Genomic DNA, 144,179 nt, shown 5'->3' on the forward strand with positions numbered 1-144,179 from the left:
GCCTTAGTTTGGCCCAATTGTTACTGCGCCTACACACGAAGTTAAAAGTGTCTTGAGAAATAATTGAGACTGCAGAGCCAGAGTCCAATTCCATCTTACATGGAACTCCTTGTAGCTCTACCAAGAGCCTGAGTTTAGGTTTGAGGGGGCGTCAAGCCCCGGTGTGGCACATGCTTCTATGGCTTCTGAAAAACCCCACACTAACTGGATCCTGGGCCCCAGTACCTCTCCTAGTCGGTTCTTCTGACTGGTGTTTGGGTGGCCGGTCTCTCTGGTGGGCTTTGCAAACCACTGTGATGTGGCCTGTCCTTCCGCAAGCTCTGCACGTGGCTGATCGGAGTCTGCAATCAGCGCGAAAATGGTTGCTGCTGCACCCCTTACATCCCGGTAAGAGAACTGCCTTGTAAGTGTTCTCTCACTGCTGGCAGTTGTGGTGTTGCGCATTGGGTTGCTTTTGGAGTTTGTTGATATCGGGCTCTTCTTCCTCGGAAGATTCATCGGTGCATTTGGCATCCTCAAGGTGGATCGTTTCTTCAAACTTTGTTGTTTTGGCAGACTGTACTGTTTGAACTGTGCCCCCAGTGGCTTCGTCAGACATCACTTCATCTTGTGCTTCTGAAAACGTTAAGTTTGGTCTGGCAAAGAGTCTCTGCTGAAGTGTTTGGTCCCGTAGGCTGCAGACGAGCTGGTCTCGTAGTCGCTCTTCTAAATTTGAAAATTTGCAAAGGCGTGTGGCCTGCCTCAGGCCCGCTATGAATTCTGAAGCTGATTTACCGGGTTGCTGCACTCTCTGGTTGAACTTGAACTGCCAAGCCATTTCAGACATCTTGGGCTGGAAATGTCTGGTTAGCTTCTTTTTGAGGTCTGCGTAGGAGACCGCTTCAATTGGTGTCAGCGCAAAAAGGTTCTCGGCCAAATCCAAGGTTGCTGGGCCACACACACAGAGTAGCATTGCAGCCTTCAGTCCTTCTTCTGCGATCTGATTTGCCCTGAGGTAGTTCTCTACCTGTGACAAATAGGATGGCCATTCCTCCAGGTGCTTCACGTCGAATTCTTGAAGTTTCCCGACCTTTGGCATTCTTTCTTTGCTGGTTCCTTCCGAATCCTGCTTCCCAGGCTCAGGGAATGAGTCCATTGAGCACGAGGTTGCTAGCGTAGCTTGCTAGCCGACTTTGAGAGGGGCGGGGGAATGCCTTTTCCCTCTGGCGTGTGCTGCCTTCCCCTCATAGACTTCAACTCTTTTTTTCAGTGAAGCAGGATCCCACCCTCATCGCCAGTGTTAAGTAGCGGGTTCTTTGGTGCAGGAATGAAGACAAGGTAACTGAGTACAGGAAAACATAGTTTATTTCGTGCAGAATCTGTACTGAACAAATGACCGCAACTAGCCGCAATATATAGTCTAGCCCCTAGGCGGCAGCCAATAGGTTTGAAGCAACCATTGCTGTCTAGGGATAGCCAATTGTAGCGCTGGAGACTTGTAGTCTGGGTTGCTGGAGAGCCGTTAGCTGCTCCAGCAACCCACGTGGTATTACTAATGAGCCCAGTACATAACACTTGCTATCCCATTAAGTTGGTGTTTTAGTTTCTGCTCCTCCCTTATTATTGTGAAGATCTCTCTGTGGGTAAGAGGAAGTTCTCATGTAACAGCCTACAGAACTGTTTATTTTTGGAGAAAATTGCTTCCATATAGGGGGAAAGGGCTAGCACTGTATTCTGTCTGTCTCTTGAAGAATTCTTTCATCCTGCTGTTTTCACATAAAGCATCTGTGTGTTGTTAGCTGCGAAGTCGTGTCCAACCCATCGCGACCCTATGGACAACATTCCTCCAGGCCTTTCTGTCCTCTACCATCTTCTGGAGTCCATTTAAGCTCACGCCTACTGCTTCAGTGACTCCATCCAGCCACCTCATTCTCTGTCGTCCCCTTCTTCTATTGCCCTCGATCTTTCCCAGCATTAGGCTTTTCTCCAGTGAGTCCTTCCTTCTCATTAGGTGGCCAAAGTATTTGAGTTTTAGCGTCAGGATCTGGCCTTCTAAAGAGCAGTCAGGATTGATCTCCTCTAGGACTGACCGGTTTGATCGCCTTGCAGTCCAAGGGACTCGCAGGAGTCTTCTCCAGCACCATAGTTCAAAGGCCTCAATTCTTTGGCGCTCAGCCTTTCTTATGGTCCAACTTTCACTGCCATACATTGCAACTGGGAAGACCATAGCCTTGACTATACGCACTTTTGTTGACAGGGTGGTGTCTCTGCTTTTTAGTGTGCTTTCTAGATTTGCCATGGCTTTCCTCCTCAGGAGCAAGCGTCTTTTAATTTCTTGGCTACAGTCCCCATCTGCAGTGATCTTGGAGCCCAGGAAAATAAAATCTGTCACTACCTCCATTTCTTCCCCATCTATTTGCCAGGAATTGAGAGGGCCAGATGCCATGATCTTGGTTTTCTTAATGTTAAGTTTCAACCCACGTTTTGCACTCTCCTTCTTCACCCGCAACAAGAGGCTCTTTAGTTCTTCTTCACCTTCTGCCATTAGAGTGGTATCATCTGCGTATCTTAGGTTGTTGATATTTCTTCCGGCAATCTTAATTCCAACTTTTGATTCATCTAGCCCTGTCTTTCTCATGATGTGCTCTGCATATAAGATTTTGAATAGCTCAGCTGGAATACTGTCACCTCCACTAGCTTTGTTGTTGCTCAGCTTTTCTAAGGCCCACTTCACTTCACATTCTAAAATGTCTGGCTCGAGGTCAGTGACCACCTCATTGTGATTATCAGGGACATTAAGCTCATTCTTGTATAGTTCTTCTGTGTAATTTTGCCACCTCTTCTTAATCTCTTCTGCCTCTGTTAGGTCCCTGCCATTTTGGTCCTTTATCATGCCCATTTTTGCATTAAACGTTCCCTTCATCTCTCCAATTTTCTTGAAAAGATCTCTGGTCCTCCCTATTCTATTGTTTTCTTCTATTTCTTTGCACTGTTCATTTAAGAAGGCATTCTTATCTCTTCTAGCTATTCTCTGGAATTCTGCATTCAATTGGGCATATCTATGTTTTTCTCCCTTGCCTTTCGCTTCCCTCCTTTCCTTAGCTATTTGCAAAGCTTCCTCAGACAGCCATTTTGCTTTCTTGCATTTCTTTTTCTTTGGGATGGTTTTGGTTGCTACCTGTTGTACAATGTCGCGAACCTCTGTCCATAGTTCTTCAGGCACTCTGTCTATCAGATCTAATTCCTTAAATCTATTTGTCACCTCTACTGTATATTCAACAGGGATATGATTTAATTCATACCTGAGTGGCCTAGTGCTTTTCCCTACTTTCTTCAGTTTAAGCTTAAACTTTGCAAGGAGAAGCTCATGGTCTGAGCCACAGTCAGCTCCTGGTCTTGTTTTTACCGACTGTATAGAGCTTCTCCATCTTTGGCTGCAGAGCATATAGTCAATCTGATTTCTGTGATGACCGTCTGGTGATGTCCATGTGTAGAGCCGTCTCTTGGGTTGTTGGAAAAGAGTGTTTGCTATGACCATCGTATTCTCTTGACAAAATTCTATCAGCCTGTGCCCTGCTTCATTTTGTACTCCAAGGCCAAACTTGCCTGTTATTCCGGTTATCTTTTGGCTTCCTACTTTAGCATTCCAATCCCCCATGATGATAAGGACATCATTTTTTGGTGTTAGTTCTATAAGGTGCTGTAGGGCCAGTCAATTTCATCCTCTTCAGCACTGGTGGTTGGGGCATAGACTTGGACTACTGTGATATTGAATGGTTTCCCTTGGATTTGAACTGAGATCATTCTGTCATTTTGAGGATTGTATCCCAGTATTGCTTTTCCTACTCTTTTATTGACTATGAAGGCTACTCCATTTCTTCTGAGGGATTCTTGCCCGCAGTAGTATACCTGATGGTCATCTGAATTAAATTCATGCATTCCTGTCCATTTTAGTTCGCTGATACCTAAGATGTCGATGTTCAGTCTTGTCATCTCTTGTTTGACCACGTCCAGCTTTCCTTGATTCATGGATCTTACATTCCAGGTTCCTATGGAGAAAAAATCTTTACAGCATCGGACTTTCCTTTCACCACCAGACACATCCACAGCTGAGCGTCCTTTCGGCTTTGGCCCAGTCGCTTCATTCTTTCTGGCGCTACTAGTACTAGCCCTCTGCTCTTCCCCAGTAGCATATTGGACGCCTTCCGACCTGAGGGGCTCATCTTCCAGCGTCATATCGTTTTGCCTTTTGGTACTGTCCATAGGGTTTTCATGGCAAAGATACTGGAGTGGGTTGCCATTTCCTTCTCCAGTGGATCACGTTTTGTCAGAACTCTCGGCTATGACCTGTCCGTCTTGGGTGGCCCTGCACGGCATAGCTCATAGCTTCATTGAATTACGCAAGCCCCTTCGCCACGACAAGGCAGTAATCCATGAAGGGGATAAAGCATCTACCCTGGGCTAAAATGTTCGATTTCCTCTTTTCCCTTGTCAGCAGCTCTTTAATTTACTATGTCATTAGTCTATAGCTCTTATTCTTGTAACTTTGTAACTTTAGAGCACATTCAATTTTTGGTAACTTTAGAGGGCACATGCAATTATCTTTGAAGACGCTAAGAAACTGAACTTAGTCCACAACACAGCTTTGGGATCAGTCAAGATTCAAAAGATTCAGAAAAGCTTCCCTGATATTCTACCCTTTTCCAAGTTCAGTCCATAGCACTGATTCCTATTTTTAAACCTGAATCACTGAATTTGGCTGCCTTATGGATCGTGTTCTCCACACTAAGCTTGTTTTACCTTTATTGCCATTTTTAGAGAGATTGATTAAATAAGTCATTACTTGAGAAGCTTTTCAATTGTGCCACCCTCCTTTTTGGAATTCCTCACCAGGAGCAAATCCTCAAAATCTTTTGGAGCTAGGGAAAAACGTTTTTTTTTGTTATGTTTCAGGATCGGTGAAGCATTGATGAGGCGTTTGGTGAAAACAACATTTATTAGGTTAACACAGAAGCGGGGGTGAACTGCTGCTAAGCTCCTATTTATACGGATCATGGCTAGACAGCGACCAATAGAATTAAAGCAATCTTCCCGGTTAAAAATGCAGGTAACAACTCTGGAGACAAGCAGTCTGGAGTTTAAACAGACAAACTAGTTAACTAACAATAACGGTTTCCAAGTATTTTACACCAATACACAACATTTTTGTTTACCCAGGTAGGTGTGGAAGTGCTATATTTGGCCGCACATTCTGTTTCTGTAAACTTATCTATTTACTGGTTTATACTCTTTGATAACTATTCCTAGTTTTTAGACTATATTACTTTTAATCCGTTCTGAAAATTTCATTGAAAACCAATGTATTATTGTTATTGTTATTATTGTTAGTGAAAACTCTCTCTTTCTCCATATTCCTTCCCACCTCTTTCTTCTGGGAGCTCAGGATGGTTTCTGTGAGACTCCCTCTTCATTTTTTCCTTTCCAAATATGTAACTGGCTGAAGTCACCAAGTGAGTTTCCATAGCTGAGGGTGGACTTGAAACTGAAACAGTCCAATTCCAATAATGTGATTCTTGGTTAATATCTTACGTGAGCAGATAAATGATTTGTGTTTGCTTTAGTCTATTAAAACCTGTACAATTCTCATGCCATCTCTAATGTTCCCTTGTTTCTCTCTTTCCATTGTCTTTAACAGAATAACAGAGTCAGAAGGGACCTTGGAAGTCTTCTAGTCCAACCCTGCACAAGTAGGAGACGCTCTAACATTTCAGAGAAGTGACTGTCCAGTCTCTTCTTAAAAACTTCTGGTGTTGGAGCATTCACAACTTCTGGAGGCAAGTTGTTTCATTAATTAATTGTTCTAACTGTCAGGAAAGTTCTCCTTAGTTCTAGGTTGCATTTTTCTTTGATTAGAGCCATTTCTTCTTGTCCTACCTTCTGGTACTTTGGAAAATAGGTTGACCCCTTTTTCTTTGTGGCAGCCCCTCAAATATTGGAACTCTGCTACCATGTCACTCTGATTCTTTCATTTCACTAGACTAAATATACCTAATTTCTGCATCCGTTCTTCACATGTTTTAGCCTCCAGGCCCCTAATCATCTTAGTTGCTCTTCTCTGCACTCCTCCAGAGTCTCAACATCTTTTTAATATTGTGGTGGCCAAAACTGGATGCAATATTCGAAGCATGGTCTTACCAAGACATTATAAAGCAGTACTAACACTTCACATGATCTTGATTCTATCCCTCTGTTAATGCAGCCTAGGACAGCATTAGCTTTTTTGGTGGCTGCAGCACACTGCTGGCTCATATTTAAATGGTTGTCTACTAGGACAAGGCTTTTCAACCTTTTCACCCATTGTACCACTTTTAGGATATGGCAACATCCGAGTACCACCAGTCACCTAGCAAGGTGTCAAAACCTTGATGACCAACAAAACAAAAAAAAAGGAAAAAAGTGATGAACTACAGGTAGTCCTCAACTTACAACAGTTCCCTTGGGGACTGTTCGAAGTTACAATGGCACTGAAAAAAGTGCCCCCCAAGCCACAGCCAAGCAAGACACCTGCCTCCCCGCCCGGCGGCACTCTTCCTCTTGTCCCAGGTTTTCATTGTTGTGAGCATTTCTGTTGAGGATTGGCAGCGGGGGTGGGGTGGGGGTGTGTTTGGTTTTTATTCCCCCCGTCAGCTGGCTGGTTGCAGAAGGTTTTGGTTACTTCACATGACCCTAGGTCACTGTGACCATCATAAATATGAATCAGTTGCCAAGCATCTGAATGTAAATCACAAGACCCTGGAGATACTGCAACATTCTGACTGATCGGCGCTTCTTCTGGGCTCAGAAGCTGAGGATCAGTGCTGAGCTCCAGCTGGAGCCTGGCGCTGATCCTGCCGCTTCCACTGAGCCCTGACAGCTCCGAAGAAGTGCTGATCCTGGCGCTTCTGCTGAGCCCTGACAGGCCTGCAGGTCCAGCCATCTCTCGCTCAGACTTGTCCAGTGCTGCCACCGGTTCAGCTCATTCCCCTCCCCTACTACCACTTTTCTAGGATGGTTGCGTACCACCTGCCAGGTGCCAATGTACCACAGGTGGTACCCGTACCACTGGTTGAAAAACCCTGTACCAGGTCTCCTAAATCCCTCTTGCAGTTGCTGCTATTGATCTAGGTTCTACCAATTCTATACGTATACATTCATTTTTTCTTGTTTAAGTATAAACTCTGTATTTTAATGTGTGTCTTTAATGTGTGTTTAATCTCTTTAGTGTGGTTCTGCTCAATCTCACCCATTCTCTCCCACCTTCTTCCAATGCCTGTTGTCCTGACCAGCAGTTGATTTTGCACTAATTAACAACAATGTCATGGCCAGGCTGCCCAAGCAATCTATAATACCTTTTAGTAAGTTATGACAGTAAGAGTTGTAGCTTGATTGAAGAACTATGTGCTGAAAGACTTTACAAGCTTGAAGAGCATGCAGGCAGTAGTACACAGCCTTTAAATGGCCTTTGTTCACTGCAAAATTGCAAGGAATTCTAAACCAAACACTTTCTGAGATTAAGCCATATAAGAGCTGTGGTGGCGCAGTGGTTAGAATGCAGTACTGCAGGCTAATTCTGCTGATTGACAGCTGCCAGCAGTTCAGCAGTTCGAGTCTCACCAGCTCAAGGTCGACTCAGCCTTCCATTCTTCTGAGGTTGGTAAAATGGGGAACCAGATTGTTGGAGAACAATATGCTGAATCTCTTTACAACACTTTGTAAAGCACTTTGAAGTGATATATAAATCTAAGTGCTATTGCTATCGCTATGATCAAGGGGGAAGGGGAGGGACATGCTTTATTTTAGCCTAGCCCATTTTAAAATAAAGCTTCTGTTCTTCCCTGAGCCAATATTTTGCATGTCATGCCTGAATTATCTATAGCAAACAAGATATTATTTAAAGTTTTGAATTTGGCTTCACTTAATTGTAATTGTGTGGTGACCCTGTCCAGATTGGAACTGCAGCATTTACTCCAATAACCTACTTGCAAATGTGTGTTTCAATAGAACAGAACAGAACAGAACAGAACAGAGCTGGAAGGGACCTTGGAGGTCTTCTAGTCCAGCCCCCTGCTCAAACAAGAGAACCTATACCATTTCAGACAAGTGACTGCCTAGTCCAGGGGTGTCAAACTCAATTTCATTGAGGGCCACATCAGCATTGCAGTTGCCCTCAGGGGGCCGGGTGGGTATCACCTGGGTGGGCGTTGCCTACTGGGTGGGCATGGCTAGAGTGCGTATGGCCTACTGGGTGGGCATGGCCAGCTCTACATCGATCACATCAAGGGTGTCTACGAGGGCCTGGGCAGGAGTGGGACAGATCTGAGGGTCTCTGGCAGAAGGAGGGTCTCTGGGCCAGGGCCAAGGCAGTGGGGGCTGTTCCCTCACTGTTTCCAGGATGGCTTCGCGGGCCTCATGAAACCACTTCACGGGCTGGATCTGGCCCCCAGGCCTTGTGTTTGACATGTCTGGTCTAGTCTCTTCTTAAAAACCTTCAGTGATGGAGTGCCCACGATTTCTGAAGGCAAGCTGTTCCACTGGTTAATTGTCCTCACTGTTAGAAAGTTTCTCCTTAATTCCAGGCTGCTTCTCTCCTTGGTCAGTTTCCAACCATTGTTTCTTGTCCTGCCCTCTGGTGCTTTGGAGAATAATTTGACTACCTCTTCTTTGTAGCAGCCCCTCAAACACTGGAATACTGCTATAATATCACCCTTATTTCTTCTTTTCTTTAGACTAGCCAAACCCAAGTCCTGTAACCATTCTTCATATGTTTTGGTCTCCAGGCCTTTGATCATTTTATTGCTCTTCTCTGAATTTTCCCCCGAAGTCTCAACATCCTTTTTGTAGTAGGGTGACCAAAACTGGGTTCAGTATTCCAGGTGTGGTCTCACTAGGGTTTTATAAAGCGGTACTAATACTTCACGTGATTTTGATTCTATGCCTCTGTTTATACAACCCAGGATTGTATTAGCTTTTTTGGCTGCTGCTGCACACTGCTGGCTCATAATCAAGTGATCGTCCACTAGGTTTCTAAGATCCCTCTCACAGTTACTGCTTTTGAGGCAGGTTTCGTCTGATCAGTACTTGTACCTTTGCCTATTCCTGCCAGCTTAGTATCATCTGCAAGTTTGATGAGTTCCCCTTCTGTTCCCTCATCTAAGTCATTTATGAATTTATTGAAGAATACTGAGCCTAAGATGGGACCTTATGGCACCCCACTGCTTGCTTCCCTCCTTGTAGATGTAGTACCATTGAGGACTACTCATTGAGTACAGTTTGTCAGCCAGTTACAAATCCATCTGGTGATGATGGTTGTGGTCAACTTTATCAAATGCCTTATTGAAGTCTAAGTATACTATGTCTGCATCATTTCACTGGTCTACTAATTTAGTCACTCTGTCAAAGAATGAAAAAAGATTCGGTTTGGCATGATCTGTTTTTAACAAACCTATGCTGGCTTTAAGTTATAACTTTGTTTCTAGATGTTCACAGATCTGTTTTTTTATTATTTTTTCCAGTATTATTTTTTCAAATCCCTTACTGAAGTCCAAGTATCCTGTATCTACAGTATTTCACTGGTCAATTTATTTAATTTTTTGTCAAAGAATTCAATAAGATTTATCTGACATGATGTATTTTAACAAATTCATGTTGGCTTTTAGTAATAGCTTTGCTTATGTCTAATGGGACGCGGTGGCTCAGTGGGTTAGGACGCTGAGCTTGTCGATCAGAAGGTCGGCAGTTTGGCGGGTCGAATCCCGAGTGCCGCGTAACAGAGTGAGCGCCTGTTACTCGTCCCAGCTTCTGCCAACCTAGCAGTTCGAAAGCACGTAAAAATGCAAGTAGAAAAATAGGGACCACTGCGGTGGGAAGGTAACAGCGTTCTGTGCGCCTTTGGCGTCTAGTCATGCCGGCCACATGACCACGGAGACGTCCTCGGACAAGCGCTGGCTCTTCGGCTTTGAAACGGAGATGAGCACCGGTCCCTAGAGTCGGAAACGACTAGCACGCATGTGCGGGGGAACCTTTACCTTTACCTTTACCTTGCTTATGTCTAAGTGTTCACAGAACTGCTGCTTATATTTTCCAGGATCTTCGCAGGTATTGATGTCAGGCTGATTGGTCTATAGTTTTCTGGATCCATTTTTTCCCTTTTTTGAAGATAGGAACCACATCAGCTCTTTTCCAATCTTCTCGTATTTTCCCACTGCTCCAGGATCTTTGAAAAACCAGTGTGGTTCAGTGGTTCAGTTTTCCATCCCATTCTATTTCAGCTAAGTCTCATCATTCTGACTAGACTTCAGTTGAAATGTTGCTCCTTTTTTCTATTAAACATGTGGTTTGTTTTTCTCTCTTGCCTGCACATGGTTGATACAATTTTGCAGGACAAATTCCCAACTGTGTGTTCCTTTACATGCTGTTTCTCCTAAAGCCTAACAAACTTTGCTTTTGCCCAAGAAGGCAACTACCTCTGGCATCTTGAGTGTTTACCTGGGTCTTGTGAAAAGAATAGAATCAGGCACATCATAATTCATACTCTGGCCAGGAAATCTGCATAGACCTGTCCTTGAAGTCATCAGGCATCAAGCTGAAATTTAAAAAATTGTTTTTATGTCTTGGTCCATTCAGTGTTGATCCCATTTGATATTGGGAGTTACCGCCATTGCTTCTGCAAGCTATTTTTTGTGTCTATAACATATGAACAACAAAAATATGTCTTTTTTCATTTCTAGGTGGGTTATTGCAGGAAATTGAAAAGAAGTGCGCATAAAGCAAGTAATCTTATTTATATTTCTAATGAGCAGACATGATTTGCACAATAGATACTTAATTCTGAAGAGATGTCCAACCAGCCTTCCCAGCCTTTCTCTCAAAAACTTAGCTACCTGAGATGGCCATGCTCTGCTTCTCTAGCTGAGACATAACAGTGATGCACCCATTTCCACAAGCTGGAGGCCTTTTGGTGGAACAGACACTGCTGGAAAGGTAAAGCTTTCACATGGTCTCCACAAGCATAGGTGCTAAAAATAGCAAAAGTGGGTCTATGAACATTTACCACACCCACAACTTCTAATTTTGACCCATTATAATTTTTATATACGGTAATCATTTACTCTACTAATAATTTTGAAAATGAATTAAATTCCATACAAAGTCAAAACAAAGCAATTCATATGAAAGAGAAATATTAGTAGGTTTGTGGGGTCCCAAAGTTTGCAGAACTATCTCCTGAAAAAAATTAAAAGGAAAATTCCCTCTTAAAAAAAACAACAACCTCAGTGAGGAAAAAGCATCCTCAGTAGTTGCAGAATGTAGAGTCAAGAACAGTGGAGAGGACCAGATAGAATTGAATGGAAGTGCCCAACAAAAAAAAAGATGGGCCCTTTGGGAAACCACAAAATGCTGCTGATTACATGGTAGCAGCAAAGGCAGAAAAGAGAGAGTAAAAGGTGAATGGTTTGTATGTTTTTCTTATGTTGTTTCTTGCTCCATTTCCTCCTTTTGTTTCCTCCTATCAATAGAAAAAGTAAGCAGAAGATAGAGACCCATAAAGTTTTTAAAGGAGTATATTTCTTTTGACCTTGATAGGTAATTTTCTATTTTGTATTGCGGGACACTTCTGTTCTCAGGGATGGAGAAGAAAGTTGTTCATAAAATGGAGAAATCATAGATTTTAAAATAGAACCGGGCAACAGCATGTCCAAGAACACAAGATGAAAAGCAAAATATATAATAGAGAAAAGAGTGTGGTAGGAAAGAACTACTGAAATGCTGCTTTTAACTCACTTGTTATTTGGTTTCTTCTTATACTAACTCTGGAACAATCTATATTGGAAAAGAGAAGTGACTGTGACCATCTTGTTACAATAACCCTGGAGTATTCCCCAGTGAAAGTGCTGCAGAGGTAACCACTGACTTTATTCTCATACAAGCCTGATTCCTTCGCTGATTCCTGTTCACTCCAATTGTAGGTTGAAGGACTGTGCTGAAAGATAGCCATTTAGATGACAGCCCTGCAGTCAGAGAAGGTCCCAACAAGGTGAATTATCTGAAAAGGGCACATATGTGAAGGCATTGTATAACTATTTAGATTAAGCAGCAGGAGCTTGTTTTAATCTTTCACTCCTTCACTGAGTGGCAGTCAGTGTTATTTATTGTCAGACTATTTTTAAAGTAAAATAATCAGGCTTTCCCCCTAAAAAGCAGCAGGAAATCTTATCCATTATACTGGAAAGCCAGTGAAACATTAGCATCAGTTTGGATTAATTTTTGACCCAGAGAAAAATTAAATTCTTCTGTAAAGAAAAAAACAGCAAATTGTGAGAAAAGGTTGCAGTAAAGATAAAGATATCAAATTCTCGCTCATAGCAATTAAAGATGAAGGTTCTGAGATAACATCTGGCAGCTCCTTCAGAACTCTGGGATGTAATCCATCAGGTCACGGTGATTTATATTCATGAAGATCACACAGATGTTCTCTTACCATTTTTTTTGTTTAATTTAATTTTTAATCTGTCTTTTAGAGTTATGTTTTTGGTAGGTTTTTTATTTATTTTATTTTAATTCCATTTATATCCCACCCTTCTCCGAAGACTCAGGGCGGCTTACAAGCTTAGCAGTAGCCTTCATTCTATGTATATGCCTGCTTATTAGGGCTTTCACACACACCCCAAGCGCCATTATTACAGAGTCAGCTTAATTGCCCCCAACAATCTGGGTCCTCATTTTACCTACCTCGGAAGGATGGAAGGCTGAGTCAACCTTGAGCCTGGTGGGATGCGAACCTGCACTAATTGCAGGCAGCTGGTGTTACTTAAGGAGGCATTAGCCCACTGCTCCACCAAGGCTCTCAAGGTTGGGCTATAGTTTATTTTTGCATGAAGGCTGATGCAAAGAATGAGTTAAGCAGCTCTGCTTTCTCTCTGCTTCCTTTTACTTCCTTGCTATCTTCTCTTTAGTGGACCAACTGTTTCCTAGATTTTTTCCTTGTTTTTTATATGTTGAAAGAAACTTTTTAAAAATTATCTTTGACTTCTGTTGCAAGTCTTTGTTCATTCTGAACCTTTGCTTTCCTGACTTCATCTTTGCAGATTTGTGCTCTCTGCTGATACTCAGCTTTAGTTACAGTATGTGTCCCTCTTTCCATTTTTTGTACTTGTCCTTTTTGTCTTTCAGTTTATCAGATAGAGCCTTGTGCAACCATGTGTCATGGTTCCAACTAACGAGACAGATCAAAGAACATTCCATGATTGTTTATTCTAAAAAGTCTATAATAATGAGAACGAAGCATCGGCACTCATGCATGGATGCCAGAATCTGAATTCTCCTCCCCTGAACACATCGTATCATACACAATTCCCTCCCTTAATTACAGGTCATGAATCACATTCTCCAATTAGTTTAACATATAAAGTTTCACTTCCTTTCTGTAGCGTGGCCATCCCTTATCTTATCAAAACATCCGGGTTAACATCCCCCCCTTCAGTGATTCAAAGCAAAACAGTTTAAAGCAAAAGGCTGCCTCTTATATTGTCAGAGCAAAAACATCCAGTGTTTGCAGCGTTGACACCATGCTAGTTTCTTTTTGGATTTCTTGTTTTTCTTTTTCAGTGGTATTGTGTTGGACTAGGCTTTTATGATCATATTTTTCAGAGTTTCCCATTGTTCTTGAGTTGTTTTCCCCTTTAGGATTTTCATCCATGAAATTTTTAGGCTCTCTCTGAGTTTGTTAAAATCAGCTCTTTTAAAGTCTAAGACACTGGTTAGATTATATTCTGTTGCTTCTGTTGACATTATGTTGAATTCTAATATGGTGTGGTCACTCTTGCCCAAGGTTCCAGCAGCTTCAACTCCCTCTATCACTTCTTCTCTATTAATAAGAATTAGGTCCGGTATAGCTTTTCCTCTAGTTTCCTCATCTATCTTTTGGAAGACAAAGTTGTCAACTAACTTGGTTAGGAATCTGTTTGATCTCCCACTTGCTGCAGAGTTTGTCTCTCAGTTGATATCAGGGCATTAAGGTCTCCCATTACTACTGTAGTATCTTTCCTACATACATTTGTTAATTGATTCATCTATTTCTTCTGTTTGGTTAGGTGGCCTGTAGTATAGGCCTACAGTAGTATATGCTATTCTTTTTTCCTTTTATATTGACTCATATGGATTCTAGGTTTTCATCCTTGGTTTTGTGCATTTCTGTAGAGATGTAGTGATCTTGTATATATAATGCAACTCCACTTCCTCTTTTGGTAGGTCTGAGAATAGAATAGAATAGAATAGAATAGAATAGAATAGAATAGAATAGAATAGAATAGAATAGAATAGAATAGAATAGAATAGAATAGAACCTTGGAGGAATTCTAGTACAGTCCCCTGCTCAAGCAGAAGAACCTATACCGTTTCAGATAAGTGATTGTCTAGCCCAGGGACGTCAAACTGCCGGCTCGTGGGCCAGATGCATCATACTGAAAATGCACCCACCCCATTGCTGGCAATGGGAAAAAAGTTGCGATACATCACACGACGTCATATGTTGTCGCTAGTTTGACATGCCTGGTCTAGCCTCTTAAAAACCTCCAGTTTTTCTGAAGGCAAGCTGTTCCACTGGTGATTTGTCCTCACTGTTAGGAAGTTTCCCCTTAATTCCAGGTTGCTTTTCTCTTTGATTATTTTCCAAACATTGTTCCTTGTCCTGCCCTCTGGTGCTTTGCTTTGACCCCTTCTTCTTTGTGGTAGCCCCTCAAATGCTAGAATACTGCTATCATGTTACCCGTATTTTTTCTTTTCTTTAGACTAGCCAAACCCAAGTCCTGCAACCATTCTTCATATGTTTTAGTCTCCAGGCCTTTGATCGTTTTATTGCTCTTCTCTGAATTTTTTTCCAAAGTCTCAACATCTTTTTTGTAGTAGGGTGACCAAAATTGGTTGTAGTATTCCAGGTGTGGTCTTAATAGGGTTTTATAAAGCAGTACTAATACTTTGTGTGATCTTGATTCTATGCCTCTGTTTATACAACCCAAGATGGTATTAGCTTTTTTGGCTGCTGCTGCACACATGATCATCCACTAGGACTCCAAAGTCCCTCTCATAGTTACTGTTTTTGAACCAAGTCTCATCTAATATGTACTTATACTTTGGATTTTTCCTGCCTAAATGTAAATCTTTGCTTTTCTCCACATTAAAATTCATTTTGTTGGATAGGGCCCATTGTTCAAGTATGTCAAGATCTTTTTGGATCCTGAGCTTGTCTTCTGGGATATTGGCTAGTCCTGCCAGCTTATTGTCATCTACAAATTTGATGAATTCCCTTTCTATTCACTCATCATGTTTCTTTTGAATAGTTTGTATTCTTCCATAAGTACTTTCCAGTCATGAGTTTCATCCCACCAAGTTTCAGCAATGGCAAATATATCCTATCTGCCTTCATGTGCTAATACTTCAAGTTCACCCTGTTTGTTCCCTAAACTTTGAGTATTAGTGTATAGGCATTTGAATCCTTTATGGGTTTTAGGTATGTTTCTTGTATCTCCTACTTTGTAACTGGGATTTCCATCCTTCCCAACACTCTCCACTTCATTTTTCTTTTTTAATTTCTTCTTTCTCTTTTCTCCCTACCTCCTTATATGATTTTCTGAATATATTCTTTCCAGTTCTTGTGAGGTGCAATCCATCCCTTACCAATAGCCCTTCATCTAGCTAATGCAGACCATGGTCTAGGAAGCCAAAGTTCTATTGATGACACCAGTTTTTAAGTGGTTTGTTTCTAAAATCTTTTGCTCCCTCATTGGATATTGGCCTTTTGTTGGAAATATAGATGAAAACACCACTTGTGCTCCTAATTCTTTAAATTTCTTCCCTACCTGTTCATAATCTCTTGTTATTGTTTCCAGATTCATTGCTGTGTCATTGGTCCCCACGTGTAGGAGAAGAAAGGGTAGTAATCCGTGGGGTTGATTATTTTAGTAAGGTACTTAGTCACATCTTTGATTTTTGCTCCAGGGAGACTATATACAGGTGAAACTTGAAAAATTAGAATATCGTGCAAAAGTTCATTTATTTCAATAATGCAACTTAAAAGGGGAAACTAATATATGAGATAGATTCATTACATGCAAAGCAAGATAGTTCAAGCCGTGATTTGTCATAATTGTGATGGTTATGGCTTACAGCTCATGAAAACCCCAAATCCACAATCTCAGAAAATTAGAATATTGTGAAAAGGTGCAATATTCTAGGCTCAAAGTGTCCCACTCTAATCAGCTAATTAAGCCATAATACCTGCAAAGGGTTCCTGAGCCTTTAAATGGTCTCTCAGTCTGGTTCAGTAGGAATCACAATCATGGGGAAGACTGCTGACCTGACAGTTGTGCAGAAAACCATCATTGACACCCTCCATAAGGAGGGAAAGCCTCAAAAGGTAATTGCAAAAGAAGTTGGATGTTCCCAAAGTGCTGTATCAAAGCACATTAATAGAAAGTTATGTGGAAGGGAAAAGTGTGGACCAAAAAGGTGCACAAGCAGCAGGGATGACCGCAGCCTGGAGAGGATTGTCAGGAAAAGGCCATTCAAAAGTGTTGGGGACTTTCACAAGGAGTGGACTGAGGCTGGAGTCAGTGCATCAAGAGCCACCACACACAGATGGATCCTGGACATGGGCTTCAAATGTCGTATTCCTCTTGTCGAGCCGCTCCTGAACAACAAACAACGTCAGAAGCGTCTTACCTGGGCTAAAGAAAAACAGACCTGGTCTGTTGCTCAGTGGTCCAAAGTCCTCTTTTCTGATGAGAGAAACTTTTACATCTCATTTGGAAACCAAGTACCCAGAGTCTGGAGGAAGAATGGAGAGGCACACACTGCAAGATGCTTGAAGTCCAGTGTGAAGTTTCCACAGTCTGTGTTGATTTGGGGAGCCATGTCATCTGCTGGTGTTGGTCCACTGTGCTTCATTAAGTCCAGGGTCAACGCAGCCATCTACCAGGAGATTTTGGAGCACTTCATGCTTCCTTCCGCAGATGAGCTTTATGAGGATGCTGACTTCATTTTCCAGCAGGACTTGGCACCTGCCCCTACTGCCAAAAGCACCAAAACCTGGTTTAATGACCATGGGATTACTGTGCTTGATTGGCCAGCAAGCTCGCCTGACCTGAACCCCATAGAGAATCTTTGGGGCATTGCCAAGAGAAAGATGAGAGACATGAGACCGAACAATGCAGAAGAGCTGAAGGCCGCTATTGAAGCATCCTGGTCTTCCATAACATCTCAGCAGTGCCACAGGCTGATAGCTTCCATGCCATGCCACATTGAGATAGTAATTGCTGCAAAAGGGGCCCAAACCAAGTACTGAGTACATATGCATGCTTATACTTTTCAGAGGTCCAATATTGTTCTATGTACACTCCTTGTTTTATTGATTGCATATAATATTCTAATTTTCTGAGATTGTGGATTTGGGGTTTTCATGAGCTGTAAGCCATAATCATCACAATTATGACAAATCACGGCTTGAACTATCTTGTTTTGCATGTAATGAGTCTATCTCATACAGTAGTTTCCCCTTATAAGTTGCATTACTGAAATAAATGAACTTTTGCATGATATTCTAATTTTACGAGTTTCACCTGTACCTTCCTAGATTGACTACCCGATCTGCAGACTATAGTTTCTGTTCCCCTAATAATTGAATCTCCTATCACCAGTATTCACCTTGTTTTCTTAGGGAAGTCTGGGATACTTTTCTTCCTGTCACAGGAAAGCTGGGTTGTGCCCCCCTTTTTAGAAACTATTGATGAATGTTCTTTTGTGGGTGTCTGCATATTTTCTTCCAGGTGGAGGCTATGAAAGCGATTGTTCAATTCCACAGGGGCTTCACTGGAGTGGGCTAAGGTAGATAGTAGGGCTTTGCTCTTAGTTGCTGTTTTCTTCTAAGAGTGAAATGTTTTAATCAGTCTTGCTCTTTAGGTCAGACATGTCAAACACAAGGCCCATGGGCCAGGGCCAGCCTGCTATATGGTTTCATCCACCTGGAGACCTGCTCTGGAAACAGTGAAGGACTGGCCTGCTGCACCTCGGACTGGCTCAGGCCAACCGGGCACTGATCTACAACCTGGTTGTGTCCATCAAAGCCAAAATACGCTCAGCCTTAGATCCACAGGGCAGCCCCACTCCGCACCCTGGGTTTGCTGCAAGCAGAGTCTGGCGTCCCTGCGGGGCAGAGGTGGTGAGGCAGCTCCTTGCTGATTCCAGGTTTGCCCCATGGAACCTTCGTTCCTTCGTTCCTTTCTTCCTTCTCATCTCTTTCCTTCCTCCACACTCAGGAAGGGGTGATGGGAGGGGGGAAGATTGCCAGCACTGCCATGTTGCCGCCGGTCTTGCTATCTCATGTGGGTGGGCAGGGGCTGTCCCGGTGAAAGGAAAGTCTCGTGTCTGTGAGGCTGGAGGTGCTGGTGGGAGGGGTGGTGGCGCTGATCTACGACCTGGTTGCATCCATCAAAGCCAGAATGCGCTCAGCCTTAGTTCCACGGGGTAGCCCTGCCCTGCCGTCTGGGCGCACACGCAAGCAGAGTCCGGCATCCCTGCTGGCTGTGTTGCCACACAGACTGACTTCACCCAGGATGCCAGTGCTGACCATCTCCTGTGCGCACACCTGGGGGGGAGGACAGAGGCGGTGGGGCAGCTCCTTGCTGGTTCCAGGGCTGGTTTCAGGGCTGCCCCGTGGATCTAAGACTGAGCACATTCTGGCTTTGATAGATGCAACCAGGTTGTAGATCAGTGCCAAAGCAGAGTAGGGGAAAATATTTTCCTTTCCTATATTTCCAGTCTGAATTAGACCATGGCAGGGTCCCTGCAGGAGAGTTCTTTTAAGGATTATGTATTAATAGAAAAGCAACTAACTTACCTCTGTTCCTAAATGCTAAAGGTGTTGCACATAAAAAACAGAGAAGCTCTGATCAACTATCACAGCCACCCTTTTGACAGTTCTGCTGTCTGTGGACACCCCCACTAAATGTAAGCATGGGATAAACTGAGCTTGGTTTGCTCTCGGTCTTTTAAATGGCCACAGACTACTAGCAAAAGTGGCATTTGATCACAAGGCAAGGAGGCATTGAGAAATGTTTCCCCTTTTGCATTTGAGCATCCAAGAAGGGACAGGAAAGGAGAAAGGGAAAGAGGAAAGACAAACAAAAAGAAGTAAAGAGGGGAAGGAAGAAGAAGGAAAGAAGAATGAAGAGGGAAGGAAAAAGAAGAAAGGGGGGAAAGGAAGGAAGGAAGATAGATAGATTACAATGAGAGGGACGAAGGGTCTGAGGGAAGTCCTGCCTTAGCACTTGGCCCCGAGCAGCCCTGCTGCCCTTTCGCCATCCCCTTGTCCCTCCTCCTGATCTCTTCTGGTGGTCTCCCATCCTATCGCTGAGGATGCTTTGGTTACAAAGCCGGATCTCCTCGCATGGAGAGTATTGCGTAGTGGGTTCTCGACTGCATGGCAATATGATGGACAAAGGGTTCAGCATAGCAGCTCTTTATTAGTGGAAGTACTGAACAGAACAATAGGGGTTACCTGTGCCCCTTATATACCTGGCCAGGTATGCTCACGGCCAATCCCTTTATCTGGTTTTCCCGCTGAGCGTTAGTCAGCCAATCCTGTCACAGTACAGCACCACCTGATGGTGTCAGTGAGCCATTGCTTGTGTTCATTCATCCCCATACATAACACCCCTTCCCCCATAATAACAAAAAATAAACAATTTTTCTTAACATATATTTCACTGGTGATGATTAGACACATCGAGTCCTCCCTTACGTCCTTACATAGTCCTCCAAATAGGCAGGTGGCCTATGAGCCCAGGGTGACCATCTCAAGGGTTGCTCCCCTTCCTGGACAGCCGCATCATAAGTTGAGACCTGGCTCTGGGGCTTACTGACCGCATTGTCAAGGTGGGCCAGGGCCTGTTGTTCCTGTTGTTGTTCATCCCTGCCCAAACTCTCTGATATCAGTTCAGTGTCTGTGAGATCCTCCTCCATCCCGGAACCCATTGTTTTTGGTTGGGTAGGCTGGTTGACCTGTGACTTTTCAGGAACCCGCTTCCTGATTTGGTCTATGTATCGTCTGACCTGATGGCCCCCCTCCACCTCTACAATGTAAGACAAAGGCCCTGTTCTGTCAATCACCACCCCCTGAATCCACACATGTCCCGGCCCATATTTTTTGACCCAAACCAGATTGCCAGTGTGTAGTTCCCTGGTGGGGATGGGTTGTTCCATCTTTGCGGCCACTCTGTCAGGGTGGAGTCTGTCCAACTTAGTGATCAGCCATCTGCCCCAATGCAGTTCTGCAGGGCTCTTGCCAGTGGTCGTACACGGTGTGGTGTGGTGTGCAAGAAGGAATTGGGCCAACCTTTGGTGCCAGTCTCCACTGATGATGCGTCTCAATGCGTCCTTGGTCATCCTCACCATATATTCTGCTTGCCCGTTGGATGATGGGTGGAAGGGCACGGAGGTTGACGTGTCTAATCAAGTTGGCCCTTGTTGGCCCGGTTCACCGTAGCCTTATAATCCACACAAATTCTAACCTCCCCGTTAGCTTTAAGTGGGGTGACTATTGGGGTCTCCCACTCTCCCCCTTCTACTGGTTCTAACACCCCTTGGTCCACTAATTTGTCCAATTCGCTCTCAATCTTGTGCTTGAGAGCGAAGGGGACTCTTCTGGCCTTAATTCTCACGGGAAGGACATTAGGGTTCAACTTAAATTTTATGGGGGGCCCTGTGTATTTGTCGAGCTTGCCATCGAATACGTCTGCAAACATTTTGCAGACGGATTCGAGGCTTTTGGACTGGGTGTTATGGATCCCTGAGATCCCTATTCCCAGAGCCCCATACCAATACAGCCCCACTAAACTGGTCCTCTGGCCCTCGGCTACCAGGACGTCCAAGGGACCCTGGAAGTCTTTGAACCCCACTAACATGGTGGCCTCCCCCTTAACCTTAATAGGGGCATGCTGGAAATCAGATAACTGAATGCTGGTGGGCTTCAATGGGGCCCACTGTTTGCTCCGGCCGCAAACTGCTTTAAATATTTCATAAGAAATTATGGAGACTGCGGACCCGGACTCAAGTTCCATCTTGCAAGGTACACCTTGCAAATGGACCTCCAGTTTGATTTTTTGTGTGAGTACCCGGTGGATCTCCGTGTGAGACATGGTCCTCCTACTCTCAAAAAAATTGGTAGAGGTGAGCTGAGGGGACTCAGTACCTTTTGGCAATGTGACCATTGATTGAAGTTCATACAGGCTGTCCCATGTGCGATTCTGGCAGACGGCTGCAATGTGTCCCGTCTTGCCACAGGACCGACACTTTGCAGTTCAGAATTTGCAGGTCGTTCTCAGATGATTTCCTCCACAACTGGCACACTTTTGGACGGTTTCTCTGCAGCTGCAGCCAGTACATTTGGTACATTTGTTGGCCGTTGAGGACTTCCGCTGGCTTCCATTGTTGTCACGCCGCGTTTGATGTCTCCCTTGCTTTTGATGTAATACATCAATCTCAGCCTCCTCCAACACGTCCCCGCTTCTGCTGTTCGCAGCCTCTCCAAAATGAATGGAACCACCTGGGCTGCTGGGTCGGGCTTGATGGGTCGCATTGACTGCTCCACCGGCGGCTTCGCTGGCCAAGATCTTATCCTGAGCATCTTGGAATGTGATAGTCAGTCGGGCATATAGTTGCTGCTGCAGCCGTTTGTCTCGGAGCCCACACACCATGCGATCTCACAGCCTGTCTTCTAGGTTGCTAAATTTGCACAGGCGAGCAGCTTCCTGCAGGGCTGCGATAAATTCGGAAGCCGACTCACCTGGCTGTTGGCAGCACTGCTCAAACTGACCTCGCCAAGCCAGTTCAGACATTCATTCAGCTTCTCTACGATGTCCTTGTATGACACGGTCTCGATCACCATCGGCACGCACAGGTTAATGGCCAGATCGTGGATTGCTGGGCCACTCAAACAGGTCAGGGCTGCTGCTTTTTGAGTATCGTCACTGATCCGGTTAGCCCGCAGGAACGCTTCTACCTGGCTAAGGTGTGAAGCCCATCTCTCAGGTGACGGGTGTCAAATGGTGGAACCTGTCCGAATTGCGCCATGGTGTGTCCTGTTTCTCCGCTTTGACCGCAAGTGCTTGCTTGGCCGGCCGTAGATGGTTCGGGGAAAGATGCTTCTTTCCTCCGATCCTTAGTGACTTCAGCTCCTCAGGAAAAACAGGATCCCACCCTCGCCACCACTATTGTGTAGTGGGTTCTTGACCGCATGGCAATACGACAGACAAAGGGTTCAGCATGGCAGCTCTTTATTACTGAACAGAACAATAGGGGTTACCTGTGCCCCTTATATACTTGGCCAGGTACGCTCGTGGCCAATCCCTTTATCTGGTTTTCCCGCCGAGCGCTAGTCAGCCAATCCTGTCACAGTACAGCGCCACCTGATGGTGTCAGTGAGCTGCTGCTTGTGTTCATTCATCCCCGTACATAACAGAGACGGAGTGGGCTTCCCTCTGACCCACACATTTTGATCTCCCACAACACCATGAGCAACTTGGCCAAGGAGAGCAAGCACAGTAGCAGCAACCTCGAGGAGGTAAGCACAGCTAAGCACCCCCTTGTGGAAGTGGGGCTAGGCTAGGCTAGGTTGCGGAGTCCCTGAACTCCAGGGCTGAGCACTTGACCTCCGCTGCCCAAGGCTCTGGCCAGCCAATGCCACTGTCTGCCCCCCCACATGGCCTGAGAGGGATGGTGAGGGTTCCTCCAATGGACCATGTCCTGGCACTCACCCCAGTCCCACCCTCCTTCGCCAGAGACCCTTGGATCTGTCCCAGGCCTGCACAGGCCTGCACAGGCACCCCTGATGTAAGCAATGTCAAGCTGACCATGCCCACTTAACAGGCCACGCCCACCCAGTAGGCCATGCCCATGCTAGCCACACCCACCAGGCCCCCCAAGGGCAACCACAATACTGATGTGGCCCTCAAAGAAATTGAGTTTGACACCCCTGTTTTAGGTCCATATATAGGATTGTTTTTTACTGAAGCGGTTTGTTCTTTATTGTGTTCGATTTGGGTATATCAGCTTTCTTCTTTATGTTCATATATGGGATCATGTTTTGCTTGCTCTTTATTGTATTTTATTTTGGTATAGTCTTGTTTATATTGGGATTCGTTGCTTTAATCATTGAGTTTCAGAGTGGCTAGAGTTGCTTTACACTTTCTTCTAGTAATTCATATTGTTTACATTTGATACATAGTTTGGGTCTTCTGTGGGAATAAGCTGAAACATATAACACATTTTGCAAGTCACTATAGTATCAGTCTCTATTTCCATGACTTTGTTTGTTAAAAAATTAAAAATTTCTAAAAATTATTTTTTTTGGTCTTGTGTCTAAATTTTCCACTTAAATGACAAAAATGTATAATATGTACCTAGTATATAATGGTTCATCTAGTGGAAGAACAATATGTCAGTATTTAAGAAACTTATGTGGATACTCACAAATTGCTGTGCCTAATGGTGAGGAGTCAGTTCTCTCCTTCCTGCAGACTCAATATTTGGTTATGCTAAGTTAGCAAAGAATTCTAAGTCTTAATGGAACTGCTAGTTTCTAGCTCACTGATAGTGAGTGCAGATATTCTTTAAAATTTAAGGATTGAACCAAAAATCATTTTACAAAAAAATGGACCTTTTAAAGTGCAAGATATTTTTTTAAGTGTAGAATATCTGTAGACCATGATTTATGAAAAAAATCATTTATGAAACAAGATAATTATATATTGTTACAAAAACTCATTTAAATTCAGTTTTAGTATCTATTCCTTCCTTCACAATTCTGTGGTAGAATCAATCTCTTCCTTCAACACAAACAAACAAATAAATTCTGGGATTAAACTCAATCTCTTCTCACTCAGTTGTATTTCCTTTAATTTCTTTTCTCTAAAGCTCTGTGCAAGAGCAAATGTAGGCCTCTCCCTCTACCATATGATCCTTATTTCCCTCGAGTCCTGCATGCTGGGTTTTTTTCCACATATATGCATACTTTTCTTAACTGAAGATTGCTGTCAAATGCAGGTTGGTATTGTGTAAAATAGTCTAGAGGCAGGAAATATGTAACTATATCATAGCATTACTGTTCCGTCAGTCTCTCTAGAGCCTCCATAGGACATCCATAGGACATCTGTGATCAGCCTCATGGAATTTTGCTGGGAGTTACAGATCTGTCTGGCTATAATTCTGGAGGGACATGTCTTTATTAGTAACTGTTCCTAAGATCAAACACTTTTTAATGATATTACAGAGAATGAGGATTATTCATGGCAGTTGGGCCAAAAACTCTATTGACAATATTTTGGGAAAGAGCAGACAAGAGAGATTAGAGCCAAGGAAAGAGCACCATATCCAGGCCATTGACCTTTTCCCAATCCTTCTGGTTTCAGTAAAAAACTACCTCTGAGACCAATCAGTTCTGTTTGATAGTTTGTGAATTTATTCCTTGTCTTTCCTTCCTTGAGCTCTTCCTGTGTGTTAAATAGCCCAACAAACCAAGCAGTGGTGAAACCAACTAGATTTAATTAAAAAATCTGCCTTCTCTTTATCAGAGACAAACCAGCTTGCAAAGTCAGTTGGGGTTTATTTATGGCTCATTTTATGCTGTTTAAATCACAAAGATAGTTGCCTGATAATTGAAGTTCCTTTTGCTAGAGAAGGGGATGAGTGCAAAACACTAGGCTGCTTGGGTCTGGTTTTGTCATGACTTGTCAGTGTCCAAGGAATAGAAGAACCATACGAACAGAAAGAATGGGGACATAATGAGGTGTGACACACTCCTTGGTCACTGTGTTATTTGATCCCCAAAGGGCCCACCTCAAACTAAAATTAATACTTTATTTTAGTTCTGATCCATAGAAGAGGTGACTGAAAGGAAAGGCAAGAGAGTAAGACTAAAGAATGGTAAATCCAGCATTCCTGGATCATTACCTTGTCTTGGAAAGTGCAGCATGACATAGTAGCTTCTCTTCCAATAATCCATTACTAAGAAGGCTTTTAAAAGGCTCCTCTTGTATACCCATAATTTATTTGCTTCTTCTGTCCAGAATGCTACAGACAAAAGTTGAAAGGCACCTGGTTTCTCTGCTAGACAGATTATCTCACACAATTTCCTTGTTAGCTTTGCATTAAGGGCACTTGGGGTGGGTGGTAGGTGAAGAGTAGCCTCTCAAAGATGGAAGGTGAGGCAGAAAGTTTCAGAAAATTTCTCATATCCAGATTAGTCCTTTCCTGATCTGGGCAATTTTTGTAGGGCTGGCAGCTTCCCAAATCACTTTTTGATTAAAGCTAACCTCGTTCTGAAGAGCCTGAGAATATTTTTGCCAACCTCAGAAAGGCAAATTGAAAGGATCACAAATGATTTCTTTAAAAAGAATGGTCTTGTTTATTCCAGCAGTCATTCCAACCAGACCCTTAAACTGAAGCCCCAGCACAGCCGTGTTCTTTCCCTCATTCCCAGGAGAATTGACTGTGGGATCTGGCTTCTCTCTGATATCAGTAGTAAACTTATGCTGCCAGCTGTTTTCATTGCAGTGCTAATGAAATGAACCAGCTGTTCCTTGCAAAGAAAAGCTGTTGAATCAAAACAGTGAGCCCATTGAGAATTATGCCTCTTTTCAGCTTTGTAGCAACAGTGACATAGATGTTAGCATGTGGACTCAAGCACCTTAAAAAGTGCACATTGCTGTCAGATAGGAGTTACGATGTATGCAAATTCCTGTGCCTGCTAGCCACTGTCCATGGCAACATGGCTGAAAATAATCATTGTCTTGTTTACTAAAACAACATCTTAAAATAATGAAAACTGTTTTTTGCTAAGTCTGAACTGAATGACCTATCAGCATTACACTTGAACTGTCTGGTTGAGTCTTTGAAATGATTTTCTGAATTGTAGCAGTGAGTACAATTTAATGATTACTTGACTTGTTGGATTTTAAAACCCCATGCCAACCACCAACTATGGAAATGAAGTTAAAGGAAGGAAATAAAGATTTTGGTTTCTAAGCAGCTATATGCCTGTCTTTCTCCCATAAGTAGAGCTTAATTAAGGTTATATCCACACAATATTTATTGCCATTACAAAAATAGTTCTGCACCTGTGGGATCTCCAATTCTGCTCTTAGGATCTATGCTGATTAATTTCTGGCTCAGATGCAATACATCTAGAATTGCAGGAAGATTTTTCATTTCCCAGCAGAGCTTATGATAGGTGGTTTTCTCATTGGCAGGGACACTTCTCTCAATTCAATCCTGAATATCCTAGTCACTAGCAAGCATTAGTCTTCCTTATATGCTTCCATAGAGCAACACTATTTTCTTTCTGAAGCCTGTCACTGGCATTTGAAATAAGCTTTTATTTTCCCTCACCCCAGCATATTTTCCTCCAAAAAACCTTCTCCCCCTTTCTCTTCCAGACAGAAAAGCAGATTCTGTTCTACTGATTAACACTGAAAGGATTTTTGTATTGATATCTAACTGCCCCAAGTATTAATTGCTGGTACCTACGGCTTATATATGAAAAAAAGCCCTAAGTACTACAATTTGCTCTGGTATAAATGCTGGTACAACTTAATTTAATTTAATTTAATTTAATTTAATTTAATTTAATTTAATTTAATTTAATTTAATTTAATTTAATTTAATTTAATTTAATTATGGGACTTATATGCCTCCCTATCTCTCGAAGGACTCAGGGCGGCTAACAACAATAAAACAACAATAAAACAATAAATACAAATATTAAAAGAGATTAAATTTACAAAACCCCACTAAAAACCAATAAAAATTAAACCAAATTAAAACCCCCATCTTCAGTCCAGGTCGGCCAGTTGGAAAAGGTATGTCTTTAGGTCGCGATGAAAGGACTGGAGATCTAGGGCCATCCGAAGTTCTCGGGGGAGCTGATTCCAAAGGGCAGGTGCCCCAAAAGAGAAGGCCCTCCCCCTGGGGTTTGCCAGCCGACATTGTCTGGCCGACGGCACCCTGAGGAGACCCTCTCTGTGTGAGCGCACAGGGCGATGGGAAGTCGTTCCTGGCAACTTGAGCACTGTTTAAAAAAACAACATGAAAAATCCATCTGGATCAACAGCTGTTTGCAGCATCCTGTTTTCCACAGACACCCTGGAGAGATCCAACACAGAGCAGGAAAGCAACAGCAACTGATATTTGGGACTCCACAGGAGGACCTTCAATATAATTATTAGCTTTCTTTGACACTGAACATTTTAAAATAAGGGTGAAAAGGAAGCTCTCTAGAATAGCAATCTTGTCTACTTACATGTGCAGGTGAAGTAAAAGTCTTGAGGAAAATAAAACATTGTTTTACAGAAACTTACTCCACATGAGCTTAACTTCATGTAGACCATACAGTAGGTGGACTCCCTTTAGGTTGCTGGAGAGGAGTTAAAGTGTCCTGATTAGGGGTGTGGAGAGAGTTGGTTGGTTTTTAAAACCAATCCAGTTGGTTTTTAAACTGGATTAAGACTATATCAAAGGCTTACACAACAAGGTTCTTTGTATTCATGGATTGAAATTTTGAGAAACCATAGTCACTTTTAAAAAATTGCACAATCAAAATTCAACAACCTGATCAAAGGGTTTCTGTGTGTGTGTGTGTGTGTGTGTGTGTGTGTGTGTGTGTGTGTGTTAGAGCTCAGTCGCCTTGTGGGTTGTCCAGCCCTAATTCAAATAACATTTGGTATCAGAAAAGAACTCACCTAGGTAAACAAGCCATTTTACTATTTTGCTTGATCTGTCTAACCAAGCCTCATAATTCAATATTAACTGATACTTACAACAGGGCTTTTCAACCTTTTCACCCATTGTACCACTTTTAGGATATGGCAACATCCGAGTACCACCAGTTGCCTAGCAAGGTGTCAAAACCTTGATGACCAAAAATTAAAAAAGGAAAAAAAGTGATGAACTACAGGTAGTCCTCAACTTACAACAGTTCCCTTGCTGACTGTTCAAAGTTACAATGGCACTGAAAAAAGTGCCCCCCAAGCCACAGCTGAGCAAGACACCTGCCTGCCCTCCCAGCAGCACTCTTCCTCCTGTCTGAGGTTTTCATTGTTGTGAGCATTTCTGTTGAGGATTGGCAGCGGGGGTGGGGTGGGGGTGTTTGGTTTTTATTCTCCCTGTCTGCTGGGTGGTTGCAGCAGGTTTTGGTCACTTCACATGACCCTGGGACACTGTGACCATCATAAATATGAATCAGTTGCGGCTTCTGGTTTGTGCGTGAGGCGCTAGCGGACGCGCAAGGAAGAAGCCTCTCCCTACCATCTGGTCTTTCTCCCTCGGAGAAACCTGAAAAGGGTTAAAAGTCGCTCTGGAGGGGCAACCACCATGAGGAGGCTCTCTCTGCGATTGCAGAAGGGCAGCAGTCCTCCGTTTGATCCAGAGTTGCTCCTCTGGCCCGAAGAAAAGAGATTGGCCATTAACATGGCCAATCACTAAGCTCTTCCCTGCCGAAAGCCAAAATCATTATCAAGCACAACGAAGCAATCTGGAGGATTTGGGTGAGACCTTACCTTTCTTACTTCCCTAATTACTTCCCTGTGGGACTTTCCTGGAAATCTCCTCCCCCCTTCTTGAAAGATTGGTGATTGCTTACTTTGGGAATTAAAACCTTAAAGCCTCAAAAGAAATCAAAAGACCAAGCTAAATAACTAAGCAACCTTATTTGTACTTCTGGAATTTTTGGGCTACCAAAAATTTTTATTGCTTATTTCTGCAGGGACCTACTACCCTATTTACTGCAAAAAATTAATTAATTAATTAATTGGATAAAAGCCTTATATTATATTAGTCTGGAAAAGGATTGTATATGCTACTGAGGACATCTTGTGGCGAAAACTGGTATAGCAAGTAAACCTTTTTTTTACTCTGAGATCTGGCTGTAACAGACTTGTCCTTGACATTATCTTTAAAGATAAAAATTGGGAACACCTGGCACTGAAAACAACCTTTAGGAATAGTGGAGGTGGACATTTATTGACTTTTTTAAATTAGCCTCCACCAAAGGCCTATCTGCAAAATACTAAAGCAATAGAAGAATACATCCCACCACGATTATAAACTCATACTTGATACAATTTTGGCAATGACTGTAGAAATAAAAGCCAGACTTAAAGACAAATCTGACAGCATAAACTCACCTAATGAGACCCTGACTTCAATTGATGAACTGACAACCCAAAAACTAACAGAGGATGAAGAAATCAACAACAAAATAGGGGACTTTAAAGTACAACAAGTACAATCTACTGAGAGCCTTGATGCCCAAACTTTGATTTCAACTATAAAACCTACAATCCAACAAACAATAGAAGCTGAAGAAAGCAATACTAAGATGGAGGATGCCAAAGGCCTTCAAATACAGTACATTAAGACTTTAACCAACCAAACAATAATTACAACACCAGACATGACCTCTTATCTAAGCCAGATGGATTTGAAAGGAGAAGAAGACCAGATTGAATTAATGGCAACTGTATTACGCCAAATATGGAGATTGGATTTATTAGAACGAAAATTTAATGACTATATAGGGGTCACTCTCTTGCAAAAATTGATAACTGGATGGTCTCCCTGGATCCAAACAACATGTGTAGCAAGAAAGGGAGACAAATTTGAGAAGTTAAAGGCAATGATATGGAATCCAGCCTGGCACAAGAAGAATGCCAGAGTTAGATTTAAAAAATGATTTTTTTTCTTTTTCTTTCTGTTGTAAATGTTGGGATTTGTAATAATAAAGCTTAAATTTTCCTCTAATGGGCCAAGGTGAACTGTTATAAGATATAAATTGATTTTATATCTAAGATCTAGATTTTTAAGGGAATGAAAATTAGCCACAAACAATAAAATATACTTTGTTAATTATAGATGAATTGCAAATAGAATATGTATATATTTCAGATATGAAAATTACTATATAATGAAATAGATTAGCTATTAGAACATAACTTTGAATTATATTATAGAATTTGCAATGATATAATAAAATATTTTAATAATTGATGAACTATTAAGATGATAAATAGAATATATTTGTTCCAATGACAGAGCTTAAAATGTTCCTTGATGGGCTAAGGGGAATTTTTAAAAGATACATACTGATTTTATACTTAACTTTTACACCTTTAATGAAAAGGAAAGTTAGCTATTATAATTGACTTACTCTATTAAGATGTTAAACAGAATAAACTTGTATAAAATAAGAATGCACTGAAATGAACAATGTATATATTTTAGACAGGATAATTACTATATAATGAAATAGGGAAAATGTGGGTTACCCAAAAATTAAGTTTTCTTTTATATATTATAGGCTACTTTGGAATATTCTATTGCAATTAGGTAAAACTCAAAAACAGGACATGGATATGTATAAGTGAAAATATTTTGAAAATTGTTCTAACTGACAGTGTTACAATTAGAAATGTATTAATTTGATTAATCTGACTATGTTATTATAACAAAGAGGGAATTTTTGTTCATGTAACTTGAGCTATCTACAAATGATTGTGTTATTTGCAATTGTTTACTTTTAACTACCCAATCACTGTATTGCTTCATAAATACCTGGATGTAAAATTAAAAAATTAATAAAACTTGTATTGAAAAAATTAAAATAAATATGAATCATTGCCAAGCATCTGAATGTAAATCACAAGACCCTGGAGATGCTGCAACATTCCAGCTGATCGGCGCTTCTTCTGGGCTCAGAAGCACCAGGATCAGTGCTGAGCTCCAGCTGGAGCCTGGCGCTGATCCTGGCACTTCTGCTGAGCCCTGACAGCCCTGCAGGACCAGCCGTCTCTCGCTCAGGCTTGTGTGGTGCTGCCACCGGTTCAGCTCATTCCCCTCCCCGCTACCACTTTTCTAGGGTGGTCACGTACCACCTGCCAGGTGCCAGTGTACCACAGGTAGTACCCATACCACTGGTTGAAAAGCCTTGGCTTACAGCATAAAATGTACTGTATGAACCATTGCCATTCTAGGAAAAAACATAAGACATCAAAGAATGATTGATATACATGGGTACAATCAAGCTTTTAAAAATTAGACTGTTAGATGGAAGAACCTTATGTGGGGTCAGAAAAGTGGGCTATTGTGTGCATACCCTGTTCCTCTATCCACTGGACATCCATTGAACATCCATTTTCCTCCTATGGTAGAAATAAGTGCTATAGGGAACTATTGGTTGAAGGACAGCTATGTCCATTTTTCACCCCACACCTGTATTCTTCCACATGGAAGATTGCATGGGAGAAGCCAAAATGGGGGAAAATGAAGAAGCTGCTTCAGAGAACTGAAGACAAACTGCCGCTGACAGACCTGTCATTATGAATTTAACACATCCTTTGGAAATGCCATCTCAGGTCTCAGCTTTCCCCAACTGGAGTCCTACAAAAGCAAACTCCTCTCACCAAGAAGTAAATCATGTACCTCTCCTGGCTTTAACCAAAGAACTTGTCCCTTGTGCCTAGGACCATTCTTTTTTAAAAAAAAACAACTATGAAGAAGATACCCTGAGTATATGCAGAGGCCTTTTATCTCTCCAGCATCCCCCTGCTTCAATTAATTTCTGGAGCAGTGTGTATAACCTGCAAGGCAGACCCAAGGCCAGCAACTCTCTTTTTAAGGATTCATCCCTGGCCAGTTCCCTGCAGAGGGAGTCACAACGCTTCCCACTCCTCTTCGTATTCATTTTGCACCACTCCTCCACTCTGGCCCACGCATTCTTCCTGGAAGGGCTTTTGCAATCCTGCTGCTGACAGGCCTTGTCTGCAGTTGTTGAGGGAGTGTGGTGTTGGGAACAGGCTGAGGCAGCAGCCTTGTCTAGAGGATTGAGGCTTTGGACAGAGAAAACCCAGACTATCTGCTGACCCAGCACTAGGGAATTTGAAGTGGGTTGTGGGGGGAGAGTCAACGAGCAGGGAGGAAATGTCTTTCCCATCTGATTTTCCTCATGGCAGCCAAAAAATATGAAACCCTCAATGAGAAAATGGATAAGGAGACAGGAATGTTTATGGCTTTGCCACAATTCCCCCATAAATTTGAGAGATGCTGCTAAATGGAAAACAAAGTCCCATTCAGTTCCTCTGCTGCGCTTGTCCATCGCTCAGGCTCTCTGCCAGATGGAAATCCAGGTAGTCTCCATTCTCAGCATCTGCCCAGCAGGATTCAGCATCTGTTTCTGTCATGGTGCCTTGATTGTTAAGCAGGCTCTAAATGTGGCATTTTAAAGGTAACCCATTGTGACAAAGGCTGAAGCTGTGGGCCAGCCTGACAGGCAGATGGACGCAACCACCTCAGATTGAGCCTTGGGGGAGTTGGGGTGGGGTGGGAAGAGTGAAAGAGAGTAGCAACAGCTGTCCTGTTCTTCTTGACTGAGCTATTTGGCTCCTGGAGAAGACAGAGGGATAATGCTTTTGGAAAATACTGTCATATTCCTATCAGTCATTCCCACAAACATTTGAAACTGCAAGCAGAGCAATCCTTTAGTGTGGGCTGGTTGTTTTAAGAACGTGTGTTTTAAGATGGCATCTGATTTCTATTTTCAGGCAAAGTGGGTTTCCTATGAGCTGTCAGAAGGCTTCTGGGGCTATTTTGAACCTACATACTGATCAAGTGGAAAGAATGGCCCAGGTTCTTCATATGGGGACTGCTTTTGCAGGTAGGTCTGTTTGAAGACTACTTTTGAACAGAGAACATCAACAGATGGAATTGTGCATCTTTTGTGCTAACCCATATAGTAATCTTAGATCACATTGCCACATTAAATCTCTGAACTATTCTCACTGAAAGTTCTTTTATTTTGTAACATGGGAAGGATTCAGTGGGATACAGTTCTGTTTCTTCTGTATGCAAACATGTTTCCACTTGATGCCTGTGAAATATAGTTGGGATTTAGTGATATAGTACAGTATTTATAAATACAGATAGTCCTCATTTAGTGGCCATAACTGGGACTGCTTATGCAATTGTTAAGTGAAACTTCTACTGTGCTTATGATCTTACTTCAGCTTTCCTTTGCCTTACAGACCTGAAAAGGTTGTAAATGTGAGGACTGGTCACAGAGTTACTTTTCATTGTCGTCATAACTGAACAGTTGCTAAATGAAGCAATTGTTAAATGAGAACTATCTGTATATTGGTAGTCACAGAATATAAGTTGGGAATCAGAGTGTTTCCTGACGAAAAGCAAAAATAGGGGAGGGTAACAAGTGGAAATAATTCTGTCCAGATCACTAAATAAGATTTCATAGACAATAAAAACCTCATTATAGGAATCCCTAAATGCTACATAGATTTGGTGGAGCAGTGGTTAGAGTGCAACATTGCAGGTTAACTTGGCCGACAGCCTGGAGCTCAATCCTGGCAAGCCTCAAGGTTGACTCAGCCTTCCATCCTTCCAAAGTGAATAAAATGAGGGCCCAGATTGTTGGGAGCAATATGCAAATAATGCTCCTGCATTGTGAACCAATCAGAAAATGCTGTAAAGCTCTATGGGGTGGTAAATAAGATTAAATGCTATTGCTACCCCTGTTTCATCTTTGGATTAGAGAAATGTCTCTAATCTGGGAGAAAGTCTCAGTTAAAAGAATAAAATTGTTTTCTTGTTTGAATGAACTTAAGTCCTATCTACACTTTGGTAACCAGCTAGATGCTCAAATATGGCAACTTAAGAAGTACATTTAAGGTCAGTTTACAACAAGAACAAGCTAATAGTATCCATTCCGTGTTTCTCTCCAGTATTTTAGAAACATATTGACTCTGGAACACTTTTTGTATTCTTCTAGAACACTACATTTAGTGCAGAACACTAAAATCTTTTTTAGCATACACTATTTGAATACCTTTTGGAACAAACAACAATGAACAGAACAATGTCTTTTCCCCATCACTGACCTGAAGGCTGATCATTGGAACTGTGGAAAAAGGTTATTAGAGCTGCTGAAGGATCTGTGGTCCAGAAAGAATGGCATAGAGTTGCCTGTGAACTAAGAATTGCCCACACACAGAGGGCAAGCTGTACTGTCTTATTTTATGTCAGTACTGAGGTTGGATGAGATGCTATGACACTTTAGAATAAAGGCATCAAACTCTTTTTTTGGGTAATTTTTTATTATTTTTTCCATACAATTCAATAGTGCTTATTCAACAATAAGGTTGTCTGAGTTTATCATTCACTAATATAAATTTAATTCCTAATCCTTTATTCTTTTTCTCCAGCCATTGATAAAACAGTCCCAAGTCTGATAGTATTCTGTTTCTTCTTTTTCTTTCAACCTCATAGTAAGTCTGTCCATTTTTGTGCATTCTAATACTTTTTAAATTATTTCTTCTGATGGTAATTCTTCATTTTTCCAATATCGTGCAATTATGACTCTTGCCTCTGTTATCACTTGTAAAATCAGATATATACTTTGTTTATCAATCTTTTCTGGCATGATGCCTAATAAAAAAGTTCAGGTTTAAAATCTACATGTTTTCCCAACATCTTTTCTAGCCAAGTATGTATTTTTTCCAGTACCTCTTTGCTTCAACACATGTCCACCATACATGATAATAAGTACCTGACATTTTTACATTTCCAACATCTATCTGACATATTTTAAAACATTTTTGCCAATCTTGCTGGTTGCCATCTATAAAACATTTTATATACATTTTCTTCATAAGAAGCTGCCATTGTCAGTTTATAATTTCTTTCCCACAAGTTTTGCCATTTTTCTAATTCTATGTTATATCCAAAGTTCTTTGCTCATGCTATCATTGTTTCTTTAACTTGTTCATCTTCCATTTTCAAATTCAATAAAAATTTATACATTTTCTTAATTATTAACATTAGGTTAATAATGTCTGATCAAACAAGCACTGCTCTTTATAAAATCCATACAGTTTGACATCTTTATCATATCTAACTTGCATTAATTAGTATGTCCACCATGATAAATCTACATCTTGATTTTCCATCTCTTGCTTAGATTTTAAATTCCCTTCAGAATTTAGAATATATCCATATTTTCTCAAAGTTAACTAAATTTGGATGTATAAATACTTCCATTGTTGAAAGCTATCCTGGTATTTTCAAATATATTTTACATTTTATTTTTCCCCATGTTAATAGTAATGCGTTTCTTATATAGGGGTTCTGAAAGTACGCATTTTATTTTTCCCATACCATAAAAAGGTGTGCCAAGCAAGTTGTAAGTCATGTCCCTCCAAATATAACAACCTTTTGTTTCTGAGAGTTATCCATTCTTTTACCCATGTTAATACAGATGCTTGATAATATAAAAGCTAGAATTAAATTGAAAATGTTACAAGAAGCTAAGGAAAATGGAGGTTTTGGCTTGCCAGAGTGGGCATCAAACTCTTTATGATGTAGCTTTGCAATCAATCAGTCGATCAATCAATCAATGAGGCTTGTTGGTTTGGCAGTCAGATCCAAATAATGCAAAATTGGAAAAAATGTAGAGTTCCTATTTACTGGTTACAAGTACTCTATTTGATTTAAACTAGTCCCCGCTAGTTTGAGGAGAGCTGTTTTGATGCAATAGGCATTTAAAAAAATACAGTGGATTCTAAGCTATTTTTTCTCACTCACAGAATGGAAGTAGTACATGATTGGAGCTAGGTCTATGACTACCTCTGTCTATACTGAGATCAGCCAATACATGCAATGATATGCAAAACAGTCATTATTCAACTAAGTGATGGTGATGTCGGTGGTCAGTTCTTTCATGCACATCCTCAACCCTGACAGAAAAGTGTTCTAAGATGATCTTTCTCTTTTGTGTTTTGAAGAAAAGGTCAATCCCACCTCTACTACAATCTTCCATGGGAAGGAGCAAGACTTAACTTACTCAGTGGAAACTCCTTATGGCTACCGCCTTGATCTGGACTTTCTCAAGTATGTGGATGACATTGAGAAAGGCCACACTATTAAGCGCATTCCAGTTCATCGCCGACCGCGCTACAGCTCATTGCCTCGGGGCTATGGCTACACTGGTTCATGGTGGACATCCACTGAGTCCCTCTGTTCCAATGCCAGTATAGACAGTCGCCATTCCTCCTATTCTTATTGTGGCCGTAGCTTCTACCCACAGTACACTAATGCAATTCATAGCAGTTTCAATGCCCATGTGGAGAAAACTTTGCTGGATGCTAGAAAGAAATTAGAAAACCAGGCAGACCTAGATGGGAAAACCCCCACAGCAAGTAGTCTAGGAAGTCTCCATAGCAGTGTATCTGGATCAACAAGTTCTTTGGTTGGAAGCCAGAGTATCTCACATCAAACTTCTTACAATGGCTCACGGCAAAGTGTTCCTGGACAATTCACACCAATTGGTTCTGGGTTGTCCACTCCAGTCTCACCAACTCCAGGACATCTTCAATATGTTCGTGAGCAGATGGCTGTGGCCTTGAAGAAGTTGCGCCAATTGGAAGAACAGGTCAAGATGATCCCAGTCCTTCAGGTGAAGATCTCAGTGCTACAGGAAGAGAAACGGCAGCTAAGCGTTCAGCTTAAAAGCCAGAAGTTCTTGGGGCACCCAGGAGGATTTGGCAAGGGCAAATCACAAGGGGAGCTCTACATAGACATCCCTGAAGAGGGGGCAGGTGGAAATATAGAGGATAGCAGTACCAGGCCTGACATAAAGGAAAAATTGGATAAGAAGGAAATGAGGTCAGTGGGTGTGGGGAGGACAGTTGAAGATGGAGAAGAGAATGTGGACGTGGGAAGATGTGACATAGGGGTAGCAGTCAAGGAGGAGGAGTTGGGCTTAACTTGCCCAGAAGTGGAGGAGCAATGCCAAGTTATTCAGTCCCTATCCACCAAGATTGCTGTGTTAGAAACACAACTGAACAGAACACTCCAAGATCTCCAAGCTGCCCATCAGAAACTGGAGCAGCAGGGCAAGGAGAAGAAAGACAAAGAAACTTCAATGAGAGATGAGGGCCTGACAGAATGGGAAGCAAGGGGAGACAGTGTACAGCAGTGGGATGCCCCCATTCAGGTTGATGCAATCAAAGTTTTCCAAGTGGAAAGGGAGCCAGAGATCACAGCCAGCAGAGCTACTGGACCTCAGAGGGCACAGCTCCTGGAGAGCAAGGAGCCCTATGCCAGCCTCAGGCCTTCAGCAGACAAAGACTCAGTCTCTGAGAAAGTTCAGTTACCACCTTGTGCCACATACCACAGCAGTGAGATCATGGAAACCACTTTCCCAATTCATGCTGGAGCAGCAAACACAGCCACCACCTTTCACTCTGTGAAAAAGATCAGCATTGTCAACATAGAAGAGGATGGGGATGGAAATAAAGAAACAAGAGGTAAGGAACAAGGAAAGTAATCTATTCAGTTACTTTATTACTGGTTGCAGATATACTGTATATATCAAGACAATAAGACAGATAAATGAAAGAGTAAAGAAGAAGAAAATTGTTAACTGAACAGTAAAATAAAATAAAAATGATATAACTCTCTAGTCCTATGTGGTATAGGTAGTCCTTGACCTACAACAGTTTATTTAGTGACCATTTGAAATTACAATGGCACTGAAATAATGACTTACGATTGTTTTTCACACTTACGACCATTGCAGCATCCCCATGGTCATGTGATCTCAAAATTCAGACACTTGGCAACTAGTTCATGTTTATGATGGCCAGTGTCCTGAAGTCATGAGATTGGCTTTTGAGAACTTCTGACAAGCAAAATCAATGGGGAAGCCAGATTAACTTAACAATCATGTTACTAACTTAACCATTGCAATGATTCATTTAACAACTGTGGCAAGAAAAGTCATAAAATGGGGCAAAATTCACTTAACAAATGTTTCATTTAGCAACAGAAATTTTGGGCTCAATTGTCGTAACTTGAGGACTACCTGAACAGTAAAAAATCAACTCAAAGTTAATTTGACATTAATAATACAAATGTAAACTTTGCAACAGGTCTTTCTGTGGCCCCATTTCCTATCAGCTGGTTTTCTACTGTATTTATTTTGCAATTAATAATAATAATAATAATAAACCTTTATTGTCAAAGTACAACATGTGTACATTGAGATTAGCTGAGCCTCCTTGTCAAAGATTCTTTGTTCAAGAGTTGCCATGATCTGTTCTTGTCCCAGTGTTGGCAATACATCTGCTTAAAGCCCTATTTATGGATTTTACCTTCAATTTGGTAGGTACAGTATATTAAAAAGATAGACTGAATAAAATAAGAGAAGTCAAAACTTCTGGTTAAAAATTAATCTTTAGCCAGTGTTTAAATATACATTGCCATGTTCTTGTTTCATTTGCCAACAGCCCAGGTTCCATCCATACACTGCACTAGAAACAGGATTTTGTCATGAGGTAATGCATCTTTCTCTTCACTTTCTCAACCAAGGGTGCATTACAATATTTTATTTTATTCTTTTAATTATCACATTTAGAGACTGCTTATCCATTTACAGAGCAACTCTGAGCAGTGTACAATTAAAAATGTAAAAACCATATAAATATCATTTATTTATAAAAAGATCTTTACAAACTTGAACAATGGGCCCTATGCAACAAAATGAGTTTCAATGTGGAGAAAAGCAAAGTCCTACACTTAGGCAGGAAAAACCAATGGAACAAATACAGATTGGGCAAGACCTGGCTTGGAGGCAGTAACTGTGAGAGGGACCTTAGAGTCCTGGTGGATGATCACTTAACTATGAGCCAGCAGTGTGCAGCAGCAACCAAAAAAGCTGATACAATCTTTGGTTGTATAAACAGACACATAAAATCAAGATCACGTGAAATATTAGTACCACTTTATAAAGCCCTAGTAAGACCACACCTGGAATACTGCAGCCAATTTTGGTTACCATACCACCAAAAAGATGTTGAGAGACTGGAAAAAATTCAGAGAAGAGCAACTAAGATGATCAAATGCCTGGAGACCAAAATGTATGAAGAACGGCTGCAGAAATTGGGTTTGGCTAGTCTAAAGAAAAGAAGAAATAGGGGAGACATGATAGCAATGTTCTAGTATCTGAGGGGCTGCCACAAGGCAGAGGGGGACAGGTTGTTCACCAGAGCACCAAAGGGAAGGACAAGAAACAGTGGTTGGAAGCTGATCAAGGAGAGAAGCAACCTGGAATTAAGGATAAACTTCCTGACAGTGAGGACAATCAACCAATGGAACAGCTTACCCCCAGAAATCATGGGCGCTCCATTGCTGAAGTTTTTAAAAAGAGACTGGACAATCATCTGACTGAGATGGTATAAGACCTCCTGCTTGAGCAGGGGGCTGGACTAGAAGACCTCCAAGGTCCCTTCCATTTCTATTCTATTCTATTCTATTCTATTCTATTCTATTCTATTCTATTCTATTCTATTCTATTCTATTCTATTCTATTCTATTCTATTCTATTCTATTCTATTCTATAAGAGGCAGGCAAAACAAGAATAAATTAAAGTTAAAAGTGGGGGGGGCTTCAAGGTAGTTAGCCAACTCCAAGTTTGCTACTCCTCTCCAAGTCCCAAGCAAGTCAGCAGAGCCAGATCTTCAAACTCTTCTGAAAAGCCCGGAGAGTGGGAGCCTGCCTCACTTCTGGGGCAGGGGTGGATATTTTGCTTATCTATTGCCTTTAATTGGAATCTTACCCTGTAAAAAGTTTATGTTATAAAAGGTAAGGTATGTAATGACTATACTTTCAATTCATATACATAATGTTTAAAATGACCCATGATATAGCACTATATTAAATTAAAGTTGGTTTATATCTGGATCTATTAAAAATAGCCAGGACAAAAGTCTTGGTGGGATTTTCATAATCTTTAGAGATTAAAAATTTCTGGCAGAATCCCTTGTTGTCAAAGCCAGGAAAAATGTTAATGCCCGGCCTGCAAATTTATGGTAAAATTCAACTATTTTCCCACACAGCTCTAATCTTAAAAGAAGCATGCATGGAAGAAATTGACTTTTTTGCTGCAATTTATAGTAGGAGCAGAAGAAATAAGCACTTTTAAAATAGTCTGTGAAATTCCCAGAATAAACCTAGAATAGCAAGATAGTATTAGAAATTTCATCCTTCTGGAAATAAATATTTGGATATGATGGCTTCCACAATTTCAGGTAAGCTGCTAGGAAGCAGTGGTAATTTTTTTATAATGTCTCTAAGGAAAGAGATACCATAAACAGGGAAGTTACTGGAGAGAGTCCACCATTATCTGTCTTCCTTTGGTCAAAAATCTATGAAACCTCTATTTTGAACCCAAGCATGGTAAAGACATTTTAAGGAAGATCAAATATGATAGTATATTTCACACAGAGAAATATATGCCAAACAATTGGTAAGAGAAATATGCAAAAAATTGTTTAAGTGTGTGGAAAGGTGTAGGGTTTGGGTAGGAATAGTTCCCTCCTGACATAACCCTGCATCTTTTCTCTGGGTTTCCCAAATAGTTGACCTTCTTATAACCATCTTCTAGATATCAATCAATCAGAATAGAGCAGGAAGGGATCTTTGAGGTCTTCTAGTCCAACCCTTTGCTTACTCAGGAGACCCTATGCCATTTTGAATAGGTGGCTGTCCAGTCTTTTCTTAAAAACCTCCAGTGATGAAGCACCTACAACTCCTGAAGGCAAGCTGTTCCACTGGTTAATTGTCCTCACTGTTAGGAAGTTTCTCCTTAATTCCAGGTTGCTTCTCTCCTTGATTAATTTCCATCCATTGTTTCTTGTCCTGCCCTCTGTTGCTTTGGAGAATAAATTGACCTCCTCTTCTTTGTGGCAGCCCCTGAAGTACTAGAATACTCCTATCATGTCACCCCTAAATTATGTAGCAAATCAACCTTATGCATTTAGAGAATGGTTTTTAAGGAGGGTAATTGGCCAAGAACCTGACTGAATCCATAAGTAAAATACAGTAAATAAAACAAACACCATATACTTAAGTAGCATTACATCCAGGGTCTCCAACATGATACTTGAGTGTCCAAGAATACTTTCCTTGACATCCCCCAAGATACAGTTAAAATGATTATTTATATTAGCAAATTAATTTTTAAGAAAGGAGGAAGGAGAACTGCCCTGTCTTTAAGCAAAACTTCAGTGTCCTGGATTGATTTTCAATACTTGGCCCCTAGTGGGCTTTGTAAGCTTTCTTGTGGCTGCAGTCAAGTTTACTTTGGAAATGCACCAACTGTCTTGAAAGGAAGTATCACATGGCAGAGGGTATTTGGATGGGATACTAAGCAGCCTGATTCTGCTGACCTTATATGAGGTCAGCAGACCTTATATGATTGTGTTTGTGCAAGCTCCTCAGCAGCCATTGGTAAGAATGAAGAGTTGTGACTTTGTGAATATTGGTAAAAAATCATAGCTTAATACAATGAGGGAATATTGTTTGTGTACAAACAAAAGCTCCATAAAGGTAGCCTTCAACTTACAACCATTTGAAGTTACAACAGCACTGAAAAAAGCGACTTTATCACCATTTTTCACACTTACTGTATGTCCATTGCAGCAACCCCATGGTCATTTGATCAAAATTTGGACTCTTGCCAACTCGCATGTATTTATGAGAGTTGCAGTGTCCCAGGGCCATGTAATCACCTTGCTGACAAGCAGTGTCAATGGGGAAGCCAGATTCATTTAACAACTGTGTTACTAACTAAACAACTGTAGTGATTCACTTAACAACTATGGTGTCAGAACCCATTCCTATTTCATTTCTATCTATCCCCTCTGACCCAAAATCAAATCTCACCTTTCCCTGGGTTCTGCCATACTCCCAAGGGGGAGGGGGGAATCTGCTTGTGGGTTTATTGCCTCTGCTTCCTCTATCTGCTACAATGTAACACTCTGCTTTCCTGCGTTATATTTCTCTTTGAACTTTCTCTCCCTAAACTGTCAGCTAGAACAATGGAGGGAACAAGGAATGTAACCTCTGGTGCCTGGTTTATTTCTATGCTTTCAGAAGAAGGTGTGACGAGCCACCCAAACATCACTGTCTAAACCAGAGACGGGTCGATGTTACCTCCCCTTTCCCATGATGGACTTAACACCTGGGGATTGGCTGTCCCACACTGGCTGGACGAACTATGGGGTGGGGTCTTGCTTGGAGATACTTTAACCTATCGTTCTGCGTGGGAAATCCCAGATCCTGTATTATGCCTGCTATCAACTGCTCTTGATAGTTCCTGTTGGGAGAAATTGCTTCCAAGAGTTCTGTTTTCTTAAGATGTGGGTTTGAAGTGGTTCCTGACATGTGGCAATAAAGATTGTAAAATTGGGCAAAACTCATTTAACAACTGTCTTGCTTAGCAATTGAAGTTTTGGGCTCAGTGGTGGTTGTATGTCCCTGTTTTCCAGGCTTGGAATATTAAGTTAGCTTGTAATCAATCCATGTATTCTATTGCATAAATGGAGCAATATTGTATTCCTTAATGTGGCCCCACAAAACAGCAATATTTAGACTTCATAATCAAAAAGACATCCAAGGAGCAGTAATCTGTTGCCACTCTATTTCAGAACCTGAAGAATCCCTACAGAAAACTGAATATTCCCTTCTTGACTCCCTCCAAGCAGAACAGGTGGTTCCTTGCCTCTCTCAAGGCCCTAAATTGTATGTGCAGAAGGAGGAAGAGGATCAAGGTAAGAAAGTGGGGTGGAGAAAAGTGCCATGGAATCCTCTGACAAATTGGTGTTACTACCTTCCTTTGTTTCTCCATAGCTTCATCCACTGCAGGGATCCAGTCAGTTATGAAGAAGAAGGAAGAACCTACAGAAATACTAACTAGGAAGAAGAGCCTCCACTTTGTGGGTGTCAATGGAGGGTAAATCTCAGTTTCAGAATTATAAAGAGAATGGGAAGGTCCCAATTCATTCCTCAATTCCTAAGTTCATTCCTCAATTCCTTAATTGAGAAAGCAAAGGCATACAGGTCCATAGCCACAGACTCCTATTTTGTTTGCTTTTGTAACCTTTAATTTGGAGTTCAGAGAAGCAATATACCATCTTCACCTCAAAGAAACCCAATAACTGAACAATTTTGTCAGAGTTTGCCTAGGAGTTCTATCATAATCCATCATTGGGATGGAGCTCTACTTTCCCTTGCTGCTTTTATTGTAAGTTGCCATTTGTACCAAAACAGATTTCCATTGTCCCATTGTGGCCTGCAAGATCCCAAATCACCTGGCATCTCTGAAGTTCTCCATTCTTTTTTAAAAAAACATATATTTTATTAATTTCCTAGTTTTACAATCAAGTACTTAATAGACAATGTGTTATCTGGGTCCATTAGTAATTCAGTGGTATATATTAACTTCTTCAGTCTAGATCCAATATTGCACCATCAAATGTTTCCTCTCTTCTTCCAGTAGTACCTGTTTTCCCACACTAGGCAAATACAATTCTTATTAGTAGTAGTAAATATACAATTGAATATCAACATCTTTTTTACATTTTATCAATATAATATCAATAGTATCAGTTTTAGATTACATTTCTAGCCAAAACATATCTTAATTGTATTTGCACTTAATATCCATATGTTCAATCAGTATCCTGGTTTAGCTTTTTTTTTTAGTTTTAATTTCCCATCAGTGTTCAAAATGTCTCTATTGTTTATAATTTCAAAGTAAGTTATATTTGGGTAACCAAAAGCTTCCCTTAGTCAAACTTCTTAGTGTTTTCCTGTTTCCCTTCTTATACCAAAATCTAATATTCTAATTACAAATCTTATCTTTCTAGTTATAATAGTACTTCTATTTCTAGCAATTATCTATTCTCCATATTCAAACATCTAGTTAATAATATAACATCCCATCTAATAGATCAAAACCTCTATTTTCTGCAGTCTCACTCTAGCTTTCTTCCTTTGCCAACTAACTTTCCAAGTCAATGCATTTAAATCATCAAGTAATTTTCCTCTGTTTTTGTATATATTGTTTGGAATAAGAAAGACCATTTGGTTAAAGTATTTTTGGAAGAACGAACCTACTGATATTCATTAAACAGCCTCCCTCTTTCTCCAATTCCCCACAGTTCTCCTAACAGCTCTATCTTCCATTCAGTCAGCTCTTCTTCCTTTTCCTCGAATATGTCATGAATTCTTGATTGGTAAGATGTCTTTTCCATTTCTGATATTGACACTCCGTCTTCTAATTCTTCAGTTGACTGGATCTGTTGGTTGGTTTCTTCCTTTAATCTTTGGATCTGCGTCCTCTAGTTTTCCTTCTATTTTGTGGGTTGCTAGTTCCTTCTTTGTAGTCATGTACTGAGTTTGTAAATTTAAATTAGAAGATTGTTGTTTTATCTCCTTTGTGTTATTTCTAGTCTCATCATGAGCTAAAGTAATAGTGTCTTTTATTGATTTTAGCATGGAGAGAATTTCTTTCTGATCTTCATCCATATTTTCTTGGTAGTATGTCAAACTGAAGCCTTTGGGAACAGGTGTTAGAGATGTTTTTTACTATTTAAAGTTGAGTATGGGGCATCCATTTCATTTTTTATAGGTGGTCTTTATAATAAAAATTGTTCATCAATCAAGGATTTGTAATCCAAAATATGCCATCATCTCAAGCAATGAAGTGTATTTGTCCTTCAGGGAAACAGTTCTATAACACAGCTCTGAAAGTCAGGTAATATTTATATTCGTAGTTCAGGCAACCAGTTTCAGAATAGTTCATTGTCTTTGCCACATTAATAAGTAGCCCAAATCTTTTTGTATTTTTCCCTTTTCCCAGCTGCAATCTTCAAAAGTGAAAGCTTCCAAGGTCAGCAAGAGTCTTATCTAAATCTGGGTTTCAAGCCAAGTTTCCTTTAGGCATAAGAAATTGAAGTCCCATAATTCACCACTAGATGTCATTAGCACCATTTTCCAACTTTTTAAATCTCAACTTATAATGTAAGCTTTTCAAATCTCTTTTAAAAAAAAGTTTCAAAAACACTTTAGTCCCCAAATTTCAAATCCATAAATGTATATTAATTCCAAATTAATCTTGTAATTTTCTCTGTTTCTCCGAAGTAATTAATTTGCCACTTTTCCTGAGGGAGTGTGGTGGAAATTCCCCTTCCGTCTCTCATTGGGGAGAGTGCTTCGGGCAGCTTTTTCCAGGAAGAGGTCTTAAAGTCTTAAAGAGAGGATAGATTCTCACCCGGTTTCATCCATGTTGCTGAAAGGTTGCTTGTTAGTGCTTTTTGTCTTCTGTTGTCAGCAGCTTCTGACTGGCTACACGAATGTAGCCAGTCTTTCCCCCGCCAGTTTGGAGGGCTTCCTCCGATCAAATGGAAGGGCCACCACCCTACCACAATCAATGAGGGTCCCCTCCTTGCTTGTCGCCTCTATGGGGCAACTTTCAACTCTTTCTAGGGTCCCCAGTGGGGTGTAATTGAACGTGAAAGACAGAGCCCCATCTTCTACGTCCGTCTCACCATGATGTCAAAGCTGGAAACCTGAAGTTCTCCATTCTGAAGTACAGTGGTAGCACACAGCCAGGGTTTGCCATAGTGTCTCTTTGTTCTGAAGAGAATCTGGAATAGCTTCTCAAGCTTCTTTTGGCTTGTTTCTCAACTTTGTGTTGTTCCAGGTATGAGTCTACCTCCTCTGAGGACTCCGGCACAGCTGAGAACATCTCAGATAATGAAAGCACTGAGAGTGAATACCATGAGGCGAGTGAGGGCCTCCCTTCCGGGCAGGGAATTGTAGCTGAAGCTCTGAAGCTTTCTGGAATTACCACAGATATATTACATCCTGGCATCCCTGTTGAGGTGGGGAAAATAAGTGCAGCAGACGGTCCCAGCAAGGAACCAACAGGCAAAACTGGGTAATCATCAGTTTGGACATCTTCAGAGCTCCTGAGAGTCTCCACTGTGCACTGTGTGCTTTATATCGCCATTAATTCCACTCCCCAAATCTTTAAAAGCAATTTAAAGCTGACCTGCAGCTATATTCATATTCTGCTGACTCCAAAATCCCTCCCCCCAAAAATCCTGTTGAAATTGCACTATTGTTATTTGATAATAGGATATGTGAGCATCACAAAATGGTCCTTCCCTGCTTTACACAATGCCCAGTCCTGGAAACAGTTTCAGAGTTCTTTACTTCTTGGGTAAATAGCTCTCTCCATATGTTGTATTTTAAAGGTGGTAATAGTTGTTGCACAACTGTCATTGAATTATAACCCTGAACTAGTACAAAACAACAATTCACTATAAATTCTGTCTCTCTGTATTTATTTTCCCTGTCAGAGGAACTTCCTAATGTAATGCTAAACCACGATTTAGGGTTATTGCTTTATGTAATCTTGAACAAAAACTTGGTTGATATATTCCCTTTTCTTCCTCCCCCTCCCACTTTATCTAAATTGTCTTATATACAAACAAGAGTTCCAGCACATGTTCCAGTGAATTACTAAACAAGCTGACCACAAACTGAATTAGTGTGCTGACTGGTTTTAAAATAAACATTTTTTTCTTCAATTGTGTCTGATTTTCAGAGACAGTCCCTGTAGTTTTCTTGGCAAAGTTTTTCAAAGTGATTTGCCATTGCCCCTTTTCTAGGGCTGAGAGAGTAACTGGCCCAAGGTTGCCCAGCTGGCTTTGTGCCTAAGGCAGGATTAGAAATCACAGTTATCCCAAAATCATGAGAAGTGAAAATGAATCCTGGTTAACTCTTCCTTGTAGCCAGGGAAAAACAAAAGTGAGGAGAAGACAAAAGACCAGGTTTCTGCACATAATACTAAATACTAGCATTAGTAACATATGTATAAACAGACGGAAGCTAAAATATCCCTCTTTTTTTTTTGCTTTCTTTCGATTACCAGGTTAGGTCTCAGCAAGGAATTGCTTTCAGCCTGTGAAGTTCTTCAGAAATACTTAGAGAGTCCCAATACACAAATGGATGGAGAGACGGTATATGTTTATTTCTAAAGTTGGGGTGGATTTAGAGATAAAATGGCCTCTGCTGATACCTTGCCCATTTGCCAGAAGATAATAAGCAATGTAAATACTGAAAAAACACAAAGGATTCAGTCATGAAGACAGCAAGCAAAAATGGGCCCTAACAATTTCTTACCTACCTCCCCTGTTATTTCTTTTTCTTATATGTACTCTGGCAGAAAATAGCCTATACCTCAATGCTCCACTATTGGCTCAAGCTATCCTGCCACAAAGAAGCTGATCTAGAGTTGATCTCACTGCACTTGATGGATTTCCGGGCTGTTTCCCCACAGTTGCTAGAATTCATCATCAATATGGCGGATGCCAATGGCAACACGGCCTTGCATTACACAGTCTCGCATTCCAACTTCCCCCTTGTTGCAAAGCTGCTTGAAACTGGTAGGTGGGGACAAAAGAAAGGGGAGGGAGCCCTTTGTCAGAATAGCCCATCTAAATGAACAGCAATATTAGTCCAGGGCAGCCCATTTGTCAGGGCACTTTGGATTCTAGAGCCTAGGGTGACTTTAAAGCCACAGGAGCCTAAGAGTTGCAAGGCAGGCTCCACTTTAGGCTGGCGATGACAGTTTGAATTCTGAGAATGTGTTGGGGTGCTGTCATGGACAAAATGATTTGCCTACTTTAAAAATAATTCCCATAGATTATTTGACAGAGTTGCCACATTGACACTGACATAACTTGCAGAGGTTGCCGCTGGATGCCCTTTTTAACCAGCCAGGAAGGTTTCTCCCCTCCTAATTTAATTTTGACCCCCATCCCCATCCAAGGTAGATTTGGCAGACTTCCAACCAAACCCTGCATTTCAACTTCTATAAGTTTTATCTTCTGAAAAGCCTGTGAAGCAGTCTTGGATCCAAAGACGTCTTTTGAAATAAATATGAGGCAATTGGTTGGCATTTTGCCTCACCATGTATTTGCTTTTGTCTTCATGTTTTAAATTAGGAGAATGTTTTTTTAAAAAAATAAATGATGCAGAAAACCTGCTGTGCACCAAGGAACCTTCTGCAGTCACCCTGTGGTGTGCACTGGTTTTGCATTAAGGCTTGCACCTGGATTTATTTGCATTCAACATACTTCCATCCTCCATGGAATTTAGACTTGATAGTCACCCTGTGAAGTAAAAGAGGCTGAAAGGAAAGAAACTCATCAAGACCACTCAATGTGAATGTTTAAGGCTGAATGCCCCAATTCACAGACCAATGCTCTGGCCACAGCAGCACCCAAGTCTATCAGTAAGAAGCTGGATGGCTGAGATTTTGGCAGGAAAGGGTTAGGCCTAATGCAAGGAGTGAGGATTTTTCCAAAAATAGTCCGAGTAATTCTCACTTAACGACTGGTTGCTTAGTTGACTGTTCAAAGTTACGATGGATCTCACTAAAGGCAGTGAGATCCAGAAAAAAATGCCTATTGGAAAAAATGGGTTTGTTTAACAACTGCTGCATTCACTTGATGACTGTGGCATTTGCTTAATGATTGCAGTGTTCATTTAACAACTGCCGCAAAATAGGTCATAAAATTGAGCACAGTCACATGGTGATGCACTCAACAACTGCCCCAAATTATGTCCACAATTCTGGACTTGATTATGGTCATAGGTTGAGAGAACTACCTGTACAAAGATGCCCCTGACCAAATATGATAAACTGAAAGACAAAAAGGATAAGTAAAAAAATGGAAAAAGGGACAGATAACTAAGGCCAAGTATCAGCAAATAGCTCGAATCTGCAAAGATGAAGTCAGGAAAGCAAAGGATCAGAATGAATAAAGACTTGCAACAAAAGTCAAAGATAATTTTTTAAAAAGTTTTTTTCAACATATAAATAACATTTTAAAAAGTCAAGGAAACGGTTCATTAAAGAGAGAAGATGGCAAAAAAGTAACAGGCAGTAGAGAGAAAGCACAGCTGCTTAACTCATTTTTTGCATCAGTCTTCACGCAAAATAAACTTTAGCCCAACCTTGTTGTTAGTTGCGAAGTCATGTCCGACCCATCATGGCCCCATGGACAACATTCCTCCAGGCCTTCCTGTCCTCTACCATCTTCTGGAGTCCATTTAGGCTCACACTTACTGCTTCAGTGACTCCATCCAGCCACCTCATTCTCTGTCGTCCCCTTCTTCTATTGCCCTCAATCTTTCCCAGCATTAGGCTCTTCTCCAGTGAGTCCTTCCTTCTCATTAGGTGGCCAAAATATTTGAGTTTCAACTTCAGGATCTGGCCTTCTAAAGAGCAGTCAGGGTTGATCTCCTCTAGGACTGACTGGTTTGAACGCCTTGCAGTCCAAGGGACTCGCAGGAGTTTTCTCCAGCACCATAGTTCAAAGGCCTCAATTCTTTGGTGCTCAGCCTTTCTTATGGTCCAACTTTCACAGCCATACATTGCAACTGGGAAAACCATGACTATACGCACATTGGTTGGCACGGTGATGTCTCTGCTTTTTAGTATGCTGTCTAGATTTGCCATAGCTTTCCTCCCCAGGAGCAAGCGTCTTTTAATTTCTTGGCTGCAGTCCCTGTCTGCGGTGATCTTGGAGCCCAGGAAAATAAAATCTGTCACTACCTCCATTTCTTCCCCATCTATTTGCCAGGAATTGAGAGGTCCAGATGCCATGATCTTGGTTTTCTTAATGTTGAGTTTTAAGCCCACTTTTGCACTCGTCTTCTTCACCCGCATCAAGAGACTCTTTAGTTCCTCTTCACTTTCTGCCATTAGAGTGGTATCATCTGCATATCTTAGGTTGTTGATATTTCTCCTGGCAATCTTAATTCCAACTTTTGATTCATCTAGCCCTGCCTTTCTCATGATGTGCTCTGCATGTAAGTTAAATAGGCAGGGCGACAGTATACAGCCTTGCTGGACTCCTTTCCCAATTTTGAACCAATCAGTGGTTCCCTGTCCAGTTCTCACTGTTGCTTCTTGACCTGCATATACATTTCTCAAAAGACAAATAAGAAGGTCTGGTACTCCCATCTCTTTAAGAACTTGCCACAATTTGTTGTGATCCACACAATCAAAGGCTTTAGCATAGTCAATGAAGCAGAAGTAGATGTTTTTCTGGAACTCCCTAGCTTTCTCCATGATCCAGCATATGTTGGTAATTTGATCTCTAGTTCCTCTGCCTCTTCGAAATCCTTCCTGTACTTCTGGTAGTTCTCAATCCACGTACTACTGGAGTCTAGCTTGTAGGATTTTAAGCATAACTTTACTAGCATGTGAAATGAGTGCAATGGTGTGATAGTTTGAACATTCTTTGCCATTGCCTTACTTTGGCATTGGAATGTAAACTGACCTTTTCCAATCCTGTAGCCATTGTTGAGTTTTCCAAATTTGCTGGCAAATTGAGTGTAGCACTTTTACTGCATCATCTTTTAAGATTTTGAATAGCTCAGCTGGATTACTGTCACCTCCACTAGCTTTGTTGTTGCTCAGATTTTCTAAGGCCCATTTCACTTCACATTCTAGGATGTCTGGCTCAGGGTCAGTGACCACCCAATCGTGGTTATCTGGGACATTAAGCTCGTTCTTGTATAGTTCTTCTGTGTAATTTTACCACCTCTTTTTAATCTCTTCTGCCTCTGTTAGTTCCCTGCCATTTTGGTCCTTTATTATGCCCATCTTTGCATGAAACGTTCCCTTCATCTCTCCAATTTTCTTGAACAGATCTCTGGTCCTCCCTATTCTATTGTTTTCTTCTATTTCTTTGCACTGTTCATTTAAGAAGGCATTGTTATCTCTTCTAGCTATTCTCTGGAATTCTGCATTCAATTGGGTGTATCTTTTTCTTTCTCCCTTGCCTTTCACTTCCCTTCTTTCCTCAGCTATTTGCAAAGCCCAACTTACCAAAAACATAACTGTAAAAGACATAGAAATAAAAATTAAACTAAGCAAACGGTAAGAGAACACCTATCTAATCTTGATGAATATAAATCACCAGGACCTGAGGGATTATATCTCAGAGTTCTGAAGGAGCTGTCAGATGTTATCTTAGAACTATTGTACCTTATCTTTAAAAAATCCTGCAATACTGGAGAACTACCAGAGAACTGGAAAAAAGACTGATATCAACTAGCCTAAAAGAGAAAAAGACTCCAGCACCTCCCCACCAGTAACCAGCTCTCAGATCAGCATAGATTAACTCCAAGATCAACTTCAGACCAACAATCAAGTAAACAATACCCCAATCAAGAACTGCCAAAGAGCCATTAGTAAACAGCCCAACCAAAGAATCCTTAAGACCACCTCGACCCACCCAGACAGGCAAGACATCAGAATATAAAGTGACAGCAAACAGCACTGCTTACTAGCACTGATGATGATATCCAGTTAGGGTAGAGGTCACCAACCTTTTCATGCTGGCGACCAGAAGGGAAAGGGAGCAGCTGTGAAATTTGCACACACATGCACAAATGGGGCTGCGCATACCCACATGGGGCTAGCAGCCTTGTTTGCACATGCAACCTGTGCGTGCTAGTGATCCTGTTTGCATATGTATGCAAGTGCTAGCCACTGCCGCAGCTAGCCCCGCATACATGCACAAACAGGTCTGCGGGCTCTAGCACAAGTGGGGCTGAGTGTGTGCTCACACGTGCATGCACTGGCCAGCCTGTTCCTACCTAAACTGTACACCTTTCCACATACAGTACTTAAAGACATTTTTGCATATTTCTCTGATGTTATCAATTGTTTGGTATATATTTCTCTATGTGAAATGTACTATCATATTTGATCTTCCTTAAAATGTCTTTATTTATTTATTTATTTGTTTGTTTGTTTTTATAAACCGCCCTTCTCCCGAGGGACTCGGGGCGGTGTACAGAATAAGGTAGGCATACAGAATGAACAATAGTGAAAAAAAACAATAGTAAAATACAAACTGGGACCCCAATTAGAGCTATCAGGCCAGGCCGGACTGCTGGAACAGGTAAGTTTTTAAGTCGCGCCGGAAGGTGCGGAGGTTGGGGGCCATCCGGATTTCGGTTGGTAAGCTGTTCCAGAGGGCTGGCGCACCCACTGAGAATGCCCTCCCCCTGGGGGCCACCAGCCGACATTCCTTGAGCGGTGGCACCCTGAGGAGGCCCTCTCTGTGGGAGCGCACAGGACGGTGGGGTGCTGACATTGGCAGAAGGTGCTCCCGTAGGTAGTCCGGACCCATGCCATGTAGGGCTTTGTATGCTTTACCGTGTTTGGGTTCAAAATACAGGCTTCATAGATTTTTGACCAAAGGAAGACAGACAATGGTGGACTCTCTCCAGTAACTTTCCTGTTTATGATATCTCTTTCCTTAGAGTCATTATAAAAAAAATTACCACTGCTTCCCTGCAGCTCACTTGAAATTGTGGAAACCACCATATCCAAATATTTATTTCCAGAAGGATGAAATTTCTAATACTGTCTTGCTATTCTAGATTTATGTCATGTGGACCAAGAGAACAAAGCTGGCTATACAGCTATCATGCTCACAGCGCTGGCTGCCTCCCAGACAGAGAGTGACATGGAGACTATTGTGCAGCTACTGAAAAAGGGCAATGTGAATGCCAAAGCCAGTCAGGTACTAACAGTCCCAAGAGATTCTTGCAAAATTGGGGGGCCAAGATTAGGATGAGATTGATGGTGACAACCAGGAAGTAGTAATAATCATACTCTCACATGTGTGCATGGAAATTGTTCAAAATCTTTAAAATGCTATTAACTGGCTGCAGTAGATATACAAAATCTTAACAAAGTTTGTGCTTCTTCCATATTCCAGATTGTTCTTGATACACATGGTTTTTTAGAGCTAGGCATTGCAACAGGCTTTTCCCTACTCTGAACTTGGCAGCCCCTTAACTCCTTTGGTTTCCTTCACCACACCTACAGGCTGGGCAGACTGCATTGATGTTAGCTGTCAGCCATGGACGTCTCGAGATGGTGCGTGCCTTGTTAGCAAATGCCGCAGATGTCAACTTGCAAGATGATGATGGCTCTACTGCACTGATGTGTGCCTGTGAACACGGCCATGCTGAGATTGTCCGCCTGCTGTTGGCTATCCCTGGGTGTGATGTTGCCCAATCAGACAATGTAAGTCCTACTTATGTTTATGCTGCTGCTTTTGAGTTTGTTAGGTTGTCTTCCATCTCAGAGCTCATAGCAAAAACTCTGCACAATAAATTTTGTTCAGTTCACCAGGAAAATAATGAGTCTTAACTTAGTGCCAAAGTTTAGTACTGGACTTTTTGAAATAATTAGTAATTATTTCTCATTATTGAGTAACTGCAGCTCAATCTTAGGAAAAAAGAGTGAAGGAGGCAGGGCATATTGGGAATAATATCATCAAGACATTATGTCCTTCCACATTTGACTGTTAAATTCAAATAATTCTACTCTAACATTCCACACACAAACCAACCTCCTTGATCCTATGTTTGGCTGAGCCTTCTGCTGTAATTTACCATAGTTTTCCTATTATTTAAATATGTGATTGAAAAATGAGTATTGTGTGCACATTGCCAACAGCACAATGTCAAACAATTGTTTGTCATTACATCCAGAGGGTAGAGGGGATGATTCTCTTTTCTTTGGGGTAAACATTATGAATGAGATGGGCACCACATAAATCAAATCAACCAACCAATCTTGTAAAGTAGATTGAGTGAGAGGAAATGATTGGCTTGGAGTCAAACAACTATGGTAAAGAACCTGTTCTCTCTGATGGCCATACCTGGACCATTACCCTGTATTAACAGTTCAAACATCTGGATGGCTCAGTCCCAGGTAGCATTTCCTGCAATTCCAGGAAGTGGGTGGGCCACCAAAATAACAACTATTCCTCCTTGACAAAAACAGTGGCCCCCATAAGCCCCACCATCACTGCAGCCTTAAGTCTATCTTCTTACCTTCTTCTGTAGGATGGCAGCACAGCTCTTTCCATCGCACTAGAAGCAGGCCAGAATGACATTGCCGTCATGCTGTATGATTACCTGAACTTTGCCAAAGCCATGTCACTGGTGAGTTCACCCTGTAAGTGTAAAAGCATCTGTCATAAAATTACTTGTAAGCCATTTTCTCTTGAAATCCAGGAAATGTCAAGATAGAGCATTCCCAATAGATGGCTATCCAGTTTTTCTTTAAGAATCTCTGTCAAAGCCTGTAAGGAATGGGTTTATTTATTTATTTATTTATTTTATTACATTTATATACTGCCCTTTCCCGAAGGACTCAGGGCGGTTTACAGGGTGATTAAAAAACCAAAATACAAAAGTTAAAAACAAATTTAAAAAAATTATATCTGTCCCTGTATAAATAAAACCCCAGTTAAAACAAGATTAATCCTCAGCCTGGGCCAGAGAGCTCGAAGAGCCAGGTCTTCAGGCCCCGGCGGAATGAACGGAGGTCGGGGGCAGTCCTCAGCTCCACTGGCTTCTTCTGTTCTTTCTAGTTTTCAACCAAAGTCCATCTCTTGTAATTGAAGCCCATTAGAACATGCTTCCTCAGCCAAGAAAAAAAAGTGTTTGCTCTCTTTGGTGTGGTAGTGCTAGAAAGGGCAAACTTTTTTCTAAGCTAAAGAGTTAATTTAAGCTTTGCTCATAAGACTTTTTTCCATAATCCTAACCATACTTGGTGATGTCCTCTTTCAAATGGTCTATAGCCTTTTTTAACCACAAAGATAACAGCTACATAATTCCAGAGAAAATCAGGTTTCAGGCAGAATAAAATTCTTATGACTAAGAAATGATTCTAGTAATGCAGTTACAATTTGGTTCAGCCTTAATGCATCAAACTAGAAATTGGAAGTTCATGAATACTACTCCATCTTGGTCACAAAGTCAGCTGGGTGACCTTGGACCAGTCACTTTCTCTCAGGTTTGTTGATGTTTGAGAAGTGCAAGAAGCATAACTGTGATGCTTTGACATCACTAAGAAGATGGATTGGATTCTTCTTCTTCTTTTTTTTACTTTTTCCCATTTTGGAGAGCTTACATGCCCTTTTTGGTGAAAATCAGGGGAGAATCTGGTTACCTGACAACTGCCAACAGTTTTCAGTGAAGTGACATGGGAGGATGGGCACCTATAACTGCATCAAGAGAATTCTAGGATCTTATTTAATCCATTTTGCCATATGCCCTCAGGGCAAGTTGCTTATCCTTCTGTGTTTCCCATATTCCAATCTGCAAATTGAGTATGATTATAATCCACCCTTAATTGCTACTAGGCTCAACATGGAGTGGTAAGTGAGCAGGGGATCTGTGCATATTGATTCCCATAGACTGCTGGGTTTGTGTAGCTGTTGTCAGATAAGGGATTGATTGATTAAAAACAATACAACATGCTGAACAAGGTCAGAAAACTCTGGCTTTTTCATTAAGAAGCAATAATGAGCTACTTTTTTTCAGGATACCTTGAAGCAGCTGGAGCCTGAAAATGCAAATACGATATTCAGTGATACTCTGTAACCCAAAGTAAGATGATGGATTTATTTTTATCCAAAGGCTTTCTAACTTCTGCTTGAAAATTTGGCACAGCCTGGATGAAGGAAATATATATCTACAAAACCACACACATTGGCAATGTATACAATTCCCTAGAATTGCTTCCTGTACTTAGCTTCTTTCACTGCCTCCATCAGCTAAAATCTCGCCATCCACTCTGCTCAGAGGGAAGGGGAGCAGACCTTCCAGGAGAAGGAACTTTATGAGCTTCATTTCAACAATGTGGCCATGTATCCAGCTTCTTTGATCAGATGCAGTTATGTCAGATAATGAGCCAAGGGGTCTCTGAATGTTGTTATGGCCTTTCTGCTTTATCAAAACTAATATGTCTTTCCTTTTTATCCAATTATTCAAGAAGCAGGAGACACTGTAGGGCAGGAACTGTGCCAATTCCATTGCCGACAATGGCAAAAAAGTTGCGATACATCACAACACATCACGTGACATTGCGAATTTGACACCACTGCTGTGGGGCATAAAAGGAGGCCAAAAGGAACAATTGCAGTTCCCCTCCCCAAACCTTCAAAAGTTTGAGATCCACAGGCATTGGCCTAGCTGCCCAATTCAAACTGCTCCATACTTCCTTCTTTGGCCAATAAGAAGGTGCAAAAACTATTCAATCAGTGCCCACACCTCCATGTTTTTACTTCTCCTTCTGTGAATTTCTCTGGTGGTTTCTCAAAAAACTGAGTTTGCTGTGTGGGGAACTGCAAAGCCTCCAAAGACCTGTGAAGTAATAGTTTCTGAGCACAACATGATGGCAGATAAATATTTATTTATTTATTTATTTTATTGGATTTGTATACCGCCCTATTCCCGTAGGACTCAGGGTGGTTTACAGGGCAGTTAAAACCATGAATACAAAAAATTAAAAACAATTAAAACAATTAAATTAAATTCAAGCCCCAAGAGTAAATCTAAATCCCAGTTAAATTAACAACCCCACAGTCTGGACCAAACAGATCAAAGAGCCAAGTTTTCAGGTCCCGGTGAAATGAGCGAAGGTTGGGGGCAGTCCTAAGTTCTGTGGGTAGTTGGTTCCATAGGACAGGCGCACCCACAGAGAATGCCCTTCCCCTGGGAATAACCCGCCGGCATTCATTAACCGGCGGTACCCTGAGAAGGCCCTCCCTGTGGGGGCGCACAGGACGATGGGAAGATGATGCCGGCAGCAGGTGTTCCCTTAGATAGTCTGGACCCAAGCCATTTAGGGCTTTATAGGTCATTACCAGCACCCTGAATCTCACCTGGAGGGCAACCGGAAGCCAATGTAGCTCACGGAGAAGAGGTGTTACACGGGAGTATCGGGAAGCTCCCATCAAAACTCGCACGGCTGAATTCTGCACCAGTTGAAGCCTTCGGGTGGTCCTCAAGGGCAGCCCCATGTAGAGAGCATTGCAGTAGTCTAACTGGGAGGTCACGAGCGCATGAGTGACTGTACGTAGAGCATCTCGGTCCATATAGGGACGCAACTGGTGCACCAGGCGAATCTGGGCAAAAGCCCCCCTGGTCATGGCTCCTATATGATCTTCCAAACTGAGCCATGAATCCAGGAGGATGCCCAAGTTGCGAGCCCTATCAACGGGGGGGTAATACCTCATCCCCTATTGTTAATGATGGAGAAGGCTGGTCAGCCCGAGATGCCGGTATGAACAGTCACTCAGTCCTGTCAGGATTGAGATGAAGCCTGTTTCTCCCCATCCAAACCCGGACCACCTCCAGGCAATGGGACATCACGGTGATGGCATCACTGGGTTGGGTCGGGGTGGAAAGAAAAAGTTGGGTATCATCAGCATACTGGTGATACCCCACCCCGAAACCATGAATGAGCTCACCCAGCGGCTTCATGTAGATGTTGAACAGGAGGGGAGAGAGGACCGACCCCTGAGGGACTCCACAAATGAGAGATCTCGGTGTGGACCTCTGTCCTCCCGTCAACACCGACTGTGAGCGGCCCAGGAGGTAGGAGGAGAACCACTGTAAAACAGTGCCTCTCACTCCCAGCCCCCTGAGACGCCGCAGTAGGATACCATGGTTGATGGTATCAAAAGCTGCTGAAAGGTCTAATAGGACTAGGACAGAGGAACAACCCCTGTCCCGAGCCCGCCAGAGATCATTCACCAGTGCGACCAATGCCGTCTCTGTGCTATGCCCAGGTCTGAAACCCGATTGGTACGGGTCGAGATAATCAGTTTCCTCCAGGAACAGAGGGAGCTGATGTGCTACCACACTCTCAACAACCTTTGCCAAAAAGCGAAGGTTGGAGACAGGACGATAGTTATTCAAAATCGCTGAGTCCAGGGTGGGCTTCTTGAGGAGGGGCCTCACAACTGCCTCTTTCAAGGCAGAAGGGAAAACACCCTTGCTCAAAGAAGCAGTTATTACTGCCTGGAACCAGCCTCGTGTCTTCTCCCGGGCTGCATAAACCAGCCAGGAGGGGCATGGGTCCAATAAACAGGTGGAAGAGCTCAGCCTCCTCATGATCCTGTCCATCTCATTGGGGGTCATAGGATCGAAGTCAGTCCAGATAACACTTTCAAGACCACTCGAATCCTCCCTGTCAGATTCTGTCCAGTCAGAGTCCAAGCCGGCCCGAATCTGAGCAATTTTATAGTGAGAGATGCTGGCTTGATCCAAGAAAAAAAATCATTATGCCCATCAGAGTGTTTTGGTGCAGCAAAAGGGAAAAATCAGCATTAGAGCAGCTGAGATTAACCAAAGCTGAGTGGAAAATGAATCAGCCCAGCTGCTCAAATTGAGGCACCAATGGAGCTGATTCTTGAGCAAAAAAAGTTGCCAAGAACTTGATTAGTTTGGTGTTTCCATTCCATTGTTGTAGAGGGACCCAGCAGACTTTAGATCTATATCTCTATATGAACTTCCTTTGCAGCAGCCAAAAAAGTCAATGCAATCCTAGGCTGCATTAATAGAGGGATAGAATCAACATCACATGAAGTTCTAGTACTAAATTTAGTAAGACCACACTTGGAATACTGCATCCAGTTCTGGTCACCGTAATATAAAAAAAGATATTGAGACTATGGAAAAAGTACAGAGAAGAGCAACCAGCAACATGATAACAGGGTGGAGGCTAAAACATATGAAGAACAGTTGCAGGAATTGGGTATGTCTAGTCCAGAGAAAAGAAGGACTAGGGGAGACATGATAACAATCTTCCAATATTTGAGGGGCTCCTACAAAGACAAAGGGGTGTGTGTGTGTCAAACTATTTTCCAAAGGCAAGACAAGAAACAATGGATGGAAACTAACCAAGGAGAGAAGCAGCCTAGAACTAAGAAGAAATTTACTAATGGTGAGAGTGATCAGTCAATGGAATAACTTCCTTTCAGAAGTTGTGAGTGCTCTATCATTGGAGGCTTTCAAAAGAGACTGGACAGATATTTGTTTCCTGCTTGAGCAAGGGTTGGACTAGAAGACCTTCCCTTCCAACTCTGTGATTCTATGATTCTATGATTTACTCCTGTTACATTGCAATAAGGGCAAAATATTTTAAAGAGGCCAATGAAGGAGTGTCTCTCTAAATCAACTCCATAGAAAATCCTTTTGTTTTCTGCTTTAAAGGTACGGAACTTCTGTATTTAATTTACCTGAATTAATTTTTGAAATGTTTAACCCTGTGTGAAGCAGAAATTATTTTTATTACAATGCAAAATCACAAAATAAGCAATGTTTAAATAGATCTAAAATAAGTATTTGACATTAAATTTTAAGATTTTATAAATTTGTCAAAATATTTGTATGATAAATGTATCACTGCTCATACAATGCAAGTCGTAAAAGAATCACAGAACAGATATATGCTATACATAACAAATACATACCCATTCCCAGGATTATAGCTATTTTTGGTTTAGACACACACACACACACACACACAGAGACACACACACACACACATATATATATATGTATCACTTTTTTAAAAAGGTAGTGTTGTGCAAGGACACTTATTGTGCAAAGATACTTACACAGCTCTTATTTATTTGAACAAAGTTTGCACAGGAGATTTTCTCCCATTGGACCCTTAGCTTAAAATAAAGACTAACTATCCTTGTGAATTGTTTTGTTCAGTCAGATTTATTGAAAATGAGCATTTTTGATACAAGAACAGTACGTAATTGATATTATTTGCCTGAATATTGAAATCAGTATTAGAAATTAGGCAAATCCATCCCCTTGTTGAAAGAATCAAGCTGATTAGTGGATGAAAATTTATATTCCATTTGCTTTTCAAGCTGAGGTCTACTTAATTCTTGTGTGTCTGATGTCAAACTTTACATGTCTCTCCTAGCAAGAAGTAAATAAAATGAACCATAGTGATTTTTCTAACTGTAAATCATTTGAAGTAATAAAGGGCACATCTTATTTTTATATCAATATATAGTAATATACACCAAGAAAGTGATTATCTATAAATTATTCCAATGCACATTACATGAGGTTTTTTAAAACAAAAACAAAAACAGAAGACTATGTCCAAAATGTAGGAAAGAGGCTGGCAGAAGAATTGTTGTCTGAGCTGCAAATCATCTGGCTGACACTTTGCACAATTTATATTCTGCTTTGTGTAAAAGTTATTAGAAACAAGTTGGGGTTTGTCTGAAGTTGGCTGGTTTTTCTGTGACTCTGAATACATAAATGGTACAAGGATTTATTCTTAACATTCATTATCTGCTGCTGCTTTGAAACAGAATTTTAAAAGCAACAATGGAGGTTTCAGAAACTTCAGAAATGCACGTATTTAGGAGTGAATCTGAATATTGTATTGAGTTATTGCTTATATACATGTAATCTTTTATATTTTCTATATGATATTTTTTATACATTTAAATGAACTTGATGTCATTTATATAGATCTTAATAAAAATATAATAGAGAAATCCCTTTGCTTCTCAATTACAGCTACGTGGAAAAAAACTGCAGAAACATTGTCATACATTTTTTCCCCATCAGAAATAAAACCCATCCAAATTCAGATTTCTATCAGATGTTTATTTATGGAGTAGAGAGCTAATTCTTCCAAAGGGCACAATCCACCTTATAGGGAGCAGGGCCTGACTGCAGCAAATGCCCAAATTGCCATTCCTCTAATACCTTCTGCAGCATCCACATTCATCAGAGTGGATCATTACAGAGAGCCCATAGGTTGCCCTCCCTAGTATTCCCCTCCCCTCCTTCTGCTGACTTGAGTCTTTGGAAGAGATACAGTGGAGGTGAATCCAGTTCCAAGCAAACTTTCTGAACCTTAAATTGGACTGTGGGCATGTATGGATCCATGTCTTGTCATCTTTTAATGCTGTGGGGGACTGTGTACATTGTACACAGACCAGGCTTGATGATCATGACACAGATGCCTAATGAAAACATAATTTAATAAAAATATCTTGGAGTTATATTTATTATTTGGTTTGCAAGTGATTCTATCATGTGATGAAATAGTAAAGGGCTTTTCTCCCTCTATTAAATAGTTGTCTGCAGCTAGTTTTGGTGGGAGCTGGAAATAGTCTTATTTTTGGATGAGGTGTGACACTACACTCTGAATATTTAGTGGTACTGAACCTACAATATTACTCCAGGGCATCCAAAAGTATTTAATTTTAATATTTGGCAAAATGTAAATTGGTCGGTAATAATCTCCTCCTATATAATGGCCAAATTAGTTATTATTTTAATTATCCACACATTTTTATTAACCATGCTCACTTCCAGTCAAAGGGTGTCAGGAAATGACACAAAAGGGGAGATCCTCTTGAGTTTCCCTGAGAAGATTTTCTTTGACATCAGTGGAGCCTTAATTTTCAATTTCTGATTGAGCACCAGTGTCAAACTTGTTATGTCCAAGACAGGGAATGTTAAAAACTAAACGCCAAGGAGGGTGCTTCACCCTTGCTCACCACTCTATTCTATGGCCCTGGCAGTTTCAGAGTGGCAGTAGTCTCCCATCACCCATTTCTACTGCCAGCTATTTTCTTATTAAATAAGAAAATATTTAATTTCTTCCTAAAATGCAAAAAAAACACCTTTAAAGTTATCAGTTTGTTGCTTCTAAGGGAGTCACCCCTCCCAGGCAAGGGAGAATAATATTTATGCCAGGGAAATTCAGCATCATTGAAGCAAAGGTAATGAGGGTAGGACTGTCTGTGAACACAGCTGCCTTCAACATTATCATATCAAGGAGAGTGACCATTGGGCATGGTCTCTAGGCCAGGTCAAAGCTGCTTTGGGAGGTCACTTCCTTCTGTCCAGGACATAGCATATAAGCAATGTTTGAGCAGGGTCTGCAATATTGTCCTCTCCATGACCGGTTTTCTTTGTTGCCTTCTGGGAAGAAGCTTTGCAGTATCTAAAGCAGAACATACTGTAATAGCATTACACCAGGGGTGTCAAACTGCCGGGGTACTGGCTGGATGTGTCATGCTGAATCTGCACCCACCCCATTTCCTGCAATAGAGAAAAATTCACGATATGTCGTGATACATCATGTGATGTTGTGACTTTGACACCCCTGCTTTACACCATATAGTATCAAGCTTGTTAACTCTCAAGACTCTTTTTTCCACTATGTATTCAAAATGGACTGTGATATATACATACATGTGTGTGTGTGTATACCGTGTTTTCCCCAAAATAAGACCTGGTCTTTTTTTTGCCTCTAAATGAGTCACCAGGTCTTATTTTCGGAATGTGTGTGTGTGTGTTTTCCACTCACCTTGTGGCAGTGGCACCGACAGCCGCACACAGCTGGCGCACTTCTTCTATGGCCAAAGAAACAGCTTCATTCTGAAGCTGAGAATGAAACTGTGACTTGCATTTCACTATCAGAGGCAAAAGGCCTTTCTGAAAGGCCTCTGCAGCCGAGAACTGAGCTACAGTTTGAATCCATAGCTTCTGGAAAGATCTCTGTGAAATGCAGGCCAGGAAACACTGCAGAGGAAATGGGAAGACGTGGAAAAGCAGGCTGCAACGGTAAGTGGATGCGGGGCATGTGGGGCAGCTCCACACCCCCCCATCCTCACCCTAGCTTGATTTTTAGCATGTGCCTCAGCCAAAACTAGGGCCTATTTTGGGGTAGGGCTTACGTTTGGGGAAACAGTATGTATATAGCATGTGTATATGTATGTATAGGACACTGAACTTGTCGATCAGAAGGTCGGCAGTTTGGCGGGTCGAATCCCGAGTGCTGCGTAACAGAGTGAGTGCCTGTTACTCGTCCCAGCTTCTGCCAACCTAGCAGTTCGAAAGCACGTAAAAATGCAAGTAGAAAAATAGGGACCACTACGGTGGGAAGGTAACAGTGTTCCGTGCCCCTTTGGCATCTAATCATGCCGGCCACATGACCACGGATACGTCCTCGGAGAAGCGCTGGCTCTTTGGCTTTGAAACAGAGATGAGCACCGGCCCCTAGAGTTGGAAACGACTAGCACGCATGTGCGGGGGAACCTTTACCTTATATGTATGTATATATGTGTATGGCTGTGTGTGTGTGTGCGCGTGTATGTGTGTGCATGCATACATTTTTTTGATAGTAGCAACAGAATTTCATTTTTAATACATGCCACTGTACTCACAGTAAAAATGATGATAGATGTTATCTATTCTATTCTACAGGCCTATTTTGCCCAAGGCTTTCTAGTAAAAACATTCTCCATTAGGCAGATCTAGGGTTTCTTTTAACCCAATAAAGTTCTGACCAGGAAGATAGAAATAGAATATTGTATCTTTTAAATCATGAATTGCTAGTTATGCAGGATAGAAAATGAATAAATATGAACAAAGAAACATTAAAATAGAATCATAGCCATGGCCAGGAATACTAAAACCACAACGTTAAAAACTTTGGAGACAATGCACAGCAATAACTTATGTAAGAAAGCACTCTTTCACATATTCCAAGGAATCTCTGAATATTTTCAAAAATTTAAGTTTGGTAAAATATATGCAGAAGTGACTGCATGTTTCTCAGCCTCAGCAACTTTTAAGATGGGTGAATTTCTGCAGGCAAGTCTTCTAGAAAGGCTTCATGATATAGTTATTACAGGGTTGGATGGAGTTTTCTCCAGGAAAATATCTCCCTACTCCAGGCAATGATTTGGCCAGTCTTTGGAGGGTGGAGGACCAGTGTTATGGAGAGGTCCAGCATTATTATAATCGTTGGATGTTAAATGGGTTCTGAGATCATGGATCAGTTACATTTTTAGGTACCTCTGGGACAGGAAGAGTTGATCTTCATTTGTTCTTCTGCCTTGTTAGATTTATGGGCTCCAGTAAGGTTGCTGTGATGGATCAGTCTTCTTTTCTTGCCCTTTGGCATTCTGGGGACATCCAGTTAACTCAGAAGTAATAAGGTCTATTACATGCTGGGAGCTTATTTCAGAAGCTGCTAGTATGTTTCCATCTTGGCTCTTCCTCGGTGAACTTCAAATTCTTAGAATTCCTCAGCCAGCAAACTCCTTGCATTTATGAAATTGCTGATGATCCCCCTCCCCCTCCAGGCCAATAAATGCTTTTGGGGTTTGATTCTATAAAGTGAAGGTGTAAATCAGGCTGTCGAACAGAATGCAAGTAAGTCAGTTCAACATTTCTACGTTGAAATAAACTCAGAAAGAAGACAAACAAAGACAAAAGGGCTTCCTGCTATGGGAGGGTCACCTGTCCCCAGAATAAAAATATTATACAGGATATTAAAAGAGGCAGGATAGAATATTTGCCCTAAAGGAGGAGAAAAAACTTAACAATGGCAGAAAGCAGCCCCAGTCTTCCTGCTATAGGAAAATAGCTCCTAGCAGAAGCTTGAAGAGGCTAGTCTTTAAGAATGGATATTTTGCATCCACTCAGAAAGGTGGGCCACACTATTCATAAAGGACAGCCAAAAACCCTAAATAAGTAACACAATAGACAAGGAGCCCAAATTAGTTCAGACAAACAATACACCTAGTGCAGGGGTCGGCAACCTGAAACAGCAAAAGAGCCACTCAGAACCGGTTCCGTCACACACACAAAAAACTGGGAGCCGCAAAATGTGTGCACGCATGTGCATACACATGTGCATGTGCAGAACAAAGCAAAACGTGCACCAGCCCTGCCCCTGTCCACTTCTGGTATGGACGGCTCTGCCGTCCTGGCTTTTCCTCCCTCAGAAAAGACTGCTCTCCCCCCACCCTGAGCTCTCTCTCTCTCTCTAGGACTTTCTTCTTTCCACCTTTTGTGAAGGTTCCAAAGAAGCGGAGGAGGAGGCCGATGGGGAGAAGAATCTTCCGAGCCTTTGTGAAAGAGGGAGGCGGTGGTGGAATTAAAATAAAATGGGTGGGGGGAGGTTGAGGAAACCCAGCAGAAGCCAAATCAGAGGATGAGCAAGTAAGGCAAGATCGGGGAGAGGAAGAAAGCTTTCGGGGCTTGCCCAGCAGGCAGCTGCTCCCCACTCTGAGGAAATCGCCATGGCAGGAGTGGAAAGAAGCGAGGGAGCGCCTCTCTCCCCAGTCTACCAAGCAAATAAAAGTTGAATGCAGTGGCTGTCAGGCAGGGACCGTGAGGAGCAGCCAGGATTGGAGGACCAGAAGTCAACAGTTCCAAAGAAGAGGAAGGAAAGGAAAAGTGGGGGGGGGGGGGTCTTTAAATAGTCACGCCCACCTTCCCCCCTTTTTATCCTATTTTTTGCAACGACCGGTTGCAGATATCGACGTGTATGCTTGTCAGGTTTGAAAGCCTCTGTTTAAGTCTGTGCATGTGCACAGACATAGCCTGACTCCTCGTCTCCTGCCCTTGCTGCCTCTCTTGTCACTCTCTGCCATTTAAAGCCATCCTGCACTTAAAGCCAGACACCTTCCTACTTTTCCCTTTTCTCTCTGTGTGTGTGTGTGTGTGTGTGTATGTGAGTGAGAGACCCAGTCCATTGATTTTCCAGCGAGCTACTGCTGCCTCATTTCCTGCCCTTGCTGCCTCTCCTGTGGACACGTGTTTGCGTCTCTCTGTGTCTCTCTCTGCCACTAAAAGCCATCCTGCAGCAGTTTCAATTGGCCCCAATTGGCAAGCATCCCCATGGAAGTCAATGGAGGTGTGCAGCACCTCAAAAGGCCAGCCACAGCACCTCCAAGTCTGTTGGTTTTACCAGTGAGCCACCGCCTCCTGCAGCTCCTCACCACCTTCTTTCACTCTGAACCATGGCCCGCGAGGATTCCTCTTCCCACAGCTGCCACGCTGGTTCATCCCTTGCCCTGTTGGTGCTGCGAGGCACAGGGAGGCCTCACCCTGGCAGCGTCGCTGGCCCATCTCCGCTGGCTCCTCTGTGCTCATCGGGCCACCTGGCCCTGGCAGCACATCCCGCAGGGGAGGTCTGCTAGGGAGGCGGCGGTCTGGCATTGTTTCCCTCCTCGTGTGTGTGTGTGAGAGAGAGACCTACGGGAACGGCTGGTAGAGGTGCCGGCAGTCTGGCGTTGTTTCCCCCCCCTCGTACGTTTGTATATGTGTCAGAGCCGCGGGAACAGCTGGAAGAGGCAGCCAGCAGTCCGGTGTTGTTTCCCCCCCCTTGTGCGTGTGTGTGTGTCAGACCCGTGGGAAAATCTGGAAGAGGCAGCCGGCAGTTCGGCATTGTTTTCCCCCCATACGTTTGTATGTGTGTCAGATCCACGGGAATGTCTGGAAGAGGCAGCCGGCAGTCCGGCGTTTGTGCTTCTCTGTGTGTCGAGCCCCGTGGGCCTGACACACAGGAGGGGGGGAATGCCAGAATGCCACCTCCCTACCAGACATTCCCGTGGGTCTGACACACACATACAAATGCACGAGGGGGGAAACAACGTCAGACTGCCACCTCCCTAGCAGACCTCCCCTGCGGGATATGCTGCCAGGCAGCCAGGCAGCCCAATGAGCAGACCGTGTGGAATGCAGCCCATCGGCCGAGGCCGGGCCAGCTCCGGGATGCCACCAGAGTCAATGAGTGGCTTGGCACAGTTCTGACATTGTCGGCACAGCTGGAGCACAGAGGAGCCAGTGGAGGTGGGCCAGCGATGCTACTGGGGTGAGGCATCCCCGCGGCTCGCAGCACCAACAGGGTGAAGGATGAACTGGTGTAGCATCTGTGGGGAGAGGAATCCTCACTGGCCGCGGTTCAGAGTGAAAGAAGGTGGTGTGGAGCTGCAGGATGCGGTGGCTCACTGGTAAAACCAACAGACTGTCACTTGGAGGTGCCGCGGCTGGCCTTTTGAGGCACCGTGGACCTCCATTGATTTCCATGGGGACGCTTGGCAATTGGGGCTGATTGAAACTGCTGCAGGATGGCTTTTAGTGGCAGAGAGAGACACAGAGAGACGCAAACATGTGTCTACAGGAGAGGCAGCAAGGGCAGGAGATGAGGCAGCGGTAGCTAGCTGGAAAATCAACGGACTTGGTCTCTCTCTCTCTCTCTCTCTCTCTCTCTCTCTCTCTCTCTCTCTCACACACACACACACACACACACACACACACACACACACAAAGAGAGAGAGAGAGAGAGAGAGAGAAAAGGGGGGAAAGGAGGGGGTCTGGCAGCGTCCAAGACTCCATATGCTGCTCAGAAACAGCACCACCACCACCCTTGCACGCCCCCTCTGACTGACCCACTCACCTTTCCAGCAGTCCTCCCATCTCTTCGTCCGCTGCTGCCATGTGCAGTTTGAAGAAGAGGTTTGTGGGCAGTCTCACAAACCAAAGAACTTCAACCAATCAATTCAAGGTTGTTTTTTTCCATGAGAAGTTTGAATTGATTGGTTGAACTTTTTTAGTCACCCTTTTTTTTCTGGACTGCACATGGCAGCGGCGGAGGACTGGGAGCCGTAGGAGCTGGCTGAAAGAGCTGCATGCGGCTCCGGAACCACAGGTTGCCGACCTGTAACCTAGTGTTATACCTTTGGTTCATTAGGCATTGAATGAGGCAGAAGTGTTGAAACAGCAAGTTTATTAACTCAGAACAGAAGCAGCCCTAATGGCTGATGCACAGCTATTTATACGGTTGGCCCCTAGGCGGCAACCAATAGTTAAGTAACACCAGCTGCCTGCAATTAGTTCAGGTTCGAGTCCCACCAGGCTCAAGGTTGACTCAGCCTTCCATCCTTCCGAGGTAGGTAAAATGAGGACCCAGATTGTTGGGGGAAATAAGCTGACTTTGTAAAATGCCGCTTGGGGGGGGGGGGCGAAAGCCCTAATAAGCAGGCATATACATAGAATGAAGGCTATTGCTAAGCACGTTGATTTGTGCTTAGATTGTAAGCCGCCCTGAGTCTTCGGAGAAGGGCGGGATATAAATGGGATTAAAATAAATAAAATAAAAATAAAATAAAGTAACAGTTTCCTGCCCCAAACTTAATTATCAGCTTGGAGACAGCCAGTCTGGCTAGCAGTAACAGAAACCGTTAAGCAATACAGCAAGTAAGGTCAGACATTAAGCAAGTGATTTAAACAGTTGTGGCCAATACATTACACCCCTTCCCCCTAAATAGCTCAAACTCTCAAATGCTTGACATAGTCCTGCAGATACTTAGGCGGCCTTCTTGACCATCTAGGGGTTGCAGGGATCTCCCGGTCTACCCGCTCGGCTGCCAGGCTGGGTAGACCAGGACTCTGAGGCCCAGTGGAGTCAGGTTGACTTGAGTCCCTTTGGCTGGCCTATCCCAGTTGGCCCAAACCAAAGTCCAATTGTACAGCAAAGTCTGCAGGCTGGCACTCAGTGCAGTTTGCCGGTTCTGCTCAGTGGATACAGTCTGTGTGTCTGGGGGGGATCTCTCCTACGGCCATTCCCCCGTCTCCTTGAGTCAGAATTCTGTTGGAGAGTGCAAGCTCCTCTGTTGGGCTGCTGTTGCACAGCCCTTGCATGTGGCTCTCTTGAGAGTCCTGAGCCAGTGACTGGTTCACTAGCCTCCAACACAGCTGGTCAATGTGCCAGCGAATGACTCGCCTATCTTCCAGGACCTCCTCGTAAGAGAGTGGTCCTGACACCTTAACAACCATGGCTGCCATCCACAAAGCCCCTTGCCCATAATTCTGGGTCCAAACCCAGTCACCAACTTGCAAACTTTGTGGTGCCCTTCACTGTGCAGTGTCGAGGCAACTCAGTTGGGGTGTAGCCTGTCCAGCTTAGTGATCAAATGTCAGCCCCATCTTAGTTCGGCTGGGCTTCTGCCCATGGTGGTACAGGGAGTTGTGCATTGGCAGAGTACAAAATCTGCCAATTTGTGGTGCCAATCTCCCATGACGATCCGTTCCAGTGATTCCTTGGTTGTGTGGACCATGCATTCCACTTGGCCGTTTGAGGCCAGGTGAAAGGGAGCCAAAGTGGCATGCCTTATTAGGTTAGTCCTGAGGAAGGACTGGAATTCCACAGTGGTAAACTGAGCCCCATTGTCTGAGACTAACACATCTGGTAGCCCGTGTGTTGCAAAGATTCTGCGCAGTTCCTGGATAGTCCTGGCAGTAGTCATAGTAGAAATTGGTGTGACCTCTAACCATTTGGAGTGGCTATCCACCACTATTAAAAGCAGCTGTCCCTGAAAGGGCTCAGCAAAATTGATGTGGATTCTTGACCACGGTATGTGTGTGTCCTCCCATCGGTGGACAGGGGCTTGTGGCATCTCCAGTCTGGATTGCTGGCATGTGTAGCAACCATGTACTTGAGCCTCAATAGCTTTATCTAGCCCTGGCCACTAAAGGTACTGTAGCTCCTTGCAAGTGCCTTCATCCAGACTATTCCCAGATGTCCCTCGTGCAGAGACTCTGAAACCCTGGGCCTTAAAGAGGTCAGGACTATGACCTGACTCCCCCAAAGAATGCACCCTTTATGAGCTGAAAACTCATCTTTTCTCATGAAGAAACTCTGAAATTCTGGCCCTGGACATTTGTCTAACCATCCTATGTGCACCCAATTCAACACACGGCTAAGCATTTTGTCAGCTGCTGTCTCAGCAGCTACGTCCCCAGTGTGAAGGGGAGACTCCAGAAAATCCTGGATAGCCAGGATGCGTGCAGCCATAGCTGGATCTGGCTCCACATGTGGCAGGGGCAACCTGCTAAGGCTGTCTGCATGGCCCATTTCTTTGCTTGGTTTGTGAATCAGCCTGTGGCTGTGGGCTGAAAGCAAGATAGACCACCTTAGCATTTGAGGAGACAGATTCTGAGGTGTCTGTTTGTTCATGATGAACAACCCTAGAAGTGGCTTGTGGTCCGTAAAGACCGTGAACTGGCAGCCATACAAGTAGTCATGGAACTCCGGCCACAATGGCCAAGGCCTCCTTGTCAATTTGCACGTAGTTGTGCTCTGCACATGACAGGGTCCTAGAGTAATAAGCGATGGGAGTCTGCCTCACATCAGCCATCAGGTGGCTCAACACAGCCCCAACCCCATACGGGGATGCATTACATGCAATACAAACAGGCAGCTTCTCATTAAAATGAGTGAGTACTGAGTTCGAGGACAGCAGTGATTTGACTGCCTGGAAACTTCTTTCGTGGATGCTGGTCCACTGCCACTGAGCCTTTTTATCTAAGAACCAGTGTAATGGCTCTACCACTGCGGCCGTGTGTGGGAGGAATGCATGGTAAAAATTCAGAAGGCCCAGAAAGGCCTGAAGCTCTTCCTTGGAGTTCGGACTTGGGGCCTGCTGTATCGCTTTTAGCTCAGAGTCCACTGGATGAATGCCGTCGGCATCGATGCAGAACCCAAGGAACTTGGTTGACTCTACCCCTATCTTACACTTTTCCTTTTTAAATTTAAGTCCCACGTTGCGGAACTGCTGAAGGACGGCTTTAAGCCATTCAGCCAGAATCTCTACGGATTCCCTGGCAAGGAGGACATCATCAAAGTAGGGGCAGACCCCTAGAATACCCTTGAGCATGTGCTTCATCACTGCCTGGAAAAGCCCTGGGGCTATACTCACCCCAAAATGTAGGTGTTTAATCTTGAAGCCCCCCCTATGGGTAACAATGGTCTGGGCTACTGCCGTGGCCTTGTCCATGGGCAGTTGTTAGTAGGCCTGTGCCAAATCTAATTTGGCAAACACGTGGTCTCCTTGCAATGATGCCAAAATATGGCTGACAACTGGCTGTTGAAGTGCCCTGTTGATGGTGCACTTATAGTCAGCGCATATGCACACTTCTCTGTTGGCGTTAAGTGGTGTTACTATAGGGGTCTACCACACCCCACTGTCTATGGGTTGCAATACCCCTTATCTCACCAGCTTGTCCAGCTCTGCATCGATTTTGGGATTTAGGGCGAAAGGACGAGGCTTGATACATATTGGAGTTACCATAGGATCAAGCTTGAGGGTGATCGGAGGACCCTTGTACTCCCTTAGGCTTGAACTGAAAGCATCCGCGAACTCTTGGCAGACTGAAGACAGGTCTGCCACTTGTGTCCAGTGAATGCCAGTTATTTGAATGCCCAATGCATCAAACCAATCAAGGTCTATGAGGCTTGTTCATTGACCTTCCTCCACTACGACATCTAGTGGACCTTCAAAACCCTTGAATTGCACCAGAAGTGTGGCTTTGCCCTTGACCGCCACTCGGGAGTTTTGGAAGTCTGTGAGCAGTAGATTAGATGGCCGAAGTTTGGCCCATCTGTTACTGTGATTGCATATGTGCCTGAATGTTCCTTGTGAAATGATAGACATGGCTGAGCTTGTGTCCAGTTCCATTTTGCGTGTAACTCCCTGAAACTTGATATGAAGTCTAAGCTTCTGCTTAAGGGGGCGATGGGCACCAGTGCAAAACACACTCCTCCGGCTGGAGCAGAACCCTACTCGGTGTTGCCCCGGGGCCCTGGTACCTCTCCTGAATGTGTCTTCTGGTTGACCATCCCTCTGGTGACCTCAGAAGATGGTGGCAATGTGGCCTAGTTTGCCACATGCCTGGCATGTTGCTGTTCGGAAATGGCATTCCGAGCAGCGATGACAGCCTCCGCAGCCCATGCATCTAAGGAAAGGAACTGCCTTCTCAGCTGGCTGTGGTCCCTTCTCCGGTTGCTTCTGTAGCTGGTCGACTTCGTAGTCTAAATCGGTGTCTTCCATCTGCTTGGTGTCCTCGTGGTGGATGGGTTTGGTGCTTGGCATGCTTTTGGAGGGCCATAACGCCTTAATGGCCCCTCTGGTGGCTTCATCCGCCATGACCTCCTTCAAGGCCTCCTGTTCCTATGAATGGGGGCAGGGGAGATACTTCCAACCCTCAGTGAAGCCTTCTGTCTGTCACTTGCAGCTGGCATAGAAGCCACAGGTCCAACCAGCATGTTTGGTGAAGGGTAAAGGCTTTTTTTGTTTATGGAGAAAAAACAGTCAGCTGCCACATTGGAGCAGAAGGTGCCAGTTCGTCAGATGAAAATCCCAATGAGGTCCTCGTAGCCTCTTTGGACCATCTCTTAATGATTGAATGGAGGCATAATGCTGTGGCAGTAGCATAGCAGGCAGCCTGCCAGTCTTGAGGGTCTTTGCAATGCTTGATGAGAGGCTGCTGCATGCAGCCTGGCTGAAGCAATTGGGCCATGCAGTCTGAGGCACAACTCAGGAAGTAAAGAAGAGGGCACCATAACCCAGAACCTTTCACCAAGAAGAAAGTGGGTGGTGCTGAGGGAGGAATCGGAGCAGGTCTTTCGCTCCTCCCCCTTCCTTTGGTGGAGAGCTCAGAAAAGTAATACTAAAGAGCTGTTCTGGGCAGATGCCAAGACAACTGGAGCACTCCTTAAGCAGGCTGGGAAGGCCATTGACTGTCCTTCACTGATGCTGGACTATATACCATGCTGGCTGAGGAATTCTGGGAGCTGAAGTGCACACATCTTAAACTTCCTGAGGTTGAGAAACACTGGATTACAAAATACAAGCGCCAATAGTGTCAATTGTAAACCACAGAACCTTGTAACTCTGCCTGGACTTCTCTACCACTGAAAAGCTGCAACTCCTCAGGCAAATTCTACTTTTTAAAGTCTCATTTGAGTGGACCCTTGCCATGCTGCATTTTATATGCTCACTCCTTGTGTGGCAGGGTGGGTATTCTGTACTCAGTGTTTATCTTTAAAAGAAATCAACAGGCAAAGGATGTGTGAAAACATTAGGGAATGGAATAAAGGCAGAAGTCTGCTGGATAGGAAGGATATGAAGACTTATCAGAGCTGACATTAGCAGTTGCATATGAATGATAGTGACAGAAGAGCTGAGCACCAAATCACTCATACATAATTTGCACAAAATGCCTCTGTCAGGGCCCCATCAGAGCCTGGTTTGGAGGAGGAGTTGGACTGGGGCTGTCTGACAGGGATGGCACATCTCCTTTGGCATGTGTAGAGAGGCCAGGGGCTGAGAACGATGCTGTCCCAAGCCCCTCAAGTATTGGAGGAGGTGGTCGACCAGACAGAGAGTTGCCTGCCTTCACAGCCACAGGAGGATTAGCTGCTGACAGGCAGTGGTGCTGATAGGCAGCAGATCCCCTCTGATAAGGAACAGCTGCTTCCCCCACTGATCCAAGAGCACAGAGAGCAGAGCATAGGCAAGCTTAAAGAAGGGCTGCAAGGCTACTTGGGAGAAGTTTGCCAGTGCAATCATTCTATTTAAACAACTGTTGGAGATTTAGCTATATCTGGGACTTGGCAACATGAGCCTTCTTGAGTTCAGTTCCACAAAAACAGTATGTTATGCATTTGCACAAAAACAAAAGCACCAACCTTAAATATGTTGAGACAAAACAAATGATCAATAGTGTAAAGACTGATTCGCTGTTTAACTTATATTTTCTCCCTTGCTCATAGCTTAACAACATTGTGAAATGGAATGCAAAGGTGGGAGGGATGGTAGGCAACCAAGGCGTCTTTGAGAGCCTATAGGAATCCCAAGGTTACTAACACAGGTGCTTGATAGAGAAGTGGACTTTTCTCATAGCAAGAAGTATTACTATTGGACAATGTGAACACCCAGTGGGCGGGGGCAACGGAATCTATTGTTTAAGTAAGCTTTCAAGCGGGAAAACCAGAGCTCGTTTTGCTTCTTCTATGCCCGTGATGGCGAACCTATGGCACACGTGCCACAGGTGGCACGCAGAACTCTCTCTGTGGGCATGCACGCTGTCACCATCACTGGGCTATCTCCTGCCTGCTGCATCTGACTATGGTCCACATCTTCCAGGAAGCAGCCACTCCCCCACCCCCATTTACACTGCCCAAACTAAATGGGCCCCTCTAACTGCACAGGGCTGCTTTGTTGCTGCCGCTGTTCATAACCGCTCCATGCACACATGAACGCATTGGTCAGCCTACCACTTCTATGTCTCTGTTGCTAGGCCACCAGTCCTGTACCCCTGCCACAGGCTCAATGGAAACAGGGTGTTTGGAGCCTTGAGAACAGGGTGAAGCTGGAAAAGCCCTGGTCGGGTGGGGGAGTATGCACACACTCTTCTTCTCGAGGAGTTTCTCTCTGAACGCCCATACTTCTATGTCGCCAGACCACGTGTGAAGGCGCACATGGGCTCATCTCAGGAGAGGCCCTGCCCACACGGGAGGTGGGAGAGTTTTGTCGTCATGGACATGGAAATGGTAGGCTGGCTGAGGCAAAGGCACGAGGTGGGTGGGTGTTTTAATGTGCCCGTTTTTGTTGCTTTGGCTGCCAAAGCTCTGTTGGCATGACATATTCGCTGAAAGTTTAGTAAGTTAACCCAATTTTGTACATTTTTTACAATGCGGAACTAATAAACTAATCTTGGAAGATGGGTGTGCCCAGTGGGTTTAAAAAAACTAGTTCAGGGCTTCCTCTGAAACCAAAAAGTAACTGCAGTGGAGAGAGGAACTGGGACGGGATTGGCGTTGGCTGGGAGGCTCTGCTGCAGCTCAGAGGGCGGCTGGCTGGAAGAAAGGGAAGAGGCGGGGAGAAAAGACTAAGTGATTGGAAAGGAAGGGGAGGAGTTTGGTGGTGGCACGAAGAAGAAAAGGGGAAAAATTGAAGGTAGAGCAAGAAAGGAGTTTTTTTTTTCTTTCTTCTGCTTCTGTGGGGAAAGCCAGATGGAGTAGGGAAGGTGAAAGAGAGAGGTTTCTGTGGGGCATGTCTGGAGGAGAGGAAAGGAGAAAGAAGTTTCTGTGGGGCAGGTCTTGAGGAGAGAAAAGGGGGAAGAGAGAGGTTTCTGTTGGGCAAGTCTGGAGGAGGGAAGGGAATAGAGAAGGAGGGGTTCCAGTGGGGCAAGGCCAAAGGGAGAAGAGGAGACAGAACAAGGGATGTTTCTGTGAGCTGCCTGCCAAGAGACTGACTGCCATTATCGCACGTGAGCTGCCTGCCTAGAGACTGACCACCATCATCGCACATGAGTGCCTGCCTAGTGACTGACCACCATCATCTCATGTGAACTGCTGCTGACAGAGATTGACCATCATCACCTCGCATGAGTTGCTGCTGATAGAGACTGAACACCATTATCTCACGTGAGCTGCCTGCCAAGAGACTGACCCACATCATTGCACGTGAGCTGCCTGCCTAGTGACTGACCACCATTATCTCACGTGAGCTGCCTGCCAAGAGACTGACCACCATAATCACATGAGCTGCCTGCCTAGTGACTGACCACCATTATCGCACATGAGCTGCCTGCCTAGACTGACCACCATCATCTCGTGAGTTGCTGCTGACAGACTGACCACCATTATCTCACGTGAGCTGCCTGTGAGAGACTGACCACCACTTAATGTAAGCCACTGCTGAGAGAGACTGACCATCACTTAATGTAAGCCGCTGCTGACAGAGACTGACTATCATCAACTCATGTGAATTGCTGCTGACTGAGCACCATTGCACCACGGGTCTTGGCCAAGCAAAGGTGTCCATGTAAGGGGCCCCTTGGACCAGCAGCCAGACCAAGAGAGGGCCAGGAAAACCTGGACTTCAGCGGTCCTTTAGGGGGTAGCGCTACATAACATTAAGTCAATAAGCCATAGTTAAGAATGTTGTGCAAATGTAGGCAGCCAAGTCCCACCAAAAGTTTGTGGGAATCAGCTGCAGACTTGTGTGAGTAGCACTGTAAATGAAAGCTTTGCTGCAACCACAGACCACTAGTTTGGAATTCTGGGAAGCCTTTGTACAGACTACACACAAATGCCTCTGCATACACACATCGGCAGGGATGTCTCTTGATGCCAAAATGGAACATCTGAAGTGGGGCTGTTTATGCAGTAAACTGTAGCAGGCAGGAATGGGGCTGTGCTTACTTGCCAAAATTACTTTGGCGAGACTGCACACAGTAGTGGCAAGTTTCTATGTTGAGCTTAACTGTAGCTGGGTACTTTGCAGTTCAATCTGTTGTGTGAACTAAATCACTGGTTTTGGTTCTGTAAATTAACCCAAGCATTTGGATTAGTATTATTTAGCACCAGGGCTTTTTTTCTCATAGAACGCTCAGAACGGCGTTGTGGCACCTTTTTTTTGCAAAAACAAACAAACAACAAAAAAACAGCTCCCTTATTGGCTTTCGTAAGCCTACTGCAGGGCTAGGCAATCTTGGCTCTTTTTTATGACTCGTGGACTTCAACTCCCAGAAATCCTGAGCCAACCATGCTGAGGGGAAAGGGAGAGGTTTCCAAGCTGAGCCATGCTGGCTCAGGAATTCTGGGAGTTGAAGTCCTTGAGTCATAAAACAGCCTGCACTAGAAGAGGACATTAAAATTATTTACAGGATTACTTGGAGCAGAGGCGTCCTGGAGTCTGGAGCAAACTCAGGCTGCGGGGGGGGGGCTCAACCCTTCAACCACCAGTTTCAACTCTGGCGGTCTGGGGGAGCTCTACCCCTACCTGGGTGCTCACCCCCTCTTCTCCTGAGGAGCGGCCTTCCGAGCCGCCAAACAGCTGATCGTCGCTGTTTTTGGCGGCTCTACCGAGACAGCGAGGCTGACAGCCGAAATGGCTGCTGTCAACGAAGCCTTGCCACCCGGAAGTCCAAAACAGATCTACTATTGATAACTGCTTTGTCTTGAACCATCTAATTGCCAAATATGCCTATAAGAGGAGACCCCTGTTTGCTGCTTTTATAGACCTTACAGCAGCATTTGATATGGTAAATAGAGACGTACTATGGAGTAAATTGACATCTCTTAAAATAGAACCCAGACTCCTGGCCTTGATTAAAGCCCTTTACACAAGTACCTGTTTGAGGGTGCGGTATGGGGTTAATTGGGCCCTGACTAACAGGATTCACACAAATAAAGGGATAAGGCAAGGGTGTATCCTGGCCCCATTATTATTTAATTTATACATCAATGACTTGTCAGGGTTAATGAAGGATACCATGGTACACATGTCAATGATCCTAAATACTTACTGTAACAGCTTGCTTTATGCTGATGATATGATTTTATCATATTCACAAGTAGGATTACGTATGCCAGACATGTCAAACACAAGGCCCGCAGGCCACAAACGGCCCGCCACATGATTGAATCCGGCCCGCACAACTCTCCCAGAAATTACAAAGGTCCGGCCCCCACCACCTTGGCGCCGGCCCGGCTGAGCACTTGCTCAGTAGGAGGCAAGTGCACTGGGCTGGTGGAACCCAGCACTATTTGCATCTTATTAGTCTCCTGCGGCTCCAAAAAAAAAGTGGAGGAGGAGGAGGTAGGAGGGAGTGAGGTGGGACGCGGGGGGGGGGGGGAGGACGAACAACACCCAGCCGGTGAGGGGGAGAGATGCCCAGGCCAGCCCCAACCTCCGCAAGTGAAAGCAAGGGAGATTGCAATTGGCTCCTGCAATCTCCCTGCGGCCCGGCTTTCTCTTGCAGAAGGCAGGCTGAAGTGGAGCAAGGAATGCAAATCGGCCGATCTCGCGCTCCTAGGATCTCCTCTGCTCGGGTTCAGCTTCACTTGCTACAAGAGAAAGCAGGCTGAAACAAAGCAAGGGAGATTCCCTCGCTCTGTTTCAGCCTGCTTTGTCTTGTAGCAAAAGAAACTGAAAACGAGAAGAGGAGATCGCTGAAGCGCGAGATCGGGCGATTCGCATTCCTTGCTCCGTTTCAGTCTGCCTTCTGCAAGAGAAAGCCGGGCCGCAGGGCTGCCTCCGTAGATACTGCTCTAACGCGGAGAGGGAAGGACAGAGAGGGAGGGAAGGAAGGAAGAAGGAAGGAAGGAAAGAAGGAAGGGACAATGGGAGAGGGAGGGAGGGAGAGAAAAATAGAGAGAGAGGGAGAGAGAGAGAAGGAGAAAGAAAGAGGGAGGGAAACAGAGGAAGAGGGAGAAATAGAGGGAAAGAGAAAAATAGAGAGGGAGAGAAAGAGGGAGAGAGAGAAGGAGAAAGGGAGGGAAATAGAGGGAGAGAGAAAGAGGGAGAGAAAGAAAGGGAGAGAGAGAAGGAGAAAGAAAGAGGGAGGGAAATAGAGGAAGAGGGAGAAATAGAGGGAAAGAGAAAAATAGAGAGGGAGAGAAAGAGGGAGAGAGAGAAGCAGAAAGAAAGGGAGGGAAATAGAGGGAGAGAGGGAAAGAGGGAGAGGGAAAGAGGGAGAGAAAGAAAGGGAGAGAGAGAAGGAGAAAGAAAGAGGGAGGGAAATAGAGGAAGAGGGAGAAATAGAGGGAAAGAGAAAAATAGAGAGGGAGAGAAAGAGGGAGAGAGAGAAGCAGAAAGAAAGGGAGGGAAATAGAGGGAGAGAGGGAAAGAGGGAGAGAGAGAAGGAGAAAGAAAGAGGGAGGGAAATAGAGGAAGAGGGAGAAATAGAGGGAAAGAGAAAAATAAAGAGGGAGAGAGAGAAGGAGAAAGGGAGGGAAATAGAGGGAGAGAGAAAGAGGGAGAGAAAGAAAGGGAGAGAGAGAAGGAGAAAGAAAGAGGGAGGGAAATAGAGGAAGAGGGAGAAATAGAGGGAAAGAGAAAAATAGAGAGGGAGAGAAAGAGGGAGAGAGAGAAGCAGAAAGAAAGGGAGGGAAATAGAGGGAGAGAGGGAAAGAGGGAGAGGGAAAGAGGGAGAGAAAGAAAGGGAGAGAGAGAAGGAGAAAGAAAGAGGGAGGGAAATAGAGGAAGAGGGAGAAATAGAGGGAAAGAGAAAAATAGAGAGGGAGAGAAAGAGGGAGAGAGAGAAGCAGAAAGAAAGGGAGGGAAATAGAGGGAGAGAGGGAAAGAGGGAGAGAGAGAAGGAGAAAGAAAGAGGGAGGGAAATAGAGGAAGAGGGAGAAATAGAGGGAAAGAAAAATAGAGAGGGAGAGAAAGGGAGAGAGAGAAGCAGAAAGAAAGGGAGCGAAATAGAGGGAGAGAAAGAGGGAGAGAAAGAAAGGGAGAGAGAGACAAGGAGAAAGAAAGAGGGAGGGAAATAGAGGAAGAGGGAGAAATAGAGGGAAAGAGAGGGAGAGAGAGAGGGAGAGAGAGAAGGAGAAAGGGAGGGAAATAGAGGGAGAGAGAAAGAGGGAGAGAAAGAAAGGGAGAGAGAGACAAGGAGAAAGAAAGAGGGAGGGAAATAGAGGAAGAGGGAGAAATAGAGGGAATGAGGGAGAGAGAGAAGGAGAAAGGGAGGGAAATAGAGGGAGAGAGAAAGAGGGACAGAAAGAAAGGGAGAGAGAGACAAGGAGAAAGAAAGAGGGAGGGAAATAGAGGAAGAGGGAGAAATAGAGGGAAAGAGAAAAATAGAGAGGGAGAAGGAGAAAAAGGGAGGGAAACGGAGAGAGAGAAAGAGGGAGAAATAGAGGGAAAGAGAAAAATAGGGAAAGAAGGAAAGGGAGAGAGAGAAAGAAGGAGAGGAGAAAGAAAGAGGGAGGGGGAGAGAGGGAGAGAAAGAGAAGGAGAGAGAGAAATTAAATTAGTAACATGATTGTTAGGTGAATCTGGTTTCCTCACTAACTTTGCTTCTCAGAAGGTTGCAAAAGGCGATCACATGACCCTGGAACAATATGACCATCATAAATATGAATCGATTGCCAAGCATCCGAATGTAAATCACATGACCCTGGGGATGCTGCAACAGTCATAAGTGTGAAAAATGGTCATAAGTCACTTTTTCAGTGTCGTAACTTTGAACGGTCACTAAGTGAATCATTGTAAGTCGAGGACTACCTGTACTTTATCTTTTTTTTTCCTTTTTTAGGGGGGGTTAAGTTTTTGACACGTTGCTGGGTGACATTGCCTTGTCCTAAAAGTGGTACAATGGATGAAAAGGTTGAAAAGCCCTGTTTTAGTATACTGGTACTATTTGGTTCAGAATATTTTTTTTCTTGTTTTCCTGCTCTAAAATCTGGGTGCGTCTTATGGTCAGGTGCGTCTTATGGTCCGAAAAATACGGTAGCTCGCACGCAAAACAAGCCCGGCAGAGGAGCCCTTGTGTGAAAGAAGCCTGGCAGAGGAGCCGGAGCGGCTCCACTGCTGGGGGCGCGTCTTGGCTGGGGCCTTCCAGGATCCAAGCCGGGCGCCTCTGCTCGCCACTCCGGCTCCTCTGCCGGGCTTGTTTCGCATGCGAGCTACTTTGCCGGGCGCTGCTGAGGGCGAGCAGAGGCGCCCAGCCCAGATCCTGCAAGGCCCGGCCAAGAGGTGCCCCCAGCAGTGGAGCCGCTCCAGCTCCTCTGCCGGGCTTCTTTCACGCATGGGCTCCTGTGCTGGGTGCTTGAAGTGCAAGGATCACATCCAGGCAAGAATGTTCAGCTCACAGAAAATGAGATTCTGGGCATATGCCTGAAGTCACGAGAGATCTTCCTGAGCCAGCCCATTTTGTTGGAACTAGAAGCCCCACTCAAGATTTGTGGTAAACAGCGGTATAACATAAAATTATGGAAGACCTTCACTGATTGCTTCAACTGCCTACCTATCACTGCCGAGGGCAGAATCCTTTAATTCCAGGCTGTGTTACGGGTAATTTTGCAGGTGCTGGGTTTCTGCTGCACAGGGTAAAGCTGTAAAATGGAAACTGAAGTGGGATCCCCTGCTGCCGGTGTGGTTTTGAAAAGCTGGCATGGGTACAGAAGTGTGATTATGTGTTGAATTGCTGTTCAAGTGTGTGTACTTCAGGGGCACTCCTAGCCTGGGGAAAGTAAGTCTCTGGTCCTTTTTAGGAAGGTTTCCTGAATTTGAAGCCCTCTACCACACCAAAAAGGACATAGAAATACAGGTAGTTCTCATTTACCGACCACAATTGGGACCAGCCACTTGGTTGTTAAGCAATGCAGTCACTCAGTGAAACTGCAACTGACTTAGGTTCTTACTTCAGCTGCCATTTGCCACACAAACCTGAAAAAGTTCTAAATGCAAGGATTGGCTGCAAAGTTACTTTGTCACCACTGTTGTAACTGTACTGTTGCTAAACGAGGACTACCTATCTTACGGCTATGCAATGCTCATCGGGGTGCCTGCAAATGAGCCAATATCCGGCCCCACCCCACTAGGCTTTTTCGGGGGACTCGAGGCCGAAGGGGGAAGTTGGCCCTCTGGGAACCAGGTTGAGTGGCACTCTGCCTGCTTCAAGTGCACCTACCTACAAGGGTAACCCTGGTGTGATTGCTTGATTTGCTGGTATAGTAGAGCTGAGCGCTAAAAACTGTTTTTGCCACCCTGCCTGCCCCTCAGGGGCACTGCTGCCAACTTTCTTTCATTGAGTAAGCTGTGCTGAGTGAGCAGCATTGAGCTGGCCACGCCCACCTGGCCACGCCCACCTGGCCACGCTCTCCCGGCCCCCTGAGGGCAACCGTAATGCTGATGTGGCCCTCAATGAAATTGAGTTTGACACCCCTGACGTAGGCTATTAAGAAGATTCAGCTCTTATTGCCAGGATAACTCCCTAATCATTAGCAAATCCAAATCGAAAATAATGGTGTTTGGAAGAATCCATCAGAGACATAAGTGGCAATTAGATGGTGAACCAATTGAGCAGGTTAATACCTTTGTATATTTGGGAGTAACTTTTTCCAAGACTGGATCTTGGGCCTGCCATCATCAACGGAGTACATTTAGAGCAAAAGCCCGTTTGAATTTATTGCTCAAACTAAAGAACCATAGTTACCAAGGGTCCCTAGCTCCATTACTCAAGGTTTATAAGGCTAAGATTGCGACAATGCTCTTGTATGGAGCAGAAATTTGGGGTCTTTATTCAACCACAGTTTTAGAACAAACACAGTCCCAGCATCTGAGATGTATTTTGGGTGTAGATCCAAGAACATCTGCTGCAGCAGTTAGAGCTGAATTGGGAATTCATACAATTCAGGCATTATCTAAAATTAGAGGTTATAACTACTGGTGCAAAGTTAATGAAATGGAGACTGATAGACTCCCCAAATTATGCCTACTAGAGCAAATAAAACTACAATCACAAATCCCCTGGATCACCAAACTAACAAATTTTGTAAGAAGCTGTGGCCTTCCTGTTTCTTGCATAACAGGAGAACAATCTAAAAAAAAGAGTTGCCGAAAGAATTAAGGATATAGAAGCACAAACTGATATAGCTATCCTTAGTAAGGTGGGTAACTTGAAATGGCTGAGTAAATACAAATGTACTTTTCAAGTGGACAGTTATTTGAAGTTACAACTCCCAAAACATCTTAGGGAGATATTTACGAGAGCGAGATTCGAACAGCTTGATACAATGGTCAGATATGGGAGATTTCATGCTATACCATACAATGAGTGTCTCTGCATTTGCGGAGCGGCAGAGGTAGAGGACCTGGCTCACATCCTATTTGACTGTTGTCTGTATAAGAGGGTGAGAGACAGGTATCTTGGTCTATATACCAAATGAATGACCCATTGGGATCCCCATATCAAAATAACTTATCTTATGACCGGTCAGAACTTGAAAATAACATTTAACGTAGCACAGTATTTAAACAAAATGATCCGGTTAAGATCTGCATATGTGGGACTGATTGCAAGGGTGACTCCGAAATATAATGTTATCATATTTTATCTATATGTTAAATTTGTATTTTATTACTATTTCATCTTAAATTGTATTTTATTTTAATTCCATTTTAAATTGTATTTTATCAAATTCCATTTTGGATTGCTTTTATCAAGTTTTGGTGACGGTTTGTTGCTGGAACTTTGCACTTTGATATGGCCCAAGGGCTAATCAATAAAGTTGTTGTTGTTGACAAGCAGTGATCATGTATCCTAGCAAAAGATGTTACATATGTGCATAAGCGTAGTCAGTAGCATATGCCTTTTTAAAAATATCAAACATGCAAAGAAACAAAAATAAGTCCAAAATATCTGTATTACATCCAGAAATGCCAACTTTGCAACCAATATTTCTCATCCATAACTATGGCACCCTAAGGATACCTGCATACATGCAAATGCTTCTCTGGGATCAGTAACGCAGTAGGGATTGGTTTTTCCTTCTAGTAACATACACCTAAAACCAGTTTATTGCATTTGGCAATTGTACTAAAAAAAATATCTCATTGTCAACCAATATAATTCATTTAATTTGAAATCAAGTGAAAAATTGATTTAAATTATTTTATTAAAACAAATTAATGGCAATTCTTTTATAAGAAGTTGCCTCAAACAAAATGAGTTTGACATGCCTGTTCTAGATAGTTGAATGCTCCAAAATAAATTCTAGACCAGGCCTGTACATCTAGCCTACCAAGCACCCTTGGACAGAGCAGACTTTTTTTAAAAAAGGAATAAAATCACCACCACTGCCCTTAAAGTCATGTTGACCATGAGCTCCAACACTGTAGATGCTCCTCTAGTCACCAAATCATTGATTAGCCCACCAGCATTCTTTGCAGACCACAAAGATTTTTAATTTATCAGTGTGGGCCTTTCTCTTCTACAAGTTGCACAGATCTCTTCTAGATTTTCCTCTTGCCTTTCCGAGTTAACTCCTTGGTCTGTCATTGAGCAAGAAATGACTTTGTAGGGAAGCATATTATCATTTGATGTATATTTAACATATGTTCTACCTTTATTTACCAATTATATAATATTTGTATGCAATCCACATGGTGAGGTTTGGGGAAACTTACAATAGAATATATATATATATTTAAATAGAAATAAAAAAAGAACTCCCATAGGCATCGCTCCCCAGGAGCAACATCGAGGTGGGCACGCCCATGCTGGACACACTCACCCAGTCTGCCATGCCCACCGTAGCCATGCCCACCCAGTGGGCCATGCCCACCCAGCACCTGGCAATAGATAAGTGGGTTTTGGGTTGCAGTTTGGGCACTCAGTCTCTAAAAGGTTCGTCATCAGGCGAACCATTCCCATTAGGGAATGGAATGAAGGCAGAAGTCTGCTGGATAGGAAGGATTTGAAGATTTATCAGAGCTGACATTAGCAGTTGCATATGAAAGGTAGTGACAGAAGAGCTGAGCACCAAATCACTGACACATAATTTGCACAAAATACCTGTCACGGCCCCATCAGAGCCTGGTTTGGAGGAGGAGTGGGACTGGGGCTGTCTGACAGGGATGGCACATCTCCCTTGGCATGTGTAGAGAGGCCAGGGGCTGAGAACGATGCTGTCCCAAGCCCCTCAGGTATTGGAGGAGGTGGCCGACCAGAGATTAAAAAGATTCTCAACTCCAGATATCACAAGGTAAAATTACAGTACCTAGTACTGTGAAAAGGCAACCCGTTAGCAGATGGTGAGTGGCTGCCCCTGATGTTAGGGCAATGACATTAGTTAAGAACTTTCACATTAGTTATCTTCAACAGCCCCATTAAGGAACGTAGCAGTAGTTGGGTTGTATGTAATAATGTATATGTTTTATTCTTATTCTAGGTCTACCTTTCTTCCAAAGGGGTTGGCATGTCAAGACTGATTCACCCTTTCACCTATATTTTCTCCCTTGCTCATAGCTTGACAAGATTGTGGAATGGAATGCAAAAGTGGGAGGGATAGTATCTAAGCAACTGAAGTCTCTTTGAGAGCCTGCAGGAGTGCCAAGGTGCTAGATAAAGAAGTGGACTTTTCTCATAACAAGAAGTATTACTATTGGACAATGTGAACACCCGGTGGGTGGGGGCGAGGGAATCTATTGTTTAAGTTTTTGAGCAGGAAAACCAGAGCTGGTATTGCTTCTTCTGTGCCAATGTAAATTTTCAGTAAACTATTACACTCTAGGTAAAATCATGTCCTAGGAGTTTCTTTTTCTGGGAATGTCAACTGTACAAAGCACTCCTCCCCCAGGTCAACAATTTTACTGAAATTGAGTAAGAAACATGTAACACTTTCAGAGTATTTAAATATTTATTAAATTCATTCAATATGTGGGGAAATACCTCATAAATTTTAGGAGAGGCATGTTTAATATTTAAAAAAATAAAGCTCAGTGAATCTGTAAAGGTACAATTTACTTGTCAGAAGTTTACATGTAAAACCAGTTTATCTATCCAATTAAAATAACAACCTGGATTTCCTTTGCTTCAACCAGGAAGGCAATAACATCAACTCATGCAAGCATGAAGAGAGAACCCTGCCATCCACTGCATTCCAAGTCATTCTTCAACCTTCCACCACACCAGAGGCAAGTGAACAAAGCAAAGGCTGGCAATTCTCTTCAGCATCCCACCCATTCTCAACTATCTTCCACAGGTTTTTCTGCTTACCAACTTGAGAAACGCACTGAGATTTAACAAACATCCTGAAATCTAACTGAATTCCAGGGATCAGAACAAGTTTGTTAAGTGACTGGCTCATGAGCTGTAGGCTGAAAAGATTCTAGTTTCATAAAATGAGAACACAGTTTCACCCTAAGGTTCTATTCAGCTTGGGAGAGTTACACAGATGCATGAGAAGTATTAGAACAGATTTCTAGACTGATGTAGGAAAAAAAGTGACATACTTCCAAAATCTAGATTTTTGTCCACAGGAGGACATCATTGATGTGTGTAGAAAATTACAGATTTTGGAACCCAACTAAATCAAGAAAACCCATTGAACATGCCTATAATGTTTTGAGGGTTCAGCCTTCAATTGGTGAGACTTTTCACAAGGATTGTCATGTTAATAACCAATTACTTTGGTAGAGGTTAAAATATTAACGCAGTTGTTTAGCACTCCAAGAGAAGAGCTTCTCACCGGACGCACCCATTTCATCAACCTTGTGATTTTTTTCCTTTAAAACAATTTATCAGAGTAACTGATTTCAGCAAATGCCTCTATGATGATGTTTAACACCCTAAAAAACATTCAAAGTTTATTTAAGGCCCCTAAGTTATTACATTATATTTTCTGTCCTTTTTTGAAGATGTAGAAACAGAACCTTCTATAATTATTGATCATTAGAAACTTTGGTTGACCCTCACTTTTCACTCACATGCAATTCTAATACAGTGATGCAGAATTGAAAGTTTACAAATTCACAGTGCAACATCAAAAGGCGCCAGGACCAAAAACAATAGATTCCCAGCTTCCTCCAGCTGTAGTCAATTCTTGCTAACCCAGAAGAAACTGGGCAACAGAGCACAATAACAAAAACATCAGTGGCGTTGCTTGTTATGAAAATGCTGTCAGCAATTAAATCTAAGGGAAATATACCTCTTCTAAGTTAACTAGATTCATAAATGTTGCAGAAGAGAGTTAACTATTCATTTTGGTATCAGTTCCTCACTACCAAGTGGCTATTCAGAGCACTAGTAGGAGAACAAAAATAATCTGTGACTCAAATCATCAGTCTAAGGGAGGTCCAAACTATGTGAAATAGCAATAGATCTTGTGTTCTTTGAAAAGTATACTTCCACAAATGCCTATGTTGTGTACTGTATTGTGTTCACCCTGTCAGGCTTACTTCAAATAGGGGCAACACTTACATCATACACACATTATGTGCACACACTAAACACAGTTTTTGTGGAAGGGAAAAGAAGGAAAAAGACATTGCAATGTGAGGTGCAACAGAAAAAAAGGCCAATTATCAACCTCGATAATATAAACATATAAATAAATAGGTCGTGTATTTATGAACATATGTACAAATAGACAAGGCAACTTTTGTGCAAAGGAAATCTATACCTTAACATAGACCACATACATTATTTACACACTCCATACTACACGAAAGAGGTTGGCATCTTTCACAGCTTTAGGACAAAAGGTCTGAAGGCTCCCTCCTTGCATTTAGTGCTTTTCCTTTCAAAGGGAAGGGAATTAGAAGTGCCAGGCCAAGAGCAAAAAATTGTCACTTGTTATTCTAGCTAATGATTGCTAGATTATTGTAGGGAAACATGATGCACAAGTAATTTCTGTTTCTGAGATGGAATGAGAAAGGTCACATAAATAGCAGTTCTTTTATATTTATATCCTAATTCTCTATAAGTATCAATACCAGTATTTTAAAAGTAGCAAGTAGTCAGGATATCATTTGTTTACCCTTTCAGAAAATTCAATTGCCAAACAGCAAATACGCTTAGTTTTAGCCCATGTCAGAATATGTGACAGACACTGCCTTCAACTATAGAAAATGACATATCTAGGATAGGTTCTTTCTACTCTACATGAAACTGATTCTGGGCTACAACTTAGTGGGAAAGGGGGAATCCATTGTGCATCTCCTTCCCAGTATAAAAAACATTTCCTTTAGGAAGGGAAGGGATACAAGTATAAACAGGTAATACTGAAGCGAAATGCAGCATTAAGGCAACAGTGCAGCAGTGACTCGAGACAGAATATGAAAAAAAAATGGCTTCCGATTCCTGTTTTTTGGCCAGCACAATCTATTGCCCTTTTTTCTTCTTCTAATCTGCACTAAAGGCACAAGAAACTTAGCACCAAGCAAATGCAACCACATCCCCCACAAGTCAGCCTGTTTGCGTCATTGGTTTAGTTTTTTTCCACCCTCTTACTTTCTGGGCACAGGTGACCAGAGAGGCAAGGAAAACAATCAAGTGCAAATATTGTTATACAAGATTACAGGCCATGTAGATCACAAACAAAACCAAAAAAAAAAGTGCGTGGTAGGTTGGGCAGGGAAAGCTGGAAGAAAACAGGCAACCCTGAACCAACAGAGAGATTTCACAACAGGATCCAATACCTTGAGCTTTTTCCTTTGGAGTTAGAAAATAAAAGTCAGTGTTTTTTGTTGACAACATGGATGATGCGATCCATTTTCAAAACTTCTCTGGCCTAGTTTGGGAAGCAGGGAGGGATCTAAAATGTGGATTAGGTGACTTTGGCTTTGTATCTCAAATTAGATTCAGATTCTCAACTTTTCCAGGCTCACCATGTGTAAAATATTGGGGCATAAAGATCTCTAGACCACAGGAAGAATCCATCACACCCAAATTTGCATCCAGAAAAGAACTTCTCTTTGTTGAATCCCTGTTTTCCACACTTAGAAATATTCTTAGCATGTCAAATTAAGGAGACCCAAAGCATATCAGAGGCACCAGTGTCCTGTTAGCACTGGGCACAACAATAAATATAGAAAAAAAAAACATAAAAACCCAACAATGCCATCAATTTTTCAATGTCCTGTGAAACTGGCAGCTGAAAAATGCCCCCCTTCTTAAACAAATAAAGGAAAGTGGAAACAATCCATCAAGTCACTCAGGAAGTAGTATTGGATGTCTGGGAGAGAACTGAAGCCAGGCCATTTGTGTTCTTCTTCCCATAAAATAAACAGCAAAGTCCTGAGAGAGGCACTTGAGGTGTAGAGGCAGTTTCATGCTGCATCATCTTCTAGACTGACCATTTGCCTCTAAAAGAAAGATGTGGAATAAGAAAAAAACCCAATGAGGTATGTAAAATGGGATGGGTTCAGAAAATCTTGGTGTCAAATCTTAATTTGGCAGCCAAGTGAGCTTTGCCAGCCAAGTATTTATATAGGCATTTTCTCTGCTATCTTTAATGGTAGAGGACAGACTAAGTCCTGCAATTTCATCCATTTTACTCAACTTTCCAGAAATCTTAAGAACTGCTTCAACTTTGGAAAGCTATAGATTCATAAATGTAGGACAATGATTGACAGTTCAAAAGAGATGCTAAGCACTTCGGAAGCAAAGTATTTTCTATTTTATGGAACACTGGACTATAGGAAAGGTATGAAACCAAGTTAGGGAACTGAACACCAGCTTCCAAGGCCTGGGCATCCTGGCATTTCTCCTGAACCTTCATGAAATTACTTTTTTAGCAAACCAAAACCTTAATGTAAATGTATTACAGTAATGTAGTTAATTCATCATTTAGAGCAAACTAATAGTTCCTCTGAATAAATTTCATCTGCCTTCAGTAAGGATAGTTAGGAACCAAAGCTGTTTGCTTTACTCCCATATTTCTAAAAAGAGAAATCAATGGGGTATTGGCAGTGGAGGGCATGCTATAAAAGACAACTGGTAAAGCTAAATTTTTTTGAATTAATGTAACAGTTTGACCTTGCAAACTTTTAGGCTGCACTTAAAGTTACTTTTTAAAAGATTCTTTTTAGTATCAAGGGGCCAACTTGTGCAACTCTAAAAAAATAAAGGTATCTATTTGATAAAACATTTGTACTTGTTTAAAGGATTAAGAGCTACTAGACATTCCATTTATATTCTGTATATGCCATGGATGTGAAACATCTAAATTCTAGGTAACTAATATGAACTTCTTTTTGTTAAGAAAGAAACTTGAATAAACTGGAAAGTTAAGTTTCTACCGTCCAATTTAAGCAAAATTTAAGCCTTGGTGGAGCAGTGGGCTAATGCCTCCTTAAGTAACACCAGCTGCCTGCAATTAGTGCAGGTTCGCATCCCACCAGGCTCAAGGTTGACTCAGCCTTCCATCCTTCCGAGGTAGGTAAAATGAGGACCCAGATTGTTGGGGGCAATTAAGCTGACTTTGTAATAATGCCGCTTGGGGTGTGTGTGAAAGCCCTAATAAGCAGGCATATACATAGAATGAAGGCTACTGCTAAGCTTGTAAGCCGCCCTGAGTCTTCGGAGAAGGGCAGGATATAAATGGAATTAAAAATAATTTTTTTTTTTTTACTGAAGGCATTTTCTGTGCCCATGAGACTAAAGGGCTAAGGAATCAAGCTGGGTTAGCAATAGTACCAGTAATCTTTGATTTACAACCAGTTGTTCTGCAACTGTTCAAAGTGCTGAACAAAGGGACTTCAGTCTCCAAAATTAGGCTACTGCAGTGCCCCTGTGATTGCAGTCTGGTACTCTGCAACTTGTTCACAATTATGATGTTGCCAAGCACCTTGCAATGACACGATTACCATTTGCAATCTTCCCTGCTGGCGTTTCCCAGAAAATCAGTGGGGAAACAGGCAGGGAAGATTGCAAGCTGCTGCAATCTGTTGAGATGTCTGCCTTACCTAAAGACCAGGGCATTCACTTAATGATGGCAACTGAGACTGCTCAGATTGCAGACATTAAGCGAAGTGGTTGCACTTTACAACCACATTGCATAGCAGCAGCAATTCCGCTCCCTCCCCCCACGTTGCCATTATAGGTCAAGGATGACTTGTAAAGCAAGTGAAGGAAGCTATCTATCTTGGCAGTAATTCTGAAATATAGCCCAGTGTGCCTTGTGGAAGCTTTTAGCTTATTATCTTGAACCTTAGCTTACCGATGGGTATGTATAGCCTTCCTGGCTCCGACAGATATGAATTTCATCCTCAGTTGTCTTCTGATAAACGGGGTTATCAAAATTGATACTGTTGATGTTCTTGAGACGCCAGTTCTTCCAAATAAGGAAAGTCCCAAAAGAGACTAAACTAATCAGTGCTGAAATGAAACCCACCCCCAATAAGACATATCATTTCAAGCAATACACCACAATGGCTTAGAACAAGGAACATACAAATTATACATGTAAAAAATGCAGATGAAATAATAATTAGTAATTTCGTTAATATGCATTCTGAGTAAAATGCTTATTCTTTGCAATGGCCATTATTAAAGATATTAACCATTGTGAGTTAGAACATCTTTCTCTCCTCCTGCCCCCAAGCAGGGACTTCTTCTGAAATGGGAAACTTACCCAGAGGTAGAACGATAGCTAGTGCTGATGGACCCCTCCGTTCTGTCCCATCTGTTTCTGCGGCAATGCCATTTTGAACTGTGGAGGGAAAAGACACGAGAGGCTAAAGTTAACTCCTCCAACATGGTATGTGCTGAATTTCTATGGAAAGGGAAGAGGACGATCACCTGTCCTCCATTTTTAAGCCTCCTTCAGTTGCAGAACAGATTCATGCCAAACTTTCTCCACTCAGGGTTAGGCAAATTCTAACCCTATACTTTCACTAAAGGTTCCCCCGCTCATCTCTGTTTCAAAGCCGAAGAGCCAGCGCTTGTCTGAGGACGTCTCCGTGGTCATGTGGCCGGCATGACTAGACGCCAAAGGCGCATGAAACGCTGTTACCTTCCCACCGTAGTGGTCCCTATTTTTCTACTTGCATTTTTACGTGCTTTCAAACTGCTAGGTTGACAGAAGCTGGGACGAGTAACAGGCGCTCACTCTGCTACGCGGCACTCAGGATTCGACCTGCCAAACTGCCGGCCTTCTGATCGACAAGCTCAGCGTCCTAACCCACTGAGCCATCACGTCATTTTCACTTTCACTTCTGAGATCTTATTCTAAGACTACAACAGACTACCTTTAACTAATGTATGGAACAGATTTTTAACAAGATGGAACCAATGTTTTATTTTCAGGATAGATTTTTTTGCATCTTTTCAATGGCTGCCACTCAATTGCCTGGCAAATGGTAGTAAATAATAATAACTGACTTTGCACTGGAAGGTAAAGGGATTATATCCAGAATCCCTGGATGAAAGAGAAGCCTCTCACCTTGCTGGGACAGAGTGACCATCTCGTGAGTGCTATGTTCTGGGATGATGGTATCAACATTATTCAGCACATTTGCAGGCAGATGCTCAGTTCTCTGGGTTGGAGTCCTACTTGTAGATAGTAGCCATGCTGTAGGTGAGATCTTAGCAGAGTGCACTGTTGTAGCAGCCACAGTTGGGGTATTGGGTATAACAGGATCTGAATGGTAGAAAAAACTACTTTTCAATATTGCCATGAAAGGAAGCATTATTCCTTTGCAATTTCCTCCATACGCTATACAAGGGCCCTGGCTTTGTCCTTTTGGCCTCTGTACCTTGGGAGCAGCTTCTCATGTTGGTGTCCAGGTACATGTTGTCAGGACAGGCACAAGTGTACTTGGCGGAGTGGAGAGTGATTTGGGGAGCGGGAAGGCAGAGGTACTGGCAGCCTCCATTGGAAATGCCATTCTTCTCACACCAATTTGTACCTGGAAGAGAGACAAGCCTTTTTCTTTCAGAGAAGATTTCACAAGCTAAATGGGTGATATTTATAAAAAAAAAGTTATCGGTTTTTAGGCAGTGATCCAAATAACTAACAAAGGCTGGTTCTTATAGACTTAAACTAAGAAAAGAGAAGAGGCATCTTACCTTTTGGTTGCCGCACAGAATGAAACAGTGTCATATCATCCGGTGAAAAGAGATTGTCTGCCACTTTGACAATATCTGAGCCGGTTCGGCGGTTGGCACTAAAGATGGCTTCATTTAAGACATCTGTCCAGAATACTTTATCCTGGATAAGGGGTTAATTTGGACAGTGAATTTTGTGGATTAATTGTATTTCACTCTTCAAAGATATGCAGCCACTGCAGTTTCCCAAGGCAAAAGGTGAATTCATTCAGTAATGGGGGAGAGGGGGAAATTAAAGAGTCTAAGGTTTGCTGATAAATTGGCTGCTTCTAGCATGTGAATAAATTGCTTCAGTTTTTAAAGCAAGCTTTAAATGCAATAGAAAGTTGGTTTCAATCACGATATTTATTTTGTTTGCATCAAAGGTGTAAGCAAGGAGTTCTGTGAATATAAAGATACTAATGAATTGTCAAACATCCCTCCCCTACTCTTCATGCTGATGGGAGTTGCAATTCATTAATATCTGGAGAGTTAAATCTGGTCTAGATTTTTATCCAGAAATCCATGCTTTTCACAATTTGACAGCCTTCCCCAAGTGCACTCCAGATGCATAAAATTAGAATTTCCACTGCCAATTTTTCTATTTGTTCTTTATAATTTTATAATCTATTTATTGGCTTTTAGAAATGCTAGTAACTTTTTAAATATTTCTGCAAAAGGATGGGTTGTATCTATTTAAATTGGTCTGGGACTTACAATTACTATTTCTGTCCCATCACCTGTACTGATCTGATGGTGGGATAATGGCTCTTTTGATTATAAACCAGGAAAAAGATATTACAGTTAATTCCATCTCAGGGCAAGAGTCTTATTCAAGCAACACTGCATCACTGTTTGGTATTGCCAAAGATTCAGAACTATGTTAGCAATCTACAATACCTCAAATACTGCGATGCCAAAAGGGTGAGCCAACATCTCTTCATCCACAAGGATAGTCCTTCTGTTTCCCCCATTCACATCAATACTAGAGACCGAATGATATTTGGAGTCTACCCAATAAAGGCGATGGGTAACCAGATCTAGTACAAAAGATGTTAAAATGATATAGAGCAAAATCCTACACATTCTGTTCCAACACAAAGAAAAAAAAAACCTCCATCAAGCCATACCAGTCTAGATAGAAAATGAGTCAAATGAGGCAATCTTTTTGGGAACCCAAAATTTCCAGGTCAGACTGCTGAATTGCTCATTTATTTCAAAGGTCAGTTTCTGACCTTTGTCTCCCTTAAAGTCTGCTTTGGATATCAGGAATACTTTGACCCAAACAACTTCCAGGAAGCTATTCCCACTTCCATACTGCTACTGAAAAATCTGCCCTCAAAGCTCATCCACAAGGAAAAACTTGACTCTCTTCATATGGTTTGGATAAATCTAAACTCAAGGATTACTGGAATTATGCTCCAAAATAGAAAAAGGGAACCATGTCATGTTTGCTCTTCAAGCAAATAATGGAAAACAACTATGAATCCATTAGAAATAGCAGATTCTCTGAGTTAAGCCTTGTCCAGCCATGTCCTGAGCTGCATGATAGCCTTGCTTGCGTACAACCCAAAACTATCCAATATAGTAATGGGGGTAAAAGGTAAAGGTTCCCCCGCACATGCATGCTAGTCGTTTCCAACTCTAGGGGCCGGTGGTCATCTCCATTTCAAAGCCGAAGAGTCAGCACTTGTCCGAGGACGTCTCCGTGGTCATGTGGCTGGCATGACTGGACGCCAAAGGCGCACGGAACGCTGTTACCTTCCCACCGGAGTGGTCCCTATTTTTCTACTTGCATTTTCACGTGCTTTCGAACTGCTAGGTTGGCAGAAGCTGGGACGAGTAACAGGCGCTCACTCTGTTATGCGGCACTCAGAATTCGACCCGCCAAACTGCCGACCTTCTGATCGACATGCTCAGCGTCCTAACCCACTGAGCCCCCACGTCCCTAGTAATGGGGGAAGAGCTTACAAAACTGTATTATGCTTCTCTAGTGAGGCAAATGACTGCCAGGGAAGGGAACAAAGAACAGGAGATAAGCAACAGAAAACTCAGAAGTAAGTGTCTCTCTCTTTAGATATAAATGAACAGAAGCGTATCATCTTCCGAAGTGGCATTGTTCTCAGCTATGCAGGACATACCTAATGCTATTCCATTAGGCCATTGAATGCCTTCTTTCACCAAGGGAAAACTATCCACTCCATTCAGACCACTTTTGGCAATTTTAGCAGACATCCCCCAGTCAGTCCAGTACATGAACCTACCAAGGAGAGGAGAAAGGGAGAAAGAAAAGGACAATTAAAGCTAGACGTCCATTTAAACCAACTCATCCACAGCTGCAAAATTCATCAACATCCTAAATCCATACCCCAATACTTCCTTTCTCTAGTCTGCCAAGCCTTTCTGCTTCTCCCAATAGTTTTTTCTGCTTCCACAATTCTAACACTTGAAATATCACAAGAGGAAATAATAGCCAGGTTGTGCTGTCCTAAATTTTCAGATCTAGGATGTAACTAGCTACTTTATATAGACTGCTGAATTGGTCTACGGACTATATATAAAATGGTTGCCTAGGTTTCTAAGTAGGACTTTCCCCAGAATCTAGTGAAGATGCCAGGGGCTTAGTCTAGGACAGGGGTGTCAAACTCAATTTCATTGAGGGCCGCTTCAGCATTGCAGTTGCCCTCAGGGGGCTGGGTGGGTATGGCCAGGGTGGGCGTGGCTAAAGTGCGTATAGCCTACTGGGTGGGCATGGCCAACTCTACATCATTCGCATCAAGGGTGCCTATGGTGGCCTGGACAGGAGTGGGACAGATCTGAGGGTCTCTGGGCCAAGGCCAAGGCAGTGGGGGCCGTTCCCTCACTGTTTCCAGGATGGCTTCGCAGGCCACATGAAACCACTTCATGGGCCGGATCCGGCCCTCGGGCCTTGTGTTTGACATGTCTGGTCTAGGATCTTCCCCATGCAAACTATGTCCTTTTTCCTATTAAGCCACAAGCTCTCCTCGTTAATAATTCTTGATGCTATTTCTACACTATGTTCCCACAGAGAAGGTCTTTCATTTTCTCCAACAATAAATATTAAAGGAAGACTCATACCCATGGACTGGATCCACCACAATGGCCCGTGGTTTGGCACCAACTTCCTTGATCAGAGTCTTCCTCTTTAAGCCTTCATTGCTGGCCACAGAGATGGTGCCTAGGCCTGAGTCAGTCCAGTAAATATTGTGATGCACCCAGTCAACAGCGAGGCCATCTGGAACTTTGATGTCACTACTAATCACAGTGGTATGGTGGGAATGGTTGCCAGCCTTATCAATTGGGGTACTGTGTGGAAAACAAACAGAAAAGACTCACTGAAATAAAGGCTGCACAATGGCAGAATTTGATGGGTGCAGAATTAGTGGGCAAATAGCATTAATTTTTCATATACTTGCAAGCAATAATTCAAAAATAACTAATACTGAACTCTGCTAATCAGTCAAGAAAGCTTAACTAGCCTGATAAAAACAGTATTCATTAGACTCAAAACACCTGCTTCTTAACAGTAACCCTCTTTATTTAGTTACTTGATCCATGGTAAAATCCCTGGTTGCTATTTTGTCTGTCTTCCTAATGTCTTGATGTCTGAGCATCAACAGACAGCAGTGGAAGCTGGTGGGGACTTCCAAAGATTTTGTGTTGAAAAAAAGAGATTTAGATTGGTAGCAACTAGCACAGGACATGCTTTAGAATATAGATTCTTCTCTGTGACATCAGAGTTAAGGGGAAAGTATTTTAGGACAAGTTAACTCCTTGCTGCATGTACTTTTTAACACACACTGGATTTGTGAGAATGTGATTTGGGGCAATAACAATGGATCCTATCATTGTCTCCCTTGCATTTGTTCCTTATATAAGAATATCAAGGCCCTCTGAACTTTGGGTGGGGGCCTGAAGGGCTACACCTTGGGTGAGAGCCAGCGTTAGGCATTCCTTGTGTCCTTCTGTCTCTAGTAAGAATAGGGTGAATGGATGGAAATGGGATTACTGAGGTGGCTGAGGAAAACTTGCCAAGTCACCTGGGGTGTTTGGGATTTGACACTAGATGGCAAAGATCCTGCCTAGCTAGGTTTCAGCTTTGGCACCAGCTACAGTCCCGAGAAGGACATCCATGAAACTCTGCTGGCATCAAGAGGCACCACTTGGCACACAACAGATGAAGAACCATATTTGTGCAAGTGAGTCCGCAGAGGCAATAGGGCTTGCTTGAAGGGTACTGTTTCTTCCTGCTCTGCAGCGGATTAGGAGTGGGAGAGTCATTCAACCTAATTATACAGTAGAGGTGACAGTAGAGTTCCATAAATTGTTAGGAGATCTCAACCTGCCTTCCCTGCACCCAGGGAAGTGTAATTTTCCAAGATATCAACTCACAAATCTGTTCACAGAATCTTTTTTGAATGCTGGTGAATCATTTGCCTTTCCCAGGAAAATTCTGCTTCTTCACTATGTTGGTTCACTCAATAATCACAAAAGCAGCATGCATGCTCCAGCTAACTCACCTGTATATTTTCTTGTGAAAGCTGTCAGACCAGTAGATTTTATTATTGTTGATTTCCATATCTAAGGCGATTGCTTCTTTAAGATGGGGGATCAGATTTATGTACTCGCTGCGGTCCAATGTCATTTTTCTGACCTCATGACGATTGGTAAAAAAGAGGTAAGGAATGGTGCCTGTAAAGGAAGAAGAATGGGGACACTTGAACTCCAGGGCCATTAATCCAAAAACATCTCTCCCCCTTACACATACACATAAACAAAACAGTCAAAGGTTTTCCAAACGTTTTTACCAGTACTCTACACAGACAGAATCCAGACTTACCAATTGCTTTGCAAGCTTTGGTAGTTGGATCAAGTTGATATCCTTCTTTACATTCACATTTATAGCTTCCTTTCAGGTTCACACAGACTTGACTACAGGCATCAGGGTTGAGACATTCATCAATATCTACAAAGTCAAGATGATGTTGCTAAGCATTCAAATAGGTCATTTCTGTGGTCAATTTTTTGTTGAAAAAGACTTTATGTGCTTTGTGAAAGCAAGGGTATTTCCCATGATATCAAGGTTTGCTTCTTCAGCTCTGACTGTGGAACAGAAAGATTTATATTCCTTGCATATAATATAAATATAAAGGAATCTAAATCCTTCCATTCCCCATCATCCAGTCAGAGCTGAAGAAGCTTTTTGGATGAGAAGTGAAATGTCTTTAAAGAAAAACAAGAAAGTCCAGTTGTCTCTTGAAAAAGCACCTTTGGGACAAACATGACTTGGATGACTGCGAATCTCCATAGATTCTTCATCAGGTATAAATTCTCATCTCTGAAATGTTAATTTAAAAATCTGTTCATCATCGTTATCAATGCTTGCTAGAGATGAGGATTAACAACATATCCAGAGGCTAAAAAGTTGGGAAAACTAGCATTAAGTCAAATGCTTCTTACAGAAAATTGAATGTCAGGACCTCCTTACCTTCACATTTTCTTTGGTCAATCAGCTGGAAGCCTTCAGGGCATAAACATTCATATCCAATTTTGAGGTCATTACATATATGGGAACAACCCCCCTTATTAGCCAAACATTCATTAGTTCCTGGAAAGACAGCAAGAGAGTATATTATGGAACTGATCTCAGAGAAACAACCTTGAAGTTCTTTTAATCTTTTCAAATTTCTGCAAACCTTTAACATTCTGCAAAATTTTACCTAAGGATACATTTACAAAGAGATCTCCTAAGCAATTTGAATTTCCTTTTAATTAATACAATTTTATTAATGGTTTTTTTTTTTAAAAAAAGACAAAATAATATGAATTAATATAAAGTAATAAAAAGAAAAAATAGGGGAAAAAATGAAAAGAAAGCTAGAAGGGCAACAGAAAAATAGAAAAAAAGATATAAAGAAGTAATTTCTGATTTTCTTTACAACACTGATAAGTACATTTAGAAGTTTACCTCCTCTTTCTATAACATGTCTAATCTTTAAAACAATAAAGTGTAAATTTCATTTTTTTTCCTTTTTCATGCAAAATATCAGTAAGGGGGGTTTTCAGTCAGGAATAAATGTAGATACTGTCTTTTCACTGATCAGAGCAGACAAGTTTAACCATTTCAGCAAGGTCTATCATTATCATTTTCACCAATGATTCCTCCATTGTGGGTACAAGTAGTCCTCGACTTATGATCATTTGTGTTCAAAATTACGATGGTACTGAACGAAGAGACTTACGACCTGTATCTGAAGTTATGGCCACTGCATGGTCACAAGAACAAAATGTGAGTGCTTGAGAATCTACTCACCCTTAGACTGATTGTAGAGACACTGCAGCTCCTGCAGCCTATCTTACCCCCCATCCCATCCTGCTGGGTGCCTTGGGCCTGTCATCCATCTGTCTGGGTCCCACAGGCCTTGAGCCTGCTTCCCTCCCCACTAGGTCCCATACCCTTTGGCCTCCTGTCACACCGTTACCTTTTCCAAGGATTGCCTTCCTATATAGAGATTACATGGAGTTATCCTGGAAGTGGGTACCATTTTGGAGGTAGCTGTAGTTCTTGAGATCTGAGAATTGTGGCCATTCCCAAAATGGCCCTCACTTTGGAGATAGTACTACGAGGCTTCTGTATTAGAAGGCTGGGCAAAAAGGAAAACTGGAGTAAGCCATGAAGAAGACCAAGCGTGTGGGATCGATTGGGGTAGGAATCTGTGCAAGGAGTGCTTTGGGATAGGGGAGGGTTTGGTAGTCACGTATGAGCTTGGGAGGTGCTGTAATGTGTTCCTGTGCCAGGCCTCCCATGGTGTCATGGTTCGGATTAATGAGACAGTTCAAACAACATTCAGGCAGTTTTTCTAAAAGTCTATAATAATGAGAGCGAAGCATCGGCACTCATGGATGGATGCCAGAATTTGAAATCTCCTCCCCTAAACCCATCATTATCATGCACAACTCCCTCCCTTAATTACACGTCATTAATCACATTCTCTAATTAGCCCAAAACGCAAGCTTCACTTTTGTTATCTTGCACGCCATTCTTATCTTATACATCCGATTAGCATACTCCTCCCCCCAACTTCTTTATATTCAGAGCAAGCAGTTTAAAGAAAAAGGCTGCCTCTTATATTGTCGGAGCAAAAACATCCAATGTTTGCAGTGTTGACATCCGCCCCCCCCCCATACAAAAAGAACAGATCCTGTAATGTAAACAAATACAAGTTAGGAGCTGGCTTTTGGTTTGCTGGGGTTTATTTCATGAAACTTTTTGATGAGTCCCTCAGCCTTCACATCGCTAGATTTCACCCAAGTAGCTTCAGACAGTGAGCACCCCTTCCATTGTACTAGGTACTGCAATTCCCCTTTAAAGATTCTAGTCAGGAATCCTTTTCACTTCATTGTCTCTCTGACCCGCTACTACGAGGGGCCTGGGTGCCTTCTTAGGGGGTGGTCTTAAGGCGGAGGCCCGAAAAGGTTTCAGTAGGCTGCAAAGGAAGACAGGGTGAACTTTCCCTAAAAGCCAAGGGAGTTTTAATTATACTGTGACGGAGTTAATGATCCTTACGATGGGGAAAGGCCCCAAGAATTTCGGTCCTAATTTCTTGCTGGGTAACTTGAGGTGTAAGTATTTAGTTGACAGGTAAACCTTTTCCCCAACTTGGAATGTTCTTTGGGGAGCCCTCTTTTTATCACCCTGTTTTTTTATAAGTCTCAGAAGTCTTTTTAATGCCTTTTTGTGTTTCTCCAAACTTCTTCCCCACCCCTCACCCATTGATCAAGTGTCTGGGAAGCGGAGGGCAACTAGCGGAGGGCAACTGAGAGTATTCAGGCATTGGACTGAACTCTTTACCTGTGTCTACTCTGAAAGGCATGTAGCCAGTGCTGCTGTGAACAGAATTATTGTAGGCCACCTCGGTGAAAGGGAGGAGGTCAATCCAGTTTGTCTGTTGGTAGGAAACAGCATCTGAGATATTGCTCCACCATTTTGTTAGCGGATTCTGCAGCCCCATTGGTAGCTGGATGAAAAGCAGATGTTACGTCTTGAGATGATCCAATTAATTTAAGGAAATTCCTCCAAAATTTTGCTGTGAACTGCACTCCTTTATCCGAAATTATTCGCTTAGGGGCGCCGTGTAGTCGGTAGATATGTTTCAGGAAGTTTAGTCAGTCATTGGGCAGATGGGAGTCCTTTGCAGGCGATAAAATGAGCCTGCTTTGAAAACAGGTCTATCACAGTCCAGATGACAGTATTTCCTCTACTTTCGGGTAGATCTACAATAAAGTCCACAGCTGAGAAGGGTCTGCCACCAGCCGCAGTAGCCCAGGGGTTTTCGCTGGAATTCTTTTAATTGTGGCACATACAATACAACTCCTAACATAGTTTTCTACATCTCGTTTTAGCCTTGGCCAACAAAATTGCTGGCGGATGAGGTGTAGAGTTTTTAAATATCCGAAGTGTCCAGTCTGTTTTACATCATGGCTGTGTTTGAGAGCATTGAGACGAAGGGGTTTCAGGTAGATACAGTTTCTCCCCCCCCCCTTGTATGCCAAACCATCCCTGCATGTTAGGGAGGTTTGATCTTTGAATCATTGATTGGTGAGGAGCTCTCGTTTTATCTTATTCACTCCCGGGTCATCAGGATTAGGGGTTCTGTGAGGTGTGAGTTGTGCCGCAGGTTATGAACTGGGGTTAATTGCCTCGTTGTCCTCTTTGTATTCGCTTTAGTACTGGGGCAATCGGGACAGCGCATCAGCTAAGAAGTTAAAGTACTGTGCCCACCGCACTTGTTTTGGGGACAGTTTGCGGGGGGTCTTCAGTGCCTCTCTGTTTTTGTGATCTGTCCATACTTCAAATGGCACCTTGCTCCCCTCTAGTGTCACCAGTTTAACAGGCTCCACCTAATGGCGAAGGCCTCCTGCTCCCAGATTGCCCATCTCCTCTTGCTTTCAGTGAATTTTTTGGAGGTGTAGGCACAGGTTTGTAGGATTCCACTTTTGTTCTTTTGCACTAATACAGCTCCGACTGCAATGTCGCTGGCGTCAGCTTGGATTACAAAGGGTTCCCCTGGGCAGGGGTGCTTAAGAACTGGCTCAGCAGCAAATAGTCTTTTTAAATTCTCAAAAGCTGTTTGACAACTCATAGTCCATGCTAGTGGTTGGCCCGGTCGTGGTTTCCCCCCTCCCTTACCCATTTTGAGTAGTTCTGTAAGGGGTAGAGCAATCTCGGCAAAAGAGGGAATAAATTGATGGTAGAAGTTGGCAAACCCTAGGAAGCTCTGGAATTGTTTGCGAGTCTTTGGGGGTTGCCATTCAATTATAGCTTTCACTTTGGCTGGGTCCATTTCAATGCCCTCATTGGAAATTCTATAGCCAAGATAATCTAATCAGGTTTGGTGAATTTGACAATTTGACATAAAGTTTGGCATTAAATAGTTTAACACTTCTCTCACCAGTCTTATATGGTCAGTCATATATATATGTAAAAATATGAAAATACTGGTTTTCCAATGCCTTCTTCCTGGATGCTCTCCAGTCTATAATTTACAGAACTAGTATTTCTGGGGGTCTGCTATCCAAGTACCAGCCAGTCTGATTCTGTTTAATGTAATTGGGGGAGGCTTCAGCCAAAGTCAGTTTAACAAACTTGTTGCAGCCACAGCATATTCAAAGAATATTAAATGCTTACGGCACTCCTTAAGAGGTTCGTCTGACCAATCCCTGCAGTCTTTCAATCCATTGCAGACCTTGTCCATGCTGATACATTCTCCAGAACTGCACTTATATACATTTGATCCCTTGCAAGTTGTCACTGTTGCAAAAGTAAAAAAGAAACATTGTTTAATCTCACTTTGCAGCTTCTATTTGGCTTTTATAGGAAAGCTGTTCAGAAAGTGAAAGTAAGCAGAAGAGCAACAGACGAGAGAAGAGGCATTTAACATTTTAATAAACATGATTCTCTATTTTTTTAAAAAAAAGAATCTAAACTATACTTCATCCATAAGACATCCCAAGAAAATTATCATGCTATAAACTCAGTTCCAGCTTCTTCAAATAACAAGCTAGTCCCGGCAAATATTTCAGAGTGAATAAGCCAGTTGGGAGTCTTCCCCTCACTGTCCAAGCCACTGTATCCCAAGAAGACCATCTCTTCCCTTGTTTGAAAATGTATTGCCTGCTTTTCAGAGTGACCTGCAGAGGAGCTTTCTCTGAAGACCTCAGGACTGTAGAGAGAACATGGCATGGGCTCTTCCACCCTGAGCAAGTTTCCCCCATCCCCACCCCTGGCTCTCCAGACTCCTACATAACACTACCAGTAGGGCTCACCATTGATACAGCCAACCTCATCACTCAGGTCCTTGCAGTCAGGCTCTTTGTTGCATTGCAAGCTCCCATGGATGCACATCCCATCATTGCACTGAAATTCATCAGGCCGGCAGGTTGCTTTAACTGGGCAAAAGCAAGAAGATATTTAGAGCCTGCAACCATTATGCCAACCCAGTCTCTATCTCTGCATGACACACAGTACGGCTCATGTTACTTCATGGAACCAAGCTACTCAGAGCGTAAACTGGCATCTCCAACTCTCCCACACAGCACCAGAGCCAAGTAGCTCCTATATTCTTGGGCCATAAATGGAAAGCTGTCACTATGCAAGTTGAGCATCAAGAGTGAAGAAATAGACCTCCAGAACAATATGAGGTAGTTGTAGCTCTATCAGGAGCCAGAGAAACTACAGGTAGTCCTTGTTTAGCAACTGCATCATTTAGTGACTGTCAGCAGTTACATTGATGAAAAAAGTAACTTTTTTCAATTGCTGCGCTTAATGACAGTTGCTGGTCCCAATTGTGGTCACTAAATGAGGACCACCAGTAGAGTAAAGCACTCTTATCAAGCCTGAATAGTTAGCCAATACCTACCAGAAGCTACTATAGGGCAATGTCATGAATAAAATTGGGAGCAAATTGTAAGCTATCCAGCATCTTGCTCAATTCTCACTTGGGTCTGGTTCTGAGAATACAAGCAGCATCTGTTCTGCTCAGAGTATCGGGCAAGCTTTATTTAAAAAATAACTCTAATTCTTATTTCTTTCAGCTGTAGTATTTTTGAAGCCTCTCCAGCTCTCTTTCATATTGCACTCTGGACATTCTCCTTTTATTTTGAGATCCTCCCGTTTCGATCTGGGTCTGCCTTTTTGCCGGATTTGTTTTAACAACCACCATGCGTCTCACTTACCTGAGCACGGCTTTGTTCGCCCTCAGGGCCCCCCCCCATCCTGGGAGTGACCCGCCTCACTCTTCACACCTCCTCTTGATGAAGGGCCCGATTGCTGGGACCCTGAGAGATGGTTGGGCAAGGGCAGGGGCCTCCAGTATAAATTTAATAAGAGGCCCGATTACCTTTTTAAATTTTTTGTGGGATTAGGGAGGGGGGAAGGTTGTGGTTGGTTGGAAATGGGGAGTAAAACACCAACCGTTGGTCAGGCCAGGCCTGGGACAGATCGCGGGGGGGAGGAGCCGGAGTCTGCTGCCTCCGGAGCTCGGGAGCAGGTCGTGGGACTTCCTATTCCCACAATGTTAGGGAATGGTAGCAGGTGTATGAACAGAGGGCCGTATTGATGTCTGGGAGGGCATCCCCGCTATTTACAAGCGGTGAGGCGCTCCGACCCTCTGTCTTCACCCCAAGGCTCCGGGAGCGAGGATGTGCAGCCACCTGAGCTCCGGCTAGTGTACCTGAATGCCAGGTCCGTCGTTAATAAGGCTCCTCTCGTCCGGGATCTGGTCGAGGGTGAGCATGCGGACCTGGCTTGCATCACGGAGACCTGGTTGGGCCCAGAGGGTGGTATCCCCCTGGTTGATCTTTGCCCACCAGGCTTCCGGGTGCTACACCGGCCTCGGACTCAGGGTAGGGGTGGGGGAGTGGCTGTGGTTATGAGGGAGACCTTATGTCCGCAGGAGGCCACCATTCTTCAGATAGTCGGGTGTGAATCTCTCTTACTGAGGTGTGGTCCTAGGGCGCAGTTGGGCTTGCTGCTGGTGTACCTTTCGCCTCGTCGCGCAGCAGCAGCCCTGCCTGAGCTTCTCGATATCCTCTCAGGGCTGGTGATTGAGTTACCCAAACTCATGGTTTTGGGTGACTTCAATCTACCATCCCTGGGAGGAGCATCTGAGTTAGCTCGGGAGTTCATGGCTTCCATGACGGCCATGGACCTGACACAAGTAATTTATGGACCGACTCATGTGGGAGGTCACACCCTGGATTTGGTTTTCCTATCTAGATGGTGGTTAGATGATCTTGGTGGGCGCTCTCCAATTGTTATGCCCCTGTCATGGACCGATCATCATCTCCTGCGGCTGGTCTTCCGTTTTGCCACTCCCCACCGTGGGTGTGTTGAGCCAACTAGATGGTTCCGCACCAGGCGCTTAATGGACCCTGAGAGGTTCCAGGCAGCGCTGGGGTCCCCACCTGCCTCCTCTGCTCACAGCTCAGCAGATGCCTTAGTGGAAGCCTGGGAAAGGACGGCCACGGAGGCACTTGACCGAGTTGTACCCTTGTGGCCCCTGACCCGGCGCAGATCCCAGTGGGCTCCATGGTTCTCCGCGGAGCTCCGGGAGATGAAGCGTCGGAGACGGGGCCTAGAGAGCAGTTGGAGGTCCAGCCGATCTGAATCTGACCGATTGCGACTAAGAACCCATATTAGGTCTTATCTCGCAGCGATAAGGGTGGCGAGGTCTAATTACTTCGTTACCCTTATCACGTCCGCAGATAATTGCCCAGCCGCCCTGATTAGGGTGACCCGCTCCCTCCTTAATCAGGAGGTGAGTGAGGAACCCTTGCAGGGGCGTCCCCGAGGAGTTTAGTCAACATCTGTCGGACAAAATCGCTCGGATTCGGACCGGTTTGGACTCCGACTGGGCAGAGTCGGACGATCAGGACAGAGGTGGTCTTGTCAATGTTATCTGGGAGGAGTTCGATCCTGTAACTCCGGAGGAAGTGGACAGGATTATGGGGAGGCTGAGCTCCACCACGTTTATTGGACCCGTGCCCTTCCTGGATGGTTTATGCAGCCCGGGAGGGGACACGAGGCTGGTTCCAGGAGGTTATATCTGCCTCTTTGAGGGTAGTTTCCCCGCCGCCTTGAAAGAGGTGGTGGTAAGACCTCTCCTCAAGAAGCCTGTCTTGGACCCAGCTGTGTTAAATAACTTTCGTCCGATCTCCAACCTTCGCTTTCTTGCGAAGGTTGTTGAGAGTGTGGTGGCGCATCAGCTCCCTCTGGTTCTGGATGAAGCGGATTATCTAGACCCGTACCAATCGGGCTTCAGGCCCGGGTACAGCACGGAGACGGCATTGGTCGCTCTGGTGAATGATCTCTGGAGGGATCGGGACAGGGGATATTCCTCTGTCCTAGTCCTATTAGACCTCTCAGCGGCTTTCGGTAACATCGACCATGGTATCCTGCTGCGGCGTCTCAGGGGATTGGGAGTGGGAGGCACGGTCCTTCAGTAGTTCTCCTCCTATCTCCTGGGACACTCGCAGTCGGTGTTGGCAGGGGGGCAGAGGTCGACCGCGAGGCCTCTCGTTTGTGGAGTCCCTCAGGGGTCGGTCCTCTCGCCTCTCCTGTTCAACATCTACATGAAACCGCTGGGTGAGATCATTCATGGTTTTGGAGTTGGGTATCATCAGTATGCTGATGATACCCAGCTTTTCATTTCGACCCCAAACCACCCCAGTGATGCCCTCGACGTGATGTCCCGCTGCCTGGAGGCGGTTCGGGTCTGGATGGGGAAGAACAGGCTTCGACTCAACCCAGACAAGACTGAGTGGCTGTGCGTACCGGCATCTCGGGATATTCAGGATATCCCATCTCTCTCTATGGGGGGTGAGTTATTACCCCCCGTAGATAGGGCTCGCAACTTGGGAGTCCTCCTAGATTCACAGCTTTCTTTAGAAGACCATATAGTAGCTGTGGCTAGGGGGGCCTTCGCCCAGGTCCACCTAGTGTGCCAGTTGCAGCCCTATCTAGACCGGGATGCCTTACGTACGGTCACTCACGTGCTTGTGACCTCTCGTCTGGACTACTGCAACGCTCTCTACATGGGGCTACCCTTGAAGACCACTCGGAGGCTCCAACTGGTACAGAATGCAGCCGTGAGAGTTGTGTTGGGAGTTTCCCGACACTCCCATGTTACACCTCTGGTCCGCGAGCTGCATTGGCTTCCAGTTGTCTTCTGGGTGAGATTCAAGGTGTTGGTAATGACCTACAAAGCCCTACATGGCATGGGTCCGGAATACCTTGGGGAGCACCTGCGGCCGGCGTCAACTTCCCTCCGCCCAGTACGCTCCCACAGAGAGGGCCTCCTCAGGGTGCCACCGGTCAAAGAATGTCGACTGGTGGCCCCCCAGGGGGAGGGCGTTCTCTGTGGGCGCGCCGGATTTATGGAACCATCTTCCGGTCGATCTCCGGATGGCGCCTGACCTCCGCTCCTTCCGGCGCGATCTCAAAACCTACCTTTTTGAACAAGCTGGCCTGGCCTGATGGGATGGGGTTGGGTTCTATATATTTGTTTTAACCTTTTTAATGTGTTCTAACTTATTCATGGGCATTGTTGTTTAATCGTTTTTAATTTTTGTATCTTGTTTTTTAATATGTATTGCCCTGTTCACCGCCCTGAGTCCTTCGGGAGAAGGGCGGTATACAAATTAAATTAATAAAAATAATAATAATAATAATATTGTCTTGAAACATGCTACTTAAAATAATTGATATTTTATCCCCTTCTTTAGCCACAGAAGTTTCAAATCAAACTTCTTCTGTGAAGGATTGTCAACCACATGTATTATAATCTCCCTTAGTTTTTGCAGAGAGCCCAAAGAATGCTCAGTATGTGCTTACCACAGTTTGCCTCATCTGATTTGTCCTTACAGTCAAAGCTTCCGTCACACTGCCAACGCTGGTGGATGCACTCGCCACTCCCACAATGGAACTCCAATGGAGAGCATGGATTGGTTTTCTTGGCTCTCTGCTGGATTCCACAGAACTCAGCTGATTCATCAGATCCATCTTTACAGTCTGCTTCATTGTCGCAGGCCCAGAGCTTGGGAATGCACTCTGAGCTGTTGCAATGAAACATTTCAGGATTGCAGGTTGGGGCACGACAGTCTAATTCATCACTTCTATCTCCACAGTCATCATCTTCATCACAGACAAAATCAAAAGCAATACAATTCCCATTTTGGCATTGGAACTGATTATCTGCACAACGTTTAGGAGCTAAAAAGGCAGGACACAAGGTTATCAGTCACAACCTATATCTACAATGGGATACAAAGATTACAAATGGGTTATTCATTTCTCTTTATCAGGAATGAATGAAAATATATATATATATATATATATATATATATATATATATATATATATATATATATATATATATATATATATATATATATATATATATATATATATTTGTGTAAATTACTAACAAAGAATGAAGGGAGGCTAATTCTTTGTTAGTAATTTACACAAATATATGAACTGTCCGGTGTGACTACAGCCTGTTCGATAAGCCTGTTCGATACAGCTGTCAGATAAGGCTGAAAACAGGAAATAAAAATTTGCCCCATGTTTGGGGCCTAGCAAGGTAATCTAATAGTTAACATATGACATACATACATACATACATACATACATACATACATACATATATATATATATATATATATATATATATATATATATATATATATATATATTTGTGTAAATTACTAACAAAGAATTGTCCGGTGTGACTACTGCCTGTCTGATAGCCTTCAAGATAGGCTGAAAACAGGAAATAAAGATTTGCCCCAGGTTTGGGGCCTAGCAAGGTAATCTAAATATTTAACATTTGAAACATATATATCTATATCTATATCTATATCTATATCTATATATCTATATCTATATACATATATATCTATATCTATATCTATATCTATCTATCTATCTATCTATCTATCTATCTATCTATCTATATATACACATATACATCTATATCTATATCTAATCTCTCTCTCTCTCTCTCTCTCTCTATATATATATATATATATATATGTATGTATGTATGTATGTATATATATGTATATATGTATGTGTGTGTGTGTATAATTTTTTGGATTGCTAACAAAGAATTAAAGGGAGACTGATATGGCCATTTCAAACTTATTTTGTTCTCATCAGTCAGCCATACTCTTCTGAGATTCGAACCTGGGCCGATTGCACATTAGGCAGTTGTTTTAACATCTAAGCCACAGGCTCTTTCTCGCTTGGTTAGCTGAGAGGCAAGGGAGATATGTGTCAAGTATTTTAGAATACCTTGCCAGGCCCAAATACGGGCCAAACCTTATTGCCTGTATCAGCCTAACCTAAGGCCATCCACAAGCTGTAGTCACAACTGTGACAAGTCATTATTTGTGTAAATTTTTTGGATTGCTAACAAAGAATTAAAAATTAATAAAACTAATAAATACAACAGAGGGCAATAAGTAACCTTTTAGCTTCTATGCTCTACAATACAAGACTGGTAGAATTTGAAAATCACAATCTACAAGACAGAATACATTCTTTCTTATTTTTAAATGTAATGGGATTCCAAATCTCTATCCCTGTTGGTTTTACTATAATTAATATAGCATCCTTCAGTAAATGTGACAGTACCATCTGCTTTATGATGTCATTATGACACAATCGTCTCCATCACTAAGCCATGCAGCCCTGACTTACGGCAATTGTCTTCATCTGAGCCATTTTCACAATCCACTTCGGAATCACACTGCCAGGACATATCAATACAGCGATTGATGCGACCACCACAGCTGAACTGGGTTGAACTGCAAGTCACAGACTCTGAAAAGATACATACAACCCTGATTGTATTACCCTATATCACACAGCGTTGTGGTACTAAATAGCCTTAGCAAAGAGGTCCCTTAGGGTTGTTGTTTTCTGGCCAAAGAGCCTGGGGGAGACAGCACAAGTTCTGGTGTCATGAGAAAAAATATGTACGTTAGTCAGATGAGCAATGTGTCCCTACACATGCTCTCAGTTAGCAAGTGTACATCACTGTAGGTAGTATAGTGAAAAAGGAAGTTGACTTTCATGTCATTCTGCAGATATGCAGGAACTGTTTACCTAGGCAAAAGGAGCTGAAGCATTTTTTAACCACAGAACAATGATGTAACATTTAGAAGTGACACTTCCCTAATTCATTGAATTATGAGAAGGCAGAGGTGCTATAGAATCATTTACAAGATTCTGTTTTTATAACCCATCTTAATAAAAGTGATTTCACCCTTCCACTGAAGTTCATTTTTGGTCTGGTCTACCTAATGGGTAGGCATAGAAACTCAGCTATTCTGACATGAAGCAGTGTGGCTGATCCTTAGAGGCAATAATCTTCCTTTCAATGCCATTGCCGCCATGCTTCCCTCCAATTTTCTCCTTCAAGAACAGTAAAGCATATAACAAGGTTCCAGGTCCTTCCAAGAGAAGGGCACTTTTGCACTTGGGAGATGTCACTGTGCCATTCTATTATGCTTTGCTCAAAGATATTCTCTACCAAGATTTAATCACTTTGGTTCTCTCACCTCTGAATCTTAGAAGTCATCTATTCAATCAGGTGACTAAGAAGCTGCAGCTGAAAATTCTTGGCTGCAGGCTTGGGGACTGGGAATGACAATAAAATCTGAAATCTGTATAATGAATGCATTTTTGATGTACCTGAATATTTTAATCAAATCTTCAATACAATAAAGGACTTGGAATGTCATCTGTTTCACTACAAAGCTCCGGATTAATGATGCAGGGAAATTTAGTCTAACATGCTGCCTACATTCAAGATCAGCAACAAGTTTCAAGATGGCTCCATTTCAAATACACTAAAGAGCAGGGAAAGCTAATAGTTTTAAACATTGCACTCGTTTATGTAAAACAAATTTTGCCATGTCATCATGTAGCTAGCATTCACAGAATTTTATAAAATGACAGTTATTTCAAGTCTGTCCTCAGCATGCACGCATGCATGCTAAATTATGGTTTCTTTTCTGTTTTACAAAAGGTCCCTCCTCTCAAAGGTCTTTTTGAAGCAGTGAACTCCCACCCTATGAGACAAGATGAAGCTAACAGGGATTAACCTCATCTTTTGTTCTTAGTTGTTCCACTTCTCCTGGCAGTAAACTTCTACCCCTCCTTGAAACAAGCAGCTTCTCTGTGGGAAAAATGCATCCTCTACTTATGGTCCACAGGAACTTGGACATTAGTAAGTGGGCAGATTATAATTGCTAAAATACTGGCTGAATGCAAGTAAGCCAATATGTAACTTACATATTTTTGTGCATTCATTTTGATCACTCGCTAGTTTACTACTTAGTATACTGAATAATAGCTAGCTGTGGTTTATTCTGAACAGCTTAGTTAGCAAAACCATGGCTTAGCATGTACAAATCCAGCCTGTATAAAAGAGATGTAGAGAGCCAGAGCATTTTCTTGTAGGCACAGATACTTGAAGACTGTCCCTTAATGTGTGGCTTTTGGGGACATTGGAAGAGGAAAAGTAGCTCAAAATTAGCATTAGGTAACTTACTGCAGGCATCCAGGGATTCATCAGAACCATCCTGGCATTCAGGCTTGCCATCGCAGATCCATTTGTAAGGGATGCAATCTCCATTTCTACATTGAAATTCATTTCTTCCACACTTACCCTGCTCTGCAAAGAGAGTTTCATTAACCATTAGAAAGAGAAACCACCTATTCTTTCACTCCTCACCTCTATACAGAGAACTTCTTAAGTGTAAATTAAACTTAATCATAGGATATTTATCTGTACCTTCACCACAGGGTATGAATCCAAGTTTTATTTTATATATAATTATACACACAACTTTTAAAATTAATTCTAAGTGCACATCTATCCATTTCAAACTCCATGAAGGTAAAAGAAGCATAGAGAAGAGACTGAAGATCTTACCAGAGATTTATCTAGAAATATATATTTCCAATTATACCCACAAGCAAACTGATATAGAGCAAGGTGAAATGAGACAATAATTGTGGGGAGATCTATTTGATACAACTCAAGGTAGAACTGGAACTCACTGGTATAGTGCACTCCTTACATATGGAAATTGAATCTCCTGAATGTCTAGGTTGGGCTGAAACTCTAGGCAACAGGTACCCATAAGGATTGCCAATGTGGACCAGTGACCTAGTTTGAGGATGCAGCTTGTGAGGAGGCTGCCATTTGGGCTTCTACATGAAGCATTGAAAGCAGCTTTCATTTCAATGAAGCTACACCCTTCTTTCTCTGGCAGCTATGCCACTGAACAGTTCCATCTCAACTGTATTTCTTAGACAGTTTTCAAATCTGAAAAGTGGAAAGCTGCTGCTTTCTTAGCTGCTGAAGTATGCCTGTTTCTAGCCTGATTTTGGACTAGCAGTATCTCCAGCAGGGTCAGAAGCTTCAGAGCCTTCTTTAATGCCAGGGTTGACCTCTTGAATATGCTAAGAGCTCTGTTTGCCTCACTGCGAACAGGCAATCTCTTCCCTGCTCACTAATCCCTAGATTTTAGCTAAGGGAAAGAAATGACCTCGAAACTGTTATGTTTGGTTACCCTGTTGTTAAACATTTTGCCATCCTCTCAACAGAAGCCTTATTATACACATAGGTGATGTCATGTGGGCCTTATTAGAAGCCTAACAGTTTAACATTGCCATAAAAGAACATAGATCTTCTTTAATTAAGAGCAATTAAGTAATACTTTAATCAAAGTATTAATTTGAGATCCAAACATTAGTAGTATCTACTGCAATGTAGCATCAGGGGTAATCTGCTTTGGAGAAATAATAATAATAATAACAACAACAATAATAATAATAAAATATCATCATCATCTTCTGATTATACAAAACATAGAGGTTTCGGCTGAGTCACAAAGTTATTTCCCACTGCTTCCTGCTTTTGATTAGAGAGAGAAGGCTGGTTGTCATAGCCAACTGTACACATACTGAGGTGGAGCTTCAGTCACACCACAAATTCTTCTTACTTTCAAGACTGCTCATACAAAACAAATTAACAGAAGGAGCAGCGATCCAGACAATCACTCTATTTGCAGAACAAACAGCAAGCAACAGTCTGTTGGTCATTTAGCCATGGTGATACTGTTTGAAATGGACCATCAAAAATCACACTTCCCATATCTGCACTGTTTTATTCCAAACATGCGAACGTCCCAAGAGGTAGGAGGAGAACCACCGTAAGACGGTGCCTCCCACTCCCAACCCCCGAAGACCCCGCAGTAAGATACCATGGTCGATGGTATAAAAAGCTGCTGAGAGGTCTAATAGGACTAGGACAGAGGAGCAGCCCCTGTCCCGAGCCCACCAGAGATCATTCACCAGCACGACCAATGCCGTCTCCATGCTGTACCCGGGCCTGAAGCCCGATTGGCACAGGTCTAGATAATCAGCTTCCTCCAGGAACAAAGGAAGCTGCTGTGCCACCACACTCTCAACAACCTTCGCAAGAAAGCGAAGGTTGGAGACCGGACGATAGTTGTTTAACACAGCTGGGTCCAGGGCAGGCTTCTTGAGGAGGGGTCTCATCACCGCCTGCTTCAAGGCGGCGGGAAAACTACCCTTGCTCAAAGAAGCAGTTATCACTGCCTGGAGCCAGCCTCGTGTCCCCTCACGAGCCGAATATATCAGCCAGGAGGGGCACGGGTCCAATAAACACGTGGTGGAGCTCAGCCTCCCCATAATCCTGTCAACCTCTTCCGGAGTCACAGGATCGAACTCCTCCCAGATGACATCGACAAGACCACCCATGTTCTCACCGTTAGACTCTGCCCAGTCGGAGTCCAAACCAGTCCGGATCCGAGCGATTATAAAAGTTCACAATATTGTTACAAATTTGCATCTTTAAAAAATAGGTTTGTAACCAAGTCATAACCCTCCCCACTTGTATCTCCAAATTTTCTTACCTTTTTATTAACTATAGACTAGTGTCTCTCAAGTCAGACTCAAATGTTAGTTACCAGGTTAAAGACAGGTTAACCGAGAAAATGAATTAAGCTAGAGAGGGATGATACTGAATGTCATGTCTTCCATGAGTTAAATTATAAAGTTGTATTATTGAAGTACATTATTTTACATGCTGGCTGGGGAATTCTGGGAGCTGAAGTCCACACTTCTTAAAGTGGCTGTTTGAGCAACCCTAATCAATAGTTAATAATTGATTTTACTGAAGCTGAAAACTCTTTCATGTACTTGGTTTATGATGTTTTGTTAGCTTAAGTGCCTGACATACATAGGGACAGTCAGAAGAGGAAACAAGCAGATTTATATTTATGCAACCTCAAGGAGTTTTTTTATACGAAATTCAAGTAAGGCACCACCTCCCCAGAAACCTTCAATATGAAACAGTGGAATACAGGACTGGAGTATTGTAAGCCAGGGCTTTTCAACCTTTTCACCCATTGTACCACTTTTAGGATATGGCAACATCCAAGTACCACCAGTCGCCTAGCAAGGTATGAAAAATTGATGACCCCCCCCCAAAAAAGGGAAAAAGTGATGAAGTACAGGTAGTCCTAGACTTACAACAGTTCGCTTAGTGACTGTTCAAACTTACAATGGCACTGAAAAAAGTGCCCCCAAAGCCACAGCCGAGCAAGACACCTGCCTGCCCGCCTGGTGGCGCTCTTCCTCCTGTCCAAGGTTTTCATTGTTGTGAGCATTTCTGTTGAGGATTGGCAGAGGGGGTAGAGTGGGGGGTGTTTGGTTTTTATTCCCCCCATCTGCTGGGTGGTTGCAGCAGGTTTTGGTCACTTCACATGGCCCTGGGACAGTGACTGTCATAAGTATGAATCAGTTGCCAAGCATCTGAATGTAAATCACAAGACCCTAGGGATGCTGCAACATTCCAGCTGATTGGCGCGTTTTCTGGGCTCAGCAGAAGCACCAGGATTAGCACCGAGCTCCAGCTGGAGCCTGACACTGATCCTGGCGCTTCCACTGAGTCCTGACAGCCCCAAAGAAGCGCTGATCCTGGCACTTCCGCTGAGCCCTGACAGCCCTGCAGCTCCAGCCATCTCTTGCTCAGCTTGTGCAGTGCTGCCACGGATTCAGCTCATTCCCCTCCCCCGCTACCACTTTTCTAGGATGGTCGCGTACTACCTGCCAGGTGCCAATGTACCACAGGTGGTACCAGTACCACTGGTTGAAAAGCCATGTTGTAAGCTATTCTCCCAACAGAGCTTCCCAAACAATTATTATGGCTTAACAAAACTCCAGCTGTCCTTTATTAAGGCTGGGAAAAGTTGCAGATTCAAAGGGCAACATTTTATTCTTCAAAGATGGATATCTGCATAGCTACATGAACCACTATTTTATAGTCTGGCCTATAGTAAACAACTCTCCAGAGCAATTGTAAATGACCCTGGGCTGTAATATCCAGTATCAACTTATGTCTTCCATAAAACAATATCTCCCAAATTCAACCCATAGCCTCACAAAGTACTCTAGTCTCTTATATGCATTTATTTTATAAAGGGCATTCTGGAATGATGAGTTTGCAGTTGCTCATTACCAAAGGCTGGAACTAACCAGGGAATCTATTTCTACTGAAAGACATACACCCAACTCTTGTTTTCCTGGCCAGACTAAAGTGATTCATCTAATAGGAGTTCAGATTATGCCAGTTCAGTAGTGAAGTGCACACCGGAGTTGGCAAATTCTAGCTTCAGAGATGTCAATAGAACAAACAAATCACATAGACACCACATTCAATTGCAGCTTACTGGGGAGCACATGCCTTCAAATCAGTATGCTTGGGAGGCTAACAAGCTTAGCAGCAATGCATCTTGCCCCAGGTCTAGCATAAGGTGCAAGCAAATGTGAGGCAGCTCCAGCAACAGGTAAATTGGTCAGAGGATTGTGTAAATGGAGCAGCATCACACACCTACCCTACTGGCAGTGCAGTATGCGCAAGTCAGGAGTTACACTTAAGGAAGACTATTGTCAGGAGGCAGAATGTCACCTGCACACACTTTGCAGTTTCTTAATTTATTCTGGGCAGGTCAGATAGACCAACATGCTTGTCATTCTTTCCACATGACTATTTTCTCCTTTCCTTTTTTATATGTTTTTATTCATTTTTTCCATACATACAATAGTAATTTTTCAACCAATGTGCTGTCTGAGTTTACATGCTAATACATATTTAATTCCTAATCCTTTCTTCTTTCCTCTTGACTAGATTTGTGCTTATTCATAAGGCAGAAATAAAATAGCACTATCCTTTTCTAGACCTTCCTGTCAAGCTCTTCTACCCAAATACTACACTGCTTCAATCTTGAGTTCTAATTTTACTCTAGGACACCTTTCTCTAACTAAATGCTTCCACATGGGCTGGGAATTCTGGAGGTTGGAGTCCCATCACATAAAGGCTATTATAGAATACCAACTTTTTAATATACAACTTTTTATTAATTTTCCAATGTTACAATTATATCTTTGAAAAACAATGTGGTGTCTGGGTTACAATAATTCCATTACATAAAAATGTGTATTAATACCAATCTCCAACTATTGCCAATATTTCCTCTCTTTTTTCCTTTAATACATACTGTCTCTTGTCTAAATTAATATGCTTCTTATTCTATCCTTCAGCTACTTAGTAGCTTTCTTACATTTATCAGTGATTTTATATATCTTATTTATTTTGACATTCCATCTTTTGGACCATCAATAACCTTGTAAGTTTTCCCAGCTTTAATTTTGCATTAATATTTAAATTAAACATTTAATATTTATCATTTCCCAATTTTTGAATGACCCCAATTCCTTTTGTGACAATTTCCAACTTCTAGTGTTCCAGATACATCTTAGCTATCTCACTTCTATATCCACAATTAGTAATACAGTGCAATATTCTTATTTTCATTATAATATCCAAATATTGTAGATTCAATAACCAAGATTTCTCCCATTTCAGCATTTAATACATCCTCCTTTCTTCATGTCCACTTTCTCATATTTAAGCTTATAATTCCATTTCTTATCACTACATTCATAGTTACATCAATACACACACACACACACACGTATATATATATACACATACACATATTAATCCCTTTATCTAACCTTTATAAACAGCTCAATATTTCAATTTAATTATTGACATTCATACATCAAGGTTTTAATTAGCCAACACTTTTCTTTATCTTCACATCGTAACAATATCTCATATTCAAAATATGGGTCTTGTCTACTTAAATATATTCTATTTTAAACCTCCTAAATATGTCCACATTCAATTCTTCTTCAGTCTTATTCTGGCTTTTTTCCTTTGCCAAGTCATCTTGCATGTCCTTGCTTCAGGATCATCAAAGAATTCTTATATTGTTGTATCACATTGAGATGACCATCCAATCACCATTTTTGGAAGGTTGAGGGGTCTGGCAAAACTAGCAGATCTTCTTTTTATTTTCTCCTCTTGACATAGTTGTCCTGGACTGTTTATCTTTTCTTTCATCTGTTTCTCATTTTGGTCTTTGAATTACTTCTGATTTATATAGCAGGTGTTTTCCTCCAACCATTTTGTCAGATTTTTTTCTGAATTTTCTCTTATCTGTACGTGTTGGGCGATTAGATCTTCTGTCAAAATATTTGATTGTTCAATTTTTTCTGTTGTATTCTGTATACTTTATTAGTTGTAGTCAAAGTTTGAGTTTGCTATCTAAGACGCTTTCTAGTTTTCCCCCCAAAAGCTCTTATTTCATCACTGGCTGTAAGAAGCATTTGGTGAGTTTGATAAGTTATTTTCATCATAGCAAAGATTTTTTTTTGCATTTCTTTCATAGTAAAAGTCTGTTCCTGGTCTTCCATAGTGAGGAGTTAAATTGAAAATTTTACATTTTTTTCTCAAATAAGAAACAGCTAAGACTCTCACAGCAGGTGTTCAAGGTTACATGAATCTTATCTTGTTTTCTAAAACATCAACCAGGTCTCTTTTCTTTAAGAATAGCACATTGCAATTTCAGGTTTGACCACAAGATGTCCCCCAACAGTTTAGAAAATTCCTTTCAGTTATTTCTTCTATTTTTGGAGGAAAAACCCAAACTTTCAAATAAAAATAGGGAGTAAAAAGTAGATGATCAAAAACTTTTAATCCACAGTTTTAGAAAATAAAGTTCTAGTTCGGATCCAATTATTTTTTCAACTTTTTTTTTAAAAAAAAAATCTCCCCTGTATATTCAATCGACGCTATTTCTGGAGGGAGGGCTAAAACCCCCCTCCCTCTCACAAGGGAGAAAAGTACTTTAGCAGCTTACTTAGGTGAAAAAAAAAGTTGGAGAGGTAGATCTCAGCCAGTCTCTTCCACACTGCTTTAATGTTGCCTGGTGGTAGGTGTGACTTCGGCTGTCTGCAGCCTAGTGAGCAGCCATATTGCTATGGGCGGTCTTTCGTCCGCCCGTTCGAAGGGAACGCAGGAACTGACAGGAGAGTTGCCGCTCTCCCGCATTTCTGTAAAAGCCCCTTCTTGCTGGTCACCTCTCTGGGGTGACTTTTCAACCCTTTTAGGGACCCCCAGCAATGTGAAACTGGATGTGGAAGACGAGTCGTCCTCCAACTGTCCATAGTGGCTGCGTTGGCAAACTGGAAGTCTATTGAATGCCAGCTTTTGCCAACAGTTTCCTGATATTACAAGCATGCCAAAGCAAGATTGATGCTAGTTTGTTGTAAAATCTATATCACCTAAAGGATCATCTTAAACCTTTTCGTAATGTTGAGAAAGATATCATCAAACTACAACCAAGTATTGCCATAATGACCAAGAGCCTCCTTTTGTAAACATGACTTTTGTAAACATGTCAGATTATCGCATCAAATATTTTAAATGCAAATATAACAGATAGATTCAAAGTAGGGGCAAATTGTCCTTTAGAACTTTGCTATCCCAAAACAGGTATATTAAGCAAGAACAAATTTCCTTCAATTATTAACAGCTATGTAGAAGAAAGTACAGAAGGTCTTTCTTATCTTTAAATATAGCAAACTTGGAGAGTGTGCCTATTTGCAAATAAGCACAGAAAATGTTGAAATTTCTTGTCAATTTAACAATACATTTTGGAAAGATTTGTGATAAAATTAAGGGCAACTTAAAATAAGGAGACATCTGGGGAAAAGATCCTATTTCATATTTTCAAATCCTCCCCATCAAAACATTTTTTCTTACCTAGCAGATACCCGTTTGTGTGTAGAGAAGTCTAAACCACACCAATGAAGGCAAGGAGTCTTGAAAAGAGGGAGGTAGTAATCTAATCAGGCTTTTGCAATGGGATGAAAAATTGATGTCTAATACCAAAGGAGCTCAACTAGGAGTCTTCTTTCTTTGGCTTAACATTGCCCAAAGAGAGCTATTAGATTCCCCATTTTCTTCACAAGCCAGTAGGCAAGAGGAGCATATGAAAATAGCAACCTCAGAGTGAGATGAAGTCAATCACTGCCTCCAAAGGGAAAAGTTACAGACCATACAGCCATTCTTAATTCCCACCAACCTTCCATTGGTTCGTAATAGAGCCTGCCTAATAAGTATGCTCATCTTTATAGGACACTTCCTTTACACTCCCTGAAATAGCAGCAATTTCAAAGCAGCAATATTTAGTAAATGTGCATGGATTCTCATAGATAACCATCTTTAAACACTAATGGCCTGCAGTTCCAAAAGTTGTATTTTGGGCATAAATATACATCTAAGGAAATCAAACGCCAGAAATTATATCTTTATTCTCCCCTACTGGGTCTGCCAGGTTTCTGCAACTCAGGGAAGGAAACTGACACGCCTGCCTGCCACCAGTTCTTTTGAAAAGGACTTCCATTTAGTAGCATGTGCTTATTTTCCAGGTTTGTCCTACCCACATTCCCGTTTCCAGTCACCTCCTGAGAAAGAAGTTCCGTCCACCACCCCTCAACTTAGACCTTCACCAAGTGCCATTCTGAAAATCCTCCTAGGCTCGAAGGCTCAAAGTTTCAATGATTTTAAGAGGATTTGTATGATAACAAGGATGTGCACCCTACCTGCTGTTGGGTAAGTTAAAATGCCCTATCACTATTTGCCTTTTTAAGGAAAAGCTAAACAATTCACCTCAGATCTTTACCTGATCCTTCAAGGTTACTCAAGAGAAGCCTCATCGTTTAATTGAAGAGCAAAGGGAAGCAAAGCGCCTCCTAATTACGATCTGCCCGTAAAAGAAGCGCCCCCTGCCTCTCTCCCTCCCCGGTGAAAGTTGAATCGCGAGGCCCCGAAGCGTCTGGAACCAAGCAGGGCTGCCACTTAATAATGGCACTAAAGAACCTCGTGGTGGGAGGGCCCAGACCGTGAGCTCATCTCTCCCGTTCAAGTTGAAGGGCGGAGTAACTAGCGCTGAGAGGAGAGTTCTGCCGCTTTGAATGAGATACCAAAGGATAGCGGCAACTAGTTTGGAATGGGGTGGGACAAAAAAAGAGGCCAAAATCTAAAGGTCGACAGGTTTATGGTTATTTTCTGTAAAACACGAACTAAACACGATGCACTGAAAACAGAAAAACGGCTAAGTACCCCCGAATTGGGAATCCGGTTACTCCAAGCGGAGGGCAGCTTCAATTTTAAACCAGGTGCTTACGGACGAATTGGAACCAAGTTAATAATGAGTCCCGGAAGGGAGTTGTAGAGTGACGCGCGTTCTAGCTCACCCAAGCCACGCGGAGAGGGAAAGTGGGGGGGATAACTTTCAAAGCCTTCTTAATGAAAGGAGGACTTGCACTGTCCTTCGGCCCGGGTCTCAGGTACCAGGTTGTAATTGGGGTGGGTGGGTAACAGAGCTCGCCGGTTTCCCGGCGGGCGTTGAATGATTTGGATTTTCCGAGGCGCCCCCCCCCCCGCTCCAATTCTCCCTACTCTTCACGCTTTGACTTCTTAGCTGCCAACGAAACCTCCGCTGGCTCCTCGTCTTGCTCCTTGCTTCTCCCCTCGACATTTGAAAAGCCAGTTAAATTTCAACTCCTTGCCCGCTCCCTCTTACCATTTGTGGAGACTCGGTTGAGGGTACCCAACAGCATCAAGGCAAACAGTGAAGTTTCCAATCCACCTGGGTTCATGGTTCGCTCGTGGCGCCCTCCTTTCTCTGCTCTGGCTTTGGCTGCGTCCGGGTGGCCCAAAGGATTGGTACACAAAAAAGCAGAATCCGGACAGATGCCAGGCACTCACCATTCACAAGTACGCCCAGTTCATTTGCCCAATTTCTTCGCGTTCCTCCTCAAGGCAAGCGGGAGGCGGAGCTTCCAGTGGGGTGATTTTCAAACCTCCCCATATTATTGCGAGGGGGCGGAGTTCCAAACGCACGATGTGACGACTTCTGCTTAACCCCGCCTGGCCCGGCTTAGGATGCTCTTGGCTTGACATCCCGAAAGTCTGTGAAATTCGTGGGAGGGTGTGCGCATTGTAGAAGCAAGTTGTCCGTTGACTTAAAAAGTAAAACAAAAAAGCATTCCAGGCGTTTGTTTCCACTTTTCGTGAAAAGTTCTGGTCTGCTTTTCCTGCAAAAAGGACTTGCTCCTGCGCTCTGTCCTGAAAAGGCATGGCAAAGCGGTGCACAGCCTAATCGCGGGGCCTGAGCCTGCCTGGGTTAGCGCCAGACAAAGCCAGCGGGTGGGGCCCTTCGTCCGATGTTGCATTGCTTGGCATCAGACAGCTCTTTGCGAGTTTGCAAGTAAAAATATTTCACTCCCTTTTACTCAGAACAGTATCCATACCATCCCTCTGTGTACATAGTTAAAGGGATTATTTTCCTTTCCCTCTTGAAATAATGTTTGTATTAATTGTGCTATATTTGTACACAACCGGCTATGAACATTTTTTAATTTCAAAATATTAGCCCAGGCAGCATATAATATTACAAAATTCAAGAACTCCAATTTTTAATAAAGAGTTACATGCAACTAACTAGAGCCTAAACAAATAGGTGTTCCAATTAAATTGGAATTCCATTACAGACTAGATAGAGGAATGTTTAGAAGCCCTGGTAGAGAGATTACCAAGGATGGGGTCTGCCCTATGCAGGAATCAAAGTGTATGGGCTGTTGTGCCCATTTCACTGTTGAAAGAAAAATCATCAGGGTCCAATCCAAGCTGGGAATGAACAAAATAGATACTGCTTAGGAAAAAAGATTCTGTTTATTGAAGAACAGAACAGCAACAGCATGCTGTTCTGGAACAGCTGACAAAATGGAGCTGGGAGTTGTGGGTTTTTATACCTTCCTGGGCTTTTGTGTTTGGAGTTGAAGGGTTCTGGAACAAAGGGAAATTGTTTAGTCTAACTGTTGCTTTCCTGCTTTTTGTAATCAGCTTTTGCACCAGAGAAATTCCATGAAAGTGTGGGAAACATGTACATGGGAAGGAGGGAATAAGGGAGTGTACAGGAATGATTGATGTCATTCTTATGTTGTAATGGCTCTGTTGTCTGACTTTCATTGGCTAACGAAATTTATAAAGCAATACTACCAATTTTCTAATGTGTGGCACTTCTGGTCATAACTGCCAATGTTCCAGATTGTTGGCCACCCAGTTGCTTAATTTGATCAAATAAAGTGCTGCTTGATCAAGAAGTCTCCGCTTGGGTTATCTGATTTGATTGATATGGTATCTCAAGTTTAAGTATGGGACTGGGACCTTACAGAGTTGTTCCTGTTCCTGTAGCATGAATGATGATGGGTTTTATTTAATTTAATTAAATTTATTTATTTAATTAAATTTTTATACCGCCCTATTCCCGAAGGACTCAGGGCGGTTTACAGGTTAATCTTACTATTTCCTAAAGGTCATGTCCTGCTTCTCTGTGACTGTGGCTGATGGATATGTCCTGTGTTGGATTTTTGGGTGAGGGGTTGCTGATTCTAATCCTATCACTCTGTTGCTGTTAGTTATCAAATCTTGCTCCAAGGTATTTCGAAAGATCCTGTCTTAAATGGGCTTCTGCTAGTAGTATTTGTTTGCTCATGAATGGGGCCTCAGTCTTTCTAAATGGGATTATCAAATCTGCATTTCTTTAGAACTGTCCTGCTCAGTTTCTGCTTTGGGCTATTAAGAAAAACTGGGCCTGCTTTTCTCCTTTAAGATCCTTTGGGGAAATATAATATTCTGCCTTTTTACTATCCCCCAAAATATTTCCTTCTCTAGGAGGGTGGGTGGGTGCTGACTTCCAACATCACCTTCACAAGTAAGGTTTGCAATATAGAGTCCTCAGAGTGTAGGAGAAATAAAGTCAATTCTACACAGGGCTTTTTTTGTCATAGAAAGCTCAGAACGGAGTTCTGGCACCTTTTTTGGATGGAACCTTGTAGGGTAGGCAAGGTGGGTTGTATGACATGTGTGAGTTCCGGCACCTTTTTCTTTTACAGAAAAAGGACTGATATAACATTAATCCCTTTTTGAGTTTTATAAGCCAAAATCAAAGGTTTGTCTTGGGCCCAGAAATATATTAACTGTCATAAGATCTGACCACCTATCTTTATTCATTTTCATAAAGAAAGATGATTTTTTAAAAAAGGAATAAAAATGAATTTCAGATGCTCATTTAACTATCATCTGTAACTTAACATTAGTTATTACATTAACATCAGATTGCATCATATGTTATTCAACAATCTGCAAGGCCTCAAAAAATGGGAGGAGGGAATGCTTTCTATGCCATCTTGAGCTCCTAATCAAAAGTTGCTATATAACAGGGCTTTTCAACCTTTTCACAGATTTTACCACTTGACAATATTCGAGTACCACCAGTGCTTAGCAAGGTGTCAAAAACTTGATGACTTAAAAAAAGTGTGAGGGATTTTGGGTTTTACTGATTAGATTCATTTGTTGTTACAGAAGTGGCTAGCTCCGTGGTGGTGAACCTATGGCACAGCCATTTCTGTGGGCATGCACGCAGCTGCTGATGCCAGTAGCTCATGTAGGTCCATTAAGCTACCGCTGCCCAGAGCGGCAGCCCCACCCAGCACAAAGGAGGAGAAGCAGCATGTAGAGGTGCATGCCCATGCTAAGCAGGCAAAAGGCCACCCCGAGCGGAGAAAGCCAGATCCCCATTGGCATCATGGCTGCCCAGGCCCAGCAGAGACAGGGTGGAGGCATGCAATCCTGGCTGGGACTGGGGGGCCATGGTGCCAATGGGTATCTGGCTTTCCCTGCTCAGGGTGGCCTTTGGCTTGCTGGGCATCGGCGTGCTCTATCACGTCCATGCAGGGCTTCCTAGCTGGCCATTTTGCCTCCTTTGTGTTGGGTGAGCCAGGCCTCCAGGTGGTGGCGGCAGCCTAATGGACCTGCACGAGCTGCCGGCAGTGCTGGCCCAAGGAACAGCAGGGGAAGGGGAGGCAGGCAGTGCAGATTCCCCGTGCATGAGACTGAGATTTCTTCCCTGCTATTGGATTTTCACTACCAGACTGTTTAACTTGATGCAGAAAGGGAAGGATATGGATTCTGCATCAAGTAAACTTTTAAGAAGTTAAAGAGTCTGTCAGCGAAAATCCTCCCCCCTCCCCCATGCCTTGGGCTGGCCTCCACTGAGGAAAAGAGTGGTGAGGTTTTGTGCCAGCTGGCTGGCCAGGCAAGGAGTAGGTCAGGGGATGGTGGCTGGCTGGCTGGGGAGAGGAAATCATGGCTGCTTGGGGGCAGATCTGCCAAGCCTCAGGGCAGTGGCATTGACAACTCCCCCCACCTGGCCCGTTTCCCTGGCTCCATTACTGGTAGCAGCTCCCTCACCGAGGGCCCCAAGGCCCTCACTGTCAAGTTTCCATTGCACAAGCTTCCTGGAGCTGAGGAGAAGTTCAATTACTGAGCTGCCAGGCAGGTCTGTTTTCAGCGGTGCTTCTGATCAGCTGCAGCACGCTATGGAGAGCCTGGCTGATACGGGCAAGGCAGGAGCGCACACAGACTCTGCTTTTTTCCTTTCACAGTGATGGGGTTAGGGTTGCTGCAGCTTGTCAGAAGCGCTGCCGAAAACAGCAGAGTCTGTGTGTGCATTTGCTATGTGTTCACCCATCAGTCATGCTCTTCATGCCTCAGATCAGCTGTAGCGTGCTGTGGAGAGCAAGGATGATGCAGGCTAGCCAGGCTCGCAAAGAGACTCCGCTTTTTTCGGCGGGGCTTCGGTGCCTGGCCAGCTCGGCCAATTTCCTTCTCCCCATTCCTCCTCCTCTTTTGACAGTGGTGGGGTTTGGGGGATGATCAATCCCCATTTGTGGTATGGCTGCCAACTAATCACCACACCCTCCTCTCAGGAGGGCAACACCAGCAGCCAATACCTCAGCAGGAAAAGAGGAAGGCAACACCACCCACCAGACCTGCCTGGCAGCTCATTAACTGCACTTCTTCTCAGCTCCAGGAAGCTTGTGCAATGGAAACTTGACGGTGAGGGCCATGGGGTGCTCACTGAGGGAGCTGCTAGCAGTAATGGAACCGGGAAAATGGGCTGGGTGGGGAGACTGCCAATGCCACTGCCCTGAGGCTTAGCAGATTCCCCCCCAAGCAGCCATGATTCCCCCTTCTCAGTCAGCCAGCCACCATCCCCTGACCTACTCCTTGCCTGGCCAGCCAACTGGCACAAACCCTCACCACTCGTATCCTCGGCGGCAGCAGCCTAATGAACCTGAGCAAGCTGCTGGCGGCGCTGGCCCGAGGCATGGGGGGAGGGGGAGGGGAAGGCAGGCAATGCAGCAGCTTGGGTACCTTGGCTCTGTCCAAATTGAAAGCAGAGGCACAGCAGTGGGATTGGTCTCAAACAATAAGAACCAGGTGTGTTGCTCGCTTGTGTGCACCTGCCTTATTGAGAGCAATCCTGCTGCTGCACCTCCACTTTCTTCAACTCAGATAGAGCCGAGGAGCCTCTGGCTGCTTGAGTGGGGAAAACGAGCTTTGCTGCTGCTGCTGGGCCACACCTGGGCTACGCCCTGCCGCTGCCTCCCATACTCCACCTTTGCCACTGGGTGTGAGCAGCGGTGGGGCATTCCATCCTGGGGGGAAAGCAGCAGTGGCCTAACCCTAACCCACACCCTGCTCCCTCCCTCACCTTGCCTCACCCTGCAGGACGAGTCTCCTGCCCACTGCCCCACCCACCAGAGACCCTCTGGATCTCCCCCAACCTTGCCTGGCCCCCCCCCAGGCATTGCTACCCAGGAGGAACATTGAGGTAGGCACTCCCACCCTGGCCATGCCCACCCAGTCTGCCATGACCACTGTAGCCATGCCTACCCAGTGGGCCACACCCACCCAGTACCCGGCGATACATAACTGGGTTTTGGGTTGCAGTTTGGGCACTCGGTCTCTAAAAGGTTTGCCATCACTGGGCTAGCTTATAGTATTATGGAAAAGTAAAAAGTTGAGGTTTGATGTTAATGCTTCATTCTACTGCAACAAAGGAAATTGGAAGTCAGTGCCTTTTCTTTTTTCCTTCTCTCCCTCATTTCCCCACTTTTCCTCCCCACTGTGTCCTACTATTTGCTTTTGTATTTTTGTATTTTATTCTATAATCTAACAAAAAGTTACAAACCGTAAAAAAAAAAGGAAAAAAGTATCAGTTTTAATTTCTTTGGTGGCGGTTCCTTTGCTGAATCACTTTCCCTTTGCACTGACAAATTATGACAAATGTATCCATATTTATTAATATGCATCACTACCTTGGCGGTCAGGTGGCTGGTCAGCCCTTCTTCCTCTCTCCCTCTCCTGTCTCTTTTTCCTCCCTGCCTGCTAGCTCTCCTTTCACAGCTTCTTCTCTGTCCCCTCCCTTTCCCTGTTATCTTTTTTCCCCTCTCCTACCAAAGCCACCTCCTTTTATATCCTCTCCTCTCTTGCCCCCTCCTCCTTTTCTCTTCAGTGCACCTCCAGCTGATTCCTCTCCTCAAGGCTGTGGTTTCTCCATCCACTTGTCTTTCCCTGTTGTCTTTTTTCCCTCTCCCTTTTCTCCCTCCTCCTTTTATATCCTCTTCTCTCTCCCCCTCTCCACCTTTTCTCTTTGGTGCACTTCCCACGATATGCTGCTTCTGGAAGTACCAATTAGCTGGAGCCCGGTGCTGATCCTGGGCCTTTTGCTGAGCCCCAACAGCATTGCAGCTCCAGCTGTTACTACCTCAGGTTTCTGCAGCACTGCCGCCACTTCAACTCATTCTTATCCCCCACTACACTTGCCTAGGATGGTTGTATACCACCTGCCAGGTGCCAAAGTACCATCTGTCAAACTTCCAATGGACGAACTCTTCAAAGAAATCTGAGGCATTGTTTACCTTAAAAGTCTTTATTAGAGCTACATAACATCGGCAATACTTGGTTAAATCTGGATTCCCCTCCCCTGAGTACAATAATATTAAAGCATAGTTCCCTCCTTTAGTTAACCATCATAAATCACATTCTCCAATTAGTTTGAAAGATAAGTTTTCCCTCCTTAGCTTAACCCGCCAATTCTTATCACCTCTTATTACATACAACCTTGAAAGTGCTCTGCTGCAATGTTATGTCTAACTAATCCCCCATGCATATTCTCCCTTCCTCCTCCCATCTTCATCTAACTCTAACTCTAAAAGTGATACATAATTGTTACTACAACCTTGTGCCTACACCTATAAGAATTTATTATTATTATTATTTTAATCCCATTTATATCCCGCCCTTCTCCGAAGATTCAGGGCGGCTTACACTCTAAGCACAAATCAATGTGCTTAGCAATAGCCTTCATTCTATGTATATGCCTGCTTATTAGGGCTTTTGCCCCCCCAAGCAGCATTATTACAAAGTCAGCTTATTGCTCCCAACAATCACGGAAGGCGAGAGGAGATGGACAGTCTGGGAGAAGGAGGCTTTACCAATTTGGTGGGGGCTATTAAACTGGCGACACTATTTAGAAGGAAGCAAGGTGCCATTTGAAGTATGGACAGATCACAAAAATTTAGAGGCACTAAAAACTCCCCGCAAATTGTCGCCAAAGCAAGTGCAATGGGCAGAGTACTTTAACTGTTTTAACTTTACTTTAAAGTACATACCGGGAAGAAAAAACTTCCTAGCTGATGCGCTATCCCAACTGCCACAGTACAAAAGTGAACACGAAGAGGTCTACGAAGCAATTATCCCCAGTTCATAACCTGCAGCACAACTCACACCTTGCAGAACCCCTAATCCTGATGACCCGGGAGTGAAGAAGATAAAACGAGAGCTCCTTACCGATCAATGGTTCAAAGATAATTAAACCTCCCTAACATGCAGGGATGGTTTGGCATACATGGGGTAAAAATTGTATCTACCTGAAACCCTCCATCTCAATGCTCTCAGACACAGCCATGATGTAAAACAGGCTGGACACTTCGGATATTTAAAAACTCTACACCTCATCCGCTGGCAATTTTGGTGGCTGGGGCTAAAACAAGATGTGGAAAATTATGTCAAGAGTTGTACCATATGTGCCACCATGAAAAGAATTCCAGGGAAAACCCCTGGGCTACTGCAGTCGGTAGCAGACCCTTCTCATTCATGGGAAGATTATAGCTATGGACCTCATTATACACTTACCCAACAGTAGAGGAAATACTGTCATCTGGACTGTGATAGATCTGTTTTCAGAGCAGGCTCACTTTATTGCCTGTAAAGGACTCCTATCTGCACAATGACTGACTAAATTGTTCCTGAAACATATCTACCAACTGCATGGGCCTAAGCGAATAATTTCAGATAGAGAAGTGCAGTTCACAGGGAAAATTTGGAGGAATTTCCTTAAATTAATTGGATCATCTCAAGGCTTATCATCTGCTTTTCATCCAGCTACCAATGGGGCTGCAGAATCCGCTAACAAAATGGTGGAGCAATACCTCAGATGCTATGTTTTCTACCAACAGACAAACTGGACTGACCTCCTCCCTTTTGCCGAGGTGGCCTACAATAATTCTGTTCACAGCAGCACTGGCTACACACCTTTCAGAGTAGCCACAGGAAAAGAGTTCAGCCCCATGCCTGACTACCCTCAGGTGTCCTCCATTTCCCAGACACTTGACCAATGGGTGCAGGGGTGGGAAGAGGTTTGGAGAAACACAAAAATGGCATTAAAAAAGACTTCTGAAACTTATAAAAAACAGGCTGATAAAAAGAGGGTTCCCCAAAGAACATTCCAAGTTGGGGAAAAGGTTTATCTGTCAACTAAATATTTATGTCTCAAATTACCCAGCAAGAAATTGGGACTGAAATACTTGGGGCCTTTCCCCATTGTGAAAATCATCAACCCAGTCACAGTAAAATGGAAACTCCCCAGACCTTTGGGGAAATTTCCATTGTAGCTTACTGAAACCTTTTCAAGCCTCCACTTTAAGACCTCCCCCATTTGTTTACATTACAGGATCTGTTCTTTTTTTATTGAAAAGTTTTACAGTACATTTTTAAATACAAAACCCCTCCCCTCCCCCTCCCCTCTCCCCAAACCTCCCCAACTCTCCCCTCCCCTCCCCCCCCTCCCCGACTTCCCAGAGCTAAATACAGGGTATAAAAATACAAACAAACATAATCTAAAATATGCAAACAACAATAAAATATTAAATTCTATCGCACTTTAACTCTTAATAAAATAACTACAAGCTAGTTATACATCATATAAATCCACTACTTATTCAAATGCTAAGTGAAACTTTTTAGTCCCATATTTATTCTGGATGTAATCAATCCATCTTCTCCACTCCACAATATATCTCTGTTGCGATTGGTCTTTCAAATACGCTGAAATCTTTGCCATTTCCGCCAAATTGGAAACTTTTAAAGTCCATTCTTCTATAGTCGGCAGTTCTTCCTTCTTCCAATATTGCGCTACCAAAAGTCTCGCTGCCGTAATTAAATTCAACATCAGCTTAGTGTCCACAACGGTAGTATCTATGATAATGCCCAATAAAAACAATTGCGGACAAAACTTTATCCTTTTCTTGAATGTTTTTTGCATATTCCACCAAATTTTAATCCAAAATGCTTTAACCCTTTTACAAGTCCACCATATATGAAAATACGTTGCATCCTCACAGCCACACCTCCAACATTTGGGCTGGCAGTTCGGATACATGCTTGCTAGTTTTTTAGGATCTAAATGCCATCTATAAAACATTTTATAAAAATTCTCTCTTAAATTTTGGGCCTGTGTAAATTTTACATTTCTCACCCAAATCTTTTCCCAAGTATCCATTGTAATAACTTCTTGAAAGTTCTGAGCCCATTTTATCATACAGTCTTTAACAAGTTCCATCTCTGAATCAATTTCTATCAATGCAAGATATATCCTTTTTATATGAGCTTGATCTTGATCTCTAATTTGCTTTACCAAATTTTCATCAGTCATCAAAAAACCAGTTTTCTGGTCCTCTTTCCACCTAGCCTGTAATTGCCCATACTGAATCCAAGTTTGTACTATCTTTTCTTCTTTTAAAATGTTATATGACTTTAATTGCCATACATTCCTTTCCAAACTTAAAATTTCCTTATATGTAGTCACATCATGTTTGAATCCCACATTTATATTTTCTTTTTTTTATTGAAAAGTTTTAAAATACATTTTATCTTTAACAATCCCCCCCTCCCCCTCCCCTCCCTATCCCTCCCTACCCCTCCCCCCTCTCCCCCCCCCCGGACTTCCCAGAGCTAAGTACAAGGTATAAAAACAGAAAACAATCATAAACATCCATATGCTAACAACAATAAACTCTTAAATCTATCGCCCTCTAACTCATATAAGATAACTACAAACAATATTAATATTACATATAAAAAGAAAGAAAAATAAAAAAATAAAGGAAGATTCATTCAAATGCTAAGTGAAACTTTTTAGTCCCATATTTCTTCTGGATATATTCAATCCATTTTTTCCACTCCATAATATAGCGTTCTTGCGAGTGATCTTTCAAATAAGCCGAGATCTTTGCCATTTCTGCCAGGTCAGAAACCTTTAAAGTCCATTCCTCTATAGTCGGCAATTCCTCCTTCTTCCAATACTGACCTATTAGAAGTCTTGCTGCTGTAATTAAATTCAACATCAACTTAGTGTCCACAACAGTAGCTTCTGTAGTTATACCCAACAAAAAGAATTGCGGACAAAACTTTATCTTTTGCTTAAAGATCTTCTGCATGTTCCACCAAATTTTTATCCAAAAAGCCTTAACCTTTTTACAAGTCCACCATATATGAAAATATGTTGCATCTTCATCACCGCACCTCCAACATTTGGGCTGATAATTCGGGTACATACTTGCCAGCTTTTTAGGATCTAAATGCCATCTATAAAACATTTTATAAAAGTTCTCTCTTAAACTTTGAGCTTGTGTAAATTTTACATTCCTCACCCAAATCTTTTCCCACGTGTCCATTGTAATAACTTCTTGAATATTTTGGGCCCATTTTATCATACAATCTTTAACAAGTTCTGTTTCTGAGTCAATTTCTATCAATGCAAGATATATCCGTTTGATATGTGCCGGACCCTGATTTCTAATTTGCTTTATCAGATTTTCATCAGTCATTGTAAAGCCAGTTTTCTGATCTTCTTTCCACCTGGCCCGTAGCTGGATATATTGAAACCAAGTTTGAATAATCTTCTCATCTCGCAAGAGGCTGTACGGTTTCAGACACCAAACATTTCTTTCCAAACTTATAATCTCTTTATACGTCGTCACATCATGTTTAAAACCAACATTTATATTTTCTATTGCGTGTTTTGGGATTGCCCACAATGGTATCTTACAGTCTAACTTATGTCTATACTTCTTCCAGACTCTCAACAATGCCTGTCTTAAAATATGCACTTTAAACATATTATCTACCTTCTTATCATACAACAAATATGCATGCCAACCAAACAACAAGTCGTGGCCCTCAAGATTTAATAATCTCTCTTGTGTCAAATTAATCCAATCACTTATTCCTGCTAACGCAGCAGCTTCATAATATAATTTAAGATTGGGCATTTTAAGACCACCTCTTTCACGAGTATCCTGCATAATCTTAATTTTAACTCGCGGCCTTTTCCCTGCCCAGACAAATTTATTGATACCTCGTTGCCATTCCTCCAGATTAGAGTCTTTCTTAAGAACCGGTATCATTTGGAATAAAAATAAAAATTGAGGCAGGACATTCATTTTCACTGCTGCGATTCGCCCCAACAAAGACAATTGCAATTTTTCCCAACTTTCCATTTCTTTTTGAATTTTTCCCCATAATCTTTCATAGTTATTTTTATACAACTTTGTATTTGAGGGTGACAAAAACACCCCCAAATATTTGACCCTTTTAACAGTCTCAAATCCAGTTAATTCTTCTAAAAGGGCCTTTTGCGATACTGTCATATTTTTGGCTAGAATTTTAGTTTTTTGTGCATTAACTTTAAATCCAGAAACCTTCCCATATTGCATTATTATCTCCATCAGGTCCACAACAGAGTTCTCCGGCTGGGTCAACGTAACAACCAGATCATCTGCGAACGCTCTCAATCTATAATCCTGATCTCTAATTTGTATACCCTTAATTCTTTCCGAATTCCGTATTTTTATCAATAATATCTCCAATGTTAACACAAATAACAAAGGCGATAATGGACACCCTTGCCTTGTGCCCTTCTCAATATTACAAGCTTCAGTCAAACTATTGTTAACTATTACTCGGGCAGTTTGTTTCTGATATAATGCCCTAATTGGTTGCACAAAGTTATCCCCAAAGTTCATTTTATCTAAAACTTTCATCAAAAATTGCCAATTCAATTGATCAAATGCTTTTTCAGCATCTAAAAAGATTAGTGCCGCAGGGATCTGGTTGTTCCTTTCCAAAAACTCTAACACATCAACTATATGCCTCACATTATTCTTCATTTGCCTGCCACTAATAAACCCAGTTTGATCCCCATGAATCACCTGTTGCAGAACCCTCATCAGTCTATTAGCCAACACCTTAGCAAATATCTTGTAATCTGTATTTAAAAGCGATATCGGTCTATAATTTTTTACTTGAGTAGCATCTTGATCTTCCTTCGGAATCAAAGAGATAAAAGCAGTTCTCCAAGATGGAGGTACCTTTCCCCCTCTCTGAATTATCTGAAACAGTTCCTTTAACGGCTTTATCAACTCCATTTGTAAATTTTTGTAGTAGACCGCAGTCAGACCATCTGTACCTGGCGCTTTATCCAACTTCAATTCCTTAATTGCTGTAAGAATTTCTTCTTCTGTTATCAATTGGTTAATCTCCTCTTTTTGTACCTGCGTAAGAACCGGGATGCTAGCATTCTCCAAATATACATCAATATCTTTTTCATTAATCTTCTCCTTAGCATATAATTTAGAATAAAAGTCCAAAAAGGCTTCCTTGATAAAATCCTGTTGAAACACAACCTTTCCCTTATGTTCAATTTTATCTATATTAGAAGCCCTTTGCTTCTTTCTTAGTCTGTAGGCTAGCCATCTACCTGGTTTATTGGCGTTGCAAAAAGTGTTATGCCTAGCAAACCGCAAATTGGTTGCCACTTGATCAGCCATTAATTTAACAAATTGTCCTCTTAATAGCTTAATAACCTCCTTAGTCTTCACATCCAATGGGTTCAAAATCAAGGCCTTTTCTTTTTCCCTAATTTCATTCTCCAATTCTTTCCTTCTGACTTCCAAAGTACGTCTATGTTTATTATTCATATAAATCAACACCCCTCTCATGTAGACCTTGCTAGCATCCCAAACCATGTCCATAGAAGTATCCTTATTCATATTAATTTCAAAAAAATCCTTCATCCGCTGTTTACATTCTTCCACATTTCTCTGATTTCTAAACAAGTTCTCATTTACGCGCCACGAGCGCCTATCTCTATTGTCCTTATTGATCTCTAACCAAACTGGGCTATGGTCAGAGATAGCTCTTACACAAATCTTTACCTTCTTAACCCTAGAAAAAAAGTCATTAGTCAGCAAAATAAAGTCAATCCTGGAAAAAGATTGATGTCTATCAGAAAAAAAAGTATAATCCTTTTCATGCAGGTGAGTGTCACGCCAAATATCTCGCAGTTCCAAATCATCCTTCATTTCAAAAAAAGATTTAGGCAATCTGGCATGACTCGGAGAGCGCTTAAAAAAACCAGCCTTATCCATCTGTACATCCAAAACACCATTCCAATCCCCCATAAAAATAAACGATTTGTAATCCAATTGAGTAAGCTTTGTATGAAGTAAGCTAAAAAAATCAGCTTGCTGTTGATTAGGAGCATATAGTCCAACTAAAAGCGTTTTTTTACCTTCTAGCAGCAAATCTACCATAACATATCTACCATGCTTGTCTGCTTCAATTAGTTCCGCTGATAAAGCGCTTTTAACATAAACAACCACTCCATTTTTCTTATTCATCGCAGAAGCAACAAATTGCGTACCCAATCTTGAGTTGGATAAATACTTTTGGTCCATAGTCCTAATATGCGTTTCTTGCAAACATATAACATCAATCTTGAATTGTTTTAAATATTGAAAAACTTTCTTTCTCTTCTGTGGTGAATTTAGTCCATTAACATTCCAAGTTAGAAATTTAGTCGCCATGCGTGGCATCTCGAAGCTGTTGGAGCAGATCTTTAATAGCCCCCTCTGTCTTCTTTGGGCCTTGCTCCTCCCACTGCCTCGCTGTATGTACGCTTTGAGAATTCCATAAACTTCTGTTGATCTTGCTCTTTTAATTGTTTTGCTCGTTTTAAAGCGGCACGTGTCACCCTCTGCTCTCCAGCAACAGCCGACGAGGTTATAATTTGATCCCCTCCAGAACCATTCTCCTCTTTCTGTCCACCTTCAGCCTCTTGAGATTTCACTTCTCCAAATCTCTTTGCAGCTTCCAAAAGTGATAGTGGGGTCGCTTTTAAAACATTATTGTAGAAATCACGCGCCTGTGTCACAGTAACCAGACGGTATCTTTTACCTTCATGCATCACCAGCAATCCGACAGGAATCTCCCATCTAAACTTTATTTCACGTTGCTTAAGTTCTTGCACAAGAAATGCAAAATCCTTCCTTCTTCTTAAAATCTTTGGAGGAATTTCTTTTAAAACCAAAACTTCTTGGTCAGCAATCACAACTTTAGTATCATAAGCAGCTTGTATAACTTCATCTCTGGTTTCTCTCTTTGTGAAATAAACCACCACATCTCTAGGTAGCTTTCTCTGTCTGGCAATCCATGAGTTAACACGAAAAACTTTATCCATGCATCCCTTTATTTCAGATGCTGACTGATCCAATACTGCTTCCAGAGCCTCAGAAATCAGCTGCTTTAGATCTTCTTTAGAATTCTCTTTTAAACCTCTTATTCTGATAGCATACTGCATCTGGTAATACTGAACAAGACTCAATTCTATCCCTTAAATCTTCATTCTCCAGTACCTTTACTTCTAATATAGCATTCTTTTGACTCAGATCCTCCACTTTTTCATCCAAACTTTGCACACATTCAGCCACGCTTTGCACTGTGGACAAGATGTCTACCCTCATCGCACTAAACTTCTCTTCCATCCTCTCCTCCAATTTCTCCAATTTCTCCTCCAATTTCTCCTCCACCTTTGCCAACTTATCACCCAGTATTTCTGCAATTACCTGGGATTGTTTTTCCAAAGCATCTTCTAAATCCTTCGATGTCAATGCAGCAGGAGGAAGCAAAGCTTGCAACGATGTCTGTTGCACCGGGGAAGTTCCAGCACTCCGAAGAGTTTTTGAGGGAGGTTTAGCCGCCATCTTTTCACTTTCACTTGTTGCGCACTTTCACTTTAGGTTTATAAAGTCCATTGAGCTAGAGAGTAAAAATAAAAGTCCTCTTCACCTTAGCCTCCTGCACCGCTCTGCCTGCTCCTTTTTATTCCAGGGTCTTTCCTTCTGGCAGGGGTGGTTGCAAACGCCTGGCTCTGCTCCAAAAATCCCAGAGCAGAGACGCTGAACAGCTGGGAGCAACCCAGGCTGCGGGGGAGTTCAATCCTTCAGCCACCCAAGCTTCAAGCTCAGGCGGCCCCGGAGAACTCAACCCCTACCTGGGGCCTCACCCCCTCCTCTTCTCCCGAGGAGGGGGCTTCAAATCCACCCAAACAGCTGATCGGCGCTGTTTCGGGTGAAAAAACACAGCTGAGCAGCGGGCAGCCCGAAAATGGCTGTCTCCGGCGCTGTGCTGCCGGAAGTCCCCCCACATTTATATTTTCTATTGTGTGTTTAGGTATTGCCCAAATAGGTATCTTATAATTTAACTTGTGTCTGTACTTTTTCCAAACTCGCAACAGAGCAAACCTTAAGATATGTATCTTAAACACATTATCCACCTTCTTATCATACAATAAATATGCATGCCATCCAAATAACAAATCATGACCCTCAAGATTTAATAATCTCGCTTGTGTTAAATTAAACCAGTCACTTATCGCTGACAAAGCAGCAGCTTCATAATATAATTTAAAACTAGGCATTTTAAGACCACCTCTTTCACGCGTATCTTGCATTATCTTAAATTTAACTCGTGGCTTTTTCCCTGCCCAAACAAATTTATTAATTCCTTTTTGCCATTCCTCCAAATTTAAATCCTTTTTAAGTATAGGTATCATTTGAAATAAAAATAAAAATTTTGGCAAAACATTCATTTTCACTGCTGCAATTCTTCCCAATAAGGATAATTGTAATTTTTTCCAACTATCTAATTCTTTTTGTACTTTTCCCCATAACATTTCATAATTATTTTTATATAGCTTCACATTTGAGGCTGACAAATATATCCCCAAATATTTAATCCTTTTAACTATTTCAAATCCCGTTAGCTCTTCTAAAACAGCCTTTTGTGATACTGTCATGTTTTTAGACAACATTTTAGTTTTTTGTATATTGATCTTAAATCCAGAAACCTTCCCATATTGCATTATTATCTCCATCAATTCTACAACTGAATAATCAGGCTGAGTCACTGTAACAACCAGATCATCTGCAAACGCCCTCAATCTATAATCCTGATCTCTAATTCGAATTCTCTTAATTTTATCCGAGTCACGTATTTTAATCAGTAATATTTCCAATGTTAAGACAAATAATAGAGGTGACAACGGGCACCCCTGCCTTGTGCCTTTTTCAATATTACATACTTCAGGATCTGTTCTTTTTGTAAGGGGGGCCGGATGTCAATGCTGCAAACATTGACATGTTTTTGCACTGACAATAGAAGAGACAGCCTTTTGTTTAAACTGCTTTTCTTTGAATCTTGAAGAGAGGGAAATTTCAAACGGCTATTTTGAGAAGATAAGATTAGCTGTGCACAAAAGGGCAAGTGAAACTTCATATGTAAAACTAATTGGTGAATGTGATTTATGATGTGTAATTAGGGGAGGGAGATTGTGCAGGACTTGATGTATTAAGGGAAGGAAAGGTCAGATTCTGGCATCCCTCCATGAGTGCCAATGTTTCGTTTCATTACTAAAACTTTTTAGATAAATAATGCCTGCAATTTGTTTGAACTGTCTCATTTATCAGAACCATGACAGATAGCGCATCAGCTAGGAAGTTTTTCCCTCCCGGTATGTACTTTAGACTAAGGGATGCGGTGGCTCAGTGGGTTAGGACGCTGAGCTTGTCGATCGGAAGGTCGGCAGTTTGGCGGGTCGAATCCCGAGTGCCGCATAAGAGAGTGAGCGCCTGTTACTCGTCCCAGCTTCTGCCAACCTAGCAGTTCGAAAGCACGTAAAAATGCAAGTAGAAAAATAGGGACCACTGCGGTGGGAAGGTAACAGCATTCCGTGCGCCTTTGGTGTCTAGTCATGCCGGCCACATGACCATGGAGACGTCCTCGGACAAGCGCTGGCTCTTCGGCTTTGAAACGGAGATGAGCACCGGCCCCTAGAGTCGGAAACGACTAGCACGCATGTGCGGGGGAACCTTTACCTTTACCTTTATGTACTTTAGAGTGTAGTTGAAATGGTTAAAGTACTGTGCCCATCGCACTTGCTTTGGGGGAAATTTGCGGGGAGTTTTTAGTGCCTCTAGATTTTTGTGATCTGTCCATACTTCAAAAGGCACCTTGCTCCCTTCTAGATAGTTTCGCCAGTTTAATAGCCCCCATCTAATTACGAAGGCCTCCTTCGCCCAGACTGCCCATCTCCTCTTGCTTCCAGTAAATTTCTTAGAGGTGTAGGCACAGGGTTGCTGGACCCCACTTTTATTCTTTTGGAGTAATACAGCCCTGACTGGTGTTGGCTTGAATTACAAAGGGCTCCCCAAGGCAGGGGTGTTTTAGGACCGGTTCAGCTGCAAATTGTCTTTTTAAATTCTCAAAAGCTGTTTGGCAACTCATAGTCCATGCTAGTGGTTGGCCCGGTTGTGGATTCCCCCCTCCTTTACCTGTTTTGAGTAGTTCTGTAAGGGAAAGAGCAATCTCGACAAATGAGGGAATAAATTGACGGTAGAAGTTGGCAAACCCTAGGAAGCTCTGGAGCTGTTTGCGAGTCTTTGGGGGTTGCCATTCAATTATGGATTTCACTTTAGCTGGGTCCATTTCAACACCCTCATTGGAAATTCTATAACCAAGATAATCTAATCAGGTCTGGTTAAATTCTCATTTTTATAACTTGACATACAATTTGGCCTTCAACAATTTCTTTAGCACTTCTCTCACCAGCTTTATATGATCAGTTATATTTGTACTGTATATTAGAAAGTCATCAAGATACACCCAAACCCCTTTGTATAGGTGATCATGTAGGACCTCATTAATCAACTGCATGAATACGGCTGTGGCCCCTTGTAGCCCGAATGGCATTACTCTGAATTGATAGTTCTCCATGGGAGAGTTGAAGGCAGTTTTCCATTCGTTTTCCATTCGTCTCCCTCTTTTATTTTCTCAGGTCTAATTTATTGAAGACACTTCCTTTAGCCAGGTGGGTTAGTAAATCTTTCAGGAGGGGGAGGGGATATTTATTTTCCACACTCACCATGTTAAACCTTTATAATCTATGCAAAGACAAAGTGACCCATCTTTTTTTCCCTTTAAACAGTACATGGGCTCCCACAGCAGACTTGGCCCATTCAATGAACCCTCTCACTAGGTTTTTGTTCATGTAGTGCTGCCTCTCCTCCATTTCAATGGGGGACATAGCGTACATTTTTGGCCATGGGAGTTTGGCTCCTGGCAGTAGTTTGATAGCACAATCATTGGGTCTGTGAGGGGGCAGGGCATCGCATTCTTTTTCACTGAATGCCTCTGTTAGGTCCAGGTACTCTCTGGGGATAAGTGGCTTGCCTGGTAGCTGTGAGGTGGGCTAAATTTTCCTGTAATGTCTATAGAATCAATGGGATTGGGCCCTATAGATAGTCTCACAGTTCTCATTCCTTTCTCCTACCAGGTAAATGGCTTCCATTTTTCCAACCATGCTAATCCTAGGATCACAGCCACAGTCATTTTTGGAGCCACCAGGAAGCAAATAAACTTCCAGTGCTCGCCTATTACTAGGCATAGGAGCTCAGTTAATTGCATGACTAAAGTCCCTCCCATCAATGAGCCATCGGCTTGCTCAAACCTCACAGGTTTGAAGAGCAGTTTAGTTCGTGTGCCCAGTGTCAGGGCAAATGACAGGCTAATGATGCATCGGGAGCAGCCAGAATCGACTAGTACTTTTAAGTCTACTTGTGCCTCTAATTTAGGGATTATGAGTGTGGCAGGCAGTAAAAAAGGTGGAACGTGTCAACTCACCATCGGGTCGTTCTCCCCTTTGTTGTCACTGTTGAAGGTGGGTAGAGTGGGGGCGGGTCCAGTCTGAGGTCCGGCGTCCTCCTGAGTGGAGGATTTGATCTGGGCAACAGGCTCCTGGGTTACGCAGTTGGACTTCTCTCTCAGTGACTGCTGTGCAGGTCTCCTCCTTGCTGCTGCTTCCAGTCTACTCTGCTGTTGTGGGTAGTGGACTGGACAGTTCGCTGCTCGATGTCCCTGCTGTCCGCATCAGAAACACTTGATTGGTGGGCCTGTAGGTGGCCTGGGTCTTTTGGCAGTAGCAGTAGTTGGAGGTTTTTGGGGTGGTGGTTGCCGTTTGGGTTGTTGGTACGGCTTTGGTACTGCATCAGGTGGGAGAGGCTTCTTATAGTGGGGGAGCTGAACATGTAATCTTACTGCTGCCTGGTATCATTCTTGCAGCTGGGCCAGTACAGCTCATTAGATGCAGGCCTGAGATAGGTGGTCATCCAATCCTTCTCTGAAATGATGGACTATGGATTGCTCAGGCCATCTCTCTATCCGACCGGCTCTCTTGTGAAATTCTTGCACATACTCCAGGGCAGGCCGGCCAGCTTGTTTTACTTTATGGATTTGTTCTTCTGCTTTGAGGGCAATGGATGGGTCCTCAAATCTTTCAACCCTAGGAGGAAGAGGTGGGGGTCCTCCAACTCAGGGGCTTGCTCATTATATAAATTGTTTAACCATTCGGATGCTTCTTCCTCTAGGCCGGACACAATCACATCGACCATAGCACCTGGATCCAGGTAAAAATAGGCCCAGCAATTCAAATGAGAGCGTACTTGGTTGAGGGAAAAAATCAGTTTCTCTGGGTCCCCATTGAAGGTTGCTCTGAAAGGTGGGGCCATCATTGGTTGCTGGGGCCCCTACTGTGGCTGTTGCACTCTCAGTTGTCGCTGGCCCCATCCTGGCTGTTGATTCAATGGCTGCTGGGGCCCCCACTGCAGCTGTTGCACCCCCAGTTGTCAGTGGTCCTATCCTGGCTGTTGATTCAACAGCTGCTGGGCCCCCCACTGTGGCTGTTGCACCCCCAGTTGCGGGTGACCCCATTGGTGCTGCTGTATGCCCAGGGGTTGCATGTTCAGGCCCTGCTGCTGCCCCCCTTGCTGTGGTTGAATTACCAGCAATATTTGTCTCTCGAGGTCTTCTGAGGGGAGGCTGCTGTTGTCTTCCCTGCTGATGGCCAGCAGGAGGTCATGGCACCATCTGCTGCTGTAGGCCCCTGAATGGATGTTGCATAGGTGGGGGCTGCTGTTGTCTTCTCTGCTGTTGGTCTGCAGGGAATTGTGGCGCCCTCTGTTGCTGATCTACTACGAGTTGTGTTAGCCTCAATTGCTGTGGCGCCTCCCTCAATTGCGGGCTCCTCAGTGGTTGCTTGATGCTCGGGGGTGGTGACCAGCCTCCATGGAGTTGTCATTCTCCAACTAGCTGTTGTTCTCCTGGCTTCTGCATCACCCCAAGTTGTTGCAAGGGCTCTATTAGCTGATTTAGGCCCAGAGGTTGTTGCCCTTCCATCTGTCGGGGTTGCCATATTTCCCACTGCTGTGGGGGTCATAGGCTGGGACTCTCTTCATCTGTGGGACTGGAGGCCCTAGCAGGGGACTCCAGGGGTTGGAGGGCTGTTAGATCTGCGAAAGGGGGGCTGGGGGCCTCTCTCGGCAAAAGCTGCTCTGTGCTCCTCACTTCTAGCTCTTCAAACCTTTCTGCTAGATAGTCAATTGATTGGCTATGGGCTGCAGACAGATATTTCCATTCACTGGAATATTCAGTCTCAGATGGCCTGGCAGCTCCTCACCAGTCTGGGGAATGCGATTCATGGGACTCTCTTTGTTGTCGCTCCACCCCATCTGCCTTTGAAGCCCTTGGGGATGGCAAGGCTGCTTCGAGGCGTCTGGAGTCTCTGCTGGACTTAATCCATTCTGACGAACAGACCAATTCTCCTGGTTGTTTGGGTTTAGCTCCCAGCTGGGAGGATTGCTAAATCTCTTTTCCTACCGGCTTCTTCACTGGCACTTCCCCCCCCCCCCGGGGTAGCTGCTGCTGCTGGGGAGCTGGCTTCAGGCAATTTCTCCTCCTCCATGATGGAATTTTCCCCGACTCTTTGCCAGCCTGTCTCCCAGGTTTGGAAACAGTGGCGGTGGTTTAGGACCCCCTAATTAGTTTGTAAAGTTGGTGGATTTTGGCTTGATGTCAAGCTTCCGACGGACAAACTCTTAAAAGAACTCTGAGGCATTGTTTACCTTAAAAGTTTTTATTAGAGCTACATAACATAGGCAATACTTGATTAAAGCTCAAATCTGGTTTCCCCTCCCCTGAGCACAATAATATTAAAGCATAGTTCCCTCCTTTAGGTAACTGTCATAAATCACATTCTCTAATTAGTTTGAAAGGTAAGTTTTCCCTTCTTAGCTTAACCCACCAATTCTTATTGCCTCTTATTACATACAACCTTGAAAGTGCTCTGCTGCTATGTTATTATATCTAACTAATCCCCATGCATATTCTTCCTTCCCCTCCCATCTTCATCTAACTCTAACTCTAAAAGTGATACACAAGTAGAAATATAAAATAGCTGCTTCTTCATCTTTTGTCAAAGCAAGAACATCCGATGTTAGCAGCATTGACATCATCGGTATACTATATTATATAGTATAATATCTTCCCAGAATTGTTGCCACTTTAATATCTTTTCCAAGTTTGGAACTGTTGTTTGTTTTAGTAGTGGAATATAGAATATGAAGGGTAATGTTTCTCAACCTTATCAACTTTAAGGCTGCTGAGGAATTCTGGGAATTGAAATCCACACACTCAAAGTTGCTAAGGTTGAGAAACTTTGATCTACAGGCTCAGGCATGAATGTTCAGTACAATGTTCATAAACAAAAATAAAATAGCATATATTGTTTGTAGTATGAAAGGAGACTCACACGAATCTTGAGCAGCTGTGTTCTTTATTGGTTAACATTCACTCATATATGTATGTCTTAAACAATAGCTTTAGCAGTTAAACATTAACAGTTTACATGCCATCCCGAAATTGGTTGTTTTTCCTTATCTATTGCTTATCCCTTTCAATTAACACAAGGATTAATATATGTTCCAGTTTCCTGCATTCCATAAGCTTATCTTTCTAATTTAAGATCTTGTTTTTCGCATGTTATCTCAAGCGCACTCTGTACACTTCCTCTGTATTCCCTGTCTGAGGTTTGCCATCCAAAACAGAGACATGCAAGAGCATGTACTTCAAGATGGACTCAGAAAACATGCCTACATGTCCTCTATTTTTATTTTAAATTGAGGAAACAAAGCCTTTTGAAGATTTTGAAGCTGAATGGGATGGAGAGAAACTGGAGTAGGGCGAAATAAGGCAATAAAAGAAGGTATACATTGAGCAGAACAGCAACAAGCAATACAAAATCCAATAACCAAGAGGCCATAGAACAATAGTTGACGGAGCCAAGTCCAATCAGGAAGCCAATTAGTCAACCATTCAAAAGGGGAGGGAGTATGAGTATTATCCAAAATATATGTTTGGAGTTTAGCTAATTCATCCTCAATGGTTTTATTCAAAGAATGGTAATGCACAGCACAAGCATGATTACCCACAAGCTTACAAAATCCCCCCTGATGTGCTAACAAATAATCAATTGCAAAGCGCTGCTGAATCATGTCTTGGTTTTGAGTTCTTCAATTTCAGCCTGCAAATCACGAACAATGGCAGCAGTGGCATTTATAGTCTTCTCCAAGCAACAAGTGAGCCCTAGAATAGGATGGCGATTTTCTTGTGCTATGATGCCAGGATAAGAGCCTAAGGTGATAATGCCAGTAATGGCACCAGCAATAGCACGGCCAAAGGTGGAACCTCCAGAAAGCTGTTTGTCAATGATAACATTATCCTCATACATGGGACCCATGAGATCTCGACGAAGCCGGGAGGAAGAAACTGCAGGGGCAACTTGAACAGGTAGAGAAGGATAACCTATAGCAGCACACTGATAATTTTGAGGGTGCACATTTGTGGCATACTTATCAAAAAAGAACCACATATTGGGATCCTTCAGCTGCCATCCAGCACAAATGGAGCCTGGATTAGAGCTATCAGTGCCATTGAACATGGGAAAATCTTGTGGATATGATTCAGGGGCAATATTATGGCCATAAAGAGAGGTGTTAAAGGTTTCCCATAACCAATAGTAGTCAGAACAATAGGTATAATTTCCAAGTTTATTGAGAATTTTACGAGCTTTACTTACAGTATATCCTTCCAGTTGTTAAGCCAAGTATGACCGGCATGGCAACAAAAACAAACCCCTTTTGTAAAATGGGTAATTTTAAAATAACGCCACTGAACATTGTTCAGCTGAGTAGGAGGTTTTGGAAAGATCCAAGAATTCTGAATATTCTGTAGTTGGGAGACCACAAATGCAGTGGACACTATAAGATTTGGTATAAATGCTACTTGGCCAAGGGCCATAGGTGGCTCATAATATAGCACAACCCCTGGACCATGTACAGTGAACATGTATTGAGCGTGACACACCCATAAATTGGGACTCAGGGCAACATATGTGGTATTGCTATCCTCAAAGTCAGTGGTAGCTATAGCAGAAGGAAACAGCAAACAAAGGAACAATAAAACAGTGACAGAATTAGCTGTTATGATGGCAGATACAGCAGCTACCAAATTTTCTGGTGTCTGAGGCAAAGCTGCCTTATCTAATTGCTGTTGGTCTTGATAAGTAGTAGCCTTCACCTGTCCCCATGTGAGTGCGCCAGCTTGTTCAGTTTTAACTTTTGGAAGCTGGGTCTCTGTTTTCAGCTGAAGATTGAAGTTCGGAATCGGATTGGACAGACCCTGATGCCATGCCATGATACGGACGAATATTGCATGGAGGGGTGGCAGACAAATGCACCCACTCATGAATATTAATCCTTCTATCAGAACATGGAGTATACAAACATCCTGTAGGTAAGGGGGATGTTGGAATAAGCGCAAGCTGAAGACAAGAGGTAGCACAGGGCAGGCAATCAACAAACCTCCCTTTAAGCTTGGTAAACAATGTAGCCAAACAATCTTGCTGTTTGACAGAGAGATAAACCAGATCTCCTGGCTGCTTAGGACCCTTAAGTAACTGAAAGAGAGGAAGCATCTCCCCTGTGGTGATAGAAAAGAAAGGGCAAGTCCAATTTATAATAACAAGCAATTTCTGCCACTGTACCAATGAATAAGATGATAAAACCTTCAGGTCAGGCAAGATAGGAATGGAAGAATCATGTAACAAACAATGTCCAAGGTATAGATAAGACTCAACAAGTTGAATCTTTTCCTTTGCTATATACAGCCCCCTTTTTGCAACAACAGCCTCCAATGCAGCTGCAGTCTTGCGAGGATCTATAGATTCACCAGCAACCAGGATATCATCCATATAATGATACACAATATATGTGGGATACATATCCCGAAATGGCTGAAGAGCCTGATCCACAAAATACTGACAT

The 144,179-nt window shown here is 42.8% G+C and overlaps 2 protein-coding genes across 4 annotated transcripts; one reads left to right on the forward strand and one right to left on the reverse strand.

Annotated features, from left to right (window-relative positions):
• The first annotated feature begins 32,662 nt into the window (after positions 1 to 32,662).
• On the forward strand, positions 32,663 to 57,169 carry KANK2 (KN motif and ankyrin repeat domains 2). Its single transcript, XM_083354674.1, has 11 exons — positions 32,663 to 32,770; positions 35,907 to 37,430; positions 42,613 to 42,735; positions 42,815 to 42,917; positions 45,672 to 45,908; positions 46,908 to 46,995; positions 47,202 to 47,421; positions 52,445 to 52,587; positions 52,896 to 53,096; positions 53,924 to 54,022; positions 55,409 to 57,169. Exons 1-11 carry the CDS (start codon positions 32,674 to 32,676, stop codon positions 55,466 to 55,468), a joined length of 2,895 nt encoding a protein of 964 aa, XP_083210800.1. The 5' UTR covers positions 32,663 to 32,673; the 3' UTR covers positions 55,469 to 57,169.
• Positions 57,170 to 84,624: 27,455 nt separating this feature from the next.
• LDLR (low density lipoprotein receptor) lies at positions 84,625 to 120,169 on the reverse strand. Of its 3 annotated transcripts, none has more exons than XM_083354675.1 (18): positions 119,960 to 120,169; positions 110,479 to 110,601; positions 108,621 to 108,743; positions 106,749 to 107,126; positions 102,182 to 102,304; positions 101,544 to 101,666; positions 97,344 to 97,463; positions 96,696 to 96,821; positions 96,376 to 96,547; positions 94,934 to 95,161; positions 93,976 to 94,094; positions 92,735 to 92,874; positions 91,817 to 91,958; positions 91,504 to 91,656; positions 91,191 to 91,388; positions 90,381 to 90,458; positions 89,967 to 90,124; positions 84,625 to 88,110 (listed from the first exon to the last, which is right to left on the reverse strand). In XM_083354675.1, exons 1-18 carry the CDS (start codon positions 120,033 to 120,035, stop codon positions 88,075 to 88,077), a joined length of 2,616 nt encoding a protein of 871 aa, XP_083210801.1. In that variant the 5' UTR covers positions 120,036 to 120,169; the 3' UTR covers positions 84,625 to 88,074. The 3 variants fall into 3 exon arrangements, with proteins under 3 accessions (XP_083210801.1, XP_083210802.1, XP_083210803.1); XM_083354676.1 differs by having other exon boundaries at positions 110,479 to 110,596; positions 119,960 to 120,125; XM_083354677.1 differs by lacking the exon at positions 110,479 to 110,601 and having other exon boundaries at positions 119,960 to 120,145.
• Positions 120,170 to 144,179: the final 24,010 nt, after the last annotated feature.

This window comes from Vipera ursinii (assembly GCF_947247035.1).
Source record: "Vipera ursinii genome assembly, chromosome: 2".
NCBI lineage: Eukaryota > Metazoa > Chordata > Lepidosauria > Squamata > Viperidae > Vipera > Vipera ursinii.

What these genes read in the sequence shown, in the direction of transcription:
- LDLR (XM_083354675.1), bottom strand. Translation starts at nt 120,035, where the DNA reads ATGAACCCAGGTGGATTGGAAACTTCACTGTTTGCCTTGATGCTGTTG. An exon ending in CAACCGAGTCTCCACAAATG is followed by an intron (nt 110,602 to 119,959) that starts GTAAGAGGGAGC and finishes CTCTCTTTGCAG; the next exon opens with AGCAGGGTAAGTGTGGAAGA. An exon ending in GTGGTGGATCCAGTCCATGG is followed by an intron (nt 94,095 to 94,933) that starts GTATGAGTCTTC and finishes TCTCCTTGGTAG; the next exon opens with GTTCATGTACTGGACTGACT.
- KANK2 (XM_083354674.1), top strand. Translation starts at nt 32,674, where the DNA reads ATGAGCTGTCAGAAGGCTTCTGGGGCTATTTTGAACCTACATACTGAT. An exon ending in TGGAAATAAAGAAACAAGAG is followed by an intron (nt 37,431 to 42,612) that starts GTAAGGAACAAG and finishes ACTCTATTTCAG; the next exon opens with AACCTGAAGAATCCCTACAG. An exon ending in GAAGGAGGAAGAGGATCAAG is followed by an intron (nt 42,736 to 42,814) that starts GTAAGAAAGTGG and finishes GTTTCTCCATAG; the next exon opens with CTTCATCCACTGCAGGGATC.